Source organism: Myotis myotis, unplaced genomic scaffold (genome assembly GCF_014108235.1).
Source record: "Myotis myotis isolate mMyoMyo1 unplaced genomic scaffold, mMyoMyo1.p scaffold_m19_p_2, whole genome shotgun sequence".
Taxonomy (NCBI): Eukaryota; Metazoa; Chordata; class Mammalia; order Chiroptera; family Vespertilionidae; genus Myotis; species Myotis myotis.
The window spans coordinates 217,562,681-217,680,954 of NW_023416324.1; the positions used below are offsets into that span (position 1 = coordinate 217,562,681).

At 46.3% G+C, this 118,274-nt stretch overlaps 5 protein-coding genes across 25 annotated transcripts; 3 read left to right on the plus strand and 2 right to left on the minus strand.

Annotated features, from left to right (window-relative positions):
- The first annotated feature begins 587 nt into the window (after positions 1-587).
- On the plus strand, positions 588-13,968 carry CCT8 (chaperonin containing TCP1 subunit 8). Its single transcript, XM_036349551.1, has 15 exons — positions 588-745; positions 2,154-2,244; positions 2,865-2,944; positions 4,801-4,950; positions 5,419-5,599; positions 5,694-5,755; positions 6,871-7,008; positions 7,880-8,058; positions 9,453-9,519; positions 9,594-9,681; positions 9,764-9,879; positions 10,261-10,332; positions 10,409-10,573; positions 10,771-10,890; positions 13,763-13,968. Exons 1-15 carry the CDS (start codon positions 686-688, stop codon positions 13,838-13,840), a joined length of 1,647 nt encoding a protein of 548 aa, XP_036205444.1. The 5' UTR covers positions 588-685; the 3' UTR covers positions 13,841-13,968.
- Positions 13,969-14,862: 894 nt separating this feature from the next.
- USP16 (ubiquitin specific peptidase 16) lies at positions 14,863-40,175 on the minus strand. Of its 6 annotated transcripts, XM_036349546.1 has the most exons (20): positions 40,028-40,175; positions 39,242-39,446; positions 37,074-37,190; positions 36,695-36,796; positions 35,950-36,128; positions 31,916-32,019; positions 30,949-31,052; positions 28,810-28,994; positions 28,251-28,346; positions 27,576-27,706; positions 27,182-27,269; positions 25,993-26,071; positions 24,611-24,702; positions 24,273-24,329; positions 23,229-23,405; positions 20,302-20,965; positions 18,744-18,838; positions 18,151-18,237; positions 15,344-15,500; positions 14,863-15,241 (listed from the first exon to the last, which is right to left on the minus strand). In XM_036349546.1, exons 4-20 carry the CDS (start codon positions 36,753-36,755, stop codon positions 15,117-15,119), a joined length of 2,481 nt encoding a protein of 826 aa, XP_036205439.1. In that variant the 5' UTR covers positions 36,756-36,796; positions 37,074-37,190; positions 39,242-39,446; positions 40,028-40,175; the 3' UTR covers positions 14,863-15,116. The 6 variants fall into 6 exon arrangements, with proteins under 6 accessions (XP_036205439.1, XP_036205442.1, XP_036205438.1 ...); XM_036349549.1 differs by lacking the exon at positions 37,074-37,190 and having other exon boundaries at positions 28,810-28,991; XM_036349545.1 differs by lacking the exon at positions 37,074-37,190.
- A 31-nt stretch (positions 40,176-40,206) lies between these two features.
- On the plus strand, positions 40,207-48,751 carry RWDD2B (RWD domain containing 2B). 4 transcript variants are annotated; one of them, XM_036349556.1, is made up of 5 exons: positions 40,207-40,571; positions 45,205-45,431; positions 45,511-45,578; positions 45,703-46,065; positions 46,609-48,751. In XM_036349556.1, exons 1-5 carry the CDS (start codon positions 40,517-40,519, stop codon positions 46,841-46,843), a joined length of 948 nt encoding a protein of 315 aa, XP_036205449.1. In that variant the 5' UTR covers positions 40,207-40,516; the 3' UTR covers positions 46,844-48,751. The 4 variants fall into 4 exon arrangements, with proteins under 4 accessions (XP_036205449.1, XP_036205445.1, XP_036205447.1 ...); XM_036349552.1 differs by having other exon boundaries at positions 40,208-40,452; XM_036349554.1 differs by having other exon boundaries at positions 40,460-43,372.
- Positions 48,752-49,467: 716 nt separating this feature from the next.
- On the plus strand, positions 49,468-100,750 carry LTN1 (listerin E3 ubiquitin protein ligase 1). Of its 13 annotated transcripts, none has more exons than XM_036348939.1 (30): positions 49,468-49,586; positions 55,118-55,321; positions 55,786-55,884; positions 57,184-57,414; positions 60,794-60,846; positions 61,552-61,732; positions 63,285-63,458; positions 64,259-64,449; positions 65,100-65,235; positions 66,209-67,018; positions 67,342-67,383; positions 70,749-70,938; positions 71,602-71,841; positions 72,871-73,024; positions 73,745-73,889; positions 74,249-74,435; positions 76,028-76,187; positions 76,991-77,095; positions 79,714-79,871; positions 83,104-83,239; positions 83,436-83,580; positions 84,402-84,615; positions 85,232-85,469; positions 85,787-85,861; positions 87,758-87,944; positions 91,971-92,139; positions 93,299-93,519; positions 95,351-95,545; positions 96,646-96,813; positions 98,358-100,750. In XM_036348939.1, the coding sequence occupies exons 1-30, from the start codon at positions 49,545-49,547 to the stop codon at positions 98,418-98,420; spliced, it is 5,313 nt and encodes a 1,770-aa protein (XP_036204832.1). In that variant the 5' UTR covers positions 49,468-49,544; the 3' UTR covers positions 98,421-100,750. The 13 variants fall into 13 exon arrangements, 9 of the variants coding, with proteins under 9 accessions (XP_036204832.1, XP_036204833.1, XP_036204835.1 ...); XM_036348940.1 differs by having other exon boundaries at positions 79,714-79,856; XM_036348941.1 differs by having other exon boundaries at positions 49,477-49,596.
- Positions 100,751-103,420: 2,670 nt separating this feature from the next.
- N6AMT1 (N-6 adenine-specific DNA methyltransferase 1) lies at positions 103,421-111,263 on the minus strand. Its single transcript, XM_036350184.1, has 6 exons — positions 110,922-111,263; positions 108,877-108,963; positions 107,748-107,838; positions 106,782-106,865; positions 105,141-105,282; positions 103,421-104,207 (listed from the first exon to the last, which is right to left on the minus strand). Exons 1-6 carry the CDS (start codon positions 111,053-111,055, stop codon positions 104,074-104,076), a joined length of 672 nt encoding a protein of 223 aa, XP_036206077.1. The 5' UTR covers positions 111,056-111,263; the 3' UTR covers positions 103,421-104,073.
- Between the last annotated feature and the right edge of the window lie 7,011 nt (positions 111,264-118,274).

Genomic DNA, 118,274 nt, shown 5'->3' on the forward strand with positions numbered 1-118,274 from the left:
AGCGCCGGCCCGGGTGGGGGGGGGGGGGGGCGCCGGCTCCGAGGCTGTCGTCCAGGGTGAGTCCGGGGCACAGCGCTGACCCGTCGGAGGAGCCACCGCTTCCGAACCGGGCGCCGGGCACCGCTGCCACCCGAGACCCAGACCGCCCACCCCGGCGCCGGAGCCGGGGCCGCAGCCGCGACGCGGGAAACGCGCCCAGGGGCCCGGCCCGCACCGTCCCCCCGCGCAGGCCTCTCGGCGTCAGACTCGCTCACAGCGAACCGCCCTGCAGGCCGGGCTCCGGGCGGGAAGGGACCCGCCTCGACCCAGCCGGCGGGTCTGCAGGACGACGTGCAAGTTCATCCGAGCTGCAGCCGCGGCCTCCGGTCGGACACGGGACACGCGGCGGCCCACGCCCCGCGCCCGCAGAGCCAGAGCCGTCGGCAGCGGGCGCCTCGCCTGGGCGGCCTGCGCGTGCGCGGACCCGAAGGCCAACAGCGCGCCCCGCCGGGCCGATCGACCTGCTCGGGGATCGTCAGCGCGGTCTGGGCGCGGGAACCGCTCCGTCTCGCGAGGCTGCCGCCCGCGGCGGGGAGGGGCGGGGCCTCGGAGGGAAGGCGGGGCCTGAGGCCGCGCGGCGTTCCCAGGAGGCTGTGCGGCCCTCGCTTCTCCGGGTCGGCGCGTGAACGGCTCCCGCGGCGCAGCCATGGCGCTCCACGTCCCCAAAGCCCCCGGCTTCGCGCAGATGCTCAAGGAGGGAGCGAAGGTGAGGGCGCCGGCCGGGGCGGGGCGGGCGTGGCGGCCGCGGAGGGGAGGGCGGCCGCTCCCGGTCCCGCGGTCGTAGGGAGAGAAGGTTCTAGAAAGGGCGGTGCCCGGGGTGGGGGCGCGTCCGGCCTGGGCGCCTCCGTCCCCCCGCGACCCCGGGTTCGCGTCCCGCCGCGCGCCTGGTCCCCACCCTCCGGGACGGCGGCGGGGCGGGCGGCGGGGCCGTCGGTCCTCGGGCCACGTGGTCCGGGCCCCACGGGACCGGGGATGGCGAGCTCGGCCCGCAGCCCCTGCGATGGGGGTCGGGCCCGGGTGTCCCCGGAGCCTCCAAGTGTCCGTGCTCCGGGACGGCCGGGCGCCGGCTATTCCCGGTGGCCCCGCTCTCCCCCCGTTCCCTGCGGTCAGTTACGGACACCGGCAGCGAGGCTCCGTCTCGGCCAGTGTCGGGAGCGAGCTCTTGTGGGCAGGACAGCGGGGCTTCGCTGGTCTGGACGCTGGGGAAGCAATGGCGGAGCAGGACCGGAGCGGGAGGGGAGCTCAGCGATGGCGGCGCAGACGGAGGGCTGGGCGGAGGGGAGGCCGCCCGGTCACAGTGCGGGTGTCCCGGCCGGAGAGGCCCGTGGGCGCGGAGGACGGGGAGAGGAGTGGAGCTCAGGGGCCTTGTCCCCGAGGGGGGCCCCGGCTCGGCTCAGAGGCGAGAGCCGGGAGGAGGCAGGAGGCCGGCCGAGAGCCGGCGTCAGCTCGAGCGGGAGTTGCTGCGGTCACAGCTCCTCTGCGGGGACCGCCGTCCTGTCCGGGCGGTGTCCGCTCGCACGTGGGCTACTGGGTGCAGGACTGGCCCCGCGGGCGGGAGGGGCGAGGGGCTGAGCTCCGCATGGTGGTCCGTGGGGCTGCTGTGCTGGGGGAAGCGGCTCTCGGGGAAACAGGCCACAGTCACCCCAAGTCCAGAGCATCCCGAACGCAGCAGGTTCCTTCCGTTCTGTGCGCGACGGGGAGCCTGTCCGAGGGGCGGGTTGTTGAGCGGCATCGGGACCCTGCCCTCGGGCCCTGAGCGTGGGGGCAGGTGCACCAGCGGACCCCGAGTTGCTGGCCTCGCTGAGCTCAGGCCCCGACACAGCAGCCGCTCCCTCTCCTGCCCCCTGAGAGTCGGGCGGTGCCCCACCTGGAGGAGCCCTGGCCTTCCCTGCAGAGAGGGTGGAGGACGTCCCGGGTCCCTGCGGGCCGGCCATGCTCCATCCGTGACGCTGGTGGGGCCTCTGCGTCAGGAACACCGGGCACCAGGCCCCGGGCTCTCGCCCCTGCGTCGCCTGGTGGTCAGGACGGCCCGGGGCGGTGCTGCCACTCTCGACCCCACTGTCCCTGGGAAGGACCGTTCCTGTTTCCTGTCCTAATCAGAAGGTCTGTTCCAGCATTTCTCAGGGTTGGAAGAGGCCGTGTACAGGAACATCCAGGCCTGCAAGGAGCTCGCCCAGACCACTCGCACGGCGTACGGACCGAACGGTAATCTATCTCCAAGCTCTGCTGTCTGTCGGGCAGCACGGGCTCCGGCCCCTCTGCTCGCTGGGGGCGGCCTACAGGGCGGCTGATGCTACCTCAGTCCAGAGACGCCACTCAGGTTCCAGTGTTGAATCAGCAGCTCAGGTCGCCTTTAGGAAAGTAGGGATCAGACGTTCCTTTCTGTCCTCGGGAGACGATAGGAAAACTGGAGCTCTGACTGTTAGACGGGAGCTCACGGTCAGTGTTACAGGTGCCCAGCATTTCACACTGACTTTGTGACTTAAGGGGGAAGGTTCTCTGGCCTCTTGCCATCAACGGAATCTAGTTAACGCAGATGAATAAGCAGAGAACTAAACATACTTTTAAGTAGATTCTTCTGTGTATATTAGTATGGTTTATATTTATTGATCATAAAGGAGACGAGGTTGGCATCGTCCCAAGTGGACTGGGGAGATGCGAGGGGAGGCGTGGCCTAGGAGTGCGCTGGGGCGGTGGGAGAGTTGGAGTCAGGTGGGTTTTCCAGTTTAAGAAATGCGTGGAAACAGATTTTTAATTAGCGTTCCCTGGGTGTTTGGAGACAGATTTGAATGGTTATGGACTTGCTTTTCTAACTTAACTTTCAGGAATGAACAAAATGGTTATCAACCACCTGGAGAAGCTGTTTGTGACAAATGATGCGGCAACTATTTTAAGAGAGCTGGAAGTAAGTTGCTTCCTTTAAAAAGCCAAGAACTGTGTTGGTAACTCGAAGGTTAAGTAGATCTTAACCTGGAAGAAACCTCATTTCTGCCCTGGCCGGTCCAGCTCGGTCCGGTTGGTTGGACCTCGTCCCATGCACCAGAGGCCTCGGGTTTGGTCCCCTGTCGGGTGCTTTTGGAAGGAAACCGATCAGCCCTGGCCTGCAATCTGAAGGGTCCTGGGTTCAGTTCGGGGGGGGTGGGGGGGGGGGGACGTACCTTGGTTGCAGGCTCGGTCCCCGTCCCTGTTCAGGGCACATGCAGGAGCAACCAATCAGTGTTTCTCTCTCCCCCCCTCCCTTCCACTCTCTCCAATCAGTGGAGCCCAGCTGGTGTGCTCAGTGGTTGAGCCTCAGCCTGTGAACCCAGGGGTCAGCATTCGATTCCTCGTCAGGGCACATGCTGGTTTTTCGGGCTTGATCCCCGGCGGGGGGTGTGCAGGAGGCAGCCAATCAATCCATGGTTCTCTCTCATGGTGGATGTTTCTATCCCTTCTTCCCTCTGAAATCAGCGAAAACATTTGTTTTCTAATTTTAAGTAAATGGAAAAATATCCCCGGGTGAGGATTAACAACAACAATAAGTAGGTTTGCTAAGCGCACAGGTGGCTATGCTGTCTGGTTCTGAAGTGGCTTATCCAAGGCAGGGACAGTTGATGCTCAGAGCAGTGGCTTTAAGAAAAGACCATTTGTTTGGCTTGGTGACAATGAAACAGCTGTTCTGAGAGTCGGTAGCAGAGATACGGCCGCAGGTTATTGGGACAGTCAGCACTTGTCACCGCCTGTCCCAGAGGCCGCGTGACCCTCCGCAAATGCTCCTGAACTTGGCGCTTAAAGCCGCATAACTTAGTCCTTTTATTATTTTATTTTTTAAAATATATTTTATTGATTTTTTACAGAGAGGAAGGGAGAGGGATAGAGAGTTAGAAATATCGATCAGCTGCCTCCTGCACAACCCCCTACTGGGGACGTGCCTGCAACCAAGGTACATGACCTTGACCGGAATCGAACCCAGGACCCTTCAGTTTGCAGACTGATGCTCTATCCACTGAGCCAAACCGGTCAGGCAACTTAGTCCTTTTAAATGAAACCCTATAGGTGTGTTAACATTTCTCTCACTTATTAAATAACAGTATATCCTTAATGTACTGAATAAAACATTTGCACAAGATGCTGGAGGGACTTGTGAGCGTTGTGGGCTGTGCTGTTCTCGGAGTCGCTTGGTTGTGGTGGCAATACAATCCTCATGATGTGATCATAGTACTGACTTCTGAGTTTTCTCACCGTCAGTTGGTACCCCTTTCTCATTTCTAAAAAAGCATCTGAATTCTAAGGGGGAAAACACTTAAAATCTTGGTATACTTTTTTGGAAGAAATTTTCTATTCCCCTTTTTCAAATCACAATTGATTCCCTTACATTAAGAATAAACACAGAAGGTGAGACTCATGCCCCACTGAAATGATACCTGTTTTAGCTCTCATAAAGCTTTTTTAAAAGGCCTAGAACTAGTGGTGGAAGTTACTTTGTTTTTAATTGAGTGAACATACAATGACGCTCTGACCTGGTGTGTGGAGATGGATGTGCTGTGACTGCAGGTGAAAAGCATACACACTGAGGGCGTTCCCCTTCACAGTGACCACGTGTGGCCAGGGACCAGGGATGCCTGGTTGTCCCCTCGTGACCACACCGTTGGTCTGTGCAGCGGAGTCCCTGGCCCCTGGGAGATCGGAGTTGACTGATGAAGAAGAAATGGGAATGAATGGCTGTATTGCTTTAAATATCCGGTGCCTTAACTTGCTGTTAAACTCAATTCCCTCCACCAGGTGCAGCATCCTGCTGCCAAAATGATCGTGATGGCCTCGCACATGCAAGAGCAAGAGGTTGGAGACGGCACCAACTTCGTGCTGGTGTTTGCCGGCGCTCTGTTGGAGCTGGCTGAGGAGCTCCTGAGAATCGGCCTGTCGGTCTCTGAGGCAAGCGTTTACTTTAGTGTCCTAGTTAGTATGTGTGTGCTCACGTATGTGCATGTGTGTGCTCATGCATGCACACCCCCACTGCTTCCAAGAGCCATCCTCAGAGCCCCAGCGAGCGTGAGCCTTCCCTCTGCCAGTGCTGTGGACCGGCTCTGCAGGCCCCGCCTCGTCCGCACCAGAGCCTGCCTGTGAGGCTAATAAAACGACCCCAGGCCATTTCAGGAGAAGGGGGTGAGGCCTCAGGCAAATCTTGCTCGAGACCTTGTAGCTAATAAGTGGTGGTTAGGATTCAGATGTGGCCTCTGGCCCACGGCTATCCTAACTCGTAGGCTCTGCTATGAATGTCGTTCTGGACGTGTGTTTGTTATTTCATACTGAAAATGAACGTACGTGTTCATTGGGTCGCCATGATGTGCTGCTTTGTCATAAGTCTGCCTTTGAGAACGGTTTTTGCATTTCACACGGCAGGTCATCGAAGGCTATGAAATCGCCTGCAGGAAAGCCCACGAGATTCTCCCCAGTTTGGTTTGTTGTTCTGCAAAAAACCTCCGGGATGTTGATGAAGTGGCCTCTCTTCTCCACACGTCCATCATGAGCAAGCAGTACGGCAATGAAGCCTTTCTGGCCAAGCTCATTGCTCAGGCCTGTGGTGAGTCAAGATCCAAAATCACTTGTCTGACGGTACGGAGCTGCTTCCTCGCTGTCCCCGTGCAGCTCCTCATGCGCGTCCTCTTTCTCCACAGTGTCCATCTTTCCTGAGTCGGGCCATTTCAACGTGGATAACATCAGAGTTTGTAAGATTCTGGTAAGTTTAGAAAATGCATTTGACATGACCTAGATAAGTTACTTGTTTTGGGGGGGAAAATTGTGTTAATCTACACCTAAACCTTGCCTTGGGTTTTGGCACTTATGATTGATTCATTTATTTTAATCCTCACCTGGGGATATTTTGAGTGTAATGACACTTCTTCATTCCCATTTCTTCTTCATCAGTCAACTCCCATTGGTGTTTAGAGGGAGTGGAAGGGAGAGGGAAAGACAGAGAGAAACACTGATGTGAGAAAAACTCATCAATTGTTTGCCTCCTGCACATGCCCTGACCAGGGCCCAGGCTGGGGAGGAACCTGCAACCGAGGTACATGCCCTTGACCGGAATCTAACCCAGGACCCTTCGGTCCACAGGCCGACGCTCTATTCACTGAGCCAAGCCGGTTAGGGCTAAAGTTGTCATTCTTCCATGACAGCTTGAAGGGTGAGAGCGTGCATAGCCAAACACTGATCTTCATATTTTTTGGATGTGCTGCGTTAGAGACACAAGCTTGGGCAGGGCAGTTTTGTTTGGGATGGAAGTTGTCCTTTGCTCTGCAATAATAACTTCAATGTTAGCATTGAAATAAGCCTGTGTTTTTCATAAAAATGTCTGATTGGTCTATTAAAACCAGAATTAGTGGTTTTGCACATTGCCATATGACTGTTGATGTAGCGGAAGTTTAGCCTACACAAGTGCACGTGCCCGCTCTGTGTGTGTAAAGGTGCCCATGCTGTTTTCTGACTCCGTGCAGTGCTCCCTCCCTGTTAAGTGGTGAACTTGGGAGATCGGAAACGATGCTTGTTCTCTGTTCTGCCCCAGTACCGAGTGTGCCTGTTCCTCGGCACCCAGTACTGGGGGTGGGGGTGGACGATGGGTAGGTGGTGGATGGATGGGTGGGTGGGTAGATGAGAACAGTTTTCTGTCTTTGGCTCCTCCCACTGTACTGAAGGTCCTCTCCCCTCCCCCATATCGGTGGCCCCTTCCCACCCATTCCCCGGGAGTCAGTGCTGCTGTCTGTCACTCTTGAAGGGGTATTTTTGGTGACTGCAGGATCAGCACAGCCCAGGTGCTACGTGTGAGCTCATCGTGGCTTTGGTGTCGCTCCTCAGGGCTCAGGCGTCTGCTCCTCTTCGGTCCTGCACGGCATGGTTTTCAAGAAGGAAGCGGAAGGAGACGTGACCTCCGTCAAAGACGCGAAGATAGCTGTGTACTCGTGTCCTTTCGACGGCATGATAACCGAGACCAAGGTACCAGCACCGGGAGACCTGGGGCTGCCCGCTGAGGCAGCTACAGGGCTCTCTGTTCTGGGGCGGTTTGCTCTTAGCCAGTGAATACTGTGAAATCGTTGGAAGCTCAGGTCATGTCTGGTTTTTAACGCCGGGTTTATATTTGAATGTCTAATTCCAACACTGAATATTGAGTTTGAGTCTGTACGCCGTGGTGTGGTGTCTATGGTGGTAAAGGTGGCCTTGACCGCCAGGAGTTACCCACTGAGCGGCAGAGTGCCCACGGGGACCCCCGTACTGCGTGCTGTTCATTCGTGTTTTCAAAGGTGATGTTGGGCTTCGATAGCACCCTAAGAAAAACATGCTGATGTAACTAAAATTGATACGTTTGTGTTTTTTTAAATACATGTTACGTCAAGTTTGAAGTTTATGGGTCAGTGCTGGCTTCATCCCGAGATTGTTGAAATCGAGTTGTTGATGGGTTCAGACGTGGGACAGGTTTGGGTGGGGAGTGGTCAGTCCACATTCTTATAAAAATGTCTGCTCGGTACAGAAAAGCCTATCGTTGTCGTTTGGCACGTGGCAGATGATTGTTGTAGCGGAAGAACCACATTGTTACCAGGACCCTTGCCCAACAAAACATCTAACATCAGGTGTTTCCAGCCTTTCCGCCAAGGCGCCTGTCAGGGAGCAGGTGTCCGTTTTGGAACGGGAGAGGCAGGGAACAAGCTGGGTGTCTATTGTAAAGGTTTCGTATTCTGCTTCATAATATACTCACGTGTATTTTCATGTTTTTCCCAAATGTTTATGTCTTCAGTAGAATGCTATCTTATGACTTTGAACATCAAAGCCGTGAGATGGTTTTAAAGAGAGTTCCTGCTTGTGTTGCTAGGGAACAGTGCTGATAAAGACTGCTGAGGAGCTGATGAATTTCAGTAAGGGAGAAGAAAACCTTATGGACGCACAAGTCAAAGCTATCGCTGATACCGGTGCGAATGTCATCGTCACGGGCGGCAAGGTGGCAGACATGGCTCTCCATTATGCAAACAAGTACAACGTCATGCTGGTGAGGTGAGGGCTGCTTCCTTCTGCTCATCTCTGTTAAAGGGCTTGTCGATGGTGAGGCATGATCACATTCAGCACGGCTGTTTAAAAAAGGGAAGTGTAAGGTATTCGATCAAAGAGCAAAAGAACTAACTTAACCCTGTGCGGTCGTATGTCTGCTCTCAGCCACCACAGCTTTTGTACCGTTCTGGTCGTATGTCTGCTCTCAGGCACCAAAGCTTTTTTACCGTTCTGATCGTATGTCTGCTCTCAGGCACCACAGCTTTTGTACCTTTCCGGTCGTATGTCTGCTCTCAGGCACCAAAGCTTTTGTACCTTTCTGGTCGTATGTCTGCTCTCAGGCACCACAGCAAGGAACCGTACGAATCTTAACTCTATTCATTCATGTATCCGTTCATAATTTCTCTGAAAGCTCTTAAGTGTCTAAGCGACCTTGTCACAAACCAAAACATTGCCCCGACAAATCGGAGATATCGAAACTCAGTACAAACAAACGCGGTCATTCCACACTCGCCATGCAAAACGCCGTGGCGAGTCCGTCGCCTTTTGAGAGTGAAGAAATCGACAAGCATCGGAGATACTTCGCAGAATTTCAAATAAAGCTTTACAAATTACGTTTAACTGTAATTAGGCATTCTCGCTTAAGATATTTCAAAATAATACTCCAAAATGGCAAAAAGAAGTTACCGAAAGAAGTGGACTGCGAATCTGAAAGTAACGATGAAGAGTTTTATTTTGGCACCTTGAATACCGACTCTGACGTAGAAAGTGATAACGTCTGTAGTGATTCTACTAGTAGTGACGTAGTTCCAGAAAAGAATTAATGAATCTTGTTTATCCTTCATAATCTTGCATGTTATGTATCACTGCTCTTTCAATGGAAATTAATTTCGACCAGTACGACACCCATGTCCAAATTTAATACGACCGCAAAGGGTTAATCTTGGGGTGTCATTTGAAGAGAGGGAGGGAAGGCGTTCCAGGCAGAGGCCTGACACAGTCACCAGAGTGTGGGGTCGGGACTTGAGGCACTGGACAGGTCCTCTACCACCCCCCTCTTCTCATACTTGGTCTAATGAGCAGGTAAATCCCTGCTCTCTTCCCTGCATATGTGGCTGCCACAGGAAAGCAGACGTTTTCTACGTACCCTCATGTTTTACAACTGACCCCTCAATGTCGACGGGGACTTGAAGCTCCCTGTTCTAGAATAATGCGTGGCCCGCGCCGCCCCGCCCCAACCTGGGCCCGCCGCGCAATCCAACCTTTTCTGAGCTCGAGCCTTCAATAGTGTGTGGCGTGGGGACCAGTGTACAGTTCCTGCCTGATCTCTGCATTTTCCTAGCTGGTGGAGTCAGAGCTGCTTATATTGAGGTCTTTGTTTTTTGGGTTTTGTTTTTAAGGCTGAACTCAAAGTGGGACCTCCGGCGGCTGTGTAAGACTGTTGGTGCTACAGCTCTGCCTAGGCTGGTATGCATTTTGGACACATTAACAAACGGCCAAGCCTATTGGTTACTGTTGTTACAATGGTCGCTTTCTTCCAGACTCCTCCTGTGGCTGAAGAAATGGGACATTGTGACAGTGTTTCCCTCTCAGAAGTGGGGGACACCCAGGTGGTGGTCTTCAAGCACGGTAGGTGGGGAGGGCGCAGGTGCCTGCAGCACGGGAGCTCGTGCTCTTTACTCCTCCCCAAATGTCTGCACTTGACCCACAGAAAAGGAGGACGGGGCCATCTCCACCATCGTGCTCCGAGGCTCCACTGACAACCTGATGGACGACGTGGAGAGGGCGGTCGATGACGCTGTGAACACTTTCAAAGTTCTCACCAGGGTCAGTACCGAGGCGTCTGGAGGTGGCGCTCACTGCAGGGCTCAGGCGCAGTGCACAGACTCCTGAGCGCGGGGAGGCCTTCCCGGGACAGCTGGTGGGGAGCAGAGCCCTCTTCTACCTGAGATCGTGAGCTGTTCTTGAAGGGATGGCTGTGGTGGGTTCCTTCACAGGCACAGCTCTTAGTGCTGGTCTGCAGGTGTGACCGGCTCCCATTCATGCTTTCTCCCTCATCATGTACCTGACGCCCAGAGCTCTACATCTGGGTAACAGTTGTGCTTAGAGAGTGAGGAACAGGTCCTGACCAGCAGGCCCTGGGTGGAGCACGGGAACCGAGTACAGAAAACAAAACTCCTGCTCATTGACATTTTTCTACATGTTCAGGATAAACGTCTTGTGCCTGGAGGTGGAGCAACAGAAATCGAGTTAGCCAAGCAGATCACGTCCTACGGAGAGGTATAGCTTTCTCGGGTGCAGTGTCTTTCCTCCTGCGATTTGAACAAATACGTTAACAAGCTTGTTTCTGCTGCAGACGTGTCCTGGGCTTGAACAGTACGCCATCAAGAAGTTCGCGGAGGCGTTTGAAGCTATTCCCCGGGCACTGTCGGAAAACTCGGGGGTTAAAGCCAACGAAGTCATCTCCAAGCTCTATGCAGTGCATCAGGAAGGAAACAAAAATGTCGGATTAGACATTGAGGTATTTGGGAAAAACACTGTGAACCTGATTTTGTGAATGCAAAACCTGCAAGTAGAAATACTCGTGTAAAAGGAACAGGGATGAGAATTTAGTGTCTTGCTTTATTAGTAACCTTCTATAGCGTGTGTAGGGTGGCACTTTTGTCCTGTAAACATTTCCACATAAAGAACCTAAAGGGAGAACTGCTCTGCCCACAGGCTGAAGTCCCTGCCGTGAAGGACATGCTGGAGGCTGGTGTCCTGGACACGTACCTGGGGAAGTACTGGGCCATCAAACTGGCGACCAACGCCGCCGTCACGGTGCTCAGAGTGGACCAGGTGAGGGGGAGGCTCTGATCTTTAGAAAAACCAATACTCGTGCGGCTCAGTAGTGTGTTTTCATGGGACTGGACCGAGCACAGTTCTCGTTCTGCTCACAGGAGTGGCCTTCACCTTCACCTGACAGGTGTCGGAGGGCCAGCAACGGTGTCTCTAGTCTTTATTTTTTACCCTCAAATGTTTTTGTTTTTTTTATTGATTTTAGAGAGAGGAAGGGAGAGAGCAATAGAAACATCAATGATGAGAGAAAATCGGCTGCCTCCTGCACGCCCTCTACTGGGGATTGCGCCCCCAATCTGAGCATGTGCCCTGCTCGGAAATCGAACTGTGACCTCCTGGTTCATAGATCGATAATCAACCACTGAGCCTTGCCGGCCGGGCCAGTGTCTTTAAACCGATCTGATTTATAGTCATCGTTTTCAGGCCCTTTGTAAAATAGCACGGAGAGGAAGTTCAGGGCGACGTGGGTGAGGAATGAGGCAGGACAGAGGGCAGACACTGCAGGTCACCAGCTTATAAGAAATTCATGAGATGGTAGGAACTGGGTGCTTAACTCTACTATGTGACAAATTATGTGTAGGGGTAGGACTAAAAGATTTTAAAGATATTAAAAATCATAGTATTTCTCCGCTTTTAAAAAAATTTGTGGTAACGACTACTGGGTTCAGAGACAAACCTGAATTTATAATTTTTCAAGGTGTTTGCTAGTAAACTTAATGAAATATATTTTTCTACAAAATTCTAGAAGTGATTCTAAGCAATGAAGTATACGTACTTAATAGAACCTTGTAATTTGTGGGAGCACAGTATCAATCCATTAAGTGAAAGTTATGCCAAATTAATCTTGTGAGAAGCAAGTGGGGTGGAAACTAGACACCTGAACACAGGGACCAGTTGGTGATGTTGACAGGAATACAGATGGCAGCTCAGTGCAAGAGAGCACGTTGCCCATCACGAGATGAGCAAAATGCAGCTGGGCTTTGTGTGGTAGATTTATTAGTTGTTACATTGATGTATTGGGTAGTTTTCATTGAAAATACGTATTTTCCAGATTTTAAATAAACATAGTGGAAGCCTAAGGAAATGCTTGTTTTAAAAGTTAGCATGAGGCCAAGAATGAAAACTATCAAAAGTAGAAGGGGACAGGAGATGGGAGCAGATACTCTAACAGAGGCAGTTCCTTAACTCAGACCCTTTCTGAATGTCAGCTCTCCCAGCGAGACAGTAGCTGCAGTCGCCGAGTGCCTCAGTCAGAAAGGTGCTTTTGGGTCTTGGGTTTAAACGGGAGCCTGGGCTTCGTGAGTTCGTTGTTGTCTGCCTGGACTGCACTTGGGAAAATAGGTGCTGACCACCCTCTGACCACATTCACCAGTGTGTGTTGCTGCCATGAATTTGTACCTAATTTTGTGAAGCGTATATTGTGGGACGGGACTTGGAAATCAGTTGTAAGTGTTGCATAATGTAGAAGGGATGGATTGACCTTTGTCAAATAACAGTCCACAAATCAGCATCACCTAAAACTTGTAAAAATTCAGATTTTGGGGCCCAACCCAGACTCACTGAATCAGAAACTCTGGAAGGAGGCCCAGCAGTGTGTTTTAAAGAAGCCGTGCAGGTGGTTATGAGGCCCCGAAAGTTCGAGAACTGGTCCTGGTACTGTTTAAGAAATCAAGCTACACTTAGATTCTGAAATGATAATGCCTTTAGTTCAATCTGAACTTACCTTCAGTTTGTAAAGTGGTATTCCAGGAATTTAAGGTTCATATTTCTTATGGAAGCTTCTGCAAAGAGGTGGGAACCAAGCGGGTGAGGGGTGGTATTGTGCTTTAAACAGAAGCCAAACCCAGGAACATTTCCTAATGTACGTTTGGGAAGCAACACTGTTTCTAGTTTTGAGATTCAGAAAGTATGAGTTGGAGAGTTCTATTCTGAGGAAACCCGACTAATTTAATTTAGACTCTCCCAAATGTATTTCAGCCCTAAACTGTCACCTCCCTTCTCCCTTTTTTCCAAACAAATCCTCCTAGATAATAAAAGGGTAATATGCAAATGACCGAACAGCAGAAGGACCGGTCACTATGATGTGCACTGGCCACTAGGGGGCAGATGCTCAATGCAGGAGCTGCCCCCTGGTGGTCAGTGCACTCTAACAGGGGGAGCCCCTCTTTGCCACAAGCTGGGCTGAGGGCTGGTGAGCGCAGTGGCCCACCTCTGTGGCAGCACTAAGGATGTCCGACTGCAGCTTAGGCCCGCCCCCCATCAGTCTGACATCCCCCAGGGCTCCCAGTGTCGAGGCCTCTGGATGGCTGTACTTGGGGAATGCTGGGCTAGCGCACCGTAGATGAAGCAGAGGCTTCTGGTGTGTGCTTTAACTTACCAGGGAACTGGATAGGTGAACTTGGGTTCGTGCCACACGCTTCCTGCCGCTGGAGTGGTTCTCAGGTGCACGACTAGAAATTTTCAGTGTTGAACTTACTAGATTTTAATGGCAAAACTGGCAGGTGGACCTAAAGTTCCTAAACCTCAAGGAAATTGTGATGAAGATGGTTGGCAAGACAACACTCGTGTATAAATAGCAAATTGGGTGCCATGTTGATTGGTTCACGCCGGTGGTACGTGGCAGTCTCGGCTCCATGGGTGTTGACCTGCAGGTCTTGGAGGGAATGAGTGCCCTTCCCTAATGGGTGTGGGTTTTGTTGCTGTTAATGTTGCGGAAAGCAGGGAACTCGGCTGAGCGCTGAATTCCATGTACACCGTAAAACCCGTGGCTTATGTCTAGATGATTGCTTAATCTTCAGTCAGGCAATAAAAACGTGGTCTTTTTTCCTCCTAAAGGTTGAGTTTGTAAGTATATTCTTGTTTTGTGTTGCAGATCATCATGGCAAAACCAGCCGGTGGGCCCAAGCCTCCCACTGGGAAGAAAGACTGGGATGACGACCAAAATGACTGAGTGGGCTAATTTTTGCTGTAGTAGTAGTTGTAGTGAACTAGGAACTGCCTGGCGTTTTTCTTAAGTTAAGAAGTGTTGTGTTTCTGTCCTTGGCTGGACAATGCAGTAAAGGTGTTGTTACTATCAAACCCTCGTTTCTGTTGACCACTGTCCCTGGATCTAAGATGACTCGACCTGGTTCATGAAACTGGCTGTGGGAGTGGTCAGGGGCCTCTTTCCAGTGTGTGCCTGGCCTGCCGCCTGTTGGTGCATGAGTTGTATTGAACATGGCTGTGCTCGTTACTCAGACGTGGTCTGCACTGCTCTCGCGGGGCTTGGCCTTGTGAAGGGGCGTGACAGACCAGTTTTTATCACAACTCTGGAAACCCTACGACTCACAGTAACCTGTTTCATTAGCAGCAAAGGGTTGAAATCCTGACTCTAGCAGCAAAGTGCAAAGATGCTGAGATACAGCTGAGCATGCCCCTCTTCCCCCGGACAAATGAACCAAGTTTGCTCTCTTAAGATCAGTAAAAGCTAACTGATTTTATGGGACGTGTCACATATGTGTTGGAAAACTTTCAAATTTTGTATTGTTTTTGGTATTCTGAAGGACTTTTAGAAGCCCTATGGCTGACAGGGTCCCAGCTAAGCTCTACACATGTTAAAAAGTGACACCTCTTCAGTAATTTCATAGTCCAGGGTTCCTGTCATCAAAGAAATTCCTAGAGAAACTCCCAGGACTGTTGACAGGCTTGGTAAAGGGAATGGACTGGGCGGACAGTTTGCAGGCTCCCTCGACAAGCTGGCGTTGAAGGAAGCTGTGCCTGGTGCCTGGTGCCAGTTAATTGCAGTTAGTCTGCATGCAGCTGTGCCCACCGTAGCATCAGTGTTGAAGACATGCTTCTGCCTGTCCCCACTGCCAATACCAAATAACTATGTTCATAAAGTTAACACATGTAGTGAAGTTTCCTTAGCCAGTCACATGGTACTTGGTGGGGGTAATCAACACAACATCTTTCTTGTGAGTAATAAAACAAGTGTTGGGGTAAGTCAGTTTATTGATGTGCTGTAACCACCACAGACAGGTTAACCAGAGGACTTGATTCAGAATCCGTCCAGAACCTGGGAGCAGGCGGGAACACCATGACAACAGATGACAGGACAAAACTGTGGTCAATCTGCAGGTGTTTCCATCAATATTTCAGCACGTGATTTCTCCTGGTGATGTAATTTACTGTGAACATGATTTAGTTAGTCTTCACTTGTTTATTTTTATCACAGCTGTTATAAAAACTTAGAGTATTCTCTCATAAAACAGGAGGTATGCTTGTGAGTTCAGGACTTTTGCTGTAGGCACAGCTTGCACGTGGCTGTCGCTGATGTGAAACCACTGCCCTTTGGTTGATTCCATTTCAAAATCTGCCGAGGAGACGGAAAATTAAGTGTAAATGGAACGGTTCCCGTTCTTCACTTTTGGGTTTGCCACGTGTATGCCAAGTTACCAGAACTGAACGGGCTCACCTTGGGGGACCTCCCCGCGGAGGACAAGGTCAGACAGACGACTGTTTGCCATTCTTGCCTTGGCGTAGGCAGTGTAGTGCCCGGACCTCATGGTACCACTGTGCTCCACGACTCCGTACAGGGAGTACAGCACCCTGGTGCTTTCTTCAGCCACATTCTGTAGAACCGGACAGGACCCAAATGTTAGTTCTCGTCACATTTACACAGGAAATGTGGGCAAGACAGTTGTGCTCCAGAGGTCGCCCATGAGGTTGTATCTGACTTTCTCCGCCCACTGAGCCAAGCCCACGCTTCCTACAAAGAGGCCACCCCATGGCGTCGTTTTCTGCCCGAGTTCCTTCGGGAGAGCTGGGATCAAATCATCCCAAAGGCCTCAACCACTCGCCCTTGGTCCTGCTAAAAACCACCAGTCACATTTCAAAACATCCAACCCCCCGGGGACCCCTGGGTTCAGTGAGGGGCTGGGCCTCGGTCCCTGTCAGAGCGGAGGAGGCTCCGCAGACCCGCCCGTTACAGGCTGGATGGACGTGGACAGGCGTCTCCAGCTGGGGCCGCTGCCAACCAGCACCCGCCCTCCAGTGGTGCTGTGTACACCCCGCTTTCATTGGTACCCCTATTCACTGAGCTCAATGCTGCTTCACCCCAAATCCAGCCACCCTCCTCACGGACTGTCCATCAGGCCCTCAGCACTGTCCCTGCCGTTCTTGTTCAGCTTCATCGCTCGGAGCTGTCAGGATTCTGGCTGAAAGTCTAATCTGGTGCACAGCTCTGCCAGCCTCACTTCACCTGGACTCTGCAACCTAACAGGACCCTCCAGTCCCATTTCTTCCTGCCTCTTGGTCTCTTTCCCAAATAAAATCTGTATCTTCAAGTCTCACAGTGTAACAACAGCAGCACTGGGACCACCTGAGAGCTGAGAAATGCAGATGCTCAGACCCCGCGGGGCCTAGTGATTCCCTGGTGGTTCCAGTGCCCATTCGAGTTCGAGAACAGACCATGAGCATCACAACCTTCCACCCGCACCACACGGCCCCCACGCCCAGTTTATCACACACCCACCCACGTCGCTGCTGTTGCTGGGAAACCATTGTGCGTGTGGGTGGTACCTTCACGAATTCCTCCCTCCTCAGGTCCTCAGTGTGACTGCACAACCCTGTCACTTGTCCTTGGCTGTCCTTCACAGAAACTGGCCTCACCTCCCCCTGCAGGAAACTGAGGCACAGCCTCACCTACACTGCATAGGGCCTGTTCGCCCTGTAATGCCATGTCCTCATCCTCAGGGTCTTCCCTACATCAAGGACCGTTACCTTTTGTATCTTCAACTTCTAGGTTTTCCTCTTGACCTCCAAACTTACCAAGTCTCCCAGACTTAAAATGTTCAAGGATCTGCCGTTTTTCCTTTTCACAAAGCCTCTTAACGGATCTACCTGCTTAATCCCCAGTATCTCCTGCCGTGATCTCTCTACTGTTTAATCTGTGCTCCTTTCCAGTCTTGTTCTCTGAAACTCTGACGTCAAGGACACGTGGCCCTTCCCTTGAAGCCTGAACAAAGGGCACTGGCATTTTAGGCAAAAGCTGGATTCCTGATGCCCTGGATCCAAAGCTACCAGCAAAAGTGGCAGTGGCCTACGAACATACTAATTGCAATTCACTACCTGCCATCTCTGAAATCTGCTTCAAGGCAAAGTTTAGATTGGGAAGAGGAATTCCTATCATTCCAAGTCTCGTGGATAAAGTAAACCTTTGGATGTACTTAGACTGGCGTATTTAAACTGGACACAGACCTTCCACCTGGAGATCATTGACAGCCAGAGTTCTGCATTTACCTCCCAGCTTTAACCACCATCTAGCACTGATGGCCAAATCCTTGCCTCTGCCCTGGCCTCAAACAAGTTCATCCAAGTCCTTCCCAAAAACGTCTGAAACTCTCTGTGCCCTGAACAGAACCCTTTATCAACTTTCTCCACCCACCCTTTGTGGGTTTCCCACATCAATGTATGGCATTCCCTCTGCCCACACACCCAGTCATTCAGCCAGGCCCCGGAATCTACACTCAACCCCTCTTTCTGGGTCACCCTCAGCATTTATGGAAAGGACTCTGTCTTATATTGCAGGCCAACTGACCACAAGTCTGGTTAATTTTCCTCCTGCCCTAGTTTAAGCCCAGCACCCACAGATTGAACTCAACAGCCTCCCAGCTCGTTCCTCTGCCTCTAGTTGTTTCCTCCTCAAAGCCCAGCCTCCAGGCTTCAGCAAGAACCCATGTAATACACAGATCTTCAATGACCCCCTTCTGTGGCTCCACACTGCTCGCCTAATAAAGCCAGGTTCCTAGCTCAGCTCCCCACGCTCCCCAGACCTTGTCCTGTGAGCTCCAGAACTGCTAGCACCCTCCACGCCACCTCACATGGCCACTCCACTCGCCGCACCAGTCCTACTCTAGTGCTGGCTGAGACGCGTCCACTCAACAAAACCTCCCAGAAACCACCCTGCTCTGTGTGCACCAATCTTACCACTGAGCCTCATTAGACTGACTGCCTGTTAGTATGTCTGCTCACCTTTAGTTTTGTGCTCTCAGTTCCCCAGACAACGTCTGCCACAATAATGGGAGTTCAAAAAATGCTGAACTGAAATAACGCTAACGTTCAAAACCATTCATCACAGATCTTGAAAGTCTGAAGGCACAGAAGTCAAAGGTCCACTCCACTCAGAAATGCTCACCTTCACACTGGTGAGCTGCTGCTCTATTGGGGGAAGTAAGATGATTTCCCTTTGAAGGATTTTCCCAAGAAGAACACTTTACCTACCTTACATTTAGCAGTACAAAAAGGAGCCAAATCTAAGATCTCTGGAAATTTTATGTGTTTGTTAATTTTGCGTAGGTTAAAACCAGCCTGAAAAAGAGGAACAGATTTTAGGTTCTTGTCCCGCATAAGCTGTACATGGTAAGGAAACTGCAGCCCCCCTCCCCCCCCCGCCCCCCCCGCCCTACTTCAGTGTGTCTCACTGACTGAGCTGATCGGTGTGGCTACGTGCTCCTGTGAGGGAACTCAGCGTTTCTGCTTCGGCAATGAGGAAAGCCATGTTAGACCTGAGGTTCTGATGCTTAAAACTGAGCAGAATACTCTTCTGAGAAGCACTCAGCCTCCACTGGGGCCAGCTCTCAGTGGGGCATGTAACTGGTAAACTGGTCTTTTTTAACCTAAAACTAAGGTTAGAGCACAATGCTAACATTACTAAAAAGAGCAACGTGAATTCTAGTAAAACAGGAAGAATTGTGCCTAAATCCCTCCTCCTCCTCGACTTGCACCTTAATCAAAACTTTTGTCTTACAAACACATATTTACTTTCATATTTCTTTGACGTTAGAATTAGTAAGTTTCAGGTAACAAATGGGTACCTGCTGAAATCGCTTCAAATGAAGGGTGAGAACAGGAGGAGCGAGAGATATCAACATCTGCTTTTTGGCATTGGTGTAAACATGTTTCTTTTCACCTAAAAAAAGAGAAAAAAATATAGCAGTGTGAACATTTTAGAACTCGAAGGCATTCAGTCTGTGATGAAAAAGCCAGAATTGTACACTTTCTGGAAAGGACCAGGTAAATATTTTAGGCTTTATGGACTAAGGACCAATCAAGGATTTTGTAGGTATTTATACATCAGATTAAAAACTTCCACAAATTTTTACTGATGGAACTCAAAATGTAATAAAGTACGATCAAGTCTCCTGAAGAAAATAATGTAATTACTTTTGGAGAGAGAACATTTAATTAACTGGGGCTCAGAGTTAGTGTTTTCTACCATAAAATAAACTTTCAAATATTTATGTATGAAAAGCATTTCCCCAGAGACCATACAAAAACAGACGCAGGCCACACTGGACTAGTTTGTCAACATCTGCTCTAAACAGAATTGTGGCCCTAACCAGTTTGGCTCAGTGGATAGAGCGTCGGCCTCTGGACTGAAGGGTCCCAGGTTTGATTCCAGTCATGGGCATGTACCTGGGTTGCAGGCACATCCCCAGTAGGGGGTGTGAAGGAGGCAGTTGATCAATGTTTCTCATCGATCTTTCTAACTCTATCCCTCTCCCTTCCTCTGTAAAAAACCAATAAAATACATTTTTTAAAAATGTAAAAAAAATAAAACAATTGTGGAATCAACAGTTTATTCTGTGTTGACATCTAAATACATGGAAAACTAGACTTGAAAATTAGTTTCGACAATTCTATCTAGCAAGAGTCCTTAAACATCCCCCGTCCCTGTCCCACTCCCCCAAGCCCCTCCTCCTCCCTCTGAGGGCGGCTGAGAAAGCCTTGCTCCCAGGACCTTGTACTGGGCATGTCCCTTTAGTTAGTACCTGAGGAACTGAAGTGTGGCTTCCTTGTTTCCAACTCTCTATCCCTCTCCCTCTCTGAAAAAAATATCAATAAAATATATATTTTTTAAAAAGCCCTAACCCATTTGGCTCAGTGGATAGAGCGTCGGTCTGCGGACTTGAAGGGGCCCAGGTTCAATTCCGGCCAAGGGCATGTACCTTGGTTGTGGGCACATCCCCAGGAGGCAGCTGATCGATGTTTCTCTCTCATCGATGTTTCTAACTCTCTATCCCTCTCCCTCTCTGTAAAAAAATCAATAAAATGTATTTTAAAAAATTAAAAAAAAAATAAAGTGTGGCTTCCTGGGAGGAAGGAGGTGAGGGCCATCCCAATGCTGGTGGGAAACTGAGGAGCAAGGCAGCCGCCACTCCCCATCAGGGTCCCGCTGTGACCATGCCCGGGACCGGTTAACCCACAGGGGAGGAGTCCAGGACACACTGTTGGGAAGCCCCACAATCAAGGTCGGGTGATCCGACCTCCTAGTCGAATCTTTAGATGGAGAGAATTTCTGGTGCCATCCAAGTCCTGACACAATGAGCAGCACATGCCCCACACCAACTGCTTTCTGGGAGGGACCAGTACCTTTTAGGTTTGCCTTTGGTGCACCCCACTGTCTCCGGGTGCACACTTCACACAGCAGCTTGTTGGCATCTCGGAGCTTCTCGTTCTGGGTGAACTGGTATAAGCAGTGCTGGATGGAGCACTCGTCAGCACTGGACGCGTCCCTGTTCGCAAGGGTAGAGAAGGCAGTTTCTGGATCTTGGCCCACACACTCGTACAGCGTGGTCCCGGGAGCGGGGCTGCCATTCAGAATCTCCAGACAGATGTCGTCGGGGTGAAGAGCAGCATCCAAGTGCAGGTTCCGGAAACCCCTAGAAATGTCCACTTCCCCACCGCCCCCCGCATCCAGGCAGGCACCGTTCAAACTCCCGGGACAGTCAGTGGGAGAAGATGATAAAACCTCCAGGTCGTTATCTACACTGACACTTTTCACATCTACGTCCTCTGTGAATTTTTGATTGTCAGTTACATTTTCTATCACTTTCTCTTGGCCATTCAAGTCATTCTGATTAACACAATATTCTTTATTTATAACTTCCTCTTGTGAGATATGGTCGGATTTAATATCCACTTCTCCCTCAACTGACATTTCAGTCTCACACTCATTATCTTCAAGATGGTCCAAGGCACAGACATCATTTAAATGAAGAACTTTTCCTTGAATTTTTTGTTGCCTTCGCTGGTTCTGTGTAAAAAGCATAAAACATTTTTTTTTAAAATTGAGAGAGAGGAAGAGAAAGAGCATACATATACCACATCAGGTTCTCTTGCTTATTCATCAAAAATAAAGAAGTTGATAAGGAAGAATTTATTCCCAAAACTGATCCTAAGAGTTCCTTTACTATCAGGGATCAAATAAGTTTTGAAGAAAAGGTTTTTGACTGAAAGCAGGAATAAACTATCACCAATCAGCAAACCACCGTCACACTAGGGCAAATAAAAATGTGCAGGATGTTCTAAGAGGAGTGCTCTGGGCAGAGCAGTAGACTGTTATACCCTCTAGTGACTTTACACAAAGCATGTCAAACTCGCGGCCCACAACGAATATTTTTGCGGCCCAGCCAATATAACGATATGTAAGAAACGTTTTAATAAAAATTTTGTAACTTAATTTTTACAATATCCTGTTATACATAATTATTAATAACGAACTATAACGTGCGCTAATGACTAGTGATTATAATCATGTTGCATTCATTTCCCTTACACACTGTACGCGCAGGTGCACCATTTCCACTAATACCAGCAGCCAATATTTTAGCAGCCAGTGGCCACGTCATTCATCTTGGGTTGACTTGTTTGGTGTGTGCAACAGGAAATATTTTGCTTTCAGAGAAAAGAAAAATAGGTTTATTTGCGTTACGCTTATTAATTTGTGCAGTTATTCAGTTTCTGGTAGGTTAATGTTCAAGAAAAATATTTTTATTTAGGTGTTCTATTATTTTATGTTAACGATGACTCATTTATTTCAGCCCTTTGTATTCAGCATATCTCTATCGAACTAAAGCTACGTTCCTACAAAAACTGAAGCTTTTGTTATTTTGTGGCCACGTAAACTTAAATCTTACATGGCCCATGTGAGCCTTTGGGTTTGACAGGCTTGCTTTACACACACAACTCAGGCTGGTTTCCCTGAGGAGACAGGGCTGCTGTGGACAGAGAGACGGAGGGAAACATTCAGGAAACAAATGTTCCCAAGTCAGGGGAGAAGCAAGGAAGCCTGTGTACAGAGGACTGTCCATTTGCTGCCTATTTCCATGCGGAGGGACAAAGGCCTTTATTTCATCGAGAGTCCTGCCTGAAGACGGGTCACCATCTGGCGGTAACTAAGAGGACAGGCCTGGGAGGCTAATGTGAACAGAGGGGCAGAAGGGAGCACAGGACACAAACGGTCTCCCAGGTGATTCAGTAAGAACAGTCACACTGAAAGATGTGACACACATGAGGTATTGTAGAACTGTACCCTTTAGACCTATATAATTTCATTAACCAATGTCACCTCAATAAGTTCAATTAGAAAAAATAAAAATGGGGAAAGAACATAAATGAATACTTTAAATGAAACACAAATGACTCTTAAAACATAAAAATCTGCTGAACTTCACTTATATTAAAATAAGTGGAAAATAAGCTGTAGTAAGTTACTATATGTCGCCATCAGACGGGCAGAAATCTGGACGCCTGAGAGCACACTGTTGTTGAGGACAAGGAGAAAACGCAAGTCTCAGATGTTGCCGGTGGGAATATAAACTGGTACAACCTGCCTGGCTGGTGTGGCTCAGAGGCTGAGCTCGACCTGTGAACAAGGAGGTCAGCGTTTACTTCCCGGTCAGGGCACAGGCCCGGGTTGCGGGCTCGATCCCCAGTGTGGGACGTGCAGGAGGCAGCTGAGCAATAATACTCTCTCATCATTGATGTTTCTCTCTCTCCCACTCTCCCTTCCTCTTTCTTAAATCAATAAAAATATTTAAAAAACAAATGTTTGTGTCCTAAATGGAAAGACCAAGAATCTAATAAAGTAGAAACAAAGAAAAAACAAAGTCCAAAACCATGTGCATAATTTCTAAAAGGAGATAAAAGCATCCTTGTATTTGATCATATTTTCCAAAAGAAACTCCAGAGAACACATGAGCTTGTGAAGTGGTTATGAGTATCATAAAAGGAGGGGGGTCAAGAGGACCTGTACACATGAATGTATTTTTAAAGTTTGGATGTCAATGTTATTTGAATAAATAACTCAAAAACGTTAAAAATGAACAAAAACTTTTTTAAAGCTGTCCCTTTTCTTGGCATCTACTGGAAGAGATTTCCAGCGGAGAGCACGCAGGGACGACCCTGGGACCAAGTGAAAGTGCTGGCTGTAAACGAGGCCTGTCCACCACGTCCATCGACTCACACACAGTCGTTCAAATGGGAAACTAGAGGAGTGGCCTCCCCCCGTGACGCACCTTGGCTTGCTTTCTGGCTTGCTTCTTTGCTTTTTTCTGCAAGTGCTTGCTTATTCCTGACGGAGCATCATTTCTCTCTTTTATGTAAGTGTCGTTATCTTTTTCTTCCTCGCTGTCTTTATCTTCGTTCTCCATTGTCTTTTTCAGATTTTTATCATTTATACTTTTCTTACCACTCTTAAAATATGGGGAAAAATGGGCCAAAAATAAAATTTCACAACTACTATTTGGTGAAGAGACTTCATGTTACATAAATGTTTTTCTACTCCTATTTTACAGTAATTGCTTTCCCACAATGTTTGAAAATATACCCAGGACAAAATTTGTTCATCTCAAATACTAAACAGCACTCTTCGTACCCTGACAAAACAAGCAAACCCACAGTAAGAAAGGGAAGTCCACAGGGAAGGGCGACAGAAGGCACGCAGCCACTGCATTCGACACAGGCACAGCCCGATGGGGCCTGTCCACTTCCAAGTGCACTTTCTGTCCCCATCATCTCCACGTCCCAATATAGGTGTTTCTTTTTATTCATTTTTTTCTTTGTGTGGAAATGACAGTTTTGGGGAAAGAGAAAATAAATTTGTAAGACTTTAATCACTACATAACAGTGATTAAAAGGACCCGATTCATATTAAGTTGAATAATGATTTATCCAAAATTCATACCATGTTTTCTTTTTTCCTACTACTACTAGAAACCAAATTCATATGGCTTAAAACTGAGATAGTCTTTATTAACACCTATGAACTTAGGACTGTAAGGGATTTGTGGATAGTCTTAAATAATGAAAATAAATAACTTTTAGTATGAAGAAAATACATCTTTACATATAAACTAACCAATTTAACTATAAAGAATTCCAACCGCAGTCCCCTCTTTTTTTTGTAAATAGAAAGTATTTACCCCATTCTTCATTCAACTATTTAAGAAAAATTCTTCACGGGCTAGTGATGTACACACTTGGAAAAGGTGACAAGGCTCCCCCATAAAATCTAAACAGGAAAAAGATCTACTTAAATAAAATGAACTCAATAGTCTTACCTGATCATCTAAAACTGGTAGAGACAAGTCAAGGAAAGACTCATGAACCAAGGAGACCTTAACCAACCAAAAAAGAAAACGTAAAAGGAAGGAAAAGATTCACTGTAAACATCATAGAGTAAGATTGGGGGCGGGGGCCTAAGCTTTGAAAAATACAACACTGACAACTGTGGGTCAGGGAAGCAAAACACGTGACTAACTTCTTCTAACATCAAGAGGGCCCCGTGCCAGCAGCGAACGGCACCTGGTGGCGCCGAGGACGGCTGTGGCGCAGCCTCTGTTTGAAAGCACAGCTGGAGGCTGCTTGGCAGTGAGTCCCCAGCACGACTGCCACTCACCGTTCTGCACTCGTCACACATGATCGTGCTCGTGAGCTCCCCACCGAAGATGCGGTCCACAAAACTCGGCACTGATTTTTTCTTCTCATAATCTGTAAGGGGGAAATGTATCAATTACACTTACAAAATTAATGGAATACGCTACAACTTCTTAACCTCTCTAGCCCTAAAATTTTACTTCTTAATTTCCTATCTCAGACTTGTCTTTCTCTATTCATAAAATTACCATGATTTTGTTTTTATGCTATAATCAGCGGCATATACTGCACTTTTGAGCGCAACAAATTCCACGCTGTCACATCTCATGAGAAGAAAAAGTTCTCCTCCAAGACCTAGTCAGTGGAAAACAAACTGTGCAAGGCAGGGAGACGTTCTGTTTATCTGTCCAGAGAAGCGAGCAGACAGCGAGGCTGGACGACACTCGCTCTTCCAGACTCTGATCTCTCACACTCGGCAGCAAGCTGGGGCAACGATGCACGTCACCTGCTTTCTGGTGGCTAAGACTGAGCTCCACTTACAACCAGAGCAAAACAAACAAAGAAAAACCTTCAGGAAAATGTTTCAGACAAAATTCTTTTATTTTCCTATGTTCCAGAAATAATCTTGATAAATTTAATATAAGGGAACATAATCTTACTACCTGGTCACCCCTTTTTCTAAATAGATGGAATTTACATACTTTATTCAAATAGCAGATGTCAATTTATACAGGAACACATGTTGTGACAGATAGTGACAGCAGGAGAGTCCTTCTGTGACCAGCCAGGCCCTAAGGGGCACCACATAGGCAGAGAGTTGCTATCTGTTGATTCTAAATTGTGGTTTACGATACAGTAGCCACTGGTCTTGCAGGCATTTAAATTAAATTAAGTAAAATTAAGTAAAAATAAAGACGTAGCTCCTCAGTTGCACCAACCCCATTTCCGGGACTCAGCACCCAGCGGGGGCGACTGTGGCGACAGGAGGCAGAGAAGAGTCCCGACCTCACAGAGCCCCGAGACAGACCGGTGCCAGGTCGCTAACTGCCACACAAGTCAGAGCGACGCTGGCTCCATGATAATAAACCAGCTAATGCCAACTCACAACAAGCGTCCTTCACTGATTACTGCTGACTAGAAGTTTAAGCTTTTGAAAAATCAAATTGTGATGTCATCTTAGCTCTATCTTTGTAAATGTCACTATAACATTGCATAAAAAGAATACATCAGAAATTTAATTTCTGTAAAATATCCATCTTTGAAGTATTGAACAAGTTTTAAAGTCAATGGTGGTAAAGAGAAAGTATATGTTAATAACCGGATGCAAAGTACAGGTGCAGGCATCTGCACCTAAAGGCAGAGGAACTCAACGACAGTGGTTTAGTTCAAAAAGTCAAACATTACCTTTCACTTTATTTTTTAGTTCTTCATCCAATTTTTCAGTAGAATTACCAAATGCTTTAAGAATTCCTTTACTCACTCTCTAAAAGTAATAAAATGAATATATGCATACTATTAAATTTAAAATTTTATAATTATTTTCCTTAGAAAATATGTGATCAAGTCAAGAAAGTGATCAAGAATTAGCTCTCCAAACTTACTGAATAAAAATTAATATTTCTAAAATCACATTTTCAAAATTAATTCAAGGAGCTAAAAAGAATTATACTTATAAAACCACTAACCCATAGAAAAGGCACTGTCTTATAATTTCAAAATTTTAACCTACTCAAACCAAAGCTTTCAAAACAGGCCCGTCTCCTTTGCAGAGACCACTGAGCTGTGTCCTAGAGGCAGGACGGTTTGAGGAGCCACAGGGACAGACTCCAGCCAGACAGCCCGCCTATCACTAGGGGACTTGAGGCTTCCTAAAGCCTCGCTCCAGAATCTAGGAGCGAGGGGCCGGTAACTGCGTCTACCTTGCAGAATGGCTGTGAAGACTAAGCTATTCATATGAAATACTAAGCACAGAGCTTGACATAAAATAAGAGCAAAATAAATATTAGTTATCACTACATTATTACTATTATTAATTATATTCACATCCCCAAGTACATTACTTTCCATCCTGGCAAGTAACAAAAACTTTAAAATGCAACAAATGTCCCGACTCATACAAAGTGAGTTAATATATAGTGAATCTTCACATAACGTTGTCTAGATTCTGTGACTTTAAGCAAAACGACATATAACAAAACCAATGTTACCACCCGCTCATCGATATAAAGAAGAGTTAAGCCCTAAGGCTCATCAACGTGATAGCAACACAACACGGACAACACGTGAGTCATTACTCGAGGCCACTGTGCTCCCGACTCGAGAGGCTGTGCAGAGTCCCACCCAGAATCAGAGTGAGGCGCAGCGGTGGGAACGAGAGCTGGCGGTGCTGCCCGGACCACAGAGCACAGACCATCGCGAGGAGGAGCACCATCTCTAATGCTCATCATCACTGATGACTAAGCCAGACTGAAAAGGCCGGTGCAGGAAAAAAACCTTTCCGATCCAGTGGCCTCAGTAACTCCTTTCACTGCTTTAATGCCCCTTAAGATACCAAACGACAGCAGAGCTAGATGAGGTTATGAAACATGCTGACTTGGTGTTCTTCTGCTCTCATCCCGTCCAGTAGGTACCGGAGCAGCTCCTGGCTGTCTTGCTGCTGGTAGCCTTTGAAGCGCACTGCTCTACAGAAGAGAAAAGACAGAGAGAGAGGAAAGTGATGACGAGTCCACTAAAATGTGAAGCTCTTTTTACAAAAGTCTTAGGATCATATCCCAAATCTCGATGTGCTGTGGTTTCTCAAAATTTCTGTTTAGTCTAACAACACCCTTGGCAGATTTCACTGTCACATAAAGCACATGTTCTTTACTCCAAATGCAACAGACGGTGCTTTAATGGATGCACTGGGTTGGCCCTAGTGCTATGAATTTGCATAGAATTTCTCAGCATCTGACTTAGGCACTGAAGGCACACTCAACGCAGATACTCACTTCTTACAGACCTGGGAGAAGAGTTCCTTAGGTGTCACAATTCCCTTTGAGGTCTCTTGCATCTCACTGAGAAACTGGCTCATGGCCAAAGTAAGAGGGCCCGGAGGCTCAAGGTGAATTTCCAAGGGCTCCTGAAGACGGGAACAAAAAATACTCTCTTCATTCCAAACTAGGAAGCATTTATTTTAGTGAAATGTACCTGTTAACCTATAGTACCAATGTGCCTGATTGAGCTGTCTACTCAAAAGTTCAAAATACACATCAACAGATGTAGAAAGTTTCTGGTCACAGACTGTTTTATGAAGAATTCAGTTCTACTGGTTTAGTTTTAGATGATCAGGGACTTAGAATACTTAAGAAGCAAAAGACCTAATGCAAAAGGTGAAATTCATGCGGCTACACTTTTGTACACACAGGGCCACAAACATCCACAACATTCCCAAGAAGGAAGCCGCACACGAGAGCACAGCAGGACACAGCAAAGCAGCAGCAAGAAATGGGAAGGCTCCTTATACTTTCTGTTAGTGGGAAAGTTATTAACTTGGTAGCCTAAAACACAGCAAACAAAAATGATGAAAATGAGCACTAATGCTTTAAAATAACTTAAATATGGATATTTTATGGATATTCACAAAGGAAAATTCGTGATTATAAATAAAATTTTAAAGTACATACTGTTAGTGCCAAGTCAGGTGGTTCAATTTTTACAATGGTTCCAGACATTTTTACTTCTTTCAGTAGTTCTCTTAGCACTGGTGTTTGTGACAAATTCTAGAATGTAGGATGGAAAAGGAAAGTTATCTCAAGACAAATCAACCATTTGATCCAAACACAAAGTCACTCCCCACATTGCAGTCTCAACTCTCTATCCAGGAAACAAGCAGCGGATGCTCTTCTGCCCACTCTCCATGCTCATCGGCACTTCAATTCCCGGCACAAGCAGCTCCACCACCCACCTCCACCACGGTTCTTGCAGCCCATGCACCACCGCTCTGTCCTGGGTTAGCCCGTGCCCCACACCCCCGCACCAAGGGCAAGTCTGAGGGCAGGGGTCATGCTTGTTGTGAACCCGACTGTACCCTTCAGCAGTGTTTAACTGGCATGCAAAGTAAGCACTTCCTTGAGTTTTCTTTGAAAACATCGGAATAAATTACTTAGGGCGAAAAAGCTCAATACTGGAAGTAACAAATAGGGAGATACTTAATTTTCATAGGAGGAAAATTAACGCTGGCACCTGCATAACTGCATTGAAGAAACACGTGTTTCCCAAATTACTGAGTCCTTTCACAGTTATTTGAGAAGTATAATTCATGGAAGTTTCTTTAGCCATGTTTTCCTTTTTCTCTCTCTCTTGTTCATTTTTACTCTCCTTCTCTAATTTTTTATTTTCAAGTTCAATGCTACCATTATCTTTTGCTGCTTTAGAAAAAAAAAAAAAAGAAAGAAAAAATGATTTAGCAAAATGTGTAATATAGCCATATCGAATGCAAATTTACACTGAGGATGAAGTACTAGAGTTTGTGAATTTTACCAACTATCATTATTTACCACCTGCTTTTTAAATGTTTTCTAATAAATATAAGTAAACTACCATTGAGAAAAACCAATAAAGTAAAATATTCAAAACTGAGGTGAGCATTAGTCTGACAAATAAAACCAAACAGGATATGCTTTTGAGCAACAACCCCTTTGTTAATGCACAAAGTTTTCTTTGTTAATGCACAAATGAGCATATCTTACCTTGTGCAACTGGAATACAGAGCAATCAAGTAAAGAATGTAGACATGAAATAAAATTTGTAATGAATTAAAAAACGCACCCTGAAGTTAGGAACAAACAATTCTGGCTCTGCCAAAGATACTTCTGTGTTTGTAAAAACCTGCACAAACTTAAAGCTTAAGGATGCACAGCACCCAATTAATTTAAATATGTGTGAAAAATACCTGAAAAGTACCTGGCCTTTTGAAGAATTTACAAGTAGTTTACTTTTATATCATTCAAACAAGATTAAGTTCAGTCTAAAGCAGGTCGCCTTTGCCCTAGCTGGTTTGGCTCAGTGGAGCGCTGGCCTGTGGACTGAAGGGTCTCAGGTCCTATTCCAGTCAAGTGCCGGAGTCCAACCCCAGCAGGTCCAGGGGTCCCCAAAGGTGTGGACGGAGTCGGCAAAGAAGGAATGACATGGAGGCAATGTTCAGTTGATCAGCAGCCTAGCCAGGATCTCCAGCCAAGTTCTGGTCTGGATCTCCAGAGAGGTTCTGCTTCAGATCTCCAGCCAGGTTCTGTGTCCATGTTCTCTTGCTAGGTTCTCCAGCCAGGTTCAGTCCAGGTTCTCCAGCCAGGTTCAGTCACCAGGTTCTAGTCAGGTTCTCTTGCCCATTTCTGTAGTCAGGTTCAGTCCAGGATCTTTTACCATGTTCTCTCCAGCGAAGTTCTTCTGTCTCTAGTTCTGTGTTCTAAGTTCTGTCTGTCGCTGTCTTGTTACATCTGTATTTATACCAGTTGATTCAATCCTATCAATCTCTATTATAAAGGTTAGGGCGTTTCTTATCTCCATTCCAGGGAGTAAAGATTATGTAGTTTAAGCATGATTGTTTGTAGTGATTAACTACCCGCCTGGCACTTAGTTAAGGAGTTTCATCCCCTTCCTGACTTCAGGGAAAAATTCCTACCTGGGGAAACAACCTTTCTAGGAGAGGCATCCCCTCCCTGACTTCAGGGAAAAATTCGTACCTGGGGAAACAACCTTTCTCGGAGAGGTGACCTTGGTTAAAACACACAGCGCTAAGGGGAGCAAACATATTAAGAACAGTATGCTATATACGCCAGGTCCCTTGAAATATATGCTGTGCAGATGTTTCTTTCCTGCAGTGACTGTGTCAAGCAGCAAGGATGGACCGGCTTCCGGCAGTCAAGGGCAACAGACCTGGGTTGTGTGCTCAATCCCCAGAAGGGGGATCAATGATTCTCATCACTGATGTTTCTCTCTCTCTTTCCCTCTCCCTTCCTCTCTGAAATCAATAAAAATATATATTAAAAAAGTAATTAAGTCTTAAAATAAAATAAAGCAGGTCGACCTTAAGCCCCTGTGCCGGGAGGGCATGGGAACAGGGCGTGACTGCCCCTCAATGAGGCCAGACTCTTCATCACATGGGACGAGGTTACTTCTGATTCCCTTCTAACTCTAACACCTTAGAATTATCTATGTTTTCAGTTTTAGATCCTTAAACCAAAAATAGGTTCATAGTGTAAAGTCAACCATAATCAATATTACTCACCTATATGCAATACTGGGTAGTCCAGTAAATTAATCAAATATCAGCAGATATATAAGTCAACATTACCGTATCTATTAAGGAACCAATGATTTTTTTACCTGATTCTGGAGCTGTAAGACGGGCTTGTTTCCTAACATAATCAACCACCTGACCCAATCGGTTTGAACTGCAATACTGGACCTCATCATCACATAGGTAACACCTGCGTCCCAAAGACCACAAAGAAAAAAGTGACAAACTAACAACCAAAAGGGGCACAAATTATGATTCCTGGAATCCAAAGTGTATAGCCATCAAATTATTCTACTAATAAAATAAAAAAAATTAAAATAAAGCTTGTATGTTTTCTTACAGAAGACTGTCCATATTAAACTCTGGTTTACTATTAATAGCATTAGCCCAAATTATGGCTACATATAAATACTGTGAAAAATACCCCAAACAAACATAGTACTTGAAATGGCTACTTATAACATTAAAGTCACAAGTTTTCTCTACACGTATTTCAAAGTACAAACCTACATCATCAAAATTAACAAATTTTATAATCTATAATAATAGAAGCATCATATGCAAATCAACAGAACGACTGGAGAGCGGAATGACCATCCAGACGACCTTCCGGACGAAGCCGAAGCTGCGAAGGCCTACTCTTGCATGAATTGGTGCTTCGGGCCTCTAGCTGTCAGATAATGTTCCGTGAACGTTGCTGTGTAAGTGGCTTTTAAAGATGTGAAAATTATTGTCGTGTAAAATCACTGCCGAAGTTTTACTCTACCCTGTCGATCTGGAATTTGTTCTTGGTGTCCCAACTGTTAAACTGGAAACAACCTACCATACGCTCTACAGTATCACAAGCAAGAGAACAGGACGAGGGCTGAGTCTCCTGCACGCTACAAGTGCTGTGCTAGTGCAATACTAAGGAGAAGCTTCTCCTAACATCACAGTCTCCAGCCTTCTGTGAGTGGTGGCTTTAAACAAACAAAAATGTTAACTTTCTTGCTCCTTAAACATTTCAAATGCCTCCCTTCTCAAATAACGTCCAGCCAGGAAGCTGAAACTCACCAGACACTCCAGTTATCCAAACTGAGCACCAGACAGTGGGGCTCGGACCTCGGCGTCAGGTAGTGCTTCAGAGCGTGCTGCTCCTGTGAGTTCCTGCCGCAGCCCTAGGGAACCAGCATCGTCAGTCTCAAGGCCACAGAAACTCACCCAAAGAGGAGGGAATGCATACTGTGTAGTGAACAGGAAGTGGCTCGAGACATTCTGCCTTTCTCATCATTTTGAAAACACAACGTTAGACTCTAAAGAGAGTGGATATTGGGAAAACCTAGGCATGGAGAAAACCACGCAGTAAGAGTGCTCCCTCCCCGCAGCCTGCCCTCCGGTCCCCACCAAGCTGTGCCAATGCAGCCATTCACTGGGTCTGGTCTGGACTCCGTATCAGCTTCCTAAATAGTATTTTCCTAACTTCAACCTTTTTGTTCACATACGTATCTTTTCAGTTTCATGTTCATAGAACAAAGCTCTGTTCATATACTTAATTCAAAAATTATAAGTTGCTCTTAAACTCCTAGTCAGCAAAGCTGACACCCTCTGACCGAACCTAGCTCTCCAGGGTTAAGTCCATCCTCCTGTCCACGTACGTCTACCAGCTAACACACTCGGCACCTTCCCAACCAACAGCATCTTGTTCCCGTGACTCCCTTCGCGGAATCCTTTACCGCCACTGCCTCTGCTCAAATCCCACCCAGGCTTCAGGATCCCGCTCCGAGGCTGCCTCCCTCAGAAGAATTGTGCTTGTCCTCCCAGAGGAAAATATTACGATCTTCCAGTGAATACTCTCCTACCAAAGATGGTGTAAATCCTGGTGGCCTTCCTTACTTTCCACCTTATATTAAAGGTGCTAATGTTCATGTCCATCCTCCCCTGAACTGTAAATCTCGAAGGCACAAGAAATGAGTTAGTCTTTCTATTATCACAATTATCTAGAAAATGGAAAGAAAATGGCATTAATTGAACAAATGAGATTTTTTTATGGTTCCAAACTCAAACTTTTCTTTTTCTTCTTTACTGTTGAAAGTCCTACAGATGCCCCTGCTTCCTCTCACTGACCCCCTCTATCCCACACCCTCCAGGCCTACCACACTGTCCTCTATGTCCATGGGCTGTGCACATATGCAAGTAAATGAGAGATTTTTACCCACAAGACCTAAAGTCTTACTCGTAAAAGGACATGCGTTTCCTGCCTGCAGCTGGTTGAGTCACTGCTAAGAAATCCATGTGGACTGTGCACCTGCCTGCATCAGGCCAGCTCCCATGGACAGCACTGCAGCGATGGGTCCTGTTCCCAGTGCAGCTAAAAATATACTCTGGAGGGGAACTATCTGTCAGTGACTTCTAACCCTATAACTATGATATAAGACACTACTGATCTAGTTTATCCCACTCAACATTTAATTCTAAAATGAATTAAATCTCACATTAATTTTGTTAGTATCACCATCAGAAATCAACTGAAACACAAGAATGAAAGAGTTTAAAGAGTTTAAATTTAAAGTAGCATAATATATTCCTGCTCACCATATGTATTTAAGAGGTTCAATGAAAACCTTTCAAGTACAAATAAATGTGTTCTTTACTAACAATCTTTAGAAATTGTCTGACCATGATGGGGCCGCACCATTCACCGATCAGAAAGGCTAAGGAAGAAAACACTGCGACAACACTAAATACTGCCCCGACGCAGAGAGCGTGCACCCCTCGCGCAGGGGCGGGAACATGGAGGGGCACAGCTGTCCTGGGGGACAGTTAAGTACCACATGGCCCAGCCACTGGCTCCTGAGCACACTTCCCAGAGAAATGAATTCTTAAATCCACATAAATACTGGTGCACAGCGTTTATAGCAGTTTTACTCATAACTGCCAAAAATGGGACCAGCCCAGACAGCCTGCAAAAGGTGCGCAGTTAAGCAGCAGCGGTTAAACCACCCACCACTCAGCAGTGAGAACAGACTTACGATACACAACCTGGATGAATCTTTGGTGCTTATGTAAGAGAAAAACCAGTCCCAAAATGTTATATACTAGATGGTTTCGTTTATATAACATTTTTTATTTTTATTTTTTAATGTTTTTATTGATTTTTAGCGAGAGAGGAAGGGACGGCGAGAGATAGAAACATTGATGAGAAACATCATTGATCAGCTGCCTCCTGCATGCCCCCTACTGGGGATCGAGCCCACAACCTGGGCATGTGCCCGGATTTGGAATCAAACCAGTGAGCTCTTGGTTCATGGGTTGAAGCTCAACCACTAAGCCACACCAGCCAGGTTGTATAGCATTTTTTTTTTAAATGTTGACAACAGAGTAACTTTTATTTTATTTACTTATTATTTTGTTGTTGTTGTTAATCCTTACCCGGGGATATTTTTCCATTGGTTTTTGGGGAGAGTGGAAGAGACAGTGAAAGACAGAAACATCGATGTGAGAGAAACACATCATCAATTGGTTGCCTCCTGCATGAGCCCTGACCACTGTCTGGGCCAAGGAGGAGCCTACAACCAAAGTACATCACCTTGACCAGAATGGAACCCAGGATCCTTTGGTCCACAGGCTGACGCTCTATCCACTGAGCCAAACTGGCTAGGGCTCTACAGCATTTTTTAAATGATAAAATTTTAGAAATGGAGAACAGACTAGTAATTGCTTGGGGTTGAGGGGAGGGACAGCAGGAGGGAAGAGTGTGGTTATAAAAGAGCAAAGAAGAGAAGATCCAGGTGATATTGGAATCATTCAGTGTTGTCTTTTTTTTTTAAACTTTTAAATATACATATATTTCTATTGATTTCAGAGTAGAAGGGAGAGGGAGAGATAGAAATATCAATGATGAGAGCGAATCATTGATCGGCCACCTCCTGCACGCCCCCTACTTGGGATCAAACCCAAAACCTGGGCATGTGCCCTGTGACCTCCTGGTTCATAGGTTATCACTCAACCACTGAGGAACACTGGCCAGGTCCATTCAGCATCTTTTTTTTTTTTTTTTAATATTTTATTGATTTTTACAGAGAAGAAAGGAGAGGGATAGAGAGTTAGAAACATCGATGAGAGAGAAACATCGATCAGCTGCCTCCTGCACACTCCCCACTGGGTATGTGCCCGCAACCAAGGTACATGCCCTTGACCGGAATCGAACCTGGGACCCTTGAGTCCGCAGGCTGACGCTCTATCCACTGAGCCAAACCGGCCAGGCCCCATTCAGCATCTTAACTGTTGTGGTGGATACAGAGGTCTCTCTCTCCAAAACAAAGAACTCAGGAGATCTGATTAAGATTGATGGATCATATCAACATTAATATACTGGTTATAATACTGTATTAGTTTTGTTAAAATGTTACCACTGGGAGAAACTGGGCAAAGTGTACAGAGGTATCTCTGTATTATCTCTCATACTGCATTTGAGTTTATAATTACCTCAGTAAAATTTCAGTTGAAAAGAAATTGAAAAACAAAGGTCTCTGCTCATCTTCAAGCTTCATGGCAGGCCTGGCTCGCAGCCCCGTTCCTAACCGACACAGGTGACTATGAGACACTGACCTCTAGTGCGTGCATACCTGGGAGCTGTTCGGCCACCCAGATACCCCCACCCACAAGACCAAGGTACTCCCTTCTCCCAGCTGCCAGGAATGTAGCCTGCTGACAGCTCACAGCTCGGTCTGTCCATCCTCGGGAATTATCCCGAGAAAGGCAGCTGGCTTGGCTAAGGGTGGCCCCCACCCGACCTGTCCCACATCCAAGGACTGGTCTATGCACAGGTACCAAGACCACGGCTCATCCTGAGGCTAGCTGAGGCCCTGCAGGTCTGCCTCTTTGCTCTCCCTCAGCCTAATCCTGCCCCCCTCAGTTTTCCTGGTGAAGACACAGTGCAAACACACCCCAGGAAACCACCTAAATCTCACAAACCTCAGTCCAGGCCCCTTCTCCCTAGGGCACATGGCCTATGCGAGCTGGCATCCTGCTCACCATCCTGTACTAAGTTAACACCTTCTAAAACAAGGTCAGTTTGTGCGATCCCACACTGATCACACCAAGCATACCTGATGGCCACATTTAAGACACAGCCAAACGGGAGGGGTTTCTCCTGTTTCTTCTTCAGGTTTGTCTTTCACTTTATTGTCTGTCTTACAGTCTTGGCAAACATTCCATTCCACATTCACTAACGCCTTTTTCAGAATACTTTGTTCCAGTCCTTTTCTAATGTGCCTGCACACAGGTTCTATGAAAACAAGTAACACACGAGTGATGAGGTAAATACAACTTTCTCAGAGAATCACAAAGTTTACCTTTCATTTGAACTTCAAATATGAACTTACTAGGTACAAACTGTTAGATAATCTGAGTATTAGTTGATTACGTGAGAAATCTGGAATTTTGCTATTTTTGTAGTCCTAAATACATTCACTCTCTCTCCCCCTCTCCCTTCCTCTCTGAAATCAATAAAATATATTTTAAAAATAATTTTTAACGGATCAAAGTGTACATTATTGTTCTGTAATTTGCATCTCTTTTTTTAAAATTGATTTCAGAGAGAAAGGGAGAGAGAGAAACATCAATGATGAGAGAGAATCATTGATTGGCTGCCTCCTGCAAGCCCCCTAGTGGCGATCAGCACACAACTGGGGCCTGTGCCCTTGACCTGAATTGAACCTAGGATCCTTCAGTCTTCAGGCCGACGCTCTATCCAATGAGCCAAACTAGTTAGGGCAATCCCATTTTTACACATTAAAAAATGTCCATTTACAGACATAAAATCACTTTAAAGGTTCAATTGGGGAAATATACCTAAAGATTCAGAAGAATCATCAACTGGAACAATTTTTCCCTTTATCCGTTTCTTTCCCATGTTGGCACTTCATGGATTACTTCCTGACACAAAATAATAATCTAGGAAACAAGATAAAATTAGCTTGATAAAAAAAAGTTCATTTATGCTTTTCTGAGACAGTAAGAGAACTCAGCCACAGGTAACACTTTACATGTTTATCACACACTATAATTTATAAAGACCATTCACATATATCATGTAGTTCTCAATAAAAACTGTGAAGTAGAGAGAATAAATAGTACTACACCAGTTTCTTAGCTTAGGAAACAGATTCTTAGTCAGGTTAAGAGGTTTCCAATAAATGTGAAGGTCAGGAGAGAACCCAGGTCTTCTTACCAAGACCTGAAGTCTCAGCACGTGACACCATTTGGATTCACCGTCTCACTAAGCACGTGTGGAATGCTGCTGGCACCCAGACGATGTCCTTCCCTTCTAGGCTGCCTTCCTTCCTTTCTTTAAAATATATTTGTATTGATTTCAGAGACGAAGGGAGAGGGGGAGAAAGAGATAGACACATCAATGATGAGAGCGAATCATTGACTGGCTGCCTCCTGCACGCCCCACACTGGGAATGGAGCCCGTAACCCAGACATGTACCCTGACAGGGATTTGAACTGTGACCTCCTGGTTCATAGCTTGACGCTCAACCACCGAGCCACGCTGGCCAGGCTAAGCTTCCTTTCTTAGCTCTGAGGTCTATGCAAATTAAATCGATACTTTCTCTAAGAAAAATTACAAATAATTCTGAAAACAAACTATTAAAGGGAGTTAGAAAATTTGCAAAATAATTACCAGGCCAAGTACAAAGCAATGATACATTGTTCAGCATTTTCCACACCAGGATTTCCTATATGAATACTACCCTATATGGATATTATATGATAATGTATTATAATTGCATTGTCAAATATTTATACACTAGTGGCCCGGTACATGAAATTCGTGCACATTAAAGGGAATGAATTGGAGGGAATATTTTCGTATCGCTATTTGCCCTCTCTCTGTAATAGAAGTGTCAGAGATGAAAGAAAATTAGTAAAATATGTAAGACAATCTCCCTCCTGTCAGAGTCTGGGGCACGCCATGGGACCCAGAGTCAAGTTCCCATCCCCCATGTGCACCTCGAAATCGTGGGAGACCCAGACCCGGCTGGCCTCACCCCTGTCAAGCCCCGCAGGGCGGGGGGCGCAGCCTCAGGTCCCCCCTCAAGCCCGGCTGGGAGGGGGCCCGGCCTCAGGTCCCCCGGCCCCAGCGAGAGGACCATTTGCATATTAGCTCTTTATTATATAGGATTATATAGGATTCATATTATAAAGTCAGTTTGGAATACTAGGACAAATCTAGCTGCACATCAGGTCTGCACCTCCTTAGGCAACAATGCAAACTTAGTAAATATGAAAAGTGCTGAAAGTACATACAGGTCTATATAATTTTAAATAATAGTAATGATTTTGAAAAGTTGCATTTAACATACATTACAATAGCTTAGTGTCAAAATCACTGACTATCTGACCTGGCATGCTTACTAGAATTCTGATTACATTAGTGGAGAGTAAGACTTGGATCATATGTTTTGAAAACACTTCCCAATTAATTCTGCTACTTAGCTGTCACCATGTCTTGTCTTAGAATCTTACAAGTATTCCTCTTTTAGCTCTTAATGGGTTAGTGTAATTAAAGGTAATTCAAAAGGCCTGTACGAAAAATTAGTACATCAAGTAATTGTTAACTTTTACAAAGATAATCTAAAATGTAACAAGTTTACAAAGCAAATAAACTAACAAAAGAATACAAAGTATATAGGTATATATAATACAAGGTATATTTTATGTATGCTTTCTTGACCTAAAGATAACATTTAACATAACTTATCTAGAATTGTAGATGCTAGGGGAAAAAATAGCACTGAAGTTCTTGCCTCCAGTCACACTCCCTCTAACCCGCTGCATTCTGCACCAGAAACATCTTCCCATGACGCCATTTCCATCACATCCCCCTCCTGACTGGCAGCATTCACCAGGCCCCAGTCCGCACTCCCGGGCCTGCACCCAGGTCCTGCACAAGCTGTCCCCGATGCGCTGCAATCCTGACCCTCATGGCTTCTCAAGCTTAACACATGGCGCTTTGCTCTCAAAGCCCTTTCAGGACCACCATCTCATTGGCGTTCACAACTCCGCACACGGAGCATTTCACTAAAGGAGGAAACTCAAAAACAAGATGACGAAGGACCACAGGGCGTCAGAGATGGAACCCAGGGCGACCCTTCTCCCCCCGTCAGTCCCTGGTGCCCGCCGCTCCAAACACCTCCCTCTGACCGCGAGCTGGGGCATCCTCCACCGGGACATGTGCAATTTCTCCGCCGGGGACCTAAAGCTCTGGGAAAGGAGCGGGTTTCGGCATCGCCTCCGAATTACCCAAACAGTGTTAGCAGGTCCTCAAGAAACACTCCGCGCATGGAAATACCTGACGCACTAGGGCTGATGACAAGGTGCAGAGGTACGTACAAGAGAAGGAAGCAACCAGTGGAGGAGGTGGCGTCCGCCGCGACGGCCGCGCCTAGGAACTGCCTGGAGGGAAACCCGAGGAGGAGCTGCGCCTGGACCGTGCGGGTCCCGCCTTCAATGCAGCGGAAACAGCCCCAGTGACATTCTGACATCTGTGCGGGGCCTCTAATGAGTCAGGAGGAGGCGGCACCGTGGGCACCGCCAGCTGTAAAACATCCAGAAACCTCAGTAAGCGCGGCCGGCGTGGCTCAGGAGTTGAGCGCCGACCTAGGAACCGCGAGGTCAGGGTTCAATTCCCCGTCAGGGCACAGGCCCGGGTGCAGGGCGTGCCGGAGGCAGCCGGTCCGTGATTCCCTCCCGTCATGGATGCTTCTCTCTCTCCCCCTTCCTTCTTCTCTGAAATCAATAAGTTCAATAAAAACACATTTCTCTAAAAAGCATGGAAGCGTCTGGACTGCTGTCAGCAGGTCTGGACCGTGGCGCCGAGTTTGGGGTCCGACCCTGGAGCACAGGGTCTCCGAGGCGACGGCCCGCTTCCCCAGCGCCCCAGCCCTCTCCCCGCAACGGCCGCCATCCCCGGGAACCGCGGGCCCCTGGAGCGAGGGGGCCGCCAGCACCCACAACTCATGGGGCAACTCCTGGAAGTGACAGGACGAGGACGGCGAGGCCGCGGCGCCAGGCGAGGCGGGGACCCGCGCTCCGAGCGAGGTCGCGGCGCAGAGAGCGAGGCCGGCAGGAGACTCGCGCCCAGGGCGCAGGAGGCCGCGCGGCCAGGCCACGACTCACCCGCGGCGACGGCACCCATCCCAGCGCTCCTCGCGGGCCCCGCGCGGCCGGCTCCGTCCTCCTTCCCTTGGCGAGTAAGAAGCGACGGAGCGGAAGCCGGAGCGGTCGGACAGCAGCCGCTTCCGGTGCGCGGCCCTGCGGTGCGCATGCGCGCGCCTCGCGCCGGACGTGCAGTCGCCGCGTCCGGAAGGTCTGGTCCTGAGGGAGCTGCCCCGCGGGGCGTGGCTGTGGGTTGCTCACCTGCTGGTTAGCGGAGCGGCGACCGCCGGCGGCCCGGGGCCCCTCGCGGCTCCTCAGGCCCACGCGGGGCGTCGCAGCCCTCCTGAGCTTCGGTGGGCCCCAGCGCGGCCCGTGTGGACCACCTGCGGTTCCGTCTGCTGGTTCCGGACCCATGGGCGCCGAGCCCCGTGGTGGGAATTAAACAGGTGGGCGCCGCCGGCCCGGTCTGACCCGGAAACACTGCGGCAGGAGGACGCGGTGTCCACAGAAATGCGGTCGGGGACTAAGCGGCGCCTCCCTTTCCAGCCGCGGGCCCTGCCGGCAGGTGCGCCCCCCTCCCCCCGCGGCCAGCACCAGGCGGCAGTGCGGCCCCTGCGTGACCGAGCAGCCCCGCGGGGGCCTCCCAGGTGCGCCAGGAGGGGACGTCGTGGCCCGTGGGAGCCCAGCAGGCACTGCCCCGCTCCCGCCCCGGTCCGCATCCTCCTGCCTCGGCCTGTGGGTGCTGGGCCCCCAGACCTGCCCGCTGGCTCCGGTCCCCTTTCCGCCCTTGCCTCCTAACAGCCATCCGCAGGCCGCGCCCGGCTCCTCCCTCCGGGGGCAGCCGTGGCGGCAGAGATTTCCTCGTCCTGTTGGTCGTTACCAGTTGGTGCCCGGCCCGTGCGGGACACTCGTTGGGTGAGCGGCAGGTGCGGTCCTGGCGGGCGCTGTGGGCGCTGCTCGTGCCGAGCTCTGTGTGCACTTTCCACAGCCGCCCTCGGGCTCCCAGCAGCCGTCTCCCCGCTTTGGAGATGGGGAGACTGAGGCCCGAGAAACCGAGCCGCTGGCCTAGGTCGTGGGCGGCAGGTGGCACTTGGGCCGACCGGCAAGAGCGCACACTTAACCGCTACAAAGACCAGCGCGACTTCATTTCCTCCGATAACCACCCAATCAGTACGCTGTTTCCTAGAGTCCTCAGCTCCAAAACACGCTGGAGAAGATATTTTTGGAATTCTAATAAGTCCAGGGATTTTAAACGTCATTTGAAAAGGACTCCGTGAAGATGGAACGTAGCCTTGGTATTGAACGACTTTAAGTTGGGGCGGATAGATGACCAGCCAGGAATGGCTCCTGTGTCCAGAAGAGCTAACGCCATTAGGTCTGGAGGAAAATGTTCACTCTCGTGATCAGGGTCAGAAAGGTTTGGGGTACAGCACATACTAAACCCTCCTCTTAGAAATTCACGGTGCAGATTGTGATCTAACAATAAAGGCCGAGCAGCCACACACACAAAAAGTGCCCATATAATTTATTGTCCAAATGCAATCACTTGTGTCTAAGATAAACACTAGATCAGTCACGGTAATAGGACGACCATTCTTGGACACCCTACAGAACCTGCTTGAACTCTGTCATTCTGCATCTCAAGAACTTACTTAAACAGAAAGTGCTTTTGTGTAATGTTTTCCCAGCGTGGCGCTGGCACCGGGACTTCAGTTGGAACCACACTGGCATTAGGAATGATGTGGTGTCATCATCAGCTCTCACTCACGGGTGCAGACAGCCCCACGGGTGCGAGAGCGCTTCCTGCTTTCCCGATTTGTGTCCAGTTCATCCTAATGAGCTCAGCTCCCCCGACATTCAGTCACCCCTGTAATTTGTGGTGTGCTTTCGACAGGACCCATGGCAGCTAATGTCCTAAAGGACTTGGCAATGGATCATCCCACGCAGCCTGTGGAGAGTGGGTCCACTCAACGCGCTGGCACTTCCTGCTTCTGAGCCTGAAGCGAACAGCCAGATGGTGAGCCTGGTCAGTTCACTCCATGGGGAGCTGTCCGGGTCAGCCAGCTTGCCTTCCCCTCAGATTGCAACGCTGTTGCCCAGTCACCAGGCACATTGACTTTTTTCTAAGCAGGATGACAGGGCTGCTGGTGCTCTCTTGCTGGTCTCAGATACATCTATCAGACACCGCATACAGCCAGTGTAATGACAGTGCTGAGCAAAGCTGACGGAGAGACATTAGAACCAGACTCCGCGTAGGAGGGCACAAGGGTCCGGAAGGAACTAAACAGCACACACTCGACTGTGAAGCTGTGAGGAGAGTGTTAATGAAGGGTCTGCTTACAGAGGAGTGGCCACGTGTAAAGGAACATGCGGCGGCCTGGAAGGTCTGCTGGAGACGAGGAACAAGGGCTGCCTGCAGAAGGGGTGGTCTTCCGCCCGTCACAGCCATTGTCAGGATGGCTGTGAACCGTGGAAAAGGACCATGGACTCTCTCCTCCCATCCTCCACATCCTGCCAGCCCATTGGCTAAACCCGACCACAAGAAAGGCACAGGAGTCGGGAGCTGGAGGCTGTGGAAGTCACCTGCCCGGAGAGGAAAGAAGGGCCCAAATGGGTTAGGGCCAGAGTACCTAGCGCCAGAGGAAAGAGTCCAAATCATGAGCCTCTGGATTAGACCTGGTAGTTGGGGCTCTGAGGCAGGGACAGGTTCAGGGCTCGGTGATTTTTCTGTGCTCTCCGGCCTCACAGACCTTTCTTTTCTCTCTCTCCATTATGCCTCCTGCTCTGCTTGTCTAAGTCTTACCCTTCTTTCAAGGCTCAGCTCCGTTCCTGTGGCCTTTGCCAGAAGTTTCCTGGTGGCCCATTTCATTATTGTGCCCTCACCTTACTCCCCATGCCTGTAATAATATTTATACTGATCATTTAACACCAAGTCTTCATTGTTCTAGATCTTATTAATGACCTGATCCTCAAACTAAATGGAAGGCTCGCCCTCGCTGGTTTGGCGCAGTGGATAGAGCGTTGGCCTGTGGACTGAAGGGTCCTGGGTTTGATTCCGGTCAAGGGCACATGCACAGGTTGCAGGCTCCATCCCCAGTAGGGGGCGTGCAAGAGGCAGCCAATCAATGATTCTCTCTCATCATTGATGTTTCTATATCTCTCTACCTCTCCCTTCCTCTCTGAAATCAATAAAAATATATTAAATAAGTAAATAAATAAAAAGCTCCAGAAAGGAAGGATGGGTGAAGCTCTACATATAGTAACTGCTCAATGAAACTTTACCAAAGAGGAGAAAGAATTCCCCGAGGATACCACTAACATAAATAATGGTGTTTGATTTCACTCAGTAAATTCTGTTGTAAGAAGGTAAGTCATGTTTTCCTCTAGAGCAATGGGACTGAGTTTTTTTTATGAGTATAACCTTTCCTTTTTTCTGTGAAATTTAAAAGTACTGCAGGCTAATCACAAAACTTCAAATGATATTGAAGCGTCCGAATTGGAAAGTAAAAGTCTTTTCCTTCTTCCTTGTACCCATGTTTAGTCAACTATTAATAGTTGCTTCATTTGTCTTAGAATGCCTTGATTTCCCTTTCATTCCTGAGGATGTTTTCACTGGATGTAATACTGTGGGATAGTCTCTTTACTTTCAGCACTTGGGAAATATCATGACTCTTCCTTCTGGCCTCTATAGTTTCTGATGAGAAATACTTTCTTACATGAATTACTTTTCCTCATTTATCTCTTGCTGCTTTCAAGGTTTTGTCTTTAGTTTTCAGATGTTTGATGTGTCTTGATATGGATTTTTGTGGGTTTGTCTTGCTTGAGATATGTTCAGCTTCTTGAATTCATTTATGCCTTTTGACATATTTGGAAAGTTTTCAGCCACTATTTCTTCACATACTTTTTCAGCTCTGCCTTCTTTCTCCTCTCCTTCTGGGACTCGGATGGCATGAATGTTGTTAGGTTTGTTATAGTCCTGTATATCCCTAAAACTCTGTTTGAATGTCACACACACACACACAAGACAATGTATTCATAATTACTTTTAAAAAGGAGGGAACTATGTAAAAAATTTAAACTTTTGTATGGCAACTTTCTGGAAGACAACTTGGTAATATCTACCCAGATTTTAAATGTTGAACTTGTTCCAACAAGCCATCTCTGCAAACTTATCCTTGAATTTGTAGTCACCAAACAATATATACACGTGTGTGTGTGTGCGTTTGTGTGTATTGCTCATCAAACTGTATATATGAAAAGAACCTCTATTACAGAATTGTTAATAATAGCAAAAATGTGGGAACAACCCCATGTCCAAGATAAAGAACGCAATAAATGATGTCCACCTGGTTCAGTACGACAGCCCCTCGAGAAAATGAGCTAGATCGCCAGGTACTGGCAGTGACTGGATCTCCAAGGAAGAGGGGTCAGAGGGGTGGGAAGTGGTGGAGGGAGATGTTTGTGTCATCCCTTTGGATACATTGTAATTATGTTTATGTGGCTCACTCTACATGTATTTACACGTTATACCAGCATGTAGTTTCCATTTATGTTAATACGTACATTTTTTTGGATGTGAAACACCAAATACTCTGCCTTGGATCGGGGACTTAGGTAGGTAGGGAAGAGACTACCAGCAGGAAACTATCTTAATTTTTTTCTTTACTATTTGAATTTTCCAACCTTGTACTTTTTTAATGTTGACAGGGATTACTTGATCTGTGGAATAATTAGAAGCCTTTATTTTCCCTTTTCCCAGTCTCCTGCTTTTAAAACTAATATACTCAATATTAAGAAAAAATTAACCATCCATAGAATTAGCTCTGCTTACTCACTGTGTTCATTCTAGGTTTCCACGGTAATCTGTGTTAGCCTCTTTCCTGGCTGTATCATTGATGTGGGTTTTGATTACATTATTCAGTTACTTTTATAAAGTAGATCAAGATGCCAGATCAACTATCTGGATATGTAGGAATTGGTGTGTGGTTATAATTAGAGTTTATTGTTCTCACTGGATTGTTCCATATTAACATATTAAATGTATTACATGCATAGTACAGGACATTACAAAGTAGAATAATGGGGAACAATACTCTGATTAAATTTCACATTTTCTGAAGAAATCAAATACTTTTTTAATAAGTACCCTTAATCCTAAGATCATATGTGTTAATTGTCTCTTATTCTTACCTCCTTAGAAACTTACAGATATCCAAAAATGGTTGAGATTGAACAGGCTGAGGCCCAGCTCTCTGAGTTAGACCTGCTGGCCAGCATGTTCCCTGGCGAGAATGAGCTCACAGTGAATGACCAGCTCGCTGTAGCAGAACTGAAAGATTGCATTGAAAAGGGGACAATGGAGGGCCGATCTTCAAAGGTTTACTTTACTATCAACATGAACCTGGACATGTCTGCGGGCACAGTGGTAATTCAGCTTTGCTTTTGGGAGAATTGAAACACATCAAGACTTAACGCTGAGGGCATTTTCCTTCTCTTTTGATCAGGTGGTGTTTTCTCTGGCCTGCATTCTTCCCTTTGAATACCCTGCAGTTCTGCCTGAAATCACTGTCAGGTGTGTTACAGGAACTGGCTAGCTTTTAAGGTCAAAATTAATCGGAGAATAATAGCAATTCTTGAGTTTTTTTTCTGTTCCAAGAAAATTGATTTAATGTTTTATCCCATATCTTTTCTACCAGGTCAGTATTATTAAGTAGATCCCAGCAGACTCAGCTGAACACAGATCTGACCGCATACCTGCAGAGGCATTGCCTCGGAGACGTCTGTATACTGAATGCCACCGACTGGGTTAGAGAACATGCCTCTGGCTATGTCAGCAGAGACCCCGCCCCTCCCCCCATTCCAGAAAGTACAGTCCAGCCTGTCCATGTCATTCTCACGAGACTCTGGATCTATAGCCATCACATCTACAACAAATGCAAACGAAAGGATATTCTGCAGTGGGCGAAGGAGCTTTCCCTGTCTGGGTTTAGCATGCCTGGGAAGCCAGGCGTCGTCTGTGTGGAAGGCCCTCACGGTGCTTGTGAAGAATTCTGGTCAAGGTGGGTGCACTCGCACAAACTCTGTGTGCCGTGCCAATCATCTCAGTTCTCGACTAGATCCTGGAGATGTAAAATAAGTATTTCCCTGGGTGGTGCCTTTGGGAATTCAGTCTCAAGTCATTGGACAAAGGAGAACTCACACGTGGTCACATCACTTCGCTCATCGGACACAGTGCACATGGGAGGGTTCTGTAAAGAGATGTTGCATCAAGGCCCTCCCTGCCCATGAATCTGACTCTTCCTCATCATAAGCTGCGTATTCCCTGTGAGGCATGGGAGTTTCTAATCCCACACTTCTCTACTGGTTTCCTAAATGAGTACCCAAGGTGTCCCTTTTGGGAGTTTGAGAATTAGTACTTTCTGTATCAGTGATAATGCAACAAATGACTTTGGGGACAGGATTATGACCAGAATCACATTTGATTAAAATGAATCCCTGAGATTATAAAGTAGATTTCTACCCTTCTAGGAAAGTAATGTTTTCAGTGTTCTTGAATGCACAACACAAGTTTCAAATTTTCTACTTTGAATATTTCTTTTCAGACTCAAAAAATTAAACTGGAAGAGAATTTTGATTCGCCATCGAGAAGACATTCCTTTGGATGGTACAAATGATGAAATGGAAAGATGGAGAAAATTTTCAGTTTTTGAAGAAAAAATGTTCAGTGTTGGTGGAGCCAGAGGAAACCACATGGACTTTGGTCAGCTGTATCACTTTTTAAATGCCAGTGGATGCGGGGATGTTTTCCAGATGTTCTTTGGTGTGGAAGGACAGTAGCTGAGCAGAGGAGTCACTGAAAGTATTTTGTCACTGTTTTTACCCACTCTTTCTTGAAAGATTCAGTAATTTTCCTTCAGTCCATTCTAAAATGTTATGGGTAAAAGAAGAGAAAAAGTAGCATAGCTCAAGTGCATCTGTTAAAAATTGTCCTGATTGAAAGCAGAACTGAGGCTTTATTTATAATCTTAAAATTACTGACAGGAATACCTTGGCATATCTACCCATTTTGAAAGAGAAATTAATTTGACTTGAGTTAGATAATATTGGTAGTCCAACTTGCCACCCGTTCTCTAACCCCTGCCCTTTACCTGTCTCCATGAGCTCTCCCAGCCTCTCTTGAAGCTCAAGTGGCCTGGGGATAGGGCTTTGGCTATGGATTGCCTGGTAAAACTTTTGCTTTCCTGGTTACTATGATTGACACAGCAAGAGCACCTCTTACCCCTCTTTTTGCTGCAACACCAAGGCTGATGGTTGGAGCTGCAGTAGCCCCTTCATCCACGAGGGCAGGAAGGGCCAGGAGAACCACAGAGATGCCAGCGCCTGTGGTGAGCTGCTTATCCAGCACCAGCCCCTGCCTCGCTGTAGAGAGCTTATCTATCTATATAAAAGCCTAATATAAAAGACCAGGAGTTCGATCACTCCCTATGATGTGCGCTGACCACCAGGGGGTGGCGTGGAATGAAGGAAGGCCCCGGCCGGCCCTGATCGCCAGTCAGGCCTAGGGACCCTACGTGGGCTTCTAGTTATGAAATAAAAACCATCTTATTTATATTTCTGTGCCACTTACTAGCAGTGGGAAGCTACTTTGCCAAATCAATTTTTGAAAGCTTTAGTTTTTAACCCTTTTCGGTCCAACGTGGAGGCTGACTTGACAGACCAGGCGCTAGGAGGAGGTCCAACGTCGAGGCTGAGGTCGACACCGCAAACCAGTTCAACATTCAATCCCATCAATTAATTTGGACCAGACTGTTTGAATTCCAAAAATAAAATTGGACCTCAAAGGTTTAATCTACCCCAACCATTTGATACACAAATATGTGAAGTATTTCTTAAGTAGAGTTTGCAGCTCATATATATTTGTGTATATTTAATGCTCTGTTCCTGAGTTCACCTCACAGAAGGGTAAGGCATGAACTGAGCTCAATCTCTTTTTAAAAAATGTTTTCATTGATTTCAGAGAGAGGAAAGGAGAGGGAGAGATAGAAACATGAGTAATGAGAGAGAATCATTTATTGGCTGCCTCCTGCACACCCCACACTGGGGATCAAGCCAAAAACCCAGGTATGTGCCCTGACCAGAATTGAGCCATGACCTCCTGGATCATAGGTTGACGCTCAACCACTGAGCCACACCAGCCAGGCTGTACTTTGTTTTAAGAAAAAGTACACTGCTATGTACAAATATACAGATCTCAAGTGTAACAAGAAACACATAGAATATAATAATATATTAGTTTTCTTCCTTGAGACAAACCTGTCAGATTTAGACATTGGATTATTGACAGAGTGACCAAGAAAGTACAGATGTTCCAACCTCATGATTAGTAAATTCCTTTGAAAATGGGTGAGAGTAGTAGCAAAAAAGAAAACTGCAAGTTAGATGGTCCTACCTACATTAATGTAAGAGACCCAATAAAAGCTGTAAGAAGCTAGTTAAATGTTAGAGCAATATGGCTTCCTTAGACTTTAAAAGTGAATATATATTTGATATAAAGATCCTGAAATGTAAAACTGTTCAATATGTATATTCATTCCATAATGACAATTTTTCTATGTATTATTTCGGTAATATGTCTGGAATTAGAATCATCTGTGAAGGAAGTGTTATCCTTAAAAGAAACTATTAATGCCAAATCAAATTATGATTAAAAGTTAAAAATCTATAGAAAACAGTGTGAGCAGAAAACATTGGCTACATGTCCACTTTTATTTATAAAGTAATTCCTATACAAACAATAGTATTCTTTTTTAAGTATGTTTTATTGATTTTTAGAGAGATAGGAAGTGATTTAATAGCCTGCGTTTCTTTTTTTTTTTAATATATTTTTATTGATTTCAGAGAAAGGAAGGGAGAGGGATTGAGAGATAGGAACTTTGATTCCATCTGCTGCCTCCTGCATGCCCCCTACTGGAAATTGAGCCTGCAACCCAGGCATGTACCCTAACCGGGAATCGAACCTGTGACCTCCTGGTTCATGGGCCAACACTCAACCACTGAGCCACACCAGTTGGGTAGCCTGCGTTTCTAACAAACACCCAGATGATGCTGATGACTGCATTTCAAAATCTCACACTGCCCTAGGCAGTTTGGCTCAATGGATAGTGTCCTACTGCCACTCTTGTGGGTGGGAGAACACGGCCAGCCTCCCCTCCATCGGAACCAATCTCGCCTCCTGCCTCTGAGGAAGCGGAGAGTCAGCACTGTGGGCCCAGGCTCGGCTTCCTATTGGACAGGGGTGACGTCACTCAGGGAGACGTGGCTCTAATTGTGAGGTGATGCGGGAGGTAGTCAAGGCCACGGTGGGAGGCGGGAGGCGGGAGGCGGGAGCAGAAGTCGGGCGGCAGGAAGACCAGGGTGGGCGCCGGAAGGGGAGGGCCGGGAAGTTGTTCTGTGACCGCTTCCGGAGGCAGGGCCGGAAGTGGTGGCCCGGCTGTGTCAACCCGGGGGCTGCGGGCTGAGTGTGGCGGAGGTCGCGACCATGGGCGGGAAGAACAAGCAGCGGACCAAAGGGAATCTGCGGGTGAGAGCGGGTGAGAGCGGGTGGCCGGCCGCGCGGGGCAGGGCCGCGGGGCGGGGGGCGTGTGGCCTCCCGCCTGCGTCTCTGCCGGCGGGGCCGGTGAGCAGGTGGCGGAGAGAGAGGAGGGCGTGCGACGCCGAGCTGCCCCCGCGCACACACTTTCATGAGCAGATGCGTCGGTGCAGCGGGACCGGGAGGGCACCTGCGGGGCGAGCCGGGCCGCGGACTCGGTGGGTGGGAGGCTGCCGACGGAGCCTGCGCGCCGGGGTCCCGGGCAGGCTCTCGCCCTCCCGCCTCTTCCCGTCCCTTGTGCAGCCGCACGGACTCCTCACGGAGCCGGGCCTTTTTATTTTAAAAATGTCCTCAGTGTTTTGTTTTTTAAATATTCCAAATATAAGGAAAAGAGTACTAGGGAATAATATGCAAGATTGTTACAAGGACAACCAATATATTCGTTACCTAGACTCGCCAGGCGGCAATAATTGGCCATATTTGCTTCCTCTGTCTAATGTATGTATTTTGTTGAACCATATGAGAATTACTTGCAGAAATTCAACTCTAAAGTACTTCACGTGTATTATAAAAATAATGCCATTCTCCGTAACCGCGAGCAATTATAACACGCAGAAAAGTGTAACTTCCGTATAATACTGTTAGCTAATAGGATACAGCATTGTATTCAGATTCCTGTAGTCAACTCAATGTTCTCCCCTCTCCCTCTCTCGCTCTCGCTCTCAAACCAATAAAAACATATTTTAAAGGATTTTTAAGAAATAAAAATAAAAAAACATCCAAGATCCAGCCAGAGACCCCTCATTCCCTTTTGTTATTTAGATCTTGACAGTTTCCCAGCTTTTCTTCCCCTGGTGGAGGGTGTTCTTTTATGACATGGACAGTTTGGAAGAGTCTCTAGGCCAATTGTTTTGCTTAACTTAGAATTGTCTCGTTGTTCCTTATGATTTGATTCAGGTTAAGCCATTTTGGCAGGAATGCTTTGTAGATGGAGCTCTGACTTTTTCCCTGTGTCATAGCCTGTTTCATTACTGGAGGTATTTGTTTCTTTACTTGATGAAGAGAACTTTTTCCATTGGTTATCTATACTAATAAAAGAGTAATATGCTAATTAGACCGGGAGACCTTCCGGAGACCTTCTGGACGTCCTTCTGGACAAAGCCGGGGGCTTGGCCGGCCTGCAAACCACCCGCAAACGGCCCTCAGCCCCTCGCCCAGGCTGGCCATGCCCCCGCACAGAGACCCCCACCCTGAAGGGGGTGTAGCCAGCCTGCAAACCACCCCAGGCCCTTCACCCAGGCCAGCTATGCCCTCCAAGGGGACCCCACCCTGATCCGGGACCCCCTTCAGGGCAGACCAGCCAGCCCCCACCCATGCACCAGGCCTCTATACTAATAAAAGGGAAATATGCTAATTAGACTGGGAGACCTTCCCGGAGACCTTCCGGACGAAGCCATGGTGGCGGGGCCGAGGCAGACGCGGTTAGGGGCAATCAGGCCAGGAGGGGAGGGCAGTTGGGGGTGATCAGGCTGGTGGAAGGGGCAGTTGGATGTGAGCAGGCCGGCGGGGAGGGCAGTTAGGGGCAATCAGGTCGGGGGGTAGTTGGAGGCGAGCAGGCTGGCGGGGGGGGGGGGCAGTTGGGGTCGATCAGGCCAGTGGGGGGGGGGGGCAGTTGGGGATGAGTAGGTTGGCAAGGGGGGGCAGTTAGGGATGATCACGTCAGTGGGAGGGGGGCAGTTGGAGCAAGCAGGCTGGCAGGCAGAGTAGTTAGGGGCGATCAGGCAGGCAGGCAGGTGAGCGGTTAGAAGCCAGCGGTCCTGAATTGCGAGAGGGATGTCCCAGATTGGAGAGGGTGCAGGCTGGGCTGAGGGACACCCCCCCCCCCGCCTGTGCATGAATTTCATGCACCGGGCCACTAGTCTACATATATATGTATATGTATGTATATATATGTATATATATATATATAAGCCCAGCAACCATTATGGCAGAACCAGAACTACTGGTCTCTATGACCGCACTGACCACCAGGGGGCAGATGCTGGAGCTGCCCCCTGGTGGTCAATGTGCTCCCACAGTGGGAGCACTGCTCAGCCAGAAGCCAGGCTCACGGCTGGTGAGTGCAGCGGCGGTGATGGGAGCCTTTCCGGTCTCCGTGGCAGCGCTAAGGAGTGGTGAGCCAAGGGGTAAGGAGCGAGCAGACGGGCGGTTAGGAGCAAGGGGTCCCGGATTGCAAGAGGGCACAGGCTGGGCTGAAGGATCCCCCCTTACCCCCATGCACGAATTTCGTGCATTGGGTCTCTAATTAAAAATATATTAAGTGGTAGTTTGAGACTGGGAATACCTTGTTCTCTCACACAAACTTTCATCTAATAGTTTTAGCATTCTTTGGTAGTAATTTCTGGGATCAGTTATTGCTATGGTAGTCTAAAAACTTATGTTTAATCTTGACAACAACCCAAATAACGAGTTAGCTACAGTTATCTCATTTTAAAAACGATGGTACTGAGACTTAAGAAATGAATTTACTTAAGTTCATGTAACCAGGAGTTGTGGAGTTGGGATTTGAGTGGCAGTCATTGATTCAGCAGACGATCTTGAATCCTGAATGCCAAGTATTCAAAAGTGATAGACAGATGTCCCCTTCCCTTTGGTTAATCCTCACCTTAGAATATTTTCCCCACTGATTTTTAGAGAGAGTGGAAGGGAGGGGGGAGATACAGAGAGAGAAACATCAATGTGAATGGTTGCCTACTGCATGCGCCCTGACCAGGGTTGGGGATCGAGCCTGCAACCCAGGTACATGCCATTCACCAGAATTGAATCCGAGAGTCTTTAGTCTGCGGACCAATGATCTAACCATTGGGAAAACTGCCTAGGGCCCATTTTCTCGTTGACAGGCACCGATTAGTATATAAATAATGGTAATACATTAGAGAATTATGATAGAGGTATGAGTAGGAAGGAAGTGGGGGAATAGAAAAAGAATGGGGATCGACCTGAGGGAGGCAGATGTTGAAAACATGAGTGTATTTTGGAGGGCGAGTAGGAGTTGGTCAGACAATTAAAATGGAGAGGTTTTCGGGTGGAGAGAAAAGATTGTGCGAAGACGGAATTGTGACTGTGAAAGGGCATAGCTTGTTCAGGGGCCCTTGCGTTCACTCTGGGACTGGAACATAAATTGAGGCAGCTCAGTTGAGGCAAGGGAAGGAAAGGGTGGCAGGAGAACACTCCTGCAACGATCGGGACCAGCTGGGGACAGATATGTTCTGAGTTTGGTGTTTAAACTGTAGACACAAGCTCACCACTTCAAATACCTTGTTCTCTCCCACAAACTTTCATCTGATAGTTGTGGCATTCTTTGATAATAATGGCTAGAATCAGTTATTGCTATGGTCGTCTAAAAACTGGAAGACAGGCACAAGAGTGAGCTGGGTGTATAAGAAAAGTAACTGCCAGAAAGAAAATCAAGGTTCTTGATTTCTGAGCTGTGGGTATGAACATCTGAGATACAATAGAGTAAGTGAAAAGAAACAGTAACTGTATTTTAAACTCCAAGTGGCCATTGAGTAAAAGATACAATCAGAACATTGAACTAATTTGTTACTTTTAAATTGGAAACTAGAAATGGGATAGCTTTTCTCCTTCGCTGTCCAGCTCTGATAATTCAGGTCAGTTCAGAATTCAACCTTGACTCCTTTAGCTTTTAGCAATAATTCGTTTTTTATACTACTTCATTCTGTTTTATCATACAGCTGTTTACAAATGGGGTTATAGATAAAATTTGGATGTCCTAAGGCAGGGGTCCTCAAACTTTTTAAACAGGGGGCCAGTTCACTGTCCCTCAGACCGTTGGAGGGCCACACTATAGTTTAAAAAAAAACAACTATGAACAAATTCCTATGCACACTGCACATACCTTATTTTGAAGTAAAAAATAAAACGGGAGCAAATACAATATTTGTATTTGCATGTGGCCCGCAGGCCGTAGTTTGAGGACCCCTGTCCTAAGATCATCATATTTAGTTTTCAGAATTGTATTTTAGTTCACTAACTTTCTTTGTAGCTTTTTGTTCATGCGTCAATATTGAGAAAGACGAATTGAATAATGCTTATTTAAATAAGGTTTTAAAATAGAGAACCTATTTTGCAATTAAGTCTTAAATGCTGCTGTTTTGAAAAAAATGTAATTCAGGCCATCATTTCCATTTCTGGTCACTCATTTTAGTTTAGAAAGTAACCCAGCCGAAACCGGTTTGGCTCAGTGGATAGAGCGTCGGTCTGCGGACTGAAAGGTCCCAGGTTCGATTCCGGTCAAGGGCATGCACCTGGGTTGCGGGCACATCCCCAGTGGAGGATGTGCAGGAGGCGGCTGATCGATGTTTCTCTCTCATCGATGTTTCTGACTCTCTATCTCTCTCCCTTCCTCTCTGTAAAAAATCAATAAAATATGTTAAAAAAGAAAAAAAAAAAAGAAAGTAACCCAGAATATTCCTTGACAAATAAGTTTTCCATACACAATTTTGTTAGGTACAAGCAAACTGAATCACACATCTGGATAGCCCTTTTGAACATTCTTACAGAGAAAAACAGATAAGTTTAGATGGATTGTAATGTCATCCTGGACATTGAACTGAGGCATCTTCCTATTTGATGACAGTACTAGTATGTGAATTTCTTTCAACAGTTAAATATGTTCTTTCTGTCACAACTAATCCCTTTTAGTGCTAAGAGACTACCACTTTGTGTATCAGTCAAGCAGACCACTGATTATGGTTCAAAACAAAATAATTGTATTGATTTTTATGTCCATAATAATGTAACTTGTAACCATTTTGAGTTAATTTTGCATTATTACACAGTATACAAGTGTATATACATATTATTTATACAAATATGGGAAGTAAAACATTTGATAAAGCAATACTTGGGCTTACCATTCGTGATGCATTCTCTGATTTTAAATATTTTAATCTATGTCTTTAAAAATGATGTCATGACTCATTAACTTGATATCATGTACCCAGTTTAAAGAATATTTTTCTGATGTTTAGGAAACCAGGAAATGGCTCCTAACACATTGCGGACCAGTAATTTTATTGCTAGCGTTAACCAGTGGCCAGATAAGTTTCTATTGAGCGAGTACAAAAAACGTTTTACATAAATATTAAAGGCACACCTTAAAATTAAATACCCATGGTATTTTGAAGTTATTTATTATATGTTCTTCCAAGCTAATATCTTTTGAAAGTATGATACTTTGTAAAACACTGTGTAATATGAAAACACAAGAATTCTCGTGATCCGTCTGCAATGTGCTAAGATCATTACTGATAACCTCTTGGTGACAGAAACATTCACCTTTGGGGAACATTGCAGTGAAATCGTAGGCTAAGAAGAAGAAGTTCCCAAGTGAAAGCTTGTTCTCCCCTGGGAATTATCAAGGGATGACTCTCAAGAACTCAAAGTTAAATTGTGAACTCTTCCTGGACTCGGACATTTTTTCTCTCCTTTCTTATCAGCCTTCAAACAGTGGCCGAGCTGCAGAACTTCTAGCCAAAGAACAGGGAACCGTGCCTGGATTCATTGGTTTCGGAACGTTTCAGAGTGACCTGGGCTACGTTCCTGCCGTTCAAGGAGCTGAGGAAATAGACAACCTTGTAGATTCTGATTTCCGAATGGTGCTGCGGAAACTTTCTAAGAAAGATGTCACCACGAAATTAAAAGTAAGTTTTCTTGCTTTCATGAAAATGATGAAGACAATCCTTTTATTAAGATATCATTGGCATGTTTCATGTAGAGAGAAATGAATCATCACTAGTAATTTCTTTCACAGTTGCACTTTTTTCTGACACACAAACTTAAGCGTAGTTTGCATTTACCTTCTAGGTTATAAATTAGTGTGTTGCTCTGCACTTCTTGGAACCACTTTGGATTTCTCCCTGTATTCTCCCTGTCCCATTAGAGAATGTAATTTAATCCTGTATATCTATCTTTTTAAAAACAACTTAAAATTTTCTACCATACTAGCTTGTAAAGGAGCTCTTCAAATTAGTTCTATATAGCACAAATAGAAACAATGTATTCTCCTGTTAAATAAAACAGATGAAGCTTCTAGAACAGAATAAAATTTAATCAAAAGCCAATATTATGGCTGTTGATCCTTAACAATGTTAATAATTTACTTTAGGCTATGCAAGAATTTGGAACTATGTGTACAGAGAGAGATACAGAAATTGTAAAAGGAGTTCTTCCATACTGGCCAAGAATATTTTGCAAAATTTCACTTGTAAGTATCAAGACTTTACTGGCTTTTTCTGTTGTATTTTTTAAAAATTGACTTTTAGAGTGAGGAGGGCCTTAAAGGGAGAGAGGGAGGCTCAGAGGGAGGGAGGAAGAGAGAGAGAGACATCAATTTGTTGTTCCATTTATTTATGTATTAATCAGAGGCCCAGTGCATGAATTCGTGAACGGGTGGGGTCACTCGGCCTGGCTGGCAATTGGGGCGATCGGGGCCGTCTCACCCAGTCCTGATAGGGGCCGATCAGGGCCAGCCAGCTGGAGGGAGGGACTGTGGGAGGTTGGCTGGCCATGGGAGGTTGGCTGTGGGAGCGCACTGACCACCGGGCTGGCTGGCGGGAGGGAGTGCGGGAGGTTGGCTGGCCACAGGAGGTTGGCTGTGGAAGCGCACTGACCACCAGGGGCCAGCTCCTGCATTGTCTGCCTGCCCCCTGGTAGTCAGTGTGCATCATAGTGACTGGTCGTTTGGTCGACCGGTTGTAATGGTCACTTAGGCTTTTATACATATAGATTGGTTGATTCATACATGTGCCCTGACTGGGGGGATTGAACCCACAACTTTGGTCTTTCAGGACAACACACTAACCAACTGAACTATCCGGCAGGGCTGTTGTATATTTTTTTTATTGAAATTATAGAGACTGTCAGGTATATAGGACATTTTTGGTGAGGATGATGAAATGTTATGTCAGTATTGTTATGTAGATTGGATCATAATTACACATTGTAAGATGTGTATAGGGAGTCTGTGTTTTCAAAAATTAGGTCAAAATTACCCAAATACTTTCCAGTCACAGTAAATTTGGGTGGCTTAATTTCTTTGTATATTTGATGCAGAAAAATGAGAATCAGTTGCTTCATTGTTTAAGACGGGTGGGGAATGTCCGGCCCACGGGTCTTATAAGGCCCATAAAATCATTTGGTCTGGCCCTGCCAGGCATTAGTGGTGAGTTAATTAAATGTTTGACCAAATATAGCAGGCTGATTTTTAAGTTGATAATTTTGTATGGCCCTCCAATGATGTCATAAATATCCAAATAGCCCTTGTCTGAAAAAAGGTTCCCCACTCTTGGGTTAATGCCTAGCCTTGACTCAGTCTTCAATATAGTTCTTATCTCATTGGGAGAAGGGAAAGGAAATAAATTAATTACTTCACATAGTTACTGACTTTTGTTTAGCTCTGTATATAGTTGAATTCTTATTAAGGGGTCATCATAGCACGTACAGAATTATTTATACTTGCTTTAATGAGCTAGAGCTGTTTTAAACCATCTTATACTTTCAATAGGACCATGACCGCCGGGTTCGAGAAGCCACACAGCAAGCTTTTGAAAAACTTATCCTCAAAGTTAAGAAACACTTGGCTCCTTATTTAAAAAGTTTAATGGGCTATTGGCTCATAGCTCAGTGTGACACGTACGCACCAGCCGCGTCTGCAGCAAAAGATGCTTTTGAAGCAGCCTTCCCTCCCAGCAAGCAGCCTGAAGCCATAGCATTCTGTAAGGATGAGATCACAAGTGTAAGTTCTTGCCACTCTTCTCTGTTTTTTTCTCAAGTATTTAAGGGATAGCAGGCATGTTACAATGACAGCTCTCTTACCTGGCATTATGACGGAGTAAGTGTGTGGAGTCTTTCCAACGGAAAATTGTCTCTAAAAAATACATATATGTGTGTGTGTGTGTGTATGTGTATGTATGTATGTATATACGTATTCACACATATATATGTTCTTACTGATTTTTTTAGAGAAAGGAGGGAAGAGGGATAGGGACACAGAAACACTGATGAGAGAGAAACATCGATCAGCTGCCTCCTTCATGCCCCCTGCTGGGGATCCAGCCTGAAACACCCATGCATGTGTCCTGCCTGGAATCGCATTGGGGACCTCTTGGTTCAACCACTGGGCCACAGCGGCTGGGCCAGAAGATTGTCTTTTTAAAATAGTATTTAACACAACTGTTCATGTTGCATTTTAAATATAATTAACACCAGAGGCCTGGTGCACCAGGGCCAATTGGGGCCTCCCGGCTGCCGACTGGGGCCTGCCTTCATTCCGTGCCGCCCCCTGGTGGTTAGTGCACATCATAGCAAGCAATCGAACTCTGGGTCTCCCGGTTGAACTCCCAAGGGGACACTTTGCATCTTAGCCTTTTATATAGCTAGATGTTGGACTGGATCTTTCTAAACTGTTTAAATTTTCCATCTTTAATTTATGAGTCTCAAACTATATTACCTAAAAAACTTAGATATATGCTTTGTAACATCTATCTACATACATATATAAAAGCCTAAGCAACCGTTACGACCGGTCGACCGAATGAGCGGTCGACCAGTTACTATGATGCGCACTGACCACCAGGGGCAGATGTTCAATGCTGGAGCTGCTCCCTGGTGGTCAGTACACTCCCACAGCCCACCTCCCACAGCCGGTCGACCAACATCCCATGGTCCCTTCCCCTGGCTGGCTGGCCTGATCCATCCTGATTGGGACTGATCGCCAGCCAGGCCGAGGGACCCCACCCGTGCACGAATTTGTGCCTCTAGTATAATATTAAAAAGTGTGCATCTAAAAATTCAATCTAAACTTATTTCCCCCCTGTATTTCCATATTAGCACATGTTTACAGATCTACCTCATCTTCCCACCTGTGGGAGTGATAACTATCAGCACTTTGAGTCATCATTTGTTGGGTCAAAAGATACGAACATGTAAAATTTCTGTAGATATTGACAAATTACCCTTCAAATGGCCATACACATCTAGACTCCTATTAACACATCTGAAAGTTTCTTCAACTCCTGGCCCACACTTTACAAACTGGTGTCAGCCATAACTTCTGCATTTTTCAGTTTGTCTGCATCTAGTACTATTTTCCTTACTTCTTCCCTCCTTTTTGCTATTCCTGAGATATGGACTGGAAAAACCAGATGACCAAGCTTCTCAGTATTACATGAAGTAGAAGTAGATGGACTGTGAGTGAGAGGGAGTTGAGGATCTAAAAAACGTGTGCTTCCGTTCATCCCTTATGCAGTGCTCCTGGGTCTTCAGAGCCCGTGTCTGTCCCTCCCTCTCTCCCTCCCTCTCTCCCTCCTCCTGTCAGTGGGTCAGCTTTCCTGTGGGTTCCCCTCGTCGCTACAGCTGGACTCCAGGGCTCTTCATGGCTGGTCCTTCCCCGACGCCTCTCCCACAGGCACACATCTGCAGCCTCCTTCCCCAGGAGGTCTCGGTCCATCCAGGCTCCATTTCTCAGGTGTGCCAAGCTTGTCTTTCTAGGCGGAGGATTTGTACCTTCAGTCTTCTTCTCAAAGGGAGTTCTCTAACCCAACCACAGGGCAAGAGACACTTGTTTATGTAAATATCAAGTGGTAACTGTTATGAAAGTGAAGTGGCATGAGTTTGGACACTAATTAAGAGTTTTAGAAAATGCGCCCTTGCTGGTTTGGCCCAGTGGATAGAGCATTAGTCTGTGGACTGAGGGGTCCCAGGTTCAATTCCAGTCAAGGGTACATGCATCCCCAGTGGGCTCGATTCCCAATGAGGGGCGTGCAAGAGGCAGTCGATCAATGATTCTCTCTCATCATTTTAAAAATATATTTTTATTGATTTTAGAGAAGAAGGTAGAGGGAGAGAGAGAGAAACATCAGTGATGAGAGAATCATTGATCGGCTGCCTCCTGCTACGCCCCACACTGAGGATTGAGCCCGCAACCCCGGCATGTGTCCTTGACCAGAATCGAACCCGAGACCCTTCAGTCTGCAGGCCGATGCTCTATCCACTGAGCCAAGACGGCTAGGGCTTTCTCTCATCATTGATGTTTCTTTCTCTCTCTTCCTTTCCCTTCTCTCTGAATTCAATAAAAATATGTAAGGTAAAAGTAAATTTTAAAAATATAAAAAATGTTTAAAAATAAGAGTTTCAGAAAATGGATTTTGAGGTAACTGATTCGGCTGTTCAGAGTTCTGTGTGTGTGTGTGTTCTGGCTCTTGTGGAACCTGTGGATGATTTCCTCTTGGTTATTCTCCCTCTCGCTTCTATCACAGTTCATTGCAGATACCAGGTCTGAACTTTCCCAAATACAAAACCAACTTATTAGAGGGGAGGTAGACAAATGAAGATCAAAATGCCAGGCGTAGACAGTGTAGGGTGTGCGTTCCAGTTCCCAGTCCAGGCCTCGGTTATGCTGTCTGCGGACAGCGTTCTGTGCTGCCTGTAAGATGAGGGCCTGGGCGATGCCGTTCGTTCCAGGCCCCTCTTCCGTTGTGCGGTGAGTGTCCCTCCGTTTCCCGGTCTGTTACCGCGGGAATGGTCCTCCACTCGGGAGGTGTGAGGACTGGCTGAGGTGATGCGGGAAGTGTGCCCGGGCTTTGTCTGGCGTGTGGAAACGCTCAGGAAATGCCAGCGCTTGTTGTGCTGGTAACGTTGACACGAGCCGGGTCCTCGCTTGTCCTGGGCCCAGAAGTCGGCAGACGCACCCGGCATTTCCGACGAAGTCTAGACCTGCCTGTGTGACGGGGCAGAGCACAGCTGTGTTCTTCTCTGAGCAGGGAGGCGCTCAGGGGGGGAGGGGAGCAGGGCCTGATTCTCGCCCGGACGTCCTGACGTCCTGATGGGGAGTCCATGCGCGGCACCGCCTGGGCCAGCGGACCCAGCAGCCAGGGCAGGAGCGTCTCGGGGCGCCTCCTCCTGATGGAAACAGCACTTGTTGGAGAAGTCACCCCAGTAGCAGCCAGTCTCGGGGACGGTAGGGAGAGAAAGTAAGTGCAAGTCAAACCTTTTAGCTTTGCTGCTTCATTTAGCTTCTTTGTGGGGCAGGGGACGCGTTGAGGTGGGGTGAGGTTTGTGCTCTACCTGTCACCATTCAGTTCCATGAGTCTCAAGGCCCGGTTGTCCCCCTGCAGGTGCTGCAGGACCACCTGATAAAGGAGACACCCGACTCGCTCAGCGACCCACAGTAAGTGGTACCGTGTAACTCGCATCAGGACTTGTCTCACTCGTGGGTTCTAAGGGGATTGCAATGTGACATGGTTAGGGGGTGCTGCGTGCAGAGATGCAGACACGCCCTGGAGTGCCGTTTGCAGGTGCTGTCCTAGGTGCTTCTCCCTGCGGTCCGTCCTGCTGTGGGAGGTGAATGATCTGGGAGCCACACATTTGGTTTGTTTACAAAGAGATGCTTTTAGGTTTTTCCCACATGCACTTCTTTTTAAAAATATGTATTATTGATTTTTAAAAAATATATATCTTTTTTTATTATTTCAGAGAGAAAGGGAGAGGGAGAGCGAAACATCAATAATGAAGAGAGAATCATGGATCGGCTGCCTCCTGCACGCCCCCTACTGGGCATGTTCCCTGACTGGGAATCAAATCGAGGCCCCTGGTTCATGGCCTGATGCTCAGCCACTGAGCCTGAGCAACACCGGCCAGGCCACATTCACCTTTTGACCATCATCGCAGGAACCACTCTCTGGTCTGGTGAAATAGTTGAAGAACTATGAATAGTTTTACTGAAATAGTAGCAAAATGTTCCCTTTACGTTTCTTATGTTGTAATCACACTGTTAAGAGTCTGTTGGGAAAGTAATCTTAGACATTTTAATTTTAAAAATGTAGTTTGGCTTATACTCAATCCTTATACATATTTATTTTCTTTTTACAATAAGAACTGTTCCAGAGGAAGAGAGAGAAGCTAAATTCTATCGGGTTGTAACTTGTTCCTTATTGGCATTAAAGAAATTGCTTTGCCTCTTACCTGATAATGAACTTGATTCTCTGGAGGAGAAATTTAAGTCTCTTCTATCACAGAATAAATTTTGGAAGTATGGAAAACACAGTATACCTCAGGTATCTTAATCTTTTTTACTTTAAGACATTTCTCTGATTTATTTTGTTCCCTCTGATCTTGCTAGTTTGGTTATGCCTTATGTTTATTGTTTATGTTTAACACTCTACAAATGTATCTCTGTGGTGGCACTGAATCACCTCTCTTACCAGATGTAACTGTATTTTCTCTTTGTTGTTTCTTATTTGGCTTCAACGTCAGAGTGAATTGTCATCCTCCTCACTCCTGGCACCTTAACCTTGTGGGGTGTACAAAGGCTCTTCTCACTGCATGTGTTTATTCTTCTCTTTCCTTTCTGTCTCCATCCTCCACCTCCACCAGCTGGCCATCCTAAATGTGCTTAAGTGGCATTGTGTTACATTCTGTTCCGTTTATTGCTTTTTACTTAGTACTTTTAAAAAGTACTAAAATACTTTAAACTCATCATGTTCCTGTATGTGTATGTGGTCCATGGCTTCTAACTGCTGCGTGGTATTCAGAAGTGGGCCTCCACTCCATTTCCCTGCTCATTCCCCCGTGACAGACACCTGGTTCCTCTAGTTCCTCGCCCTCACCGTTCTTCATTCATGCATCCTCAGCCCTGTGAGAGCTTATTTTTCTGAAAACCTCTCACTGCTGAGTCCAGAGTAAATGCATACGGACTAACTTTCTGAAGTCGTGCTAGATTGCTCACCTGAACGGCCGTTACTCTCGACTGGACCCTCCGTGCATGGAGTCCTCCACAGTCTTCTGGTCTAGCCACGACTGGGCAGCCTGCAGCTCCTGGTTGTGACCAGAGTCGTAGGCGTTCAAGTGCTCTCTGCTGGGTGACCTTTAGCATCTCTTCATCAGCTATTGATGTTATTGTGTGTGGTTTTCTAATCTGCTTTGCATCTTTTTCTGCTTGGGATGTGCTGATGTTTTCATTCTCTTGGTCTGTGTCTCATGCTCTCATTGGTGTTTTTATCTTTTTGTCTTTTCAGTCTACTTGGTGGATAATTTTTTTTGAACTGAGCTTTAAAAAATTATGTATTTATTTACTTTAGATTAGGAATTGTGTTTGCTTATTTTTCAGATCTGCTGTGCCTTTTCTAAGAGTCCTTCTTCTCAAATTTCTTTAAACTGTGTTAACTATAATAAGGCTTGTTGATACGGAGTTTGTAACTGATCATTTTAAGATTTAAAGTCTCAGATCTCTGTGTTATCTTGGGTTTCTACTGATAGCGACTCAAGGTGTCTGATTTTTGTCTGGCTCTGTTTAACGTTGTGCTGCTAGTGTGTCTGTAGGCATAATAATCCACGGCCCCACAGAGGCTTCTGCACTTGGCTCTGTGTTTCCTTCAGCCACAGGAACGGGAAGTTGAATTCTTCCTGCCTTTAACTTTGGCTTGGTGATTCCTCGTGGCTTCTCAGTCATTCGATTCTCTTAAAAATATCCTTTGACGTATTTTTCTAGTTGTTTCAGTTTTATTAATGGGAGGGTAATGAATAACCTGTCTGTCCTTAACCACGAATAAAAGCCTATCCTAGTCTTATTTGGCTTGAATTTAATTCAACTTCTGTGTTTTCTTTTAGATCCGCTCAGCTTATTTTGAGCTAATTTCTGCTTTGTGCCAGCGTATTCCACAACTGATGAAAAAGGAAGCCTCAAAAGTGAGCTCGTCTGTTCTGCTCAGCATCGATGACAGTGACCCCGTTGTCTGCCCTGCTCTCTGGGAAGCTGTGCTTTACACACTTACCACCATTGAGGTACGAAAGAGAAGTACGTTAGGTACATCCGGGAACACTTGTCTTGGAAAGAGCTTACTAGGTTATAATATCTAAAAGTTATTGGAAAAAAGCTTCTTGGAAATAAAATATTTAATCCAAAACTTGTGTAAATCATAAACTGATTATAAAATGGCAAAGAGTTTCTTACTTTCAGTTTAGCCAGTATCACTCATTCTTATGTGGCTCATTGAAGCAAGCATATCTGAATCTTATATTTAAGGCTAAATATTGCTGTTCTTTTGAGAATGCAGCTTTTATAGAAATACTTTAATTGTAAGTAATTATTTCTGATGAATATTCTGTAAGCATGTTGGATACATGATACTATATGCAATAAATTTCTTATAATTTCAGAGTTTTCGTGGGTGTTTTTTTTTTTAAAGTCAATCATATTTATGCACAGTGATTTAGGATTTTTAAAAAAATATATTTTATAGATTTTTTACAGAGAGGAAGGGAGAGGGATAGAGAGTTAGAAACATTGATGAGAGAGAAACATCAATCAGCTGCCTCTTGCACACCCTCTACTGGGGATGTGCCCGCAACCAAGGTACATGCCCTTGACCAGAATCGAACATGGGACCCTTCAATCCGCAGACCGACGCTCTATCCACTGAGCCAAACCAGTTAGGGCAAGAGTTTTCGTTTTTAATGGCAGTGGGAGATGTTAGCTTTTTTAGGTAGAATACTTGATTTTTATTTTAGAGACCTATGTGTCTTCTCTGTTAATTGGGAAAAGTGTGTTTATAACCTTTATTATTATCATCTTTCTTTGGTAGGACTGTTGGCTTCATGTAAATGCAAAAAAAAGTGTTTTTCCCAAACTGTCAGCTGTGGTTCGTGAAGGCGGTCGGGGTCTGGCCACTGTCATATACCCTTATCTTCTGCCATTCATCAGCAAACTCCCTCAGTCCATCACAGACCCCAGGCTGGACTTCTTCAGAAACTTCCTCACCTCTCTCGTTGCAGGGTAAGGAATTCAAAGTCTTGATCTTTAAAAATATTTTCTATTGATATCAGAGAGGAAGAGAGCAGATAGAAGCATCAGTGATGAGAAACAATCATTGATCAGCTGCCTCCTGCACGCCCCCCACACTGGGGATCAAGCCTGCAACCCAGGCATGTGCCCGAATCCGGAATCAAACTGTGACCTCCTGGTTCATAGGTTGAAGCTCAGCCATTGAGTCACACTGGCCTGGCTAGAGTCATGATCTTTAAAGTGAAGGAGATTTCTATTATTTTCACAGATAAGTGGAAGATATATCTATCTGTCTGTCTGTCTATCTATCTATCTATCTATCCACGAACACACACACACACATTATTGTCTTTCTTATTTAAATTTCCCCAAAATTGCTTTACTGTTCATTATAAACACTTTTCAGGTTTTCAGAGAATTAAATTGAAATTTTTCTTGGATACTTGAGTCCTTTTTCACAGTTCTTCAGCTTTACATTCTAATCAAGCTGTATTTGTTCTTAGTTTTCAGTTTAAGAATTTTATTTGTAAAAATTCATCTCCTTTTGGTATGATGCCTTTTCCATGACTTTATTTTGGTGTTTCTGCATTGCTTATATTCTTTTTTTTGAAAGAGTAAGCCACAGTTATTTGTTATTTCAGGCTGTCGACAGAGAGAATCAAAACCAGCTTCTCAGAGTGCTCAGCAGTTCTGTCTGCTTTTTTTGAATGCCTACGTTTTATAATGCAGCAAAGCTTAGGTGAGGAGGAGTTGGAGGAGATGCTCGTCAATGACCAGGTATCATAGAGTGAAAACCACCAGTGCCCCTCTCACACTGACCATGAAGAGTCCAGCTCATTGTGTCTTGTTGCCATTTCTATTGATTAGCCTTCCTCCTAAGGGTTTCACAGCTGCTAGTAGAATAGTATCATACTGTCATGCCTGAGGACTGGTCGCTGGATGTACAAGAAGATGCTATTTGTGATCTTTTGTATTAAGTTTAAATAATGCAACAGTTATTTATTACTTCTAAAATATTTACATGCATGTATATTTTTAAAAATATATATATTTTTATTGATTTTAGAGAGGAAGGGAGAGTGAGAGAGAGAGAAACATCAATGATGAGAGAATCATTGATTGGCTTCCTCCCGCACGGCCCTTACTGGGTATTGAGCCCAACCTGGGCAATGTGCCCTGACCGGGAATTGAACTGTGACCTCTTGGTTCCTGGGTCGCTGCTCCATCTCTGAGCCACGCCCGGCTGGGTCTTGTATGCTTTTGTGGACAGTTGTGCTTGGCTCTTAGAACCAGTGATGCGGCAGGTGTTGGATGTGGCTCTTCCAATGGGCAGTTAATTGATGTAACACAAGCCCAGATCCTCCTGGGCGTCTCACATAGTCAACTTCTCTTACTTTTGTAATTTAATAAAAAGGGTTCTGATTTCTGTAGATCTTCTGTGTCTTTCATAATGGCTTAGAAAATAAGAAAACTTGAATAACTTCAGAAGATGAAAACTATATTATCTATTAATGACAGTAATCTTGGTTAATCATATCATAAAAACGAAGTAATGCAGGGGGAATAGCGTGAAATCATTATGCTCTTTCTATGATGTGAAAATGATTTTCAACTTAACTCTTCAGAGTTCGGGGGGGAAATCCATGTTTTTCATTCATTAAATATGAACATTTATAATGTTTTACAAATCCCTTGTTTAAATTTTATTTCTCCTGAAAACTGAACTTTTCTGTTTCATCTTGTTTTTCAGTTGATTCCTGTGATTGACACAGTTCTCAAAGACCCAAGATTGCAAGATGGGCAACTCTTTGACTATTTAGCAGAAACTTTAAGTTCTTGGGAAGCCAAAGCAGATATGGAGAAAAATGATAAAGCGGCTCAGAACTTTGAGAAAGTGCTGCTGAACTTCTGGGGGAGACTCTCAGAGATCTGTTCCGCGAAGATCGATGAGCCAGAAGCTGATGTGAAGTCGGTTTCAGGTGTATCGAGTCTATTGCAGGTCCTTCAGAAGCCGAACAGCTCATTGAAGTCAAATAACAAAAAAGTGGGTAAAGTTAGATTTGCTGATGAGATGCCTGAAAGTAACACAGAGAATGAGGAGCGTGTCTCCTCAGAAGGGCAGAGCAGTGAGGGCTGTGAATTGGTGGCTAAGCCTCCTCCCTCCCATTCCGGCTCAGACTGTTTATCTCCGCGGCGGAGGAAACCGCTGGAAGACTTAGTCTGCAGACTAGCAGAGATGAGTATTAATTATGTCAACGAACAGAAGTCAGAGCAACACCTGCGGTTTCTTTCCACTCTGCTCAGCTCCTTCTCTTCGACCCAAGTATTTAAGATACTCCTAGGTGATGAAAAGCCGAGTGTCGTCAAATCCAAACCTCTGGAAATAGCCAAACTTATCCAGAAAAACCCAGCAGTGCAGTTCCTGTACCAGAAAGTGGTCGGGTGGCTGAACGAAGACACTAGGAAGGAGGCGGGCTTCGTGGTGGACATTCTGTACAGCGCCCTCTGTTGCTGTGAGGATGAGAAGGAGAGAAAAGACGTCCTGGATGATCTAACGGAGGTATCGCTGCTGTCAGTCTTTTCACAGGCGTGGTGCGCACCGCACTGTGACCACAGACCAGGAGCGGGGGCCCCGCCGGGGCTGTGTGGGTGGTTTCTGAGGACAGGCAGTGCATTTGTTGGCTGTGACTTGGGAAGTGTGTGCGACTTCGGCTGGGTGTTCAGATAAGAGCTTGGAAGTAAAAGGGTGAGTGCTTTCACTCCATCCGTTAACGTTGGACGAGCTAAAAAAGTGGTTTTTTTTCAGTGATGACATGGTTACTTTACGTGTATATGTTTACTGTTCCTTCCAGAGATTGTTTCTGAGTCTTTTTCTTCTTTTAGGTGGATCTGAAATGGAATTCGGTTCTTCAGGTCATTGAAAAGGTATCACAGGGATTATTTCCTTTTTCTTTGTGTATTTATGGGTATAGGAAAATTGACACCACAGTCACAATCACACCCTGGAATGTGGTCAGTTGTCTGTGTTAGAGGACCTCCTCGTTATTGTAACTTCCCATCACTGGGGAAGACGTTGCTGCTTGCCTTTCTGTAGTGTTTTTCTGGTTAGAAATATCGGGGATGGATGAACAGGCTCTGGGAAATCCAGGGTTGTTTCTTAGCAGGTAACAAAGGCAGAGTTAAAAGTTTATTTTTTAAACAACCTACAATTTCTACTCTTGCCCTAGTTACTTTTCCTTCTATATAAATGGACTGATTGGCTCCAGCTTTGGCTAGAACACATCAGGAATTTTGTTGGCCCAGCTTCCAGCCTTTGATGGCCACTGGACTAAATAAGAAATTGGTGATGAGAATAATGAAAATAAATCAAGGAACATAAACAATTTCGAAAATTAATAGCTTCAGTAGTCTTTCCTAATGAAGGTACAAATGTAACAATACATTTCTACCCCTAGAAATGTTATGACTAGCTACCTAAATTTTTTAAAACAATTTTAGATTATTTTTTAAGTTTTATACAGATAACTTTTTAATTTACAAGTGTTTTCCTATCTTTAAAAAAAATTTTTTTTTTAAATTTCAGATAGGAAGGGAGAGGGAGAGAGAGATAGAAACATCAGTGATGAGAGTGAATCATTGATTGGCTGCCTCCTGCATGCCCCCCACTGGGGATCAAGCCCGAAACAGGGGCATGTGCCCTTGACCGGAATTGAACCTGGGACCATTCAGCCCACAGGCTGATGCTCTATCCACTGAGCCAAACCGACTAGGGCATTTCTCTCTTTTAAAATTATGGTACAGCTCTGACCATGTAGCTCAGTTAGTTAGAGCTTTCCTAATAGACCAAAGTTGCAGGTTTGATTCCTGGTCAGGGCACATACAAGAATCAACCAATGAATGCATAAATAAATCGATGCCCCCCCCCCTCTCTCTCTCTCTCATATCAATAAAAAATAACTAAAAATAAAATGAAGTTCCGTTATAACATAGTGAAATTTACCACCTGAACCGTGTCTCAGTGTGCCGTGCAGTAGTGTTACGGGTACTCACATTATTGTGCAGCCATTTTCCAGGGTTTTTCATCTTGCAAAACGGAAGCTCTGCCAGTTACACAGTGACGTCCCCTTTCCCCCAATAGTTTATTTTCACAAAAGAAAAACGGAAAGTTACCGTTTTTCAGTGAGAAATGTAACTTCCCAGGCACATCTTTGCATTAGCTTATCCAGTGCCTTCTCTCCCCATAGGCGGGCTGCGTGGAGAGCCACCCTGACGAGAGCTGCTTGACAGGTCTAGAGTCAGAGTAAGGGCGGCCGAGACGCTGATGAGAGCGTGCACTCAGGCGGCGGAGGAAGGGCTGTGTGCACCAGGCACAGGTGCCGGACGGCCGTCCTCCTGGGCAGGGTTGGCCCCTCCGCACGTGCTCGCAGACAGCTTCCCGTCTCCTTGAGCTGGTCTCCTCTCTGTAGCTGCGGTGAAACAGTGAGAGGCTGAACTTCACACCTTGCTAACCGAGACACATTTTATCCCGAAGATTATTTTCTGGATTCTGGAGGATCCTGTAAACTAGATTGGTTTATTTGGTACACTGTATTAGGAAAGCCTATTTTGTAGGCTAAACTCTAGTTTCCCTTGTTTTTTATGCAACCTCATACTTTGAGCAGAGTCCTAAAGTCACCCTCTTTAAAAACTACCTGAATTTTGTATCTAGAAAGAGACCTTAGATATTTTCTAGTTTAATCTTCGTTTTTCAAATTAGGAAATAGGTCCAGGTTGATTTAAGAGATTTGTCCAGCCCTAGCTGGTTTGGCTTCGTGGATAGAGCATTGACCTGTGGACTGAAGGGTCCTGGGTTCGATTCCGGTCAAGGGCACATGCCTGGGTTGCGGACTCGATCCCCAGTAGGGGGTGTGCAGAATGCAGCCAATCAATGATTCTTTCTCATCATTGATGTTTCTATCTATCTCTCCCTTTCCTGTCCTCCCTGAAACCAATAACAAATATTAAAAAGAGAGAGAGAGTTTTGTCTAAAGCCCTAGTCCGGTGGTAGTTCAGTTGGTTGGAATGTCATCCTATCCCAAAAGGTTACGGGTTTGATTTCCCATCAGGACACATAAGTTGCTAGTTCGTTCCCTAGTCCAGGCCTGTATGGGAGACACTTGATATCTCTCTCTCTCTCTCTCTCTCTCTCTCTCTCTCTCTCTCTCTCTCTCCCCCTCTCCCTCCCTCTCCCTCCCTCCTCCTTTCCCCACCACCACCCTTTTCCTTCCTCTCTCTCTAAAAATCAATGAAAACATATACTTAGGTGAGGATTTAAAAAGATTTGCCCAAAGTCATAAAGCCAGAATAGTGGTAAAGCTTGGGCTAAAAGAAAAGCTCTGGTTATCTGCAATTTTTTTTCATCTTTATTGAGAGTATCACAGATGTCCCCTCCCCCCCTTACCTACAATTTTTTAAGTAAAAGGATAAACAGTTTTTCAGGCACTACCCAATCCACACTTGGATTTTTTTTCTCCATAGATTGCTTTGAAATGAACCAAGTTGCAAATTCCTTTCTTCTCAGTCCTTAAAGCAAAAGAAGCTCTGGGAACGTGGATCAGCTTTTGGGGGTGGATTTACACCTTTTTTCCTTGCTTCCCCACCCCATGAAAATAAACCAGATGCTGTCAGATATCTGGCCCTGGTAACTATTTCAAAGAATTTGTGGAAATATTAAGTCCCATTACTCATATTGAAGTAATTTACCATTATTACATATTAATTGTTCTTTAATTTAGCAAAATTAATGAACAAAATTGAATACCTGTAGAGCATTTAAAAAAAAGTGTCCTCCAAGTTGAGCCCTCTGTTGTTGAGCATGTCTGCAGTATTGATAGGTGTCAAAGAAGTTTAAGACAGTCTCTGCTCTCAAGGAACTGACAGTCCCATTGGAAACAAGACACACGCAGATGAAACAGTGTAAATAATAATGCAGTCCAGTAAGTGCCTTAGACAGTCTAAGACAGATAGTGATGAGCATGGGCTGGAGAGGATGGGGGGGTTCATACAGCAGGCGGGATGGTGATGAGTGGGGAAGAGGGGGTACTCCTGGTGGGGAGATGGATGAGGAAAGCATGGAGTGCAGTGAGCAAGGCCAAGTGGGAGCAGGTGACCCAGCCTTGGACCTGAGGAGGAGGAGGGGCGTGGTGCCAGGCCACGTGACAAAGGGAGGCATATGGACTGGTATAGTACTCCGTTAGGCAGATACACGTTTTGATCTTATCTCTAATCATTGCTCTAATTGTGATTTTTAGGCATGTTCTAGTTCAGATAAACATGCTTTAGTAATTTCTTGGCTGAAAGGAGATATCCTCGGAGAGAAGTTGGTAACCTTGGCAGATCATCTTTGCAACAAGGACTTGGGATCTACAGTGACTTCTGAACCTGACTTCTCAGAACGATGGGCTCTCTTAAGCTTGGTGTTATCCCAACATGTTAACAATGGTAGGCAAAACGATGGCTTTTGTCTTTCAGTAGGAATAATACCGTCACTTGGGTTTCATGCTCCTAAGTTTACATATTACTGGTTGAAGACATACTTCATTAAAATATCTTAATTTTGTAAGTACCCTAAATGTTTGCTAATCCTTGTAGCATAACTTGGATGACATTTAATATCTTTAGTTTATTATTTCTAAAGGGTTTTGAATTTAGCAAAGTTCTTCATTCTAATTTTGTAGAGCATTGTTTTTAAATTTAATGTAAAGATGCTTTTTTTAAAAGTGTATTTTTATTGATTTCAGAGAGGAAGGGAGAGGGAGAGAGATAGAGACATCAATGATGAGCGAGAATTATTGATTGGCTGCCTCCTGCACGCCCCACACTGGAGATCGAGCCCACAACCTGGGTATGTGCCCTGACCAGGAATCTAACCGTAACCTCCTGGCTCATAGGTCGACGCTCAACCACTGAGCAACCCGGCCAGGCTAGACCTGCTTTTTTACATAAGGGCTTTTCTATGTGAGAACAGATTGACTGGCTGATATGATTTTCTTTTGTCTAATACACTAGCACCTTTTTCTTTTTTTTAACACATAGAAAGACTCAAGTGGAAGTTATTCAAAATTATACTGCTAATATTTTCTATTTGTGATTATTTTTCTCTAGATTACTTGATTGGAGAGGTATATGTTGAAAGAATTATTGTTAAACTTCATGAAACCTTATCCAACATAAAGAAATTGTCAGAAGCTGAAAATATTGACTCTTCGGTGTCTTTTACCTGTGATGTGGCCTATGACTATTTCAGCTCAGCGACAGGGTGCCTGCTGGTGCCATCCTCGGAAGACCTGCTGCTCACTCTCTTTCAGTTGTGTGCTCAGAGCAGAGCACACGGGCGCCTGCCAGGTAACAGCCCACGGCTCACAGGTCCTGCTGGAAGCTCTGGCCCTGCCCTTCGCAGTGTCAGTGCCAGGCTTCGTTAACTGAGTCATAATGTGTGTGACAGTTCAGACTCTTTTGGTAAAGGGCTGCAAATCTTAAATACTTTCAGCCTTGAAACCACATTAAAGATGTATAGAGACACGATGTCTACAGTTCTTACGTGATATCAAGGAAGTCCTTTTGCAAGGGGCCCTGGTTAGAATGTTAGCCCTTTACTCAGGAGCTCTGGCAGTTTGCTTAATTTCTTCATGCCTCAGTTTCCACATCTATTAACATCTCTTTCTCTTAACACAATGTGGACCAGTAGTTTTATCGCTAGCTTTACCCAGTGGCCAGATAAGTTTCTATTGAACAAGTACAAAAAATGTTTTACATAAATGTTAAAGGGACGCTTTGAAATTAAATACCCATTGCATTTTGAAGTTATTACATGTTCTTACAAGCAAATATCTTTTTAAAGTATGCTACTTTGTGAAACACTGTTTAATATGAAAACACGAGAATTCTCATGATCCATCCGCAACGTTAATGGAAACTTTCAATCTTGATGTATGTCAAAATGAAATTTAGATTGTCTTTTTAAGGACTATATTCTGCCTTGTGTTAATTTAAACTTATTTATAAAAGGAATATTAAAAAATACTATTGATAGGGAGCCCTCCTCACCCACCCTTCTTCAGTGTAACTTCTCTATTTGGAAAAGGTATACTATTTTTCACACCTTCTAAAGGACACCTTTCTTGTAAAGAATTTCAGAACAGAAAAAAGCTAACTTTAAAAATCGTACCATTTTTTTTACCTCATGTGGCATGAGCTAGCTTTATTATTGCATATTTATGACACATTTTGTTTGACATTGAGTAGTAATTTTTGTTTTCTTTTTTAAATGGCACCTTAGAATATCTGAGGTCTGCAGTGAGTTCTTTCAGATGTTTTGTAATGATCATAGTTACTCCGGTGGGATTACAAGTTCCTGTTGACATTTTTTTTTAGACTTCCTTATCTGTAAACTGAAAAACACTTGGCTCTCTGGCGTGAACTTATTGGTCCACCACCCCGGCCGTCCAGGTCAGCAGAGTGCCTTCCTGCGCGCGTCGGCGCTGTGGCTGAAGACCCAGGCGCAGTCTCCGTCCCTGGACCTTACGAGGTGACCATGTCTGTGCTCATTTGCACAGCAGCTCTTATTACTTGATCACTGTCCTGACCTCAGGCTCCATAACTAGTGTGGGTGCCTGTGAAAAATGACTTGTTATGTAAGAAATCGATAGGACTCCCCAGAGGATTTTCCACATGGGTCGTTGTTTAAGCTCATGGAAGAGTGACTGTTGTGACAGACCCGCCCACTCCTGGCTGCTGCCGGGGCGGGTGCTGGTGCTGTCCTCTGTCTCACCTGGGCGGGTGTGACCACAGCCTCTCCTGGCTGGTCACTGATGGTTCTCGCCTGGTGACCTGGCTGGTCTGGCAGCCACTGTTTCAAGGCGTTTGCATTGCAGTGTATTTCACAGCTCAACCTAAACCCACTTATAAAAGTGGAAACGAAGCAGATGCACCCAGAGGCCTTGGGATTGAGGCAGATATTTGTCTGGTCACCATGTTCTTTTTGTGGAACAAGGGAGCTGCATTTCAGAAAGGTCGGATCTGAAGTAGGGCAGGTCCCCTGCGTGCTGAGGTGCAAGTATCACTCAATTCAGTCATAAATGTGGGACTGCGTCCCCAGGTGCCTGTGTGTGTTGGGAGGAGGGGCGTGGACAGGCCGCCTGCATGTGCTTTGCTGGTAGTTGAGTTCAGGTAAGCTGTTTCTGCCGTGGGCTTTCACCATGTGTCAGTCAGCATCACTGCGCAGCTGAGTTCTCTGCGTGACTTTCAGCCTCCAGGGACTCCTGTCTGCTGTGGACGACTTGCTGAACAAGCTCTTGGAGAGCGAAGATCCTTCCGTCCTGGGCGTCTACATTGGGAGTGTGATGCCGGACCCCAGGGAGTGGGAGAAGATGAGACAGTCTCTGCCTAAGCAGGTGTGTTTGAGGCTGGAGAGCATTCATCGTTCTGAGGTTTGGATTTTATCGAGGTTAAATGTATTAATTTCTGGCGAAGAAAAGCAAGTGAGATGAGTAGCTCACTTCGCTCTTAATCCTCTGAGTGCTCTGTATTGTATGTGATGTCTGTAGGGTCTGCACAAACATGCATGTGAGAGGCTCCTGTAGCAGAAACCAAAGCTTAGGCTTCTGTGGTGGTGCTAATAACTTCATTTTTGAAGTTATTTTAATGACGATTTGAATATTCTGATAACTGTATTTTTGTTCCCTGTCTTAGTTGTATACTTGGTGGTAAATAGAATATGTAATGACTTTGTGTATAATTTATATTTTTACAGTGGTTGCATAGACCTCTTTTAGAAGGACGACTGAGCTTGAATTATGAGTGTTTCAAAGCAGATTTTAAAGAACAAGATATAAAGAAACTTCCTAGCCATTTGTGTACTTCGGCATTATTGAGCAAAATGATATTAGTTGCACTGAAAAAGGAAATAGTTCTAGAAAATAATGAGCTTGAGAAAATAAGTAAGTATATGTGAGCATAAATACGAATTTTGAAATACTTTAGATTATACTGCGATTTAAATCCTTAAAGAATCAAGAATCTTCAGCCCCTAATTAACTCTTTTAGTAATGAGAAATGTGAGGTCAGTTAAGTGATGAATGTTAAGTTGCAAGTTGGGTGGAAACATGAAATCGTGGCTCTCAACGCGTCGGGTGTTGAGCGGAATTTGGTGTCAGCACACTTTTCGAGCCAGCAGGACAGAGCATCCGCGGACCCTGCGTCCTGCGGCCGTGAGGACATGCTGGCGAGTCTGGTGGCTCACGAGGGCCCTGACTCTGACCTGGTATGTGGACTGCTGTCCCTCTCCGTTGGGCTGAAGTCCTTTTCCTGGCAGGTGGGCTCCCAGGGTGTAGAATCGCAGGTCCCTGGGACCTGGACAGGGTGGCGCTGGAAGTGGAGGTCCTTTCCAGTTCCTGTGTTGGCTCGTGGGCAAGCCCTCAGCCGGGACCTCGCTGGGTGGAGGCTGTGCCTGAGGAGGCAGCAGAGCACTGGCTGGCCAGCCCCACGTGCTGTGAAGGGCAAGGAGATGAGCACACAGGACATTGCTCAGAGCAGAACTGGAAAGTAGAGCATCATTTTTGTGATCACTTATTTGTGTTAACTGTCACTAATTCCAAACTGACAACATCATGTATTCAATCTTCTCATCAATCCTATCAGTTAGATGTGACTGCTTTTCTTATCTTTTTTTCCTAATTTTTAAAAATACATTTTTATTGATTTTAGAAAGGAAGGTAGAGAGAGAGAGAGAGAGAGAGAGAGAGAGAGAGAGAGAATGAGAGAATGAGATCAATGATGAGAAAGAACCATTGATTGGCTGACTCCTGCATGCCCCCTACTGGGGGTTGAGCCCATAGCCCGGGCCTGTGCCCTGACCAGAAATAGAACTGTGACCTCCTGGTTCATAGGCCCGATGCTCAACCCCTGAGCCGTGCCGGCCAGGCTGTTTTTCTTATCTTCATTTGCTTAGAATTACTTAGCTGGAAAAGGAGAGGATTAGATTTTTAGCCAGGTCTCTAGCCTTCTGACTTCAAAATCCACATCATACCTAGATTTATAAAAGAGAGTTGTGACTAAATGTATATTAAAAACCTACGACATGCCAGGTTTTGTGAAAGATACTCTCTCAACAGTCCTGTGAGGGAGGTTGTAGTTTCCTAGTTGATAACTTTGTGGACAGCCCATTGGAAGACAGCCCCATCAGTCGCCGAAGCCCCGCCCCCTGCTGCATCCTGCTGCCCATTCTTAACACACTGGCCGGAATGTCTCCCTTAGGCCGTGGATCCCGTAGTTGTTCATCTGGTAACGAAGGTTTCTGTCACATTTCTAACTGTCCACAAAGGGATGAAGTAAGATTTGGGAGAGGAGTGGTACGTTGTATCAGACACATGTTCTCAGTGTTCATCATCTTGAAAACCTCAAAGCAGATTTGAATCAGTTCACAGATCTTCTGAGACAAGCGGACATAAATCAGTGTTAGGAAATGGGGCCGGGGAGTGACAGGATGGGAGGTGGTGGGCAGAGCGCATCTGTGACCTGCACCCCTTCTCAGCCGCAGAGCTGCTCTACTCGCTGCAGTGGTGTGAGGAGCTGGACAACCCGCCTGCTTTCCTCACCGGATTTTGTGAAATGCTGGAAAAAATGAATATTACATACGATAACTTATGTGGACTTGGTAATACGTCTGGCCTTTTGCACCTGCTGTTTAACAGGTAAAAATCACTTTCTAGTTCCATTTTTTTAAATGACCATTTTACTACTTTATGGCTTGTTTCTAAAAAATTAAGCCCTCTTCATACTAATTTTTCAGTCAGGTTGATCTAAATCCGAATTTTTAATGATAAAAACTTACGGATACTAGGTACTGTTTATTTTTATGGGGAGATATTTGAACTTTGCTGGTGGTATTATTGTATGAACATGTTCAAGGGGCAGGTGATGGAGGAACAGCCTGTGGGCGTGGCTTCAGCTTGCCTCTGCCCGTTCTCCGCTGCTGGGATTCCAAGTGCCTGTGTGCTGCGTGTTCTTGCAGTTGCCTCTTGATGGTGGAATCATAAGCCCTCCCCGGGATGAGGAGTAGGGTGGAAACCAGTCGTCGCAGAGGTCGCGGCCGTCAGATGTCTAGTGGTTGAAATTGCTGGGCTGACCGCTGGTCAGGGCTTCCTCTGCCGTCCCACTGCACGCACTGCCCCCTCGGCGCTCGCCTCCGCAGCCCCTCAGTCCGCAGCCTCCGTGTCCCGGGAGGTGCCCTTTCCCCGGTGCAGGCTGCTGTGTGAGGTGGTCCCTGTGGGGACACAGGGGCTGAGGGCTGCCCTGTGCTGGGAAGTTCTGTCAGGAGCCTCAGCGCCCGATCCTTCCAGCCCCGCAGCTGTTGAGGGGCAGGAGTCTGTGGAGCTGACGCCCTCGTGAGGGGATTTCCTTCTGTAACAGAAACCCAGGATTGATTTAATTCTGTAACAGTGTTTAAAAATCTTACGTGCACTTTCTAAATAGGTTTTATTTCCTGCTTTTTTAGATCCATGGAACATGGCACCCTGTGGTCTCTTATTATTGCTAAATTGGTCCTTTCCGGAAGTGTGTCACCTGATGACGTGAAGCAGCATTACAGGAGGAAAGAAGGGTAGACTCACTTAAATGTTTTCCTTTGTAACGTGTCGTTGGACCACCTCGCTCCCTCCAGCTAGTAGTGTCGGAGGAATCGGGAAAACATGGTCCAGGGGATAAAAAAATTAAGTTAAAGGAAATGAGCATTAAAGACAAAACAATATCGTTTTTGGTTGGGAACACTCTTTTTTATAATAAGCCATTTTAACTTTATAACACTTCGTTGTGGAATTTCATGCTTGTTTTACACAAGTAGCATTTCATAAACTTGTTCTCTTTCCCCAAAAATCTCGGTTAGATGTCTTTCCTTTTTCCGTCTCTTGCATCCCTTTCCATTACATCATTTGCTCTATGAAAATTTCCTTACTCTTCTCTGCATAGGGGTCACCCTATGGAAGCATATTCTAGAAATGCAGTAAGTACGTTCCTAAGACAAAGAGCTAAGCTGTGGTTGGAGATACGAGAGGTGTAGCTCGATCTAGAGAAGGAGGCCGGGCACCCAGGAAGCACTCGGCTGAGGCTCTCCAAGGGCTTGGAATTGACTGACTTCCGAGAAGTCGTCAAGGGTGACGGGCATACGTTCTGGCACAGCAGAATTGTGAACCGAATGTCAGTGTTTTAAATCTTATTTAAAATTGTTAAAACTTAGTACTTTAATATGATAGATTTATTATTTTGAGATAATTAAAGATTCACATGCAAATTATAAGAACTAATACAAAGAGATTCCATAGTTCAGTTTCCCCCATTGGCACCATTTTGCGTAACTTTAGTGCAATTTCACAACTAAGAAAATGACATGGATCCGATCTGTCCACCAGGTTACATGTGGTCATTTGCTTCCGTGTGTTCTGTGTAGATCACATGTGTGACCACCAGTCACCAAAGTCTCAAGATGAGATATAGGACAGTGTTGATTATAAGGGCCCTTGTGATCCTTTCAGAGCCCCAGCCAGCTCCCTGCATCCCACCTCCTCATCCCTCCACCAGTCCTCTGTCCTCCCTCCCTAACTGCATCACTTAGGACTGTGATGTCAGTGAATGCAGTTTATGATCTCTTGATATTGGTTGTTTTATCCAGCATAATTTAAATTTTTTTCTGATTATAAAAGTGTAGGGCAGTGGTTCCCAAACTTATTTGGCCTACCGCCCCCTTTCCAGAAAAAATATTACTCAGCGCCCCCTGGAAATTAATTTTTTTTAAATTTTAATAGCAATTAAACAGAAAGATATATGTATTAATGTTTCTACCTTTTTCGTAAAATATAGTAAAGAAAGGTGTAAATTAGAAACATTGAAGTTTGAAATTATGAAACTATTTATTGAACTCAGAATAGAAAGGTAATACAAAAAAAGTTAAAACAAATGCACCTGTGGCCATCACCGCCCCCCTGGATCGCTGCAGGGCTCACCAGGGGGCGGTAGCGCCCACTTTGGGAATCACTGGTGTAGGGAATTAACTAACAAACTATTAGAACTAATTAGTACTGACATGCATTCTTAAGTGCATAGTTTGGTCGCATTGCATATACCCTGTATTCACACTCCAGAATTAAATATTTTTTAAAAAACAAAACTTCTGTATGACAAAAATACAGCAAAATTAAAGGCCAAGTGACAAAATGGGAGAAAACATTTGCAAATTAATAAAGAATTAATGTTCATATTATGTAATAGTTTCTATTAATTAGTAAAATAATCCAAATTGAAAAATATGTCAAGGACTTGAGCAGGTAATTCACAGGTGAAATGTAAAGTATAAAGGATTTGCCTCGTTAGTAATGATGGAGGTACAGATTAAGAGAAGCATATTTTATCGACCATATTGCCAGGAATTTAAAAGATTCATTGAGTGTACAGCAAAACACTCCCGTGTGCATTTCTGGTGAAAGTATAATGGATTACGTGTGTGTGTGTTTGTTGGGAAGCAATTTGAAATGACCAGAGTACAATACAGTCAGATCTTTTGATCTTCTAATCCCATTTCCAGGAATCTGGCCAGAACAGGTGTGTGCACGTGTGCTCAGAACATCTGCTGCAGCGTTATTTAAATGAGAGCAAAAGTGTGGGGAGTAAAACCTAAGTGTCCACTACAGAGAAGTAGTTAGATGGTGATACATTCATAGCGTGGAATATTTTTGTTTCTAATTTTTAAAGTTGTGTTGTTTTAAAAAGGAACAGTTTGTACCTCTGTGTTCTGATAGAAAAATCTACAGAGTATATAAGTGACAGATAACAACTTACATACTTTGTATTCAAGTATGAAAGTGGCAAATAAGAAAACAGTATGTTTAGTGTGACCTCATTATATAAATGAGCCCAGCTCTGCGCACCTATGCGGTAAGCTTACCCATGCACCGTGTGTGCAGTTCAGAGCAGCCACACATGGGGGGAGGGGAGCATGCTCGTTCTAAAAATTAGAAACACGTTAAAGGAGAGAGAAGCAGCATGTTGCAGTTGTGTGCATTCTCATCACCCAGAATCAGCAATTGCCAGTCTCTCTCCGGAGTTTCCTTCTTTTAATGCAGTTATTTTATACAGTAGAATTACTAGAGCATTTGAGTAATCTGAGTCAGGCATTTCTGAAATAGCTCATATTAGGGCAAATATAATTCCCACCTTTTCTGTAAACAGGTTTTTCCCCCTAACAGAAGGCAAGATGCACACCATCCAAAGCCTCTGTCCGTTTCTGCCCGAAGACGACAAGAAGGAATTCATTGCCCAGTGTGTGCCTGCCCTTCTGGCCTGGGCCGAGGAAGGCCTTGGCAGTACGAATGGTCAGTTTCCTGATGGTACATATTCTGTTGTTTTAATTCTTGCTTGAGTTGAAGTAAGTGTCTCTTCATATCTGAACCCAAATCTAGCAGAGATAAATTCTAGCTGATTTATCCTAGTTGATACTTTTGCTACATAACAAGGTGATGGGCAGTCGGTCAGTGTCTTTGGAGAGAGTCTGTTACAGTGTGTAGGACAGAAAGCTAGTCTCCAGGGAAGACCTACAGCCACAGACCCTCTGGTTGCCTGTAGCTCTTCAAGCTGTGCCTTGTCTCCAAGTGAGCCGGGGAGGGAGCACATGAAGGCAAAAGAGGGAATAGCTTTTGTTGTCTTTTATTTTTTTTAAGTTCTTTTTTCAAAATATGTGTTTATTGATTTCAGAGAGGAAAGGAGAGGGAGAGAGAGAGAAACATCAATGATGAGAGAGTCATTGATTGACTGCCTCCAGCACCAGGGATTGAGCCTGCAACCCGGGCTTGTGACCTGACTAGGAATTGAACCACAATCTCCTGGTTCATAGGTGAAGGCCCAACCATTGAGCAACACTGTCTGGGCAGCTCTTAAAAGTCCTGATGAATCTATAAAAGGAGACTTTTTAATGGTTTTGGGGAAATAGAGAAAGGTTTTAAACTACTTTGGACACTTTGCCATTTGTTTATTAACTTAATAAACCCTGTTGAACACTGGCTATGTGTTGAGAAGATAGACATAAAATTACACCATGTGAAAACCGGCATAGTCCTTGTGTGGAAGTGGCAGAAAAGGGTTTTCCACTCTGAGTGCCAGTGGTGACCTCACAGAGGAATCACCACCTGAGTGTGGAAGGGTCGTCGCTCTATGGCCCCAGTGTGGGAAGAGCTCTCCAGGTTCACAGGAACAGGACGAGAGCGGGTAGTTGAGTTTAGCTGGTGTGTCAGGTGGAAGGTTGGGGTGTGCAGGATGGTGGGTTCCGTGCAGGGGAAGGAGCAGATCCTGAGCCTGGTGTGTGGGTAGAGCTTGGACTCGAAGCTGCAGGAGCTGTTGGCCCACATCTGGGAGGAGAGAGCACATTCCCTTAGAAAGCATATTGACAGCTGTGGGAAGGGCGGGCGTGAGAGGGGAGGTTGGGGAAGAGACGAGATGGGAACTGCTAGGATAGTCTTAATGAGAGAAGCAGAGCTTCAGTCAAGGCCGAGGTGGAAGAGGATGTGGACATGAAAGAGATGTCGGACACAGAATTGAAGGGCTGCCTACGGGGGAGGCAGAAGCACCCGTAGCCCTTGTGGGAAGCCCCATAGGACACCCGAGGGTTAGGGTGGGGCGGGGTGTACAGGAGCCAGTGCTACGTTCTGAGCATGTGAGGTGAAGGTGCCTGTGGAATGAGGATTCATGGAGATTTCAGGGAGCAGCAGGCTGTCGACTGGGTAGGGCTGCTGCTGTGGGGTCCACGCTGTGCAGGTGGCCTCAGATCCACCAAGGAGGGGAGCCTGTTCAGACACAGAGTAAAGGGGGTGTGCGTGGAGGGAGCCTAGACTAAGGACTGAAGATAAAGAGAAGCCACGGAGGACTTTTAGGAAGCACCCAGCACCTGTGTTAAAGCCACAGGAGGTCGAATAGAGCTGGGGCCCGAGTGTCCGCTGGCATCGGCGTTGGAGGTACTTGTGCTGAGAAGGTGGCGGACGGTCTGTTGAGGTGTTTGACAGAAGGGTGGTAGGAAGAAGGTGGGAGCTGGAGAGGAATACAAGGTCACAGGGAAAAATGCACGTGGGAGGAGAAGGGGTAGAAAGTTGAGACAAAATCATTGATGGGAATTCCCACTGAGCAGGTGAGGAAAGGCGAGAGGGCGGGACCTCAACACACGGCAGAGGATGTCAGCCTCGTAGGCGCCGTGTAGGGTGAGTGTGGAGGGGAACCCCTGTGTGCCTGACTGACAGGCCTCAGGCCTCTCCAGGCCGGGCCATGTAACGCGTGGCAACTACATTGTAGATTTCTCGAAGGGCAGTGAACGTGTGAAATAACGGAAGAGGTGCCTATCAACAAACACTGGAGCAGTGGTTCTCACCCTTGGCTGCACATTAGAATCACCCGGGAATCTTTTTAAAATCCTGATTTCTGGGCCTCATCCTCCGGAAATTCTGTTTCTGTGTTACTAATGTTGTGGCCCCACCCCATCACAAAGAAACAGAATTTCCGGAGGATGAGGCCCAGAAATCAGGATTTTAAAAAGATTCCCGGGTGATTCTAATGTGCAGACAAGGTTGAGAACCACTGGTTTAGAGGCATTGCCCTAATGGCACCTGGAGCAGCTGATGCCGGAGAGAACCTGTGGCATTGGGCTCCCCTGCTGTGTGCACGTGGGGTTCGCTGTGGGGTTGGGATTTGCAGATCCGGAGGGGGAAGCAGTTGACCCGACCTGTAGAGAGGAGTTCCCAATGGGAGCAGGGGATTTCCCCAGCACAGGGGTACCGAGGACGTGCTGCACGGACGGCAGAGAGGAGCAGGGCAGGGACTGCGGCGTGTCCCGGACAGAAGGGGCTCAGCCTGCAGAGGCCGGACGGGGGACAGCGGAGGAGGACAGATGTGTTGATATTTGACAGCCAGTTTTGTTCTTTCAGCCAAACGGATGAGACAGAATTAGCTGACAAAGACTTCTAGTTCTTAGAAAATCAGTTATTTCTGTTTATACAGGGTGGTTATACAGGGCTGTGCAGAAGTAGGTTTTCAGTTGTGAGTACGCCAAACAGAGCTTATTCTTGTGTTATTTTATTCATTGTTATTTTCCATACGAACAATGTAAACCTACTTTGGTTCACCTCGTGCCTTAAGTCTCTTCTATTTTGCCAGGAAGATTAAAAAAAAAAAAAGCTCTGCCTTTAAAGGAAGAGGAGATGCATTCACAGTCAACCCTTGAAATGCATGGTTGGAGCGGCTGGTCCCCTCGTACACGCTTTTTTCAATAAGCGTGCAGCTCCCTGCGTGGCCTGGGCGTTTGCGACCTGTAGTGGGAACCTGGGTGCACAGGCAGCAGTGCATGTTCCCGATGGGTTTATACAGGGGCCTGAGCACCCAAGGATTTGGGGTCCGTGGGGTGGGGGCGTGGAGCAAGTTGTGGGGGAGTCGAAAGTTACATGCAGATTTTCAACTGCGTAGGGGTTGGTGCCTCTAACACTCTCTCTGTCCAAGAAAGTTTTGATCCAGCTCTAAGTAGTCTTTATGATAGTAGCAACATCACTTACATTTTGTTAATATTCATTTTGAATTTCCCTTTAGGAGGTTTTGGACATCTTGCCATTTTAAATTCTTGTCTGCAAACCAGAAGCATAGATGACGGAGAGCTATTCCATGGTATACTGAACATTCTGATGTGCTGGAAGAAAGACCATGAGGACATTTTTCTTTTCAGTTGGTGGGTGATTCTTTATACTGTTTTCCTCCGTATGTACAATCTGGACCCAGGATGTGTGTTTTATAGTCACAGCTGTGCAGAGTGACAGGTGGTGGACATTTCAGTCGCTCTTCCGTCGTGTGTGAGGTGAAGGGGAATGTCGTCTGTAAGGCTCTTTAATGCTTTGTGTTCTGCTCTGCTTTTGTCCTCGTCACAGTGACCTGTCAGGAGTGAGCCCAGAGGTCCTGGGAGTGAACGTGGAGATCGTGCGGTTCCTCTCCCTGTTCCTGAGGTGCTGCTCCTCCCCTCTGGCCGAGAAGGAGTGGGACTTCATCCTGTGCTCCATGCTGGCCTGGCTGGAGGTAAGCGCACGGGTGTCTCGTGCCCTCGTCCGAGTCTTTGTGCCGATCTACAGAGCAGCTCGGCCGCCCAGTCGTGTCGTTTACGTAATGATGGTGACCAGCGCCTTTGGGGACAAACTCCTCGCCGCCTCCCATTTCACGGGACAGCATGAGGACAGGTTCCTTATCCTTCCGTGACCCTCTCCCAACCGCTATTGAGCTGGTCTCCCCGTTCACTCATTTTAATGTAGTATCTGCTGCATAGCCCTTTCTGGTTTTATCTTTCCATGACAAGATTTTTGGACTTTTGGCTCTAATTAAATTATTCTTCCAACACACTGTCAGTATTGCCAGAGTAACTGATGCCTCCGAGGCCAGTTGACCCAGGGGATCGGCGTCTTTCTGCGACCCAGAGTGGCCTGGTGCGCCGTCATCGTGGGCGCCAGCGTGCAGGGGGCCAGGGTGGACCTGGTCGGAGTGTCTGCCTTGCCCGCTGTTGGCCTGGGGGTGTAAGCGTGACCTAGTTAAGCCTCGGTGTCCTTATTTTAACATAATTTAAAAATGCCCAATTAGCAGGGCTCCTGAGAATATTATAAATGTGTCTTTAATGTGTTCCACTTGCTAAATGGTCATTGATGCTACTTTGTTTTGTAGTTTTAGAAATAAAAAAGAACATTTCAGAATAAATGGGTTGATTCTAATTTCTAGTATTTAATTTTGAAAAATTATTTGATGTGAACTCTAGAAATGCTCCCTGAGAACTGAAAGGGCCTTCGCTGTATGGCCTTGTTTCCGGGTGTTCCGGTAGAGGTCTGCTTACCGACTTCATTTCTGTTTCCCAGACGACGCGTGAGAACTACGCGCTGCGCTCTGTGCCGCTGGTGCAGCTGCTGGCCTGTGTCAGCTGTGCTCTGGCCTGTGAGCTCAGTGCTTTCTTCGATTCCACAACGCGGGACCCTGCTGGCCGTCTTCCTGCAAACCTAGTCAGTGAATGGAAAGAATTTTTTTCCCAAGGCATCCACAACCTGCTTTTACCTCTCTTGGTGACAGTTACAGGCAAGTAAAAGGCGTACTCCTGAGGTTCATCAGGAACGACTTGTCAGAAAATCCACAACAGCTTCTCCGGGTGTGTCAGTCGAAGCGTCCAGCGGACGAGGAGGCAGGAGCCAGAGAGCCGGGGCCTGTCCGGGCGCCAGGTGTCAGTCTTCGGGGGCCACTGCAGAGTGAGAGGGGAGGAGTCAGACACACGGATTTGTAGCTCAGCCCTGTCTTAGCGAGAAGAAGTCGCCGGACAGTTGAGATCACTAAATGTTGTGCATACTCAGTTTGTGTTTCTAGAGTTATAGTTGGTTTAATGGGAGGTTTTAATATAGTTTTCTTAATTGATTTTAAAGAGAGTGATAGGAACATTGATGGGAGAGAAATACTGATTAGCTGCCTCCTGCCTCTTGGGGATCGAACCCACAACCGGGCATGTGCCTGACTGGGAATCTAACCAGTGACCTCTTGGTGCCTGGGACACAGCCCAACCCACTGAGCGACACCGGCCGGGGCTCCGGTTTTCCAGGAGCATTTTCTGTAGTAACACTGGTCATCTGTGAAGCAGTCGAGCTGTGCTTCCCATTTTGTTTTGGGAAGTGCATGTGTGTTTTGTGGGGTTTTTTGTCATTAGGAGAAAGCAGAGATACGTCTGAAACAGCCTTTCAGAACGCCGTGCTGAAGCCCATGTGCGAGACGTTAACGTACGTCCCGAAGGACCAGCTTTTGAGTCACAAGCTCCCTGCCAGACTGATCGCCGGCCAGAAAACAAACCTGCCGGAGCATCTCCAGACTTTGCTGAACACATTGGCCCCGTTACTCCTCTTCGGAGCTCGGCCCGTGCAAATTGCTGTCTACCAGATGCTGTACAAGTAAGTCTGAATAGATGTCATGGCGCTCTAAAATAATAGAATATATTCAGTTTTAACGCCTTTAAAGTCATTTACGGTTACAAAAACAACAGAAAAACAAAGTAAACTTGACTGTGCGTTTGTTATGACAAGGGATGCCAGGGTTTTGATCTCACTGTGTTCTCCATGCAGAGTTTACATTTAGATCATCCTGGCCATAGGTAGTTATTTCAGGAAATATTTAAAAAATATATTCATTACAAAATAAGTATTGGTCTTTCTGCTCTTAAACATGATTTTTAACAACAAACAATTTAAAATAATGTTCTGATTTCCAGGTTGATGCCAGAATTACCACAATATGATCAGGATAATCTAAAGTCATACGGAGATGAAGAGGAGGAACCAGCCTTGTAAGGTTTTTAATGATGTGTTTGTTACAGCGTCATAACCGGTCTCACTGAGCGTGACTCTCAGTGTGGAGCGTGTGTTCGTTCAGCAGGTCTTCACAGCCAGCTGTGAGATGTAAATGAAATCTAGAGTTCACCCAGAAAGATGGTTTCTCTCTCATCTTAATTGCTCCTTAACCATATTTTAGTTTCCTGCTATTTAGTAAAATTTCTTATGGCCACATGGTAGCTTTTGTGGCCAAATGTCCCTTGAGCACCCATTTAGTGCAAAGTATTGATTAAATGCTGAGGGGAGGATACAGTGTTGAGTAAACGTTCTTTTGTTTTTTAATATATTTTTATTGATCTCAGAGAGGAGGGGAGAGGGAGAAAGAGATAGAAACATCAGTGATGAGAGGGAATTATGGAGCGGCTGCCTCCCGCACGCCCCCTTCTGGGGATCGAGCCCACAACCTGGGCCTGTGCCCTTGACTGGAATCGAACCCGGGACCTTTCCGTTCGCAGGCCAACACTCTGTCTGCTGAACCAAACTAGCCAGGGTTAACTGTTCCTTTTCATAAGCAGCTTGCCCTCGCTGACTGTTACAGTGTGACGTGTACAAGTGGCCAGTGTGTGACGGGTGCTGAGAAAAGGACAGGGAGCCTGTGGTGGGCCACCCTGCTGGCACCAGGAAGGGACACTTCCTTGTGTGGAAGAGACGTTTGGCCCTTCAGGTCAGGCAGCGAGCCGCCGGCCGGAGACCACGCACCGAGCGTGGCGGCAGGAATCGTCAGGCTGTGCTGGGGATGGCGAGTCGTCGCCCCTCGACGCATGTTCTTACTGCGTATCTTCTTCCACTCAGTGAAGGCAGGGACTTTTGTCTCTTGTTCTCAGTCATGTTCGTAGCATCCACAATGGTTCCTGGCCTAAAGCAGACTCGAGTGATGCTCCTTTGTTGAAGGAAAGAATACATGAACGAGTGTGTGGAGTCGCGGGGAGGAGGGGTAGTGGAAGACGAAGCTGGAAGGGAGCTTACAAATGACACTTTGTAGGGTTTGGGCATTTTTTGGTAGGAAATGGGCTATCACCAGCTGATTCTGGCAATAGTATGAATCCTGAAGTGTATGCAGAAGTAGAGACCGTTCCAGAAATCATCACATGCGTTGGAGGCGTGTGGGGAGTGGAGAGCTGAGCTGGACTGGGAGCTCTGGGGTAGAGAAAGGCCAGTGTGGGAGGCGGCGGTGGTGGAGGAAAACATGGCAGGAGCTGGAAGACCCGTGGGTGTGGGAAGGGAGCCATGGAGGACACAGGGTCCCAGGGTCTCACCAGCTTCCCCTGCAGAGAACCTCCCGGGGGAGCACATGGGCCTGCGCTGCCGTGACTGTTAATCTTCCTGAGCAGACGCTCCGCAGCCTGTGTCTCGTGCCCACTGTGGGGGTGAAGGCCCTGGCAACCTCGTTCTTCCAGTCGCTGAGGGACTTGAGTCATTTTAGCTTGGCAAAGGGTGTGATTTTTTTCCATCTTTAAAACAGATGGTTGAAATAGATGTTTCCTAAAAGGGTCTTTTTTTTTAAGTGGTAACTTCTAGAGTCCATATTTTTAAAGCATGTAACATTTTACATATAATTTAAAAGTTTCATATTTAAAAATATTTTACATATAATATATCATATTTACATCTTTATGAATATAAAATATATAATGTACAATACATATATTTTCATGTATAAATGATATACATTTTATGTCTTTTATTTTCTATAATTGCCATTATGTAAAATTTGGAGTTCAAGGTGAATCTATAAAAGGAGATTTTTAAATGGTTTGGGGAAATAAAGAGGTTTTTCTGAAACGTCTGAGGGTGTGCGTGCTGGCAGTCGCTGGGGAAGCTGTGAGGACAGTGGTGTCTCCTCCTCCCAGGTCCCCACCAGCAGCACTGATGTCCCTTCTCCACGCGCAAGAGGACCTGCTGGAGAGCATCCTCGGCTGTGTTCCTGTCGGGCAGGTCGTGGCCATTCAGCCGCTGAGCCAGGACTTCTGCTCTGTGCTGGGCTACCTCCTCACCTGGAAGCTCATCCTCACTTTCTTCAAAGCTGCTTCCTCTCAGGTCAGTACTGTGGGGCCGTCGGACAAGCCTGTCCTCAGCAAATTCCTTAAGACCCGTGTTCAGAGGAAGACCTGTGCACACGACCCACGCTCTCCCAGCCGCGCCCTCTGCGTGGGGGTGTCCGATGGCAGTAATTTTGCCCACGTTACTCTGCAGCGTCATGTTTACTTGGAAAATAGACTCTAGTTTACTTACCTGTTTTTAAAATCTTCTAGGCAGATACCGACTGAGAATTCCTAGAGGCTTGGAATCAGTCTAATAGAGGACGTGGCTTCTGGGACAGGTCCTCCTAGAAGACGTAGTTTCCCTCTTCAGTGGAAGTGCAGGCTCTCCTTTCCGACGTGCACTTTCAGATGCTTACGTTAGGGGTCTGCTGTGCGCGTGACCCATCTCCTGGGACAAGTATGTCACGAGGTGCATCTTTGCCTTTGTATCTCTCGGGAATCAGGTCACAGGGCAGCATCCACCTCGGTGTCAAAATCACTTGGTTTCTCTTCAGGCCTCCCTCCCCGTGACCTGATCCTCCCCATGGCCTGAGCCTCCCCATGGCCTGAGCCTCCGTGTGACCTGAACCTCCCCGTGACCTGAGCCTCCCCGTGACCTGATCCTCCCCGTGACATGAGCCTCCCCATGGCCTGAGTCTCCCTGTGGCCAGAGCCTCCCCGTGGCCTGATCCTCCCCGTGGCCTGAGCCTCCCCATGACCTGAGTCTCCCCGTGGCCTGAGTCTCCCCGTGGCCTGATCCTCACCGTGACCTGAGCCTCACCATAGCCTGAGCCTCCCCGTGACCTGAGCCTCCCCGTGGCCTGAGCCTCCCCGTGGCCTGATCCTGCCCGTGGCCTGAGCCTCCCCGTGGCCTGATCCTCCCCATGGCCTGAGCCTCCCCGTGACCTGAGCCTCCCGTGACCTGATCCTCCCCGTGACCTGATCCTCCCCATGACATGAGCCTCCCCGTGGCCTGATCCTCACCGTGGCCTGATCCTGCCCGTGGCCTGAGCCTCACCGTGGCCTGATCCCCCCGTGGCCTGATCCCCCCTGTGGCCTGAGCCTCACCATGGCCTGAGCTCGTGTTATTTGCTGGTGACAAACCTCAAGAGCTCATTGTTGGGCTTTTACATTTGTTTCTTAAAATGTTGCTCATTTCAAAAAATTGCCCTAAATTGAAGCCTGTATGTGTAGGCATTTTGGTCTTGTCATCATATATTCAGAAATTTGGAAAATGGCCATGCACCATCTTTTTCATTAAACCAGAGTGTGGGAAGAACAGAGAATTGCCCAGCGGCTTTGCTAAGCCTGGAACTGAACTGAGCTGTGGACAGATAAACCACTGTAACCCACCAAATAACACGAGGTGAATCCTATAACAGAATTTAACACCCACAAAAACCTTAATCAGCCCTGAATCTGGGTTATTTTTACCTTCTCAGAAACCTCCTAGTGAATCAGATTGAACTGTAACCAAAGCTGTGTGTGTGTGTGAGATTGTGTGTGAGATTGTGTGTGTGAGATTGTGTGTGATTGCAAAAAAAAGCCCTTGCTCATTTGTCCTCAGTTCCCATTTCCTCTCGAACCCTTCAGCCCCTGGCAACCACTTACCTGTGTTCTATCTCTGGATTTGCCGATTATGGGCATTTTATGTACAGGGCGTCCCGAAGGCTGTCTTACACACTCAACAGCTGGTAGCTCAGTTGGTGTTTTTTCTTTTCAGATTTGACCCATTGGAATTAATAGTTATTCACAGTGTGTGCATGTCTGGGGGACACCCTCTAGGTGGCCTTTTGCCTCTGCTTCCTTCCCTGAGCTCGAGTCTCAGGAGCCACCCGGTAGCAGCGGGTGTCAGGGCTGGAGGCCTTTCTGTGGCTGAGTCTCTTCTGCTGAGGACCCACCACGTCGTGTTTACGTACCACATGCGAGCGTAGCGCGTTCACCTGCTGGTGAATTCAGGTGGTTCCACCTGTGGCTGTTGTGACTCGCGCGGCTGCGAGCGCTCGTGTGGACATGTTTGTGTGCACGTTTTTATTTCTGGTGTTATTTACCTAGGAGTGGGATTGTTAGGTAAGATGTGTGTGGTTTTAAAAGTCCATTGATATGTATGATTAATTTTTAAAAAATTTCCTTTCTGCCCTGGTCGGTTTGGCTCAGTGGATGGAGCGTCGGCTTGTGAACTGAAAGGTCCCGGGTTCGATACCGGTCAAGGGCACATGCTGGGTTGTGGGCTCGATCCCCAGTGGGGGCCTTGCAGGAGGCAGCCGATCCACCATGATTCTCTGTCATCATGGATGTTTCTACCTCTCTCTCCCTCTTCCTTCCTCTCTGAAATCAATAAAAATATATTTTTAAAAAACAACACGAATGTATTTTTCCACCTCCATGTAGTAAAAAGTATCGTTGTACCATGTTTAAAAAAATTTTGCTCTACATTTTGAAAAATTTTAAAGTCCGAAGGAGAATAGTTCCTGAAGTCACGCACCCTTTTCCTACGCCTGTCGCAACACTTTCCCACTTGCTCTTCCTGATGATCTACTTGGGAGTAAGTTGCAAACGTCATGATGCGTTACCACAAGTATTTAAACATGTACCTCCTGCCTGGCTGGTGTGGCTCAGTGGATAGAGATCGGCCTGCGGGCTGGAGGGTCCCGGGTTCGATTCCCAGTTACGGGCACAGGCCCAGGTTGTGGGCTCGATCCCCAGAAGGGGGCGTGCAGGAGGCAGCCGGTCAATGATTCTCTCCTCTCATTGATGTTTCTCTCCCTCTTCCTTCCTCTCTGAAATCAATAAGAATATATTTTTTAAAATAAATAAGCATGTATCTCCTAAGAACAAGGACGTGTTCATACCTAAGTGCAGTGTAACTATTACACTCAAGTGAATTTCATACAGTGGTACTCGCTAATTTGTATTCACATTTCTCAGTAAATGTCCTTTATAGTTTAATCTCCTTCTCTTGGGATTTAATCGAGGATCTTGTTTGCGTTGGTTTGTCATATTTCTTTACTCAGTAATTCCCCAACTTTCTTCTCTCTCTGGTCGCTCACCAGGTCAGCTATTTTGTAGATGGTTACGGTTCAGCTCTGACTTTCCTGGTGGTTAGATGCCGATTGGTTTTCAGCAGGAGGGCTTCTGCCCAGGGTAATGTGTCTCACCGTGTCCCCGAGAGGCTCAGCATGACCAGGCCTCCTGTTGGTGACACTGAGTGTGGTACTTGGTCAAGGTAGTGCTCCCCAGAATGCTCCATGGTAAAGGTACTTGGATCAGCGTATTTTAAGAATCGGTTCGAAACCCTATGGCTTGATCCCCGCATTTGAGCCCTCAGCGTCTGTCCTGGGAGGAGCTGTGCAGTGCATGGAGGAGATCAAGGTAAAGCCATGTGAGCACATGACAAGCACTGCGACCTGAGGGGTGAGGAGTTCTCCAGATGGGCCTCGCCGGTGCCCGCAGTGCCCCGTGGTGCCAGGCTCTCTGGTTTTACCTGAAGCTCCCCGACCCTAAAGCGACAGGCGGACTCTGGCGGTGCCGTCTGCAGAGGCGCTGCAGGGTCTTGGTGGGGCGGGTCCGCCAGGAAATGGAATTGGTTCTAAGCAAGGTTTCCAGAGACGAGGGCCTGTGGTGTGGAAGGAATGTGTGGAAGGCGTGAGAGAGCGAGTGAGTCACCTGGGGAGTGGCGAGTGGGTTTCCATGGCTCAGGGACTCCAGGTGCAGGGGAGCCTCCCAGGGAGACGGCTGGAGGGAGACCTTAGAGCACGTGTCGCGTGAGGAGGGAGCGACAGGTCTGCAGTCTATGAGGAAAGGAGGCAGGGCCCTCACATGGCCCATCGGGGAGTAAGGATGTGGCCTCTGTTCTGCGGACTCTGCTGTGTCATTCTGAGTCCTCAGATCAATGGCTTTTAAAAGTCGTGTTGTCGAAAGTATTACATATGTCCCCTGACATTTTTTTACTGTTCTTGTGCAATCTGTTCTACTTTGATTTGTTCTTACCTACTCCTCTTGGTTAAACTGGGTTTACTAACACATTTTTGCTTTCCACCAGCTTCGGGCTCTGTATTCAATGTACCTCCGGAAAACAAAGAGTTTAAATAAACTGCTCTATCACCTGTTCAGGCTCATGCCCGAAAACCCGACCTGCACCGACGCAGCTGCTGAGCCCAGCAAGGAGCCCAAGACCTTCTTCACGGAGGAGGTCCAGCTGAGTATCAGAGGTCAGTGAGGGTGTGTGTGTTGTGTGTGTGCACACATGTTTGTGTGGTGTGTGCATGTATGTGTGTGTGTGTGGTATGTGTGCGTGTGCACGTGTGTATGTGCGTGCACATGCATGTGAGCTCTCCTGGAGACAGGTTCAGACCTGAGGGTGCAGCCCAGCCCAGACGGGGCCTGAGTGCGAGGCCGTCCATGTTTCTCTACGTAGGACACGCAGTGTGACCTTGTGGATAACGCAGTTAAGAATGAAATACATTTCTGCCCTGGCCGGTGTGCCTCAGTGGATAGAGCGTCGGCCTGCGGACTCAAGGGTCCCAGGTTCGATTCCGGTCAAGGGCATGTACCTTGGTTGCGGGCACATCCCCAGTGGGAGATGTGCAAGAGGCAGCTGATTGATGTTTCTCTCTCATCGATGTTTCTAACTCTCTATCCCTCACCCTTCCTCACTGTAAAAAATCAACAAAATAAATACATTTTTGAATCCTAGGTTGTTGAGACTTACATTTTACTCTGTAAACAAGTATTTGTTGTGTGATAATGGTTTGTAGGCCTGTGAGTCAGTAGTCTGCCGTCGGGGAACAGAGACGAGTACGAGTTCTTTCCTTCACTGTGGAGGCTCAGATTTTAGCCAAGAGTTCAGGCTGTTGTACCGTTGTAACTGATTCTTTGGAATAATTTGTTAAATGCCTTAGACTCAGGAAACCTTTGGAGCAGCGGTCGCCAACTGGTGGTCCGTGAGGTCCGAAAGGAGGGCGACCACTGCCTTCGAGCACCGAGGGCGGGCTGTGAGGCTGAGGTGGGTGTTCTGGGACTTGGCGTAAATACGTCGGTGATGCTGGGAGTAAAGGAGGTGCGACTCCTTTCATCTTTTATTCCCCCCTTTTGAAGGCAGTGCTTCATATTACCTGTGACTCTTCGTGTGAAATACAGAATGCTGTTTCCAGGCAGGTTTTCCCGTGTCAGTTGGAATCTTCTTTTTGCCGTGGTTCGTGTTAAATATGTAGAAAAAGCTAATGTGGTAGCGTCCCGGCTTCTTTGTTTGTTTTAGGAGCTCTGGTCCTCATGTGAGGAATTAGGATTTTCTTAGGAAAGTCCTTGTCTTAGTCTGTTATTCTGTGTCCGAGATACATGCTGTGAACGAAGACTTTGCTTTTCCCTCAGAAACAGCAACCCTTCCGTACCACATTCCGCACTTGGCTTGCTCCGTCTACCACATGACCCTCAAGGACCTGCCCGCCATGGTCCGGCTGTGGTGGAACAGCAGCGAGAAGCGGGTCTTCAACGTTGTCGACCGGTTCACCAGCAAGTACGTCAGCAGCGTGCTTTCTCTGCAGGAAATAGCTTCTGTGCAGACGAGTACACAGCTGTTCAATGGCATGACGGTTAGTATGATCTTGAACTTTTTCTAGAATTTGTGTCTGACATTTGTAGTGAGTTGAGTATCACCATTGGGACCGTTGGTTTAGAATTTACAGGAATTGCTGCTATATTCTCTGACTCTTGTAAATCAGATCTCATATGAATGCGTAGATGGAAACAGTGGCATAATTTCACAGCCACCACCAAGGAGCTTTTGAATAGTCATCAGTTCCTGTAAAATATACATCGGACACCTCCAGGTGCCAGGCTTGGGTGCGAGCAGCGTGGGCGACAGCGAGGGCCTGGCCTCTGGGACGTGCCTTCTGGTCAGGGAAGGGGAGACACCAACCACGGTTTGTGTTTGAGACTAGAAAGTGGCACACGGAGGGGAGGAGTGTGGTCCCAGGTGAGGACCATTGGCTGGGGAGGGGAGACGATGGAGAAAGGCGCTGGAAGGGGCAGGAGTTTGTCTAGGGAGACGTGTGGAAGGCATTCGCTGCAGGGAAACAGTGGCAGAAGCAAAAGGCTGGGAGTGAGAATTTCTGTATTTGCCCAAGGCAGGACGATAACTGTGTTCGTGGAGAGGAGGCTCCTGCAGGCGGCTGTCGGAGCGGGCAGGTCTGCGAGGGGTTAGGTCACGCTGGGAAAGGCCTCACAGAACAGTCTGAAGTATTTGGTCCTGTGTAGCCACTGACAGATTTCTGTTGAGGCGGTGACGGGTGGCGTTCTCATCTGTGCAGTTGCTCTGACTGACCATGAGATAAACCCTGGGCTGTTGAGTAGCGCAGGGTTGAGGCGTGTGGGGAGTGCTGGCGTCAGAGCTGTGGGCATGGGCAGGCCTGGTGGGCAGTGCTGGTGGGAATGTAAACGGGGTGGGGAATTTGGTGGAAATGTATCCCAGCTTGAATAGCTGGGAGGAGGCAGGAGACGTTTAAGGTGACGCTGTGGTGTCAGCCTGGAGATTCGGGCGTCAGAGAGTAGAGTTGTTGGGGGCGGGGGGCGGTCATTGGTGTTTCATGTTGCGTTTGCAATGCTGTATGGAAACCAGAACCAGGGGTGAGTGTTCTGCTGTGAAATTCAGAATCCGCAGCAGAGGGAGGCTGGGCACACGTGGCACTTGATGCCCTGAAGACAAGCAGTAATGGCTAACCCATCTGTCCTTTGTCCGGTCAGAACTAGTGTTACCTGGTGAAGCTGATAGAATAAAATAAAATACACGGGGTTTTTGTTGTTGTTGTTGTTTAAATATATTTCTTTATTGATTTAAGAGAGGAAGAGAGAGAGAAAGAGAGATAGAAGCATCAATGATGAGAGAGAATCATTGATCGGCTGCCTCCTGCACGGTGCCTACTAGGGATCAAGCCCTCAATCCAGGCATGTGCCCTTGGCCAGAATCAAACATGGGACCCTTCGGTCCACAGGCTGATGCTCTATCCACTGACCCAAACCAGCCAGGGCTAAAATACACTGTTTCATAAGTGTGAATTTCCAGTAAAATGCACTTGGAATGTCCTAAACCACCATAAAACACACTCAGCTCTCCTCATCCGTGGGTTCTTTGTCCACGGCTCAGCAGCCTCGGGTCCAAAATCAGAGTAGGGTTCCAGGGATGTGGACCCACGGACAGAGGGACTCGTGGGGGCAGGGGAGTCCTGCCAAGTTACCCTGTGGGTACCAAGGGACGACTGTGTCAGGTACTTATTAAATATAGATGTCCAATAAGTGAATGTGTTTACCTGCATTTTGCTTGAATGGAAACTTTGGCTGCTAATAGTCAACCTATTGAAATACTTTTTGAGTGAAAAAAAGGAAAGAAAATTTTACAAAACAAATACTACTGTTCATGTGTTGCAGGTTAAGGCTCGAGCTACGACTCGAGAAGTGATGGCTACTTACAGCATCGAGGACATCGTCATTGAGCTGATAATACAGCTGCCTTCCAACTACCCGCTGGGCTCCATCACCGTGGAGAGCGGGCGGCGCGTGGGCGTGGCCGTGCAGCAGTGGCGGAACTGGATGCTGCAGCTGAGCACCTACCTCACCCATCAGGTCGGTTCCGTGCACACGTGGCCTCCACACGGAGGGCCACTCGTCGGTTCCTGCCACAGCAGTGACACTGAACACACATCTCTCCTGCTTCAGCTGGAGATGGGATTCTGGCTCCTTGGTGGGCACAGATCTGTGCCTGAGTGACTTGCACCTGTCAAGGTTTCATGTGCATCTCCTTCTGGTGTTCGAGAGGAATTGATTTGACTTTATTGACATTATAAACGATACAGAACAATACATGGTAATTAAGGAAGTGGTCAGAGATGGAATTTTTTGGTAAGATGCCGGACAGATGAATGTCTTCCAAGCTACGCTGAGTCTAACATTTCAACTCTCCTTCTGTGGTTGTAGAAATCCCAGTACTTTTAAAGACCTTTGACTTTTAAACACCTATAAGCCTTCTCTAGTTTTGTTTACACATTGTGAACATTGCACAGTAAAGAAAACTTTTTAAAAAATAAATATATTGCCCTGACTGGTGTGGCTCAGTGGATAGAGCGTCGGCCTGCGGACTGAAGGGTCCCGGGTTCGATTCCGGTCAGGGGCATGTACCTTGGTTGCGGGCACATCCCCAGTAGGAGGAGTGATGGAGGTGGCTGATCGATGTTTCTCTCTCATCGATGTTTCTGGCTCTCTATCCCTCTCCCTTCCTCTCTGTAAAAAATCAATAAAATATATTTAAATAAATAAATAAATAAATAAATAAATAAATAAATAAATTCACCAATTTGTAGAGCTGGAACACATCAGCAGCTGGGAAGATAAAATGATTAATTGTTTTAGTTTAAAATTCAGAAAAAATCTAAATGATTGACTTACTAAGAGTTTCATAAAGCAACAAGCTGAGACTGAACTTTGAAGTACTGGTGCAAAACCCTTTTTTAATTCCTGTCTTTACTGGAGAAAGATTTATCTGTTCCAAAATTTCGGTGGTCATTTTGAAAACCAATATTCATAAAACTTAAAAGATGTGAATATAGCAAAACAGATTTTCTTCTCTCCAAGTTATAACTCAACTTTAAAATTTTTGAAGTTGAATAAAAATAACTGATTGGTTGTCTTCATTGTATATTCCTCTTTATTTTTCTTCTTGTTAACAGAATGGAAGTATTATGGAAGGCTTAGCGTTATGGAAAAATAATGTAGACAAACGCTTTGAGGGTGTTGAAGATTGCATGATCTGCTTTTCAGTCATCCATGGGTTCAACTATTCTCTTCCCAAAAAAGCCTGTAGAACATGCAAGAAGAAGTTCCACTCAGCCTGTTTGGTGAGTCTAAAAAGAAATTAACATTTATTATTTTATGTATAATGTTTATGTATGATATCTAACTTTGGAAAAGAAAACAGTGAAAAATAAACTCTTAATTGTAGTTAATGGGAGACATACTAAGATGGTTTTTCAAAATCTGTACAAAGTAAATAGTAAATTACTGAGAATGGTAGCAAGAAAGCATTTTAATCATTGGGTGTTTCTAATACAGGTCTCAGCACTCAAAAAATAGGTGGTCTTATAAGATCTGGACCAGGGGTGGGCAACCCCTGGCACGCGTGCCAAATATGGCACGCCACTAACTTTTGCTGGCACGCGAAACCCTCTCTTATAATCTTCCATTTACAATTTTTTTTCTTAATATCGACTTTTGTATTTTTCAGATAAATTTAGTGTAGGTGCATCTTAGATAAATAAATAATTTTACATAACAAGTTATCTTAAAGACCATAGACATGGATGGACGAGAGAGGGGAAGAGCAATTTTTATGCCTGCCTTAACTCTCCCTGCCTTCCTAGATCCAACCAGTGTTTTGGTTTCATCCACATACGCTTGTGAATCTTTGTTCTCAGTGATGAATTTCGTTAAGTCTCGTAATAGGAGTAGCCTGCCGGATGAAAGTAGTAGCTCGTGCATATCTCTGAAGGTCACGAAATAAAAACCTGATGTAAAATCTCTGTCATCAGTGATGCAGCAGCAAAAGTCCCACTGATAATGTCAAACGGAGTCATAAAGTTTTCTGTCGGACTATCAGTGTACATGTATACATTAAAAAATAAATGTATTTTTCATCATCATATACTGTGTTTCTGTCGCTCAAATGAATTTTATTATTTCTTCAAGGTTCTTCACATACATACACCTTAAGAGATATCAAGTAGGTGTAACATGTTCTCGAAAAATGAGGGTTGGCACGCAGAAAAATTTTGAGTCAGAGATTTTGCTGGTTTGGGCACGCACTCACAAAAAGGTTGCCCACCCCTGATCTAGACCTTAAAGGACTGAAAAATTTGGAACTGAGTGCCGTCTTGCATCAGAGCTCTTGGCTCTTTTTATTTTTTTAAAATGTATTTTCATTGATTTCAGAGAGGAAGGGAGAAGGAGAGAGAGCCAGGAACATCAATGATGAGAGAGAATCATGGATTGGCTGCCTCCTGCACGCCCCACACTGGGGATCAAGCCCAGAACTGGGCATGTGCCCTGACCGGGAATCGAACTGTGACCTCCTGGTTCATAGGTTGACGCTCAACCACTGAGCCACCCGGCCAGGGCCCTCTTGCTCTTTTTAAAGGTCACGTGGCCGGTTAGTTGCTTGGAGGTCTTCCTGGCTGGTCTCAGTGGCGTGTGCATGAGCCTTGGTGGGAAGAACCACACTGTAGCCTTTGCACATGACACTGAGCATGTGGATTTGGAGACGAATGGAGGAGCTTACAGTCGTCTCCCTCTCTTACTGTATCGCTCTAAGGTTACTTTAGATGTATATGGAAAATGACAGCTCTTTGAAAAGTTCTTCTAACATTTAAAACCTTTTCTTTTTCAGTACAAATGGTTTACATCTAGCAACAAATCCACTTGTCCGCTCTGTCGTGAGACCTTTTTCTGAGGTTTTCCCCCCCGGAAGTGACCCTGAAGGAAAGCAAAGGCAGTGGACTGGGCCCGCCCGGAAGCGCTGGTGTGCGGAGGCAGTGAGCGCACTTAGACGGACCTGCTCGGGGGAGCCCCTTGGTTAGTGCATGGCCCTGCAGTCGGGTCTAATTACCTTTAGGTTGGTTTGGAACAGTTTGGGAACCTTTTCTTTTACATACGAATATTACGTATTTGGGAGAAAATATTTATAAAATAGTTTAATCTCTTTATATATTTAAAAATAAATATGGAAAACCCCTAAATTACAGATTTGGAATTTGTGAAAGCATTGCATTGATCTATGTTCTAGAACAGTCCAGTGAGGCAAATGAATTGAGAGGGATGATTTATACCTAGCAATATTTTAAGACTTATTTATTAGTTATGAAAACAAAATTAATTAGTATTCTGCTATTTGTAGATTAATTTAATGATAAAAATGACTAAGCTATCAATATAGTTTATCTTGAGCTGTTTGAAGCATGCTCTGCAGTCCTCCATCAGCAAATCCGCGGGCCTTCACGGCCTTCGTTGTTAGGGCTCTGACTTCCAGAGCAGGAACTCACGACACCGAGCTTTGCTGTGGAAGACTTCCGTGTGCCATGACATCCGAACTGTAGACTTGCCCATGAATCATTACTCAGTTACGTGAGAATTTGAGAGAACAGGAATCAGATTACTTTATTCATGTAGCAGAGTGGCATCTAGCCCTCTGTGAGAGGGAGGAGGAAATTAATGAGTGGTCCTGAAACTTAAAGTTGGTGATGGGGGAAATTAAAAACAAAAAGTAATGCTGTAGATGGCTTCCGATTTTGTAAGCGAAGTTTGCTATTCATGCTGCCAAAGTTACATTAAATTAGATTTGAGGAAGCTAAATTTTCCCGTCAAGTTAAGGTTTTAGTACCAAGTAAAAGGGAACATGACGGGCTGACGTGGAGTAGTGAAACCTGATCTGTCACAGCAGTGTTACCCTAACAGCTGTGCCCGAAGCAGAAAGTGTGAGGTTTGGAACTTGGAATAATTCCATTGCAGTCTTTCATCCCTGGGGAATAGTAGCATATCTAGCAGCCAGGTCACTTGAAAGATCAGCTAATCATCTCTTGCAAATGTTTAATTGGCAAAAGCAATTCATGTTAATAAAACAACTGCTCACCATCAAATGGGTAAAATGGTTATTGTTGAAATAGTATGAATGTGGTCAGAGTATTGTAGTCGAGAATGAGGTATTACGTGCGTTTCAGGTCTCTGGAGTTGTGTTTGTGGGTGCAGAGTCCTACCCGGTTCTGTCTGTCCCCTGAATTTCTTCTTAGTATTTATTGTCCTACTGCCTCGGGGCTCAGAGTCCGTAAGGGAAGTGCAGATAGCGAAATCCTACTACCTCTTCTTAACCCCTGTCATCAAACGGCCGCGCTTCCCAGGTCAGCCTCTGACATAGTATTCCCAAAGGACTGGGTTACTTCTTTCAAAGGCACACACTTTTTCTTTAAAGATTGTTTTATAATGAGAGTTTATGACTTTTCCAGTATTGGTACTTCTCGGCCTCTGACCCAAACCCAGGCAGGACATGAAGGGAGGGAGGGAGCAGTGTTGCCAGTGGGACTCGGGCCCCTGCCACTGTGAAGCCCTGTGACCAGGTGGGCACCGCTCCGCACCAGACTCCTCACGTCTCTCTGAGCTGTAAATACACGTGTAAATAGTGCTTGTTACTGTTACCTGCTAAAGAGAGGGCTTTCCAAAATGAGACTGGAGTTCAGAGTACCACGCTATAAACAATTGTATTTATAGAGCTTTGGCAACTCTAGAGAACACCCCTTACATTATAGCATAGGGACATTTTAACTTGCATGAGATTCAAAGCCCATTAGCAAAATTATTAACTTAAAATCCTAATGTAAATTGAAAATTTTAGGATTTATTTTTAACTCTCTGTACCACACGCTCTAATGTATGTACATACGTTTCCATAGCTTAAATAATTGTTATTAATAAGTTTGTGCTGTGAATAATTAATTTATTATTTGGTTGTTATGCCATATGTGCCCATTAAAGTTCTTTTTAATTACACAATAATGTCAAATATACAGAGTACTAATATAAAGCCCTTGTGCTCTTCACAAACTATTTTGCCACATTTGCTTCTAATTTTTAAAGAAATAAAATGTTACTCTCTTGTACTTCTCTCTGAGGCCTCTCCTCTCTCCTTCCTTGGAGCTAAATGGAAATTGGTGGGACTCCTTCCTATTGGAGAGTTTATACTTTACCACGTGTTTGTGTTCATAAATAATATATAGTGGTTTTAAAAAAATTCATATTTGTGATTTTGTATGTTATTTTTTGTAACTTGCTTTTTAACTCAACATAACTACCTTTTAGGGCCAGATTACATCAGTTTACTCACCAGTTCCCCCACTAATGGTCATTCCGATTGGTATTCGTTGCCATTTGTAACAGAGCTGCCCGTGTGCATTCTTGATGTGTTTTCTTGTGCAAATGTGCTGGGTAAATGCCCTGCATGGACCGGCAGCTGGTGGCTGCCTGCTCTCCAGGGAGTGTGCACCCATGAGCCCCTGCTTTCCCTCCTCCTCTCCAATACTCCAGCTTACAAGACACTGCCTCTTCTGGTCACAGCCGTGAGATAGTAGGTCTTTGTTTTCATTTACATTTACCTGGCTGTCAAGAGTGTTAACTTCATTTCATCTATTTATTGGTCATTATTTTGTGAGTTTATTATCTTATTGATCATAATGTTTATCTATTACTGGGCTTCTTCAAGTACCGGGTTTGACTTTTAAAAGATTTTTTTATTGATTTTCAGGAGAGAAGGGAGAGGAAGAGAGAGAAATATCAATTGGCTGCCTCATGCACTCCCCCTACCAAGATGGAGCCCACAACCAGGGCATGTGTTCTGACTAGGAATTGAACAGGTGACTTGGTGCATGGAGAAGGCTCAACCAGCTGAGCCACACTGGCCGGGGCTATAGGGCTGGCTATTATGTGGTCTGTGGCTGTCTTTAATTGTACAGAATTTTCCAGTTAGGTTTAGTCAAATTTGTCAATCTTTTTTTTAAAGTTTTGTTTGTTCCCCGGGGCTTAAAAAAACTCTATGCCTAATTCACCTGGAAATTAATGTTGTGATTGCTGGACCATGGAAGTCCTGAGCCATATCGATAGCTGGTTCTCACAGCATCACTTATGAAGCGGTATCTTGTCCCCAGGTTCCTGCGCCTTCTCATGCCGCCAAATACCCGGGTGTGTTCTGTTCCACTGACCTATTTATCTGTTAATTCTACACTTTTTTTTTTCTTTAAAAAAGGTTTGTAATTAATCTTGAAGAGTAAGGAGTCCTCGACCCTTGTTCTTCCGACTTCCCTTGGATAGACATCTCCTCACTGCACCTGAGTGGTCAGATTATTGACATATAGTCCTCCTTGGTCTAAGAAAAAATGTATAGCAATTTGCAGTATATATGCAAGAAGAAAACAAGTATATGGTAAAGGATAAAAGATAGGGAAAATCTTACCAGGAAGGAGAATGAAAGCAAGGCATCCTATCTAATAATAGACAAACATGGTAATTGACCATACCTTCACTACGCCTCCCATTGGCTAATCAGCGTGATATGCAAATTAACCGCAACAAAGGTGGCGGCTAAATTTGCATACTGCAGGCAGGGCGGGAAGTGCAGCCGCCAGCGCAAGCCACCATCCCGGGCCACAGGCTGGCCCCAAAAGCTGGTGATCAGGGGGACATGGGGGTCAACTGCCCAGGCCTGACGCCTCTGGCGGAGGCATCAGGCCTGGGCAAGGGGCCGATCCGGCAATTGGAGGGTGATGGGGGTCGATGCCTCTGGCTGAGGCGTCAGGCCTGGGTGGGGTCAGAGCCAGCAATCGGAGGGGTCTGGGGGTCCCCTGCCCAGGTCAATCTGGCAATCGGAGGGAGATGGGGGTCCCCTGCCCAGGCCTGACACCTTTGGCGTTGGAGTCAGGCCTGGGTAAGGTGCCGATCCGGCGATCGGAGCGTGATGGAGGTCGACGCCTCTGGCCGAGGCGTCAGGCCTGGGTGAGGGCGGAGCCGGTGATGGGAGGGAGATGGGAGTCCCCTGCCCTGGCCTGAAGCCTGGGCCAGAGGTGTCAGGCCGGCAGGAGTGGGGGAGGCAAGCCGGCGATTGGTGTGAACTACAGAGGAAACACTCATTGGTTAAGCTCCCTGTATGCCACCGGTAATATTCTTAGTAACTTGGGTAATAAGAATCCAAAAAGGTGATCTAGGGTTTTTCACCACACTCCTGGTGAAAAAAATGAAGGTCCGCTGCTGGAGGGCTAAGAAATGTCATATCCTGCCCTAGCCGGTTTGGCTCAGTGGATAATGCCTTGGCCTGCCGATGGCAGGGTCTGAGTTCATTTCTGACCAAGGGCATGTACCTAGGTTGCAGGCTTCTCCCTGGCTGGGGCCCAGGTCAGGGCTCATGCAGAAGGCAACCAATCAAAGTGTTCCTCTCACTTTGATGTTTCTTCTTTCCCTTTCTCTTCCACAGTCTCTAAAAATCAATGAAAACACATCCTCAGGTGAGGATAAAAAGAAATAATAAAGAAATTATTATTATATGAAAGACACATCTTAAAATGCCTAAAGAAAGTTGTCATTTTTTCATGGTGAAGGGACTGGAGTCCATGTTGATGAAAAAACCTTGCTGGCTGCGGTGACTGGCAGTGGCTGCAGCAGCGCGGTGATGGGGCTGGTGCCTTCCCCTGATCAGCCCGGTCACCTCCCACAAAGGGAGGCCAGACTGCGGCTTAGGCCCTATCCCCAAGGGGAGCAGGGAGCGGGCCTAAGCCATCACTAGGACATCCCCTGAGGGCTCCCAGGATGTGAGAGGGGGCAGGCTTGGCTGAGGGACATCCCCCACTCACCCAGTGCACGAATTTCGTGCACCGGGCCCCTAGTTATAATAGAATGAAAACAATACACAAGTGAAAGTAAATTTTAAAAATTTTTCATTGAAAAGTTTAAAAAATTATATAATACATTATCCTTGTACAAATGCTACTACAAAAAAGCAAAAGTTCCTCTATTCCACCTGATGTCTTCTAAGACTCTCATATGCACAAATCTACCCTCTCTGTGGGTCTTTAAGAAATATACATGCAGGACAATACTGTTCTGTACCGTGCTTTTTTTTCACTGAATAGTACACCATGAACCCCTTCTGGTTCAGGCCATACAGCTCCGAGTCGCTGGATGGCTGGATGTCACTCACATTCAGTGTCCTGGGCACATTGTGACTTCCTTTACCAGCCCCTTTCATGATGGCACACTGGTTGACTTCTTGCTTTGCTATTTTAGGCAATGCTGAAATGAATGTCCTTTCATATATAATATAACTATCTTTTATATGTAAATGCAAATTATACATAATGTACATATTTCCTGGCATTTGTCTGTAGGCTTGATTCGTAGGTGAAAGATAATGCCCAGCCCTGTCACCTTTCTCTAGTTGACAGATTTCTGACAGTTGCACTTGTTAACCAAAAAATGACTTGTTTCAAAATATGGTGAATACGTTCAGCCTATCTACACACACACACACACACACACACACACACGTGTATATTCAGTGTAATACATATTATTCAGTATAACGTGGAGCAGACACTGTGTGGGGACCTGGTGAACCTCAGGACTGAAAGGAGCTCTTGGCCCGCTCTCCTGGAAAGTGCGGTGGTCCCCTGCAGACCTCTCACCTTCATTGTTTCCAAAATGTCTTCTAAAATGGAAATTAAAACAAAAGGTAAAATTCAACTGAACCATTTGGTGAAGTGTGTATGACTGCTAAACGGTTTAATAAATAATAGACTATTTACAGAGTATATTCATCTGAGAAAACAGTGCACCCCAAGCAGGATTCTACTGCAGTGAACTTGGACTTGACACAGGTGTTACTGAGAATTCTAACCAGACTGAATGGCCTGCGTTGCAGTGGAGCCTGCTTGTTATTACAGCAATAATTAGATTTTTAGTTATTTAGCTCCATTCTCTGCCCAGATCCTTCCCTTTGGATAAAAAAAATGTCAGTGAAGGTTTGGGCCAAGTGTACAGTAACGTGGAACAATGGTAGTAAATAAAATATATTTCGTTTAGGCGCATTGAAAAAAGCAAAACCTTCCCTTTTACAAACAACACTGAAGGCTGAACTAAGAAAATGGAGTTACGAAAAACAAAAACCTAGTAATCATAATGTGATTTGAAGGGCTGAGGATATAAGGTATAACAAAAAAATCAAACTCTGAGGTGTACAGAAAAAGAAAAATCATGGTCAATTTAGTTACAAAGTAATCTGAAAGCTAAGGCATAAACACCCATACCACGAGATAGCTTTCATGATAAAAATTCTGATGAGCTAAACGTACATAGGAGAATTTTCAAGGGCATGAAGACTAAAGGAGGAGAGAGAATTCACAATATGGAGGGTGAAGTGTCAGACGAAGAAACTGAAGATTTTGTATTTGAATATGTCTTTGAATATTAGTTTAGGAATTACGGGGAAACTGCCACCCCCACCGCAAGACAATACTTTTTAAAACCCCCAAATCAACCTCTTACAAACCCCTCTTGTGTTGTCTGTATCATCTGTCAGCTGGTTATACTAACATTCCAGGTTACTTTATCGAGTGCAGTCTTTGACAGTGGTCTGTGTTACCTGGATCGTTCTCCTTAATGGTGACTAAATAGAATAGCCCTCTTGGCGAAAGGAGATCTGGAACCAGTGGAAAGAACCTGTCCATGACTTCACGACCATTTCTGCCACCAGCCCAAGCTGCTTCTATTCCATGACTTCCGACCTGTGACCAATGGAAAGATTGTTTTGACTCAAGTTACACTTAGAATCACAAACTTAATCTTTTTAAAATATATATATTTTTTTATTTCAGAGATGAGGGGAGGAGAGGGAGAGACTGATCCACACCAGCTAGGCTCAAACTTAATCTTTCTGACAAGTAACAGTCATCAAACAAGTATGTGTTTTGTATTTTACTGCCACACAAAAGGCATAAAATTTAATCTGAGCCCCACCATTTCTTAGCCTTTGTGACCTTGTATGAATGTGTAGTCTTTGTGAATTCCTTTCCTCCCTTATCTGTAAAATTAGGAAAACAATAGTTTCCAATTATAAAGTTAGAAAATAATGATAAAAAAAATTAATTTTCCCACTGTTGGGGTAAAAAATGAGGGAATAGTCTAGCCATCTATTTTATGTATACTTATGTATATTTTTCTTTTCTTACGCAATACCTTATGAAATCTCTTCATGTGATCTAGTCGAGTTCTAACTTGCTTTTAAGGACTGGAAAACATTTTATGATGGAAAATAATCACATATAGCTATTGATGAACATTCAACGTGTCCACTTGCTTAATTTCTTTTGTATTTAAGTTATTCCCATATCTACCTCAATATACAACTTTCCACAAAGTTAATCATGAGGAAATTCATGCATTCTTCTGTTTTGTCCGACTTTCCTCCTAGAGACTCCGTTTTGGCATTCCTATGATTCCTTCCTTTCTAGGCTCATGTTTCCTCCCTTATTTCGGTGGACCCCATTTTCTGGATGTTGCACCAAGCACCGTGGTGTGTGGACAAGTGCCTGGGAAGGCAGCTTTGGCCAGGCCCTTCTCGTCATTCTGTTCCTGGGTGGACAGGCGCCCTCTGGGCTGGACCCTGTTGATCTGCCTCCCCAGGAATGCTCAGCCAGGTGTAGGTGCTTGCACTGGAGGTGCCCCTGGGAAGACCAGCCGGCACCAACCACATTCTTATACCTGGAGGAGGGAGGTGTCCCTCAGGAGGGAGGAGTCAAGCCCTGCCTGCTGCCTGGGCCCACCTCTGATCCTGTGCAGGGAAGGGGCGCACATCAACGGCACCATGTTGTGTGTCTAGACACACTGGTAAGTACAGCCACCACTTCCTGCATGCACGTCTATTTCCTGTGTGTTCTGTCTCCCGGATATAACCTCTAAGTTTCTTATCTTCTAATTTCCTCCTTTTCCTGCCCCCACTGCCTCATAATACCCTTGAGAGGAGGAAACCGAACACTTTCAAAAAGAATTCCTATTAGAATTTAAGGGGGATTAAAGGGCATGTACACATGCACAAACACACATGAATTTAAATACCATTTAAATACCATGGCCTGATTTGAATGGAATTTTAAAGGATGGAGATGGGTCAGTTTAATCAGAGCAGTTTGTGTTAATCCACAGCTGACATCAAATGATGAAATTTGCTTGCATTTAGAAAGGAAGCAGCAGACAGCATTAACGATTGAATTCTGTTAAGTCTTACCTCTTCAGGCGGAGTCACTACATATGGGGGATTAAACACCAGAAGATCAACCTTCTCCTTCAGTCTTGGTAGCAAGCCTTTGACCTAAATGTTCAACAACTGTCAGACTTTTAAACCAGAGTATAAATTAAATCAATCATCTTTAAAAATATCTCATATTTTTAGAAAGAAAAATGTGTTAAGCCACACTAATTAACAGAAATGGAGGTGAATATTCTTACATTTTCACTCAGATAAAGATTATATGAATTTCCCTAAAAATAAGGAAATAAGACTATTTATCAGAATGAAGATGATGTTCAGCAGTCTCAGCTCCCCAGCCCACGTGCTGACATGTGGTTGCACGTTTAGGAGAGAAGGAAGGAAGGAGGAAGGACTAGCTGGTACATCTGTCTTGTACAGACTGCACAGCTTTAAAGCTGCATCCTATGAACTAAGCATTTACTGTCCACAACCAGGAGGACTGTTTGCGAGAGGACATCGGATTGAGAGAAAGACACATGACCCAACTGATGCAAGCTATACTCATTCTGGGGCTTTTGCTGGAAGGCAGGGTTTCTTTCCATGGGGGGTTGCTGAAAAATAAGAAACAGACATGCAAGTATCTTGCTACCATCAAGGAAGACTTCCTAGGAACAGAGCCACGAGAGAGGTCAGACCCAAGAAAAGGACGCCTGTAATGGTACTTGAGTTCCTAGAGTCAGCTGTGCCTGAAGCCACCCACTCTAGTGAAGCCAGTTTGAACTGGATGCTGTCACCGTGACACACAGAGCCTGACATATACAAGCCAATAGACATCCCCCATGAACTGTGACAAAGAGTACTGTATCAGTCAAGAATTTGTCAACTGTGATATACTGCTTACTGGGTTAAAAATTAATCACTCAAGTATCTTTGACTTAAATCCTGTGAACCTTAACTTATCTGAAAAGGAAATCTATTATTGGGCAAGGAGTAACATCTCACCAAATCGGTAATGACGGGATGCACATGGACTCTGTTACAGCGTGCTGTCTCCAGGGTACAAGCTGCTGCTTCGGGGTTGATGTCAGTGCACCTACAAACAGAAAAGAAAGACTATATTCCATGCCCAAGAGACAGATCAGCTTCTGAAAAATTCAAGGAATATTCCATTTCTTTTATGTGGAGCAGATTTTTTAAAAATTGAATACTTTAATAATGGTAGAAAAAGAATAAAGATTTATTACATTGATTTAAAAAGAAAGGCTATTATATTGATACTAGAGGCCCAGTGCACGAAATTTGTGCACTCAGTGGGGGGGGTGAAAGGGGTCCCTCAGTCCAGCCTGCGCCCTCTCACAGTGCAGTCTGGGAGCCCTCGGGAGATGTCCGACTGCTGTGGAGGTGGGAGAGGCTCCCGCCACTGCTGCTGCGCTCGCCAGCTGTGACCCTGGCTTCTGGCACACTGATCACCAGGGGGCAGCTCCTGCATTGACCATCTGACCCCTGGTGGTCAGTGGGCATCATAGCAACCGGTCATTCCGCTGTTTGGTCAATTTGCGTATTAGCCTTTTATTATATAGGATAATGTGCAAAAGTAGACTACACATAATCACACACACATCTGAAGGAATTTATTAAATTATGAATCCAATGAAGGAATACTATACAGCCATCAGAAATGAAATTTAAAGAATTTTTGGAAGGAAAATGCTTATGATACCATATTAATTGAAAAACATAGGAAACAAGAAAAAAACTGAAGCAACCATGTGGTAACATTTATAGGTAATTTTTATCTTTATAATTTCTATGTTCTCAAATTTTCTCAAAAGTGACTCTGGTAACTTTCAATTAATTTGTGATAAATTATTTACCTAAAAAAATTCAAATTTAGAGATGACCTAAAATTCTTATGCAGCTTCTATAATTATCCATTCTGATGGAATGAAACACTCCGTTGTAATTTTTAGGGAAGTTCATGTGCAATCTGAGTCCTTACTCTACTTAAACAGACACCATCAGATACATATTATCTAATTACACAAATGATTTCATTCAAGCAACACTTGATAGTATTTACAGTCAGTCTCTTAGTGGAAGACGTGGATGCCTCTGACATCCTGACACTTACATGTACAGAGCCTGGGGGCCTATCATGGAGGCTAGGAATGTGGATACCACTCCAGACCCCGATCCCACTTCCAGGCATAGCTCCACTCTAAGCAAAAGAAAGTCGCATTACTATAGCTGCAGTGAAACACACATCACAGAAAATGACGCTCATGCTACTTTTAATCCATTTCTCCCCTATTAGCACTCACCTAAAGTACAGAGTGTCACAAAAATATACAAATATAAAAGAAATTTATAAATAAGTTAATTTCTGACAACTGTTTTGGCCTCATTTAATATTCATAGCTCAAAATTGTTAAAATTTTGGGCATGCAGTTTATTCTAAGTCCATAACATAGTAATATAATAGATGGCTTTCAATTCATTTCTATAGCACATTACATAAAAACGATGAAATAATGTTAGTTTAGGGTTAGACATTTTAATATGAAAGACATCAGTTCTTTCCAGGAGAAGTTCCTAGTGTGGCATGTCCTAAAATGATAGATTATTGCAATATTTATTTGTGAAAGACATTTCTCTATCATTTAAAAGTATGTAACACTCATAAATCCATCAGCATATCCTAGGGGAGGAAAGCTACCCTATACTACAGATAACAGATTTAGAGCAGCAAAGAAATTCCATATTTGTACTATATACTAAATTGGGAAAACACTGAAGTATTGGCTCTTAGACTATTAGTAATAATCTTAAGGCTGCCACTGAACATCTCCATTCTACTGTATTCTGTCCTTCAATTAAATGTATTTCCTTGCCTATAACTACATACACAGATGGTGTCAAAAGCACCAAGTATCCCCACTACAGAAACGGGCTTGGTGGGGTTTAGGGGGCTCACTGATACCCAGCTCCCCAGTTACCCAACCTCAAAGCCCGGGTTCCTCACTAGGCTCCAGTCCCATATCCGACAAACCCTTATTCTATGGGAAGAGCGACTGAATCTTACCAGGCAGCTCATATTGGACAAAATAAACTGTTACGGTCTCATAAATACCTAAAATTCCAAGACCAGAAATCCCCAAAACTTTAAAACAATCGGATCTGCTGACAGCACAGTGCGGAGCCCAATCTGCGCTTGTAAATCGCTGACATGTCATGACCTACAGCACCATTTTAGTCTAGATTGCAGGAAACCCCAAAGTTCCATCGTTTACAATGAAAAACTAGTTTATAATAAGAGTTGTGCCATTTTATATGTGGAAAAATCCAACCAGGTTTCATCCTGAGAAAAGCCACTTCAAGGCTGGATTTTTAAATACATCTGAATACCCAGATTCCCTTCATTTAAAACACTGACAATGTCGGTATTCATTCATTTTGGTCATTATATGTCAAGTTTCTAGCATTTCAACACGTCGGTGTGATGAGGCGTAAGGTGCTAGGGACATGGAGGCTGCAGGTCCCGAAGTTGTTACAATTCAATGAAAAAGTCAGGCGGCCGTCACCCCGCATGCGAATCGGGCTTTAAAGGGCGCAGAGGTCAGAAGCCGGCCGGGCGCTGGCGGGGTCAGGTGTCAGGGTTCATCCCCGTCAAGGGCCCGACCGGGGGGCGGGTTGGAGTCACCCTTGGGGCGCCCGTGGGTGGCGACCGACTGAACGCGCGCTCTCTCTCTCTCTCTCCTCTCTCCCCCTCCCTCCCACTCTCTCTAAAATTCAATGGGAAAATGTCCCCCAGTGAGAATTAACACCAAACAACCCCTCCAATGCCTCCCATCCGGGTCCCTCAACCTCACTTCCTGTTTGGGCCCCGGGGCCGCGGGGCTTCCGGGTAAGTCGGCGGCGCCGGCCCCGCTTCCCGGTCGCGTGGCTGAGCCGCGGGGGAGGCGGGTTTGGCGGGGCCGGTGCGGAAAGGCCGCCCGGAGCGCTCGCAGCTCCGGTACCGACAACGGGACCCCGGCGCCCTCGCTCCTGCTTCCGGGGAGCGCGGTGACGGCTTCCGGGTCACCTGCCCGGCGGACCGCGCCTCCGGCCCTTCCGGGACCCCGGGCCGCCGCCGGCGGGACGCCCGTCGCGGGCCCACGCGGACCCGCCCACTCGCACCGCGTGAGCTCGGCCGCCGCCGCCTCCAGAGCGTCCAGGAGCAGGAAGGTGTCCTCCGCGGGCGCGTACACGTCGCGGAAGGCGCCGCGGCCCGCGTGCCCGTGCGCGGGGGTGGGGAGGCCGCGCGCCGCCATCTCCTCGGAGCGTCCGCGCAGGCGCGGGGCGTCGGGCGTCGGGGCGGGTGACGCGGCCGGTAACGGGCCGTTCGGAGTAAAAGCTCCTGGAACATGGAAGTTTGTCTCATCCTGCGGGTCCGCACCTGACAGTCCTCAGTCGGTTCTGACTGAGCGGAATGTTTATGGTGCGTTTGCAAATCTATTCCTAGTCAGCAGCGAATGGAAAATACGTGGTTACAAAGTCTTACTTTAAAACAGATGTTCTCGTTGGTTTCAGAGGAAGGGAGGGGGAGTCACTGACCGCCGCCTCCTCAGGCCCCGCGCGGGGGTCGGACCCACGGCCCGGCCGGTGCCCTGACGGGATGGACGCTCCCACTGAGCCACACCGGCCGGCCGAATCGATCAGTTCATGGAACGGAATCGGAGGTGCAGGAAGAGACCCAGATCCAAAGATCAGTTTTGTCAGATGAACACGTCTCCTCGGGTCTCCTTGGAGCCAGAGGAGCCGCGTGGGGATTTGACGGGGCGGGCCCCGCAGGGCTGGGCACCCGGAGGAAGCGGCTCCCGGTGACAGGGAGGCCCGGGCGGGCGGGTGTCAGAGGATCGAAGCGCCCGAGGCTCGGGTCCGGGGAGGCGGCGCTGAGTGAGGACGGCCCGGAAGCAGCGGCTGGGCAGCTGGGACTGGCTGTGCGAGGCCCGGAAGCAGCGGCCGGCTGGGGGCTCGTCCCGCCGGGGGCACAGCCGCTGTCCGTCCCGCCGGCGCCCGCCCTGCGCTCCGGGAGAACCACACCGTGACCAGCAGTCACTGCCCCCCGCGGCCGAGAGCCTGAGGCCGGCCAGGCGGAACTGCGCCCATGGCCGCAGAAAGACGCGAGAACAGAGCTTGCTTCTTACGAACCCCAAAGCAGATCCGGAATCTCTCGGAAACGGCTTACTGTTTTAGAATCTTAACGCCCAGAAAGTTCTTCCTTCTGTTAAATTTGTGACTTTCTTGACGCGACTTAAATCCCGTGTGGAATGCCCCCCTCCCCCGCGCGATTCCCTTGGCTCCGGCCACACGGGCCCTCTCGCCCCTCAGGCAGCCCGCGCGCTCCTTCCTGGCCTGGCCGGGCGGTTTCTGGCCGGCGCCCATCGCCCACCAAACAGACCACAGGGGCCCGCCCCTCACCTCCAGGCCCTCTCTCCCAGCCTTCCTCCCCCGAGACCTCCTCTCCCTCCTGCCTCCGGAATGCCACCCTCTGCCTCACCATCGTACTCCCTGCCCGGCAGCTTTCCGAATCGTTGATCACTTTCTACTCTGTCCTGTTTTCACTGACGTACATTGCTTATCTGTCCCCCGCTTGAATGTGAGCTACACGCGTGGGGGATTTCGTTCACGGCTGGGCCTCCTGAACCTCGAGCGGCGCCTGGAGCACCGTGCACGCTCCCTGCACGGGTGAAGAATGAGCGAGGGAGGACAACGGGCAGAACTAGAGACTCGGGAGGTGGTGACGCACTGAGACAACTTCTGCAGAGGACTCTAGTTTTCTCCGTCTTATCAATCATCTCAGCGTGATGCTTTCTTTCAAAGATCCCCTCACGTGCACACTAGTCCCCACTTTGGACTGACAGTTAATCACTATTTTAACCCTTACACACAAAAAACCCAAATAAACAGAAACTCCCTTTAGGACATTTTTGTTCTTATCACGTAGAAGGAGATAGGACATCCTCGGGCTTACTATCCAGGCTACGTTGCTGATGGAAGGCAGCTATGCTCACCGCTGTGCCACCAACGCCAGCTACGTTGCTGATGGACCTCGACCTCGGACCAGGGCGCCCTGATGCCCAATCTCTCAACCAGATGCCGCCAAGAAAACGTGGAGAAGATGGCGTGGCAGGATGCACGGCGGAACGATCAGCCAGCTCCGAGGAGGAAAGTTTAACCTTTATTTCGCAGATCTGCTCGTCCAGGGATTCCGGATCCAAAGTCTGAACTGCACTCGTGGGGAGGCTCTGACCTGTATCTCCTCCTGTGGCGGCCCCTGCGGGTCCCCGCAGCCCCACCCACGTCAGCTGTGGCGAGGCCTGGGGTGAGGCTCTGCAGCTCAGAGTGGGAAGTAACCAGATACTGGACTAGGCTGCAGCCCCCCCCCTTTCCCTTTCAGTGGCATCCTTCACTCTTCTCCAGATCTTCCCTCTTGTCTCAGACACGACTTCCTTTCCTGGACCGTCTTCCATTCGACTGAACTTTCTCCTGCCTCCCCTTTCAGAGCCTCTTCATCTCCCTCGGCGACTCCTCGTTTCTGCGCCTCACTTAGACCTTAGTGCACGAACCTATGACACGCGAACTCATTTTTTTGGTTAATTTTTCTTTGTTAAATGGCATTTAAATACATAAAATAAATATCAAAAATATAAGTCTTTGTTTTACTATGGTTGCAAAGATCAAAACATTCCTATTTGTGACACGGCACCAGAGTTAAGTTGGGGTTTTTCAAAATGCTGACACACTGAGCTCAAAAGGTTCGCCATCACGGGGCTAGATCATGAGTCCCCTGGGTGTTTGCAAAATAGTGACATTCTCATTCTATTCTTACTTCATTCATCAGCTGGGCTACTTTTGCAGAGAGAAGCTTTTCGTCATAAATCTTTTGGTTACCATGAGACAGTTTTGATGGGAAAGCCAGGAAAAGAGTTCTATTACTCCCTTTCCCTAGGGACAGTGAGTAGATGCCACCCCCTAACACTGCCCAGGGCATGTGCTCTCTGCTGCCACCTGCTGGGCGCGGCGCTCACAGACATCCACGTGGGTCAACCCCTTAGTTTGGTCTACTCTACACCCTTCTCATCATACATTGTTTTCCTCCCCAGAAGTTGATGTTTTGCATTACAGTGTATACCAAAAAAATTGCCCTTAATATTGATTTATTTTCCAAAGTAAAGAACAAAAGACATACATGACTGCTGAGCAAAACTTCTGATCAGAAAAACAACATCAATATTATCAAGATCAATTGCTATAATTCAGGCCAAAAACAAAAAAAAACCCATGATGTTCACTGAGGCTGTAGCTGATTAGATATATGTTAGTTCGGATTTACAGTGCTGAAACTCAGTTAACCTGCATTCCTTTCACAGCAGAGAAGAGCCGTTGGGGGCCTGGAAGCCGAGGCCCTGCCGTCTGCTGCTCTGCTCCCCGACTCTGCCTCTTAGCAAACCCTCCTTTAATATCCAGCTCAGGGGCTGCACCTGGACTTTCTGTCTGTTAGCTCTCAAAAAGGGGAGGCTCTGAGGTTCAGCCGTCAGCGTGTCTAGGAATAAGGCCCCAGTGGGCTTGGGTCTTTCACAGGATTCAATGAGGTGCCATCCGTCTTTTCAAACAGCACGGGTTAGTGTTGGGGCAGACTCCAATTTTGAATTCCTGTCTTTTACAATTCCACCGGCAGCGAGCAGTCCCATAGCCACATATCTTGTCTGCATCAAGTTCCCTTACCAAAACAACAAAGTCAGTCAGTGTGATCAATGGTACCTGAGGATAAGAGGCAAGACGTTGGAGCAGTTTTTGTGGGGGAAAGGCTGAAATGACTGAGAGAATGTTTGAGGTCCCCAAGTACCCCCAGGTGCCGGGCCTGCCAACATGCACCACAGCTATAAGGTTGGGAAGCTTGTTAGCCAGGAACCGCGCTCCATAAAATCAACTCAATTCCTTAAACTGGATTCTAGGCACCAAATTCTAGGTGCAAAGATGACATTCCAGTCAAAGCTGTGGTAACATAAGCATTGTTTTCAATTGTGTCTTGTAACAAGGATAACATATTCTTATTGTTCTTACACAAATAATTATCTCTATATATAAAGCTCTCAGTGGTGCCAATCGCACAGGTGTGTTTTGATCTGTCGTTGTTGATGGTGAATTTGGCTGACACTTCTATTATAGAGAAAGGGCGAATAGCGATACTCAAATATTCTAATTAATTTCCTTTCAGTGTGCACGAGTTCATGCACTGGGCCACTAGTGTTGACATAAGAATAAGAAAAAATAATAGTTTCCTAATTCTTGAAGAATAATGCAGGGAGGAAAAAAATAAGTGTTTTATTTTAGCTATTTGCCCATCAGCAAATTTGAATCCAGACTTATGGATGCAGAACAAATGCATAGGCAGTAATTCAGTGTCTCCAATTAAAGTCATGGAGTCAAGAAATTAATTTCAATGGGTGTGTGACACATGAGAGGTTTTGGTAAGTAGGTTCTCCATCTATCTATTATTAATATAACTATCCAAGCTGATGTATATTTATTTCATTAACTATTCATCTGTCTATATCTGTATTTATGTCTATGTCGTTGTCTACCTCTGTGACTATGTCTCCATCTCTCTCTCTCTCTCTCTCTCTCTCTCTCTCTCTCTCTCTCTCTCGTCTCTATCATCATAGTCTATCTATCTTAGCAGGTTGCTTGGGGCTGACTGCCTGAGAGGAAGCTAGAGGTCTGTTTATTTATAGACTCCAGAAGTTCCCCTTTAAAAAAAATACCAGATGGCTTCAGGACAGTTCCCTTACCAAAACAAAACAAAACAAAACAACAGCAACAAAACCCCAGAAAAAGAATCCGGGGACAGTCAAGGTAGCTACTCATGTTCCCCATCCAGTCAAAGCATGTGACACGTTACTGAAAGCTAGCCACTTGTTTTTATTGCAGTGTCTCAAGGGGAACTTGGTGGGAGAGGTGAGACAGATGGGAGAGATGGGGGAGGTGAGACAGATGGGAGAGGTGGGGCAGATGGGACAGATGGGACAGATGGGCGAGGTGGGGCAGATGGGACAGATGGGACAGATGGGAGAGGTGGGACAGATGGGAGAGGTGAGAGAGGTGAGAGAGGTGAGAGAGGTGGGAGAGACGTGAAAGAAGTTGTAGGTAGGTCCGCCTCGGTGGTCCTGGGAATCTTCTTCTTGATGGAATCCTGCTTGTCACTGTCGGAACATGGCTGGAGGGCGAGGCAGCATTTCAGAGCCCTCTGGCAGAGAGCAACAAGCTTTTCATTTTTCTGACAAGATTTCACCTATTTCCCTTTAAGCTTGAGGCATTTCTCATCAAACAAACAAACAAACAAACAAATGCATTTCTGGCTACACAAGGGAAGGGCCACTGGTATTTGTTCTTGTCTCGGCCACATCTGGTTACCAGGCACAGCCAGGGAGGGAACGAGTTGGTGCTGCTCCTGCCCCGAGAGGGCGGGGAAATGGTTTCTGTCTGGTCTCAGAACAGGAAGGACAGAGTTGGCGCCCAGTGTTCGGGGGCCTTGGGAAACAGACACGACTGTTCTCATCAAAATCTGTTGGGTTGTATGGGTTTTTTTTAGAAGTTTTTAAAGAATACTTTTTATTGATTTCAGAGAGGAGGGAAGAGGGAGGGAGAGAGAAACATCAATGATGAGAGAGAATCATGGATTGGCTGTCTCCTACACGCCCCCCACTGGAGATTGAGTCTGCAACCCGGGCATGTGCCCTGACCGGGGTTCGAACTGTGACCTCTTGGTTCATAGGCTGATGCTCAACCACTGAGCCACGCCAGCCATTATCAGCTTGTTCCTATAAACACATGCAATCAGTAACTTCCCCCACACACTCAAAGTGCTACGAGAGGAGAGAGGAGAGCCCAGCCTGAGTTTGGGGAATGGCCGAGACTAGGGTGCAAACCAAATAAATATGTAGAAGAAAGAAGTGTGCTGAGGTGAAGAGACTTCTTAGAAAGAGTCAGTCTGATTTCTCCTCCACATCCACTCCTGCGTTCAAGAGCAGGAAGGGGAGTGGGATGGGGTGCTCCCTACTCCTTCCCTTTGCTAGTCTGCCCAGGGGCCTGGTCCTCGCCCGAGGCCTGGATCAGTATCACCCATAAGAGCATCCAGCTTCAAGTTAAGGACAGACAGCACATCAGAATCCACACTGTAGAGTTGTCAAATTTGGATATTTGCAATGAAAGAGTCAGATGGACACAGATTGCAATGAATGTCAACATACAGCATGGACATGCACTAACAAGAGGGATGGGTGCCCCACGTGCTCTGGTCCTGCCTTTCATAGCATAGAAGCTCATACGGATAAACACCCCACATTTAAAGGACCAGGGAACTGTGGCTCCCACAGAAGGAGTCTGTACTCTCTGTCCTCCTAATTTGTAAGGTGTCTCAGGCTAGGGTGCTGGACCTCACTCTGACAACAGCCCTTGCATTGGGTTCAACTCTCAGTGATGATCCAGGAAGAGATGCCTCTGGGAAGAGGAAGAGCATTGGTGACCACAGGCTCCTGGTGAATTCTCAGAGACGCCCATCTAGAGGCTCATGCAACTCTGTTTGTGCAGGTGTGAGCACCCAAGACACATCCATGGCAAAGGTTCATGTACTCAGATCAAATTATATCATACAATCTTCACAAGTGATCTGAAAATGATACCTTTGTCCGTGTCTGATGTGTGCATCAAAGCCAGTGGAATGAATGGCTCACTGGAGGCCCCGATCTTCATGTCCTTGACCCAGACTCTACTTCCTTAGGGTGACTGCAAATCTCCTGGCATAGCGGGTGCATGGTGGTGTGAACACTAAGCCCTGCACAGAGCTCACTGTCATCTGGGGTGCACCTGGGCTCACTGTGAATTCTGCAAAGTTCCTCCTTTGGTCTCTGGATCCGGGGTGAGTCCCGTCTGGGACTTTACTTTTGGGGAGGATTGGACTAGAGCCAGTGGAGGTTCCAGGAGCAGGAAAAAGTGGCGAGAGTTCTGGTTGGTTAGGAAAAGTCCTTTTGCTGTGGACAGAGCTGGTCTTGGAACCTGGCTCACCCCTGTGCTCCTGCAGGGCTCAGCACCTGCTTAGCCCCCCTGAACCTCCCTGTCTGCACTCTCAAAAGAGATGTCAAATGGTCCTTCCCAACGAAAAGAGATGCTCGGAATGTCCCTGAGTTAGGGCAGGGCAGAGTTCCCAGAAGGCACCGGCATTGCAGAGCTAAATGCATGTCAGCATGTGGAGTTGTTGTCACACTCTCCAGCTGCATAGCTTGTGTTTCAGGCATTGCAGCTGGTTTGACTCTCACCAACTGGCACGAATAGCGCCTCTAAGCTCCATTTCTTTTGATTTCCAGCTCTTCCTTTCTTACCCATCTTCCTCTCTATCCAACTATGTTTTAAAAGACCCATAGATGGTTACCCTTGCTTTTCTTTCTTTTTGCAAATTTTTCTTTTGGCCAGTGAGCATGAGACTAGGGG

Coding starts and splice junctions, on each gene's coding strand:
- CCT8 (XM_036349551.1), top strand. CDS start 686: ATGGCGCTCCACGTCCCCAAAGCCCCCGGCTTCGCGCAGATGCTCAAG. Junction 746..2,153: donor TGCTCAAGGAGGGAGCGAAG/GTGAGGGCGCCG, acceptor GGTCTGTTCCAG/CATTTCTCAGGGTTGGAAGA. Junction 9,520..9,593: donor CTACAGCTCTGCCTAGGCTG/GTATGCATTTTG, acceptor GCTTTCTTCCAG/ACTCCTCCTGTGGCTGAAGA.
- USP16 (XM_036349545.1), bottom strand. CDS start 36,755: ATGGGAAAGAAACGGATAAAGGGAAAAATTGTTCCAGTTGATGATTCT. Junction 18,238..18,743: donor ATTTGAAGCGATTTCAGCAG/GTACCCATTTGT, acceptor CCTCTTTTTCAG/GCTGGTTTTAACCTACGCAA. Junction 15,242..15,343: donor CCGCGGGGAGGTCCCCCAAG/GTGAGCCCGTTC, acceptor TCTCCTCGGCAG/ATTTTGAAATGGAATCAACC.
- RWDD2B (XM_036349556.1), top strand. CDS start 40,517: ATGCGGTCGGGGACTAAGCGGCGCCTCCCTTTCCAGCCGCGGGCCCTG. Junction 40,572..45,204: donor GCCGCGGGCCCTGCCGGCAG/GTGCGCCCCCCT, acceptor TTACCTCCTTAG/AAACTTACAGATATCCAAAA. Junction 45,432..45,510: donor ACATGTCTGCGGGCACAGTG/GTAATTCAGCTT, acceptor TCTTTTGATCAG/GTGGTGTTTTCTCTGGCCTG.
- LTN1 (XM_036348939.1), top strand. CDS start 49,545: ATGGGCGGGAAGAACAAGCAGCGGACCAAAGGGAATCTGCGG. Junction 71,842..72,870: donor AGCACACGGGCGCCTGCCAG/GTAACAGCCCAC, acceptor ATTTTTTTTTAG/ACTTCCTTATCTGTAAACTG. Junction 96,814..98,357: donor AGTTCCACTCAGCCTGTTTG/GTGAGTCTAAAA, acceptor TTTCTTTTTCAG/TACAAATGGTTTACATCTAG.
- N6AMT1 (XM_036350184.1), bottom strand. CDS start 111,055: ATGGCGGCGCGCGGCCTCCCCACCCCCGCGCACGGGCACGCGGGCCGC. Junction 107,839..108,876: donor GGCCCCCAGGCTCTGTACAT/GTAAGTGTCAGG, acceptor TTCTGTTTGTAG/GTGCACTGACATCAACCCCG. Junction 104,208..105,140: donor CATTAAGGAGAACGATCCAG/GTAACACAGACC, acceptor TTTCCATTTTAG/AAGACATTTTGGAAACAATG.